At 42.7% G+C, this 123,363-nt stretch overlaps 6 protein-coding genes and 1 long non-coding RNA gene across 24 annotated transcripts in view; 3 read left to right on the top strand and 4 right to left on the bottom strand.

The window, feature by feature from the left end:
* Positions 1–9,343: 9,343 nt before the first annotated feature.
* LOC125747510 (dysbindin-like) lies at positions 9,344–33,934 on the bottom strand. Of its 4 annotated transcripts, none has more exons than XM_049022840.1 (5): positions 33,796–33,934; positions 24,765–24,994; positions 17,432–17,569; positions 16,037–16,180; positions 9,344–9,875 (listed from the first exon to the last, which is right to left on the bottom strand). In XM_049022840.1, exons 2-5 carry the CDS (start codon positions 24,808–24,810, stop codon positions 9,637–9,639), a joined length of 567 nt encoding a protein of 188 aa, XP_048878797.1. In that variant the 5' UTR covers positions 24,811–24,994; positions 33,796–33,934; the 3' UTR covers positions 9,344–9,636. The 4 variants fall into 4 exon arrangements, with proteins under 4 accessions (XP_048878797.1, XP_048878794.1, XP_048878796.1 ...); XM_049022837.1 differs by having other exon boundaries at positions 17,432–17,572; positions 33,796–33,933; XM_049022839.1 differs by having other exon boundaries at positions 16,037–16,177; positions 17,432–17,572; positions 33,796–33,932.
* Positions 33,935–37,300: 3,366 nt separating this feature from the next.
* Positions 37,301–50,175, top strand: LOC125747410 (uncharacterized). 12 transcript variants are annotated; one of them, XM_049022636.1, is made up of 5 exons: positions 37,301–37,645; positions 40,360–40,489; positions 46,284–46,325; positions 47,369–48,669; positions 48,976–50,175. In XM_049022636.1, the coding sequence occupies exons 4-5, from the start codon at positions 47,512–47,514 to the stop codon at positions 49,285–49,287; spliced, it is 1,470 nt and encodes a 489-aa protein (XP_048878593.1). In that variant the 5' UTR covers positions 37,301–37,645; positions 40,360–40,489; positions 46,284–46,325; positions 47,369–47,511; the 3' UTR covers positions 49,288–50,175. The 12 variants fall into 12 exon arrangements, with proteins under 12 accessions (XP_048878593.1, XP_048878595.1, XP_048878589.1 ...); XM_049022638.1 differs by lacking the exon at positions 40,360–40,489 and adding an exon at positions 37,783–37,863; XM_049022632.1 differs by lacking the exon at positions 40,360–40,489 and adding an exon at positions 37,783–37,958.
* A 908-nt stretch (positions 50,176–51,083) lies between these two features.
* Positions 51,084–65,956, bottom strand: LOC125747411 (interferon regulatory factor 4-like). The gene is made up of 8 exons (XM_049022642.1): positions 65,456–65,956; positions 64,049–64,238; positions 58,288–58,340; positions 56,715–56,823; positions 56,005–56,115; positions 54,754–55,140; positions 53,555–53,673; positions 51,084–52,081 (listed from the first exon to the last, which is right to left on the bottom strand). Exons 1-8 carry the CDS (start codon positions 65,627–65,629, stop codon positions 51,965–51,967), a joined length of 1,260 nt encoding a protein of 419 aa, XP_048878599.1. The 5' UTR covers positions 65,630–65,956; the 3' UTR covers positions 51,084–51,964.
* Positions 65,957–73,063: 7,107 nt separating this feature from the next.
* LOC125747535 (bone morphogenetic protein 7-like) lies at positions 73,064–89,891 on the bottom strand. Its single transcript, XM_049022877.1, has 7 exons — positions 89,173–89,891; positions 76,231–76,423; positions 75,675–75,823; positions 75,234–75,431; positions 74,839–74,915; positions 74,019–74,129; positions 73,064–73,655 (listed from the first exon to the last, which is right to left on the bottom strand). Exons 1-7 carry the CDS (start codon positions 89,564–89,566, stop codon positions 73,506–73,508), a joined length of 1,272 nt encoding a protein of 423 aa, XP_048878834.1. The 5' UTR covers positions 89,567–89,891; the 3' UTR covers positions 73,064–73,505.
* A 78-nt stretch (positions 89,892–89,969) lies between these two features.
* On the bottom strand, positions 89,970–109,732 carry LOC125747533 (uncharacterized). The gene is made up of 3 exons (XR_007399327.1): positions 109,619–109,732; positions 91,214–91,331; positions 89,970–90,021 (listed from the first exon to the last, which is right to left on the bottom strand). It is a non-coding gene; the product is annotated as an uncharacterized LOC125747533 (long non-coding RNA).
* On the top strand, positions 104,896–114,405 carry rae1 (ribonucleic acid export 1). Of its 4 annotated transcripts, XM_049022864.1 has the most exons (14): positions 104,896–105,066; positions 105,508–105,611; positions 106,915–107,019; positions 108,969–109,061; positions 109,733–109,819; positions 110,330–110,416; positions 110,928–110,999; positions 111,368–111,475; positions 111,787–111,893; positions 112,468–112,543; positions 112,649–112,843; positions 113,320–113,405; positions 113,790–113,823; positions 114,081–114,405. In XM_049022864.1, coding segments are annotated over exons 2-13 (1,107 nt in total). In that variant the 5' UTR covers positions 104,896–105,066; positions 105,508–105,521; the 3' UTR covers positions 113,791–113,823; positions 114,081–114,405. The 4 variants fall into 4 exon arrangements, with proteins under 4 accessions (XP_048878821.1, XP_048878820.1, XP_048878819.1 ...); XM_049022863.1 differs by lacking the exon at positions 113,790–113,823; XM_049022862.1 differs by lacking the exons at positions 113,790–113,823; positions 114,081–114,405 and having other exon boundaries at positions 113,320–113,736.
* A 1,825-nt stretch (positions 114,406–116,230) lies between these two features.
* LOC125747530 (RNA-binding protein 38-like) overlaps positions 116,231–123,363 on the top strand; it is a 10,205-nt gene continuing 3,072 nt past the window's right edge. The window contains exons 1-3 of the mRNA XM_049022873.1: positions 116,231–116,690; positions 119,350–119,473; positions 121,164–121,218. Of these exons, the coding sequence (XP_048878830.1) occupies positions 116,481–116,690; positions 119,350–119,473; positions 121,164–121,218 (389 nt within the window). The 5' untranslated portion in view covers positions 116,231–116,480. The remainder of the gene's footprint in view (positions 116,691–119,349; positions 119,474–121,163; positions 121,219–123,363) is intronic.

The following is a 123,363-nucleotide window of genomic DNA, read 5'->3' as shown; positions in this document are numbered from 1 at the left end:
ATTTATGGATATGTGGTGCTATGTGTATGATGCTCATTGAAATACATTCTTTAAGACCATGGCCAGCTTTCATACCATAGATGACATTTTTTAAATGAAATGTTCTCCTAGTCTATATAAGTTTGAAGGCAGATGATAAGTAGAATACATTCATCCATTTTCCAACCACTTAGCTTGCTCTGGGTTGCCTGGAGGTTATTCCAAGCTCCTAAGTACACTGGGAAGAGCACACACAATGGGTAACTTAGAGATTCCAATCAATCAAAATTCTCATTGCACTCCTGCAGAAGGAGCCCAGAGACCCAGGGTGACACAGGAAGTGAACTGTAGGGTGACTTAACCTAAATAAAACTTGGTTCAGGTGAAGCAGAAACACTTTGGGCTGTCGGTCAGGACTGTGAAGACATGCTGAACTTAATAGGAAGAGTCAGACACCATTGTCCAGTCTTACCAGGAATTACAATTAAATACCACTTCCACAACTCAGGGAAGTCATGCAGTTATCGGTAAGTGCGCAGGTAACTAATATAAATTTTCTGTAACGCAACACTTACTTGTATATCTACGCACACTCTCAAATATAACAGAAGGGGAGCTTTCTGCTGAGAAGTTAACGAACTGAAGGAACCAAACTATACGCACTGCCTCCCTGCCAGCTGCCTGCATCCTCACTTTGCCGTCTTACAGTCATACGTCTTACGTACCCACGTTACCTGTCCTCCTACGTGTCAGCGTGAGTAAATTATAATAATTAACGGGACTTTTGTACAGGGAGGTTATGGAGTTTCCAAACACACAGGGTAGGAAGTGTGAAGTCAAAGTGCTATCAGCTGAGCTATATTCCCCCTGAAAACTATCAGTGTTTCTCTATTTTCAATTTCAATTCTTAATGTAAACTAAGGGCTACCCTTACCTCTTTCCAGTTTTTATTCATCTGTTTCCAACAAATCATGCACTATGAAAAGTTAAATTATTGTTTTCATGGTGGAGAGATTTGAACTGGAAATTAGCAATTTGGAATGAATTGGAATGACGCTCTATTTACAGCTAAGACAAGCCAAACAGAACATTTTATTACTTATTGCTATTTAATTGTATTGTAAATGTGTCTGACATGGTATGAAATTTCGGCAGAAATCTCATTTTAATTAAAATTAAATTGCCTGACACTTCAAACTTAAATAATTTTATAATCAAAGTTGATTTCTTTCTAAACTGCTTCTTATAGTGATATGAATGGCATGGAAGGGGCAACATTTGAAAGACGCATCCCTTACCTAGTAGCAGGAAAATGGCAGCAAATATGACCCCAAAAACTCCGGCCTTGGTGACAGCAGACATCACTCTATGGCATGTATTTGGGGCGATGCAGTGACACACAGTCACTGAGAGATTCTGCTGGGAGGGCAGCCCCTGTTGGACGTAGATCCGCGGGAATAGCCTGTGCTTCCCGGGATAGACCAGGCTCTCTCACCAGCTTCACAGATGTCCCTGCAAGACAACATTCTTATGCACCACTCACAGGCAAACTGGGTTTTAAGCAGCCCAAACACATTTAAAGACCTTACTACAGCACACAAAAACTATGGAATATTTTTGTCAGTTTATACATCAAGGACTAAACTGGCAAATCACAGCCCCTGTTTCTTACTCCCTTAGTAGGGATCTTATACACAGATGCCATTGCTTCAAATAAAATATATTAAATAAGCAAAATGCTGATATTAAATTCAAGGATGTCCTAAAAGAGCAAAACATCTCCTAATTGGTCAGCAGGAAACAACAGAAATAAAATCACTGAATAGCCAGGTGTCGCATATGTCACTATAGAGCATATCAAATAGTTCCACAGTCACTAACATCAAAGTAGGGAAACATATATAAAAGAAAACAGTAGACAGGCTATCAATATATACTTTACTGAAATTGGGGTCAAGACTCCACTGGCTCTTGATGTCTCCCAGGAGTTCAAAGTGGAAGGGGCCAGAATTTGGGTCTCCATCCAGGTCATAGGCTGTGATGTTGACCACATTGGCTTAAACAGGCATAGCTGCATCACTTTTTCAGACAGCTGGGGAACATTATCGTTCTGGTCTATGAGGTGGATGTTGAGTGTGGCTGTTCCATTCATCCGGGGATTCCCTGTGGTGGAGAGACGGTGACCCTTTTGGTTATGAAAAGGCATGAAATTGACATAACTTTGCAAGATCACTGTCTCATTGGAATATAGCACGGAGATTTAAGGGCAATTTTTTTGGTTGACAACACCAAGCCTAACTTGGTGTATTCATTCTGAAAATGCCTATCTATATAAGAAACACCCTTTATTAATTTAAGTGGAGGTTTCCCCTGAATAGGCTGTATGTAAAATATATAAGTACCAGTATAATGCTCAATTTGGTAACAAACTCAATACAATTCAAATAAACAGAACTTTGCCTGCCTGTGGCATGGGATTTATCTATGGCATGGTCTTGAGTTTGAGACCAGTGTTGCATGCAAACAGCTCCTTGTTGAACTTGTTCAACAAAACATGTTGAGACCAAATACTAATAAAATAAAAGAGGACATCTGGTCCTTGGTATTTCTTTTTAAATACAGCTGCAATTATGACGGTTTCAGCTAAACAAATTTATTGTGTCACTTTTTACTGAAAAAACTGGTCCCAGTGAGAAAATATGTTCTAGTCTCTATATTTAACAAATGCTGTGATGTGTGTAATATTCCAAACGCCTCCGGGCTTAATCTTCTGTCACTTTATTAGAAAACATACAATTGTGAGAAAAAGTGTTTTTAAATCTTAATTTCTTCATGAGTTACTCATAAAACGTAATCTGATCTTAAGTTATAATAATAGAAGTATCAAAAAACAATGGATATCACATTTTACATGTTTACATTTTACAATTCCGTATCTTTGTTGAACAGATAGTTTAAACGGTCAAAGTCATTGACAGAAAAAAAGTATGTGAACCTTTATGATACCGAACTCTTGAATGGAGACAGAATCAGATGTTTTAATTAATTCAGGTGTGGAACTGACCTGTCCTGTCACACAGAAAGCCACATGACGTTGCTTACCTGCTATTCATAGTGCAATTTTGATAAAGTGTGATAAGCAGTAATTAAGTGCAGACAGTGTCAAGTACAAAGAAGTAGCTGGATTGTGCAAAAGAGTATCTCCTAATCACTGTGTTTGTCTGATAAGAAATTTCAAGACGTGTTTGAATGAGGTCAATCATCAATCGTGGAATTTCCACTGGTCGCTAAATATAAAGCGTCACATACTTTTTTCCATCGGCTATTTTGACTGCTTAAGCCACATATTCAATAAAGATACAACAGTGTAAAATGCTGTGTGTGCTACTTGTTTGATGAAACTTAAATGATAGACATTAGATGGATCTGGAGATCGGGGTAAGACTGACTCCATGTCCCTCAACTTTGCGAAAGGACAGTGGCTGCAAGTTGCTGGATCCTGGTTCAAAAGCCCTGAGCTACATCGTTGGACTTGGCACCTCAATACTGGTGGTGCGGCGAAAGAGATCGATCACATCCTCATGGGCAGATGCTGGAGGTTCCTGCACTGCAGGGCCTACAGAAGTGCCCAGTTTGTGAATTCTGACGACAGAATTGTTGTTGCTACTCTGAAGATTCAGCTTAGATCCAGTAGGCTACCACCTGCTAGGAGAATGAGGCTGGACTTGGCCAGACTCCAAGATCAAGCTGTTTCTGATGAGTTTAGACGCAGTTTGATTGAGGAACTTGCAGACTTGGGTGCAACTGCCAACTTTAATGTGATGTGGGAGACCTTCCGTGATAAGACCCTGAAGGTAAGGCTGGGCGATATCATATCGATTTTATATGGCGCATACACAATGATCACCCAGACTTCAGATGAAAGGCGAAGCATTTGGCCGGACGTCAGCTTTTTGATACTATACGGATGTTTATTTATGCCCACAATTTGTTAAGCAGAATAATAATATGACTAAAATATTAATGAGGCATTTTATGACACTCAAAAGTTACCAAATTCAGCATATCCTTATGTTTAATAAATGTGTCAGACTTTAAACTTCAAAAAGTACCAGCACACCACCGACGTCTTTTTACCTTGTCTATCCACAAGATCTCCTCTTCTAAAAGATATTGTGGCTGCTGAGCTGTTCCTTTCTTCACTGACACTTCAGTGCAAATTGCACTAAAGTGTACCAAACATAGTATAGCAACAGCACTGTCTCAACAGTTCCAACGTGCGTTCTCGCCCCTGATGACCATGCTCATTATGCAGTTGCACAAACACCGCCTGTCACAATGCTGTAGGCAGGACTAACTGCAACAGTTCTTCAGCCCCATCAGAATGGAACACCTGGCAGTAAAGCACCCCATGGAGCATTACCAATCTATCCCAGTAACATCCAGAACTCAAGAACCTCTTGAATGACCGAGTCAGCCTCCTGCAAAGCAGATAAATCAGATACTGTATGACCAGGCAATTCCTGGATTTTTGTAATACTTTGGGAACAACAGTTCCCGGGACAACACTTCCCAGTAGGTTCTAATCTAACCATTTCTGCCGGGACAACACATCAACACAGTTGCTCCGCCCTGAATGATATTTGATTTCAAAATCAAAGGAAACAAATTGGGCAACACATCATTGCTCCATGGCCCCCAACTTGGCAGTGGACAAATGGATGATGGGGTTATCAGTGTAGATGATACACTTGTGACCCAACAACTACTCCCTAAACTACTCCGTCATAGCCCATTTAAGAGCAAGGAACTCTAACTTCATAGAGCTATAGTTAGACATATTCCATGGGCAGTGGTGGCTTAATGGTTAGGGAAGCACACTTGTAATTTGAAAGATTGCAGGTTCGAATCCCTGACCAGCAAGGCACCACTGAGGTACCTTGAGCAAGGTACCGCCCCCAAGCACTGCTCCCAGGGCGCTGAATTAGCTGCCCCCTGCTATGTCACATTGTCACATACGGGTCAAAATGCAGAATACACATTCCGTTATTGTGTGCTGTGGTCTGTCGACAATGACAGTTGATCACTAAATTCTCAATATTCCATTCTGTGGGCCTAAGACAACGACTGGCGTAAGCTACCGCACGTATCTTACCCCCTTGTTCCTGTGAAAGGACAGCCCCAAAGCCACTTTGGCTGGTGTCCATCTCCAATATAAAAGGGAGAGAGAAATCAGCATATGCCCGGACCGGGGCTGTGATAAGCTTACCCTTCAGAGCCTCAAAGCTCTCCTCACTCTGCAGTGGGCGAGCCAATTTAGCAAAGCCCTGTACAAAATGGCGATAATAGCTCGTAAATCCCAATAAGAAATGCAACTCTGATGCATTACTGGGTCTAGGCCAATTAGCCACCGCGTAAATTTTCCCAGGATCAGTCGACACTCCGCAATACGACGTGACTAAGATACTGAGCCTCCTCTTGGAAAAAAGCATACTTCTCTAGCTTGACCTTAAGGCCCTCTTGTTTCAGCCGGCTTAACACCACTTCTAACCTCTGCAAATGCTGGGACACACTAGAGGAAAAAAACCACAACGTCATCCAAGTATAGGAGCAGGGACTGACACTGCTGGTCCCCAAACATAGGCTCCATCAGCCTCTGTAATGTACTGAGTGCATTGCACAATTCAAAGGGCATACGATTCCATTCAAAAAGGCTGAACGTGGTGCAGAACACCATCTTGACCTTATCCTTCTCAGTCACTGGAACTTGATTGTAACCACTCGCAAGATCCTTAGAAGAAAAGCAACATGCCCTTGGCAAAGCATCCAATGATCCTCAATGCAAGGAACGCATCCTTCTGGGTGTAACTATTAAGGAGGCGGTAGTCAACGCACATGCACAAACTGCCATCCTTCTTTTTGGCGAGAACAATGGGAGAGGTGAAAGGACTACAGCTCTCATGAATCACCTGGGCCTCCAACAACAGGTGATTATGGGTCTTATTCACCTCATACTTGGAGGGAGGAATACATCGATGAAGCTACCAAACTGGAACAGCATCTACAGTAACAATGGAATATCATGGGAAATGAGATCAGTACACCCCAAACCTCCCTCGTGGGCAGAAAAAACTGTTTTGTACTCATATAAAAGATACTTGGTCTGCTTGTGAGGAAGTTGGGGGAATCCAGGCACACAGATGGCTATTCAGTCCTAGCTCCTGCAGCTTAGTAGACAGTCTGTGAGGGACTATCGTGTTGAACACTGAGCTGTAGTCAATGAACAACAGCCTTACATAGTTCCCTTGCTTCTTTTCCACGTGGCTGAGGATTTGTGTGCAGGACGAGAGAGATGGCATCGTCTGTGGATCGATTGGGGCAACAGGCGAACTGGAGTGGGTCTGTGGAGCGTGGGATGGAGGCAATAATAAAGTCCTTAATGAGTCTCTCAAAGACCTTCATGACTACCGACGTAAGTGCAACTAGCCGGTAATCATTTAGGCATGAGGGCTTGCTGTTCTTGGGGATTGGAGCAATGTTGGATCTGTTAAAGCAGGTTGGAACCACAGACTGAGCCAGGGACTCATTGAAGATGAAGGTGTGGACTCTGGTCAGCTGATCTGTGCAGTAGGCGCCCAGAGATGCTGTCCGGTCCCGGTGCTTTCCTGATGTTGACGCACTGCAATGCCCTCCGCACGTCGTGCTCCTCGAGGCTGATGATGTCACTGTGCTCCCGCAGCAGTGTCGCCACAATGAAAGTGTTTATGGACGTGTTCGCTATGGCGTTGTTTTGCTAACCTCACTGCGCGCTGTACTCCATACGATGCTGCTTTGAAAGCGCTCATATCGCCGGTGGTGAGTCCTGCATTGTATGCAGCGGTACGGGCGTTCACAGCCTCGCGGATAGTTGCATCCACCCATGGTTTCTGGTTGGTGAACGTCTTTATTGTTGCTGTGGGGCAGATGTCGTTAGCAAATGCTACTTCTGCAAACTCGTCAACGTCAGGTGCGCATGACCAGAACATATCCCAGTCTACGTCATCAAGCACGTCCTACAGCGTGATAATTTGTAACTAAATACTTTGAGAGATTGTGTTTCATGTATTTAAAATACTTAGCAAAATATGTCATTCTATGAATTTATTTTCTGTCATTTTAAGGCCATTCAGTCAATCACCAGCAATCACCAGGCTTACAGACTTTTAAATATCACCGTCTTTGGCTAGATGCAAATCACATGACAGATACTGTTGGGCCCGGCTTGCTGCTTGTGAACTTTGTTTTCCTATGACCAGTAATCCAAGTAAAGAAGCTGTTTGGGTTCTCAGAGAAAATTGCTTTAAGGTAAAATCTGTAGTACGATATAGTTCACTGAATGTCATTATAGAACTGAAAAATAGAGCAGTCAGCAAACAGCAGGGCTGTGCTCTAGAATTTGTCAATTAACTTGCTAGCCTGCTAGTGGCATTCTAATTAACTTCAACAGGCATGCTCCGCTAGTGGAAACTTGTGGTTTATCGTATAAAGCTTCATTTTCCGCATTAGAGATACACAAGATCTCGAGGGATTAAAAGTAGGATGCAAATTTCCCAAGGTTTGCCTTATCTTTCTTATCGTGAGGGATTTAAAAACGGGTGGAGTGAAGCAACGAAGGGCACAGGCGAAACAGGGCACCTTTTCATGCCTCTGTGAGATGAATGTTGTTTGTCTCACATTTGAGCAGCTGCCATGGGGGTGATTTTGTCATGACCTGCGCGTCCAGTCCTCGCGTGTGCCACGCCCGCCCCATTGTCCGCGGGTGAATTCCCATCGTATCAGCTGTCTAGGGGTGGTTCTGATTTCATGTCCAGTATTTAGTCCGCATTCACGTCTGCTTCCCCAGGTCTGTCATTAACATTTGTACCGTGTGGTTACCAGTCTGTCCCAATAAAGCCCGTCCTGTGGATTTCCATCTCCCTGATCCTGCTCGCTCGCCCGCCAAACGGATCATTACAGATTTATTTATCTTCAGCCCTGTGTTTGTCAAGGTCGCTGGTTCAAATCCCATGGCCTGTAGAGTGATAGTCCATACATAATAAAATATAGACAGTCCCCAGGTTAAGAATGTCTGACTTCTGGACAGATCGTATGTGTTATAAAGCCTATGGCATAAAAAATATAGGTATAATGCAGTGGTTAGTAATAACGAAGGCACACAATACTTTGTGACACTCATGAACACATTTGTGCGACTTCAGCAGTTCATTGGCTCGAGGTACAATACAGTATAGTAAATATATACCATGTGCCATATTCTAAGACAAAAATTTTAACTGACATTAAATAAGAACTATATGTACCTGTTCCTGCATATTCAACTTGAAGACAGACTTAGGGAATGGATCTTATTTGTAACGGTACAAAAGAGTAGATTTGTTCCCCTGCCAAAGTTGCCTTTTCGCCATCCCCATCTTGCTCTCTATGAGACACATATAAAGGTGAGGGCAGGCTTAGGGTCACAGCGCAGGGTCAGTTAGCGTGCAGCAGCCCTGCACTGGGGGCTAAGGCCCTTGCTAACAGCACAGTGGGATCAGTCTGCCAGCATTGGCATTCAAACCTAAATCTTAACCCACTGAGCTACACATCACCCCAAATTAACCCTGTGATAAAAGCAATGATGGTTTATGACTTGATTTCCTGATGAACTGTGTAACCTGATACTTGAGGCCATCTTGAACTAGTAATTTTCATTGTGCTCTGCTAGTATTTATTATTTAACCGGTTGTCATTATCAAAGAGTTATATATGTCAATGTGACCTGAATGTACATTTAATTTATGTGTATTCACTTTTTTATTTTATTGCATATTACATATCAGTCATGTGTCATGTGGTTCTAAGAATTTTCTTTCTAGCTAACGACTTATTTTCTGGGAACTTAGAGATGATGCTGTGGGTTTTTTATGTAGTTACAGTATTTACTGCTTTCCTGTACAAGCGTTGATGTCACTCTTTACATTATGTATTATACTTTCTGCAACTCACAGGGGAGAGCCTCTGAAAACAGATTTAAATACATAAAACCTATATTTCACCGTAAATTAACATTAAAATGGATGTTTAGGATTTCCTAGTCAGTATTAAACTACTGTAATAAAATAACAAAAATATTTCTTGTTATTGTTGCATTTAATCATTTTGAAAACATTGACCTTAGTCAGAGCTGAAAAGTAAATGAATGAATGGAAAACTTCACAGTACCTTAACTCTTATGTATTGTCAATATATATCAATATAATATCAATATAATAAAAAGTGCATCATACTTTCTATTAGTCATGATTCTGATGCTCCTGTACATCTGCATCAATAAATACAATGGGGATTGTTTCCTCATTTATTTTATTTTATTTATTTTTTATTTAAAATCAGATACAATAAATACAGAAAAAGATACAAGAATAAGCTATTCATTTAAGGTTAAGCTTGAATGTTAAAGGTGCTTGCAAATTCATTTTATTAAAACATATTGTTATTATTATCACCATCCCCAGCAGTATTACTATTATTGCGATGATAAAAAATAATTATAACAACATACTTTAATAACTTCATCTTCTATTGGGAGCAGAAACCACCCTCTGAGGTGATGGTGAGCAACTCTGGTGAGTCTTGTTGCTACACGAGGCATGCAGGATCCTCTTTCTTTTTGTCATCGGTTGGCAGTTTGCGCCATAGCAAAGACACATCTGTGTGCTCATCTTCATCATCTGACTGAGTGGGGGTCTCCTCCCCTTCCTCACTGGTAGGGTCAGTGGAGGCAGAGGAGAAGGACAACATGGGGGGTCTGCACTCAGAACCTCCAGGTGCTGGCAGTGAGGTCTTTTCCTTGAAATTATCTTTGGTGTGTGTGTTACCTAAAGCAAACAAAAATGTGTACAATTATATCAATTGTGATTTTGTGACCACACATTACTTTCATCTACCCATCCGCCAGTGGTGTATCCTTGTCAGAGTCACAGGGGGAGCCCTGGAGTCCATTCCAGACAGGATGCTAGTCCTAACGTGTCACCAATTCATAATGTCACTTCATAAAGTGTACCAGCACATACAGTACTGCTGCATTACCTGCAAAGATATAATGAACAGAAATAAAAACATTGCAAAATATTTATACACAAGTTCCTTTTGTAAGTCTAAATAGAGTTATGATCAGGCCTGTAGGTTTGATATTTGGGAATGTGCAATTTACAAGATAAACATCTATCTATGTGGGTCGATGACAGGCTCCTCTAGAACGGCTCTACCCACCATACATAACCGCTGCCATAGGGATATCACTTGGAATTCTGTGTTTGATTTTTCCATAGAAATAACTGTGGCTTCCAGTGACTTATCTGTCTATGTTGTTGAAAGACACAGGTGGTTTTTGGGAAACTGTACAGAAGCACATATTTTAGAGTAATTTGAGATAAGCATTCACATTGGTCCTAGTGATCAGTTTCAATATCATTTTTTTCAGACCAAGAACTAATACTGGTGCTCGCTTTTTGATACGAATTAGGGCTTGGCAGTGTCAAAAATAATATGTACTATTTTAATTTAAAAATATTGGACCCTCCTCTCCACATATAAACACACACACACACACAAGCATGTAGCGGCAAGCAGGACACTTAAAATAGTTTTTCCTCTAAAAACAAAGTGAAAACATGAAGAAAAAAAATAGGCTTATGGATATTCCGCTAAATAGCAGGTGTTAAAACATGGAGAGGGACAGGTGCTTAAGAGTAGTGCTGATCATCGTTTTTTCTTTTAGTTTGTGAAAAACAACGGATTGGTGGGCTGACTGAAGCTGTCAAAATCAGTGGTTCACAAACTTTTACACGATGCAATATCTCAGAAAGTATTATGCTCTCCGCATACCACATTACAACATTATGTTTGATCATGAAAAACAATATACTTGTCATGACTGGGGCAGACACAGAGCATGGAAACAGGAAATGTATTCCAAAATCAGGGAACGTGGGGTTTATTTGGAGACACAGCCAGGGACGGATTACGGACCGGGCCAGCGGGGCCGCTGCCCAGGGGCCCTTGGGGTGCAGGGGGCCCGTGGGACCCCTAGCCCAAAACAATTTGCAACACTTATCAACAATATATTTTCGTTTGTCTATTTTAGAGGGCCTACATTCTTTGATCCTCTGCCTACTGACCCTGCCTACTGACCCTGACCCGGAGGGCATTTGGCTGCCAAGGGTGTTGATTTCCCAGAGTTGATTTTCCGGTGTTGATTTTCCCAGAGTTGATTTCCCAGAGTTGATTTTCCGGTGTTGATTTTCTGGTGTTGATTTTCCGGTGTTGGTTTTCCCAGAGTTGATTTTCCCAGAGTTGATTTCCCAGAGTTGATTTCCCAGAGTTGATTTCCCAGAGTTGATTTCCCAGAGTTGATTTTCCCAGAGTTGATTTCCCAGAGTTGATTTCCCAGAGTTGATTTCCCAGAGTTGATTTCCCAGAGTTGATTTTCCGGTGTTGATTTTCCCAGAGTTGATTTCCCAGAGTTGATTTTCCGGTGTTGATTTTCTGGTGTTGATTTTCCGGTGTTGATTTTCCCAGAGTTGATTTCCCAGAGTTGATTTTCCGGTGTTGATTTCTGGTGTTGATTTTCCGGTGTTGATTTCCTGGTGTTTTTTAGTGCCCTGAGTTAATCCATCTTCTGTGCAAGGCAGAGGGTGCCATTTGCTTTGAGGGCATCTTAAATACAAATACAGGCAATGTTGAAGGCAATGTTGAATCTGATGTCGGTCCAGCTACCGGTGTTGATCTCCGGTGTTGATCTCTGGTGTTGATCTCCGGTGTTGATCTCAAGTGATCGCTTTCCCTTTGAGCTACATCCAGTCATTAGCTGCTGTCTCAAGTCTCTTACCATTCACTCCGGCTCTCCGGTGTTGATCTCCGGTGTTGATCTCAAGTGATCACTTTCCCTTTGAGCTACAGCCAGTCGCTAGTGTGCCCTTTGGCCTGAGATTCTCCCCCCATCCCAGCCAAGCGTGTTTTGCTGCTGTCTCAAGTCTCTTATTATTCATTCCGGCTCTCCGGTGTTGATCTCAAGTGATCGCTTTCCCTTTGAGCTACAGCCAGTCGCTAGTGTGCCCTTTGGCCTGAGATTCTCCCCCCATCCCAGCCAAGCGTGTTTTGCTGCTGTCTCAAGTCTCTTACTATTCACTCCGGCTCTCCGGTGTTGATCACCCGTGTTGATCTCAAGTGATCGCTTTCCCTTTGAGCTACAGGCAGTCGCTAGTGTGCCCTTTGGCCTGAGATTCTCCCCCCATCCCAGCCAAGCGTGTTTTGCTGCTGTCTCAAGTCTCTTACCATTCACTCCGGCTCTCCGGTGTTGCTCTCCAGTGTTGCTCTCCGGTGTTGATCTCCGGTGTTGATCTCCGGTGTTGATCTCCGGTGTTGATCTCAAGTGATCGCTTTCCCTTTGAGCTACAGCCAGTCGCTAGTGTGCCCGTTAGCCTGAGATTCTCCCCCCATCCCAGCCAAGCATGTTTTGCTGCTGTCTCAAGTCTCTTACCATTCACTCCGGCTCTCCGGTGTTGCTCTCCGGTCTTGATCTCAGGTGTTGATCTCAGGTGTTCTTTAGTGCCCTGAGTTAATCCATCTTCTGTGCAAGGCAGAGGGTGCCATTTGCTTTGAGGGCATCTTAAATACAAGGACAGGCAATGTTGAATCTGATGTTGGTCCAGCTCCTCCGGTGTTGATCTCCGGTGATGATCTCAAGTGATCGCTTTCCCTTTGAGCTACAGCCAGTTGCTAGTGTGCCCTTTGGCCTGAGATTCTCCCCCCATCCCAACCAAGCGTGTTTTGCTGCTGTCTCAAGTCTCTTACCATTCAATCCAGCTCTCCGGTGTTGCTCTCCGGTGTTGTTCTCCAGTGTTGCTCTTCAGTGTTGATCTCAGTTGTTGATCTCAGGTGTTCTTTAGTGCCCTGAGTTAATCCATCTTCTCTGCAAGGCCGAGGGTGCCATATGCTTTGAGGGCATCTTAAATACAAGGACAGGCAATGTTGAATCTGATGTCGGTCCAGCTCCTCCGGTGTTGATCTCCGGTGTTGATTTCAAGTGATCGCTTTCCCTTTGAGCTACAGCCAGTTGCTAGTGTGCCCTTTAGCCTGAGATTCTCCCCCCATCCCAGCCAAGCGTGTTTTGCTGCTGTCTCAAGTCTCTTACCATTCACTCCGGCTCTCCGGTGTTGATCTCCGGTGTTTATCTCAAGTGATCGCTTTCCCTTTGAGCTACAGCCAGTCGCTTTGAGCTACAGCGAGTCGCTAGTGTGCCTCGCGAACGTTTTGCTCGGGCCCACACAACCCATAATCCGTCCCTGGACACAGCACAGCAAAGCACACAAAACACTAATGATCGGACTGGGGAAACAAACTGAAACGCGGACTAACTACATCAAAACAATGACAGCAACAGGAAACAGCTGGTGAACACGGGGAATCCACACGGGGTAGATGAGGGGGCGTGGCACACGGGAGGAATGGACGAGCGGGGCATGACAATACTGGGCAAGAGCTTCTGTTAATTTCTCTGCATGAGGGTTATTGTTTGACATTCTCTCTCTCTTAGTGTTTGCTGCACGTTTGTTACAGTGGCAATTTCCCGATACTCTTTCTTATGTTTAGTTTGTAGATGTATAATTAGATTGCTTGAATTGTATGAACTGGTTTTTGTACTTCCTTGATATTTTAGCAAAGCAGAGTTTGCAGTTTGCTAAGCTTTGGTGTTTTTATTAATCTAGACACACTACATACATTTTTTGTTTCTTTTTATTTTGTTTGTTAATAATATTGCTGATACGTCAGCGATATCAGGTGGTATTGGTTATAGGCAGAATGAGTACAAGTATATGAGCACTGTATCGGACCTGATACTGACACTAGTTTTGGTATCGATACATCCCTAGTAGGACTGGACGATTTATCGATTTCTAATCTAAATCGTGATTCGAAACAATGTGATTAACAAAACGCAAAAGCTGCAATTTAGGATACAGCATGTCTCACGCAGGGTTTAAAACTGTCCCAAGACAGGGTTTAAAACTGTCCCAAGATTTGCAACTTTTGCAAATTCATGCCATCCTCTCCACATACCAGTTATGCTCACCAAACAGAAGTGGCCCAAGGTGACTGCATATACACCACAAACGAAAAACACGTTAAACCCAAGGAAAACCTTACATTTGTGAAAAAACAATTCTGCTGCTCAGCTGTAAGGGAATTGCCAATCTATTAACTGGTCAGAGGTTGTTTACAGAAAGGTCTTATTATTAGGCATCCAAGCAGGATTAGCTGTAGGATAGGTTACTGGAATTGTTTTGTTTTTATTTTTATTGCTTTGTTTAACTTAACACAGTCATAGCTCTTGTGATAATTGTTTTGTGTTTGACTATTCTCTGCTAATAAAAAAAGTAATAAATACATGTTGGATGCATCATATCTGTAAATTCTCATCCTTGCATTAGAATATAAACCAGGTAATATTTTGATAGTATCTCATATGGTCGGGTAGACTGGTGGCTCTTAGGCTATGTGTGACGCCCGCTCCGTCCGCTCCTCGTGTGTGCCACGCCCCCTGATTACCCACGTGTGCTTCCCTGATCGTCTCCAGCTTTGTCTATTTACTTTGCTTGGTCCTGTCTTATTTAAGTCCTGGTCTTAGCTGTTTGCCTGGTCTGTCAATGATGTCAGTCTGTGTCTGATGCCGTCCTGTATTCCCTGCCCCGGATTGCTCCCAATAAACCCCCGTTTTCCCGTATCCCGCTTGCATGCCTGCTCCTTCCACGCCTGCCCGCACGATCGCCGCTCTGCCCGCGATCTCCCGTGACACTATGGATCTGTCCCAGTAATTGGAAGAACGTTGGTTTGAATGCCAGGAGTGATCCTACTCTGTTGGGCACTTGAGCAAAGCTCTTAATCTGCATTTTCTTTGTCCTGGGTATGACGGTAACCTACATCCAGCCCTAATCTACATCTACCCCAATTTACAGGGAAATTTGGGGGTTGGTGGAAGGATTGGCACTCGAGCCACTAGAAAACACTCATACTTGTCCAATTAGACTAGGGTGGTGCTGAGGTATCACCCACTGCTCAGCTGCAGTCAGGTTCTTATCCCTGAGGTGGTTTGCCATGTGATCGATGTGGAGCTGTACTGATGTGGAACGAGAGGAGGCCATTCGGCTCATCAAGACCAGGAACCTCTCATGTGGTTGTCATGCCCGGCTCGTATGATCCTCGTGTGTGCCACGCCCCCCTGATTATCCACGTGTGCTTCCTCAATCGTACCCAGCTGTGTCCACTTATTTTCGCTCAGTCCTGTCTATTTGAGTCCATGTCTTGCCTGAATTCATTGTCTGTCATTCATGTTAGTTGTCGTCTGATGTTTCCTGCCCCGAGTCCTGAGTATAAACCCCGTTTCCCCATACTTTGCCTGCTTGCCTGTTCCTGCTCGCTCGCTGGCCTGCCTGCACGATCACCCAGTGATCGCGAGCAAATTGTAACAGTGGTAATGTTTAAATCTATTACATGCTGAATACCGAACTGAAGCTCGACTGGAAAAAATATATATCAAATCACAATCACAATATCTGTCAGAAAAATCGCGGTTAGACATTCAACCCTAGTCACAAACTTTTTCCCTTTGATAACATGGTTTTGACTGACGAAGCCTTAAATCCTTTGCATAAATCCCTTTTCTAGAGATCACATCAGCAACTCTCTGGAAATAATAATGAATCTGCTTACAACTTCTCTCTGATGCTAAAAGGCAAACTCTCACTTTTGTATCTTGTTATCTGAAGTAAGTAATCTGTGGATAGTAACTTTTTTTCATACCTCTAGATTGCAAATATTGGTGTCTTTTTTTTCTCAGACTCATTCTATGTATAAGTGCAACCCACCCAAAACATCTATGGAAATAAATGGTAAAATGCAAATTTGCATTCACTGTACTGTAGATACCAATGTAGGGCTATTACAGGTAACATATAAGTACAGGGGAACCACAGCTCACCTGCAAAGGGGGAGGGTTGGTCATTCTCATCACCTCCTGAACTGAGAAAGACGTCAAAGGCATCCTGCTCAAATATATCCCTGTGGTCTGTGAGCTCCAGGACGTCCACGTTAACCTCCATAGAGGACATGCTGTCAAGGGCTGCTAGTTGGAGTTTGATGTTAGGAGAAAAGAGAAACATCACATAATTTATCTAACTTCTTTGTTGTGTTACTCTAATAGCTGAATGTATCTGTACTTGAATGTAAAATGAAATATATTTCTAGTAATGGAAATTCACAGTGCTAGGAAAGCTAATGTCTGGTATTACAGAGATTGTCAAATTACAATTAACATATTTAGGAAACACTTTTATTCAAAGTGACATACAAACGAGAAGGCAGTCAAGCCAGTGACTGGAGCATCTGGGAGTTGAGGGCCTTGCTTGCTAACTCACTTTGCTGCCCACAGAATTTGAATCAGTGATTTTTCACTCATGAGAAATGCGACCTCGCTGAGTAACCCAAAAAAAACTTTCCCCTAAAATTAACTTACTTCTACTGGAACTTAAACCAAGCACCTTCTCTGTGTAAAACAGACACAATGACCATCACGTTATAAAACCACTTCATTACAGAAGCAGGTGTCACTGGGTTTGCAAATGACAGGACTATGGCTGTAAGCATTTTAACAATGCAAGGGTTACTCATTTTGCTTACATGTTTGAACTGTTAGACATTATTTTCATGTTTATGACGCAGCAGCTGGTCCATAATGAAAAGCATGGAGGCGGTGATTTTCCTCCTCTTCCTAGGTTTTGTCTATTTCCTCTTCTGATAAGTCTCTCCTATTTTCAGACAGTCCTTAAAAACTTTAGTTGCCCATTCTGTTGTTTTTTGTGTTTGTTTTGTTCAACTAAACTGAGTTCAGACTCACTTATGATTTCGTATCCTTTTGTACAAGTTAACACCGTGTTTAGCTTCTTTCACTTGCCGAAAGTCTTCACAGGACTGTCTAAATTGGCCTTTGTCCACTTTACAAGGTGTTCTTTTCTCTATAAATATTAAAGTAAATCCTCCTTTTTTTCTTTGTAGCAATTTGTTTAATTTTATAGTTTCTCTGAATTTTAAGAATTTTAAGTAACGTTAGTTAAAATTTAAGATTATTATAGGACATTGATTTACTAGTGTGATTCACCTGCCTGGCACTATTAACAACCTTCCCAATCAATAAGCTCTAAGAATTCATCAGTTAACATTTATCCATGAGCAGGACGTGTTTCTCTTTCACTGAGCTTAGGATACATGCCTGTGCTTAGTTGCCTATGTGAATATGTACAGGTAGGTGTGCTTTTGTGTGTGAATTCATGCAATGTATGTGTCCATAACCATGAATCTAAACAAGATGTAAACTCACGCCTCCTGGGTTCGATCTGCAGATGGCCAGGAGAAAGAAACGCATCTAGATCATGCTGGAAGAACTTGTCGCAGAAACGCTGTCTCATATGTTGCTCTGAGCCAAAGCTCAGGACCCTCTGGAAGTGGTCTGTCTCCACTGCTATGGAAAACAACACAAGACAGACATCAGCTGGGCATGAACAGCTTGGTGTTTTTGTGTATTTTTTTCCTACTTCATCTGTTGATGCACTGCTGTAATACATTCTGTATTATGGTAAAATCATGCTTATAAAAATTTCATATTCGCTATACATTCATTGTCTGCACGTTATAGACATTAAAGAGTATTTTCCTTTGCAATTTTTCAGGGTAAGATGCTTCTGTTCCCAGAGGTGGAAATTTCAGGTCCAGAAAGTAAAAATCCAGACCAAAATTTAGTTTCAACCAACCAATTGAGCATGAAGAGTCACAGAGTACTCAACTGGGTTTTCACTTTCGGGACCTGAAATGTCCGCCTCTGTGTGTTCCAATGTGATATATTCACCATTAATACAGTACCCATGTTCTCATAAAGAAGTACTTTTTCACTGAAGTTCTTCAGAATTAAACCTGTTGCTTAAGCATATAACTTCCTGAAATCTTTTTAACTCCCCCGCTCCCCCATGGTGTGACACTTTCTGAGAGTAAAAGCAACATTCATGCTCTGATTGGGATGAAATGCTTACTTTCATTGTGGTGTTGGCCTGTGGCTTAAGTTAGCACTGATTGATACCAAGCTATATTTCAGGTCAAAGGGTTAACTGGCATCATCTGATACGTGACTTTCTGTGCAGAACATGCTCTTCGATTGCAGATGTGTCACAGTCCAAATGTCAACCTAAGGACTTAATTAATCTAACTTAATTAAGATTTAACTTACCTTATGGTACTGTACCTTCTGCTTTGAAGTTATAAATGGGGGAGTGGTTATGGTTTGGAAAATGGATGGATGGATGGTTATTAGGAAAATAGGCTTGATCTTATGCTTTATTGTTAATGAATTCCTTGTAATTGATGTCATCCATGTGATTTTCATTTTTTTTTTTGCTAAGAATGCATTACAGAGGGTGTTGTTTATTTAACCTGGAATTCGGTAGTTCTACAGGTTATTACTTTAGTCTCTGTTTTCCCAGGTAATAGTGAAGCATCAGTATCAGGGCATGTCAAGTCCCTCCCTCGCTGTCTCACTTCTACGCAGAGGATTATGACATCAGATGTTGTACTAAGGGATTTAACTTGTGACCAAGAGGTAATATAATCAAGTCCCAGAGAAAATCACTTAAAGTACCTCAATTCAGCTGTATTTCCGATCAAAACTATACATGTTTATGTTTATAGTTGTGTATGAATTGTATATTGTAAGATTTAGACAAAAATTTGTTTTAAGATATGGTGAGTTAGGTCACTTGGGGGTTTAGTGCCTGTATATTTTGGCATAGTACTACACTTAAAAGCAATAAACACCCAGTGATGAAAACTCACATTAATGAAAGACGTCTCCTTTCAATCCCCTACTTAAACTCCCACACACCACATGCAATGCAAGCAACAGACCAATTAAACAGCAAGATAAGAAAAAAAAATGAAAATCAAATAAATAAGCACCTTTTAGTCATTATGTCTGCAAAGTTCTGTGTGTATTTTCTGTTTGTCAAAGAAGGGGAGAGTTTCACTAGGGGTCGGGGGTTTGATGAAGGGGCATCATACATACTGTGTTTCTCTAAGCAAATGCATAGCTGACCATCTATTCCGACAAGGTTTGAGATAAAGAATAGATTACCCCCCCCCCCCCCACACACACACACACACACACACAACCCAGCACAGCGTTTAAAGTCATTCCTGTTGAATCTGTATAAGGAGTCAAGGAGTATTTATTTTTTTATTTAATCATAATTTGTTTGCCTTTTGCCCAAAGCAATACTTATACCGCCCTTCACATTATTTTGTATGAGTGGAATCATAATAAATTTAGAAGAAAAGTGGTTCTTGAACTTAATTTTCATAATTTATGACCCTTGAACAAAGTTATTCATTAGTAATCTGCTAATGAGAGCGGTCATTAAACTGATGTGAGCGACAATGCTGCCTGGTGGTGATTTTGACTAAACCACATTAATAGCATTAATAGCACAAACTTTAGAATTAAACTATTTTCCCTAATTCTAGTGGATCTTTTGAGCCACGGCCCTCGATCTTTTCCTCCTTGTCCACAAAGCATTGATATAATAGTGCAATGGAGAAGCAAATGTACTTACATTTCATAACACATGAACATTCTCATGCTCAGAGCAGCTGAAATCCAGGACCTTCTGCATGTAAAGCAGATGTGATAACCACTATACAAAGAACACATATCTGCAGCCAAAATAGTTTGGTATTTGCCCATGATTAGAATTGACCAAGGATTAAAGTGGACACAAACAGTCCAGAACAGTCCAACACCTTTGTTTAACAGAAAAATAAATCTGACTGACAGTTTCATACATAATAAATGTATTTTTGGTCTGCTGTGGCCCGGTGTTCCTTCCAGCTGATGCCATTGAGGTTATTCACTCAATAAATCAGAAAGTCATGTGACCCCAAGCCCCCCCATCCCATCCCCCTCTTTCAGTGGTTCCTGCCTGCAGATAAACTTTTGATTGCAGTACTATCACAGGCGGGGGCTGATTTTAGCTCTACCCTTGGTCCTGCTGCCAGTATGAAGTTATTTTCACCTTTCATCCCCACTACCATGATGTTTTCAAGCCTCATCAATGGAGATTTCTGAAAGCGTTCTTACTGTATTGCGGATGAGTGAAAATGGAGACTTTTGAAAACGTCGACTGTAAAAATGCTCTAATTGTTCTCTACTCATCACTCAGCCCTGTCCATGATTTGATCCACCCTCTCATTGTCTGATTGGTTACCTGGGGCTTTTCTCAATATGCATAGTTGACCGTACTTGCGTTCTCGAGGACCCCGTTTTGCATCATCTTACATTGCTGAAGACCAGTTCCAATACTCAAGAACAGAAGTACACAGTATGGTAAAAATCCCCAAATGCCACTCTTTCCTCAACCAAAATATCAAGGATTCATCAGCCGCATCCTGGCGAAACGAGACTAATGCCATGATTCATTGAACCCAATCTTTGCATTATTGCAATAATTAATATAGATTATTACATATTAATATATATAATATAGATTATTGTATATTAATCCTTTATAGATTAAAGGATTAATATAGAACTCAGTTAATGAACATATTAATATTTTTATAAGATCCTCATGTTTCACCACAAATACTACATATTTGGTTGTTGTATGAATAGAATGTATTTTAATTTAATCTCTAATAATAATAATGACAATAATAACTAGATTTACAGAGCAAATATATCAGGGTGCATAGCCCAAGCGGGCGAGAACCCATAAGCTTGGAATCCCCTCACATTTGGGAACCAAAATAATCAATTCAGTTTTGCGTTATGATGTTTTGTGGTGAATGGATTTGAATGTTGGCAGAAAAGACATGTCAATTTGTTGCTAAAAGTTGCGAAATGATGTTTTGATGTAAAAAATATATAATAATAACCAGGACAAAACCAATATGGATCCATCAGCTATCATTGCTTGGACCCCAAATAAATAATAATAATAATAATAATAATAATAATAATAATGGAAGAAAGTGTCTAGTGCTCATTTTCATGTGTAAAAAATATTCTGTGACACAAAAAGCATTTAATAACAACATCAGGTACAGCCTTGCTGCATTTTGTCCATAGAAAGGCAAACTCCAGCTACATTTTGTCCACAAAAGCATAAACACCTCACTTGCACAGAAATAAAAAGGAATGAGACTGCAGCTTCACGACTTGAACACTCCCACTGTGCTTTCACAGACCAATCAATGCAGATGTAATTTGCATAGTGGAACCCTTCAAATATTCAATCTTGCAATCTATCTTTTAATCTATCTCACAATTGATCCTTCAATTAATCTTTAAATTATTTATGGACATATTTAATTATTGATGTATTTATTGGACAATAGACTGACGTATACTGAGATATGTCGCCAAAAAAATCCTCCTTATTCATTCTTATCTTTTTACCTTGTGTCTGAGCATTATTTGTATATTCTTATGTGCATGTTTAACTGCTGGATCTTCTCTCTCCCTCATTTCCCTCCTCTGTGTATAAGAGCACACCAGGGTGTCCAGCCCCACCCACTCCATCTGCGGGGAGGGCTATGGGGCCAGGCATCATGTCATATCCTTCTCCTGGCTCTCGTTATTAAATGCCCTGCAACCCCTCCCTCACATCAGCAGAATTATTTGATACATAATTAAACCCATAATAAACATTTCCTGTTTTGTCATAAAATGCTCAAATAAAAATTAATGTTTATCAATAGCCCCCAACATCTGTATTAAACACAATAATGTAGTTATGGACAAAGTGATGATCCATGACCCATTTACTGTATTTCTGAGCCCACTGGATGGTGGTCTTGGTTTGCTTTGGGACATGCTTGGTGGCATTTTTTTTAAACATAGAGCACCATCTAGTGGCGTCCAAATGAACAATAAATGGTTCACAAAGTGTCATTTTGTCCATCACTACAGTAATGCAAATTTATAAATACAGTTTCGGGGGCTGATGATCGGCAGATCTGAAAAGCTATGTAAGTCATTACAGACAGAAAGTTGTACTTTTGTGACTGCCAGATTTTAATAGCTAATTCCAAGGTGCTGCAAGGTCTCAGCCATAATGATCTCAATCATGACCTGATCATCTATGACCTGAGCTCATTGGTGTGCTGCAGCAAAACCAATTCTTAAGCTGGCCTTCCTTTCTGATTAGCAATATGAATATTGTTATTTGCATAGATTTGTCTGATTCTGAAATCCATGATTTATAATCATCATGGGTTAGCTTTTAAGAGCACAATTCCTTTATCAAATCGGATAATATAAATCAGTCATCCATGGATATTTAGTGATGCTTTGTTATTACTCAGCTGCTGTTACAGCTCACCATTTTCGTCTATACTGTTTTCACAATATGTAGCAATATGTCATATTCACAGTCTGGTTTATATTGCCAAACTGTCCAGTATAGAGAAATTATCATTTATCTGAGCAGTGTTTATACTCTTCAGAATGCCAACAGTATGCTGACACTAGAGCCAAAGCGATCCATGTGTGTAAGTATAACACCGCAGCATCACTCATCTCTGTCAACGTCACAATTATGCTGGAATCTAAGATTTCAGTAGCAGCTCTCTGTCATTATAACAGCAGAATTAGTGAGCCGGGGAAAATGCTAATCGCTACTATTAATAAGCATATCGTTTTGAGGATGTTAAGGGCTTTAAATTGCACTGATATATACCTATATTTCAGAAATGCAACCATGGAATAAGCATTAACCAAAATGCTTGCTGTCACGCCCGGCTCGTCCGATCCACGTGTGTGCCACGCCCCCTGATTATCCGCGTGTGCTTCCCCGATCTTGCCCACCTGTGTCCGATTATTTTCGCCCAGTTTTGTCTATTTGAGTCCACGTCTTGCCCTGCCTTGTTGTCCGTCACTGATGTTAGATGTTAGTTGAAGTTCGATGTCTCCTCGTCTCCGTAGTAAATCCCCAGTTTCCCCCTTATTTTGCCTGCCTGCCTCGTCCTTCCCTGCCTCCTGCCCGTCGTTAACCCGCGATTCTGACACTTGCAAAGTAATAGGAGAAATTATATAGTCAAGCTTAATGCCTGGGAGTAAACTTAAAGCTCACAATAAGTTACTCAAACTTCCATAATTGATGCAACATTGTAGCGCTTAGTAGGACCTAGCAGAAATCATTAACATTTCCTCATGGAAAATTCCTTATTAGATTTGCAGTATTAACATTCCATGTCTGCTGAATTGTTCTGTAAACATTCAGCGGGTGTCACAATGCAGTAACGTTCGCTCATAATTCACTGCTGCACATTCTCACTTACACAGTATAAATCTTGGAATAAATATCAGACATTGTTTTGCCTTGTAAGTGATAAAAAATAATTTCAGCAGTTCACCCAATATTTTTCTCGTCTTCAATGACTCATATGTATCATATATTAAGTGGAAATAGTCTTTGTTTGTTGCTTATTATTAAGACTGTATCTATATAATTCACCATATTCTAAGGAGAGTCTCACTGATTGGACCATAATAATTCTATTCTCTTTATCTGGTTTCATATTGCACAAAATGTAAGTCCAAATATTTAATGAAATGCGGACACAAAATTATTTTGTGAGTTTGAACCCATGACCATATACAGTTCTCTTGTACCTCCATGTCCCAATCTTGCTTCATGTCCAACAAGAAGGACAGTGGCACATTTTGTAAATTTTCAGGGAATGATCAAATCTGGAAAAACTGCACTCATATATTGGAAGAAAATGCTCCACTGTTTACTTTATGAATGTGGCTAAAAATGTTCCTTGGAAAACTTATATCTCCATGTCAGCAATTAAGATAGAACGGCCCTAGAACAGCCTCATAATCATTATCCATGACTGACTCCTTGAAATTTTGCAATAATCCTCTGGGAAACCTGAGTGCATCAGGGTGTAATAGCAAACAATATCCCATTGGGGACAGCAAGCAACAAGAAACAAAAGAGAATAAAGCTGACAAATGTTCAGAAATGTAACTGGACACACCTCTCCCTCTCTTACTAGTGGCAGGCTATAGTATAGGTGCACCTTCAGGCAGACATATACAACACTGTGCATATCCCAGTGAGATAAGCAGTGCTGATATAGCTCTTGACGCATTCATTTTCCAAAAGAGATGAAGTCATGATGTCCATATAAGGAATATAAGAAAGACCACAGGCTGTAATTTCATCAAACTGAACTTTAAACACATGGGACCAGGAAAAACACAAAAACACATGTACTGTTATAATTTCACAGATATGTAATCTGCGGTAATAAAACTCCTGTTTATGAGTCTTGATGTAAAAGCATATTTCGCTAGTTCAAGCTAAAGTAACGGTTAAAATCCAGTTTTATATTTTGCCGTACAAGAAATAGTAATTCCAAAAAAAAAATTCAAATGCTTTACATAGAAAAACAAAGATTTTGTTCTTCACTTTGTGTGTAGTTAAATAATTTCAAGTAGTTACGCAGCAGACCAAATAGGTTTGAAACTAAACAAAATAGTCTACAGGTTCACAGGTGCATAATATCCCTGGATAACTTTCTTCGGAATGACAAAGTGAGATGGATGTGACTTTGGCTGACGGAGCTGGGAGCTCTGTGTCTCCGTGGTTACTCACATGGCTGGAGCGCGTGGTGGAGGTCGGAGCCCATGGAGGTCGTCATAGCTCCTTGTCCCGATTCAGACTAGCTGTACTGTGTGGGGGTTCTGGGACTCTTGGGCCCTTCCCCTTCCTCTCCAGGTCAGAGTAGGACGGATCCAGAGCGGAGGCACGGCTGGAGACGCCCTGCAGACGCTTGCGCCCCCTTTCACAAGGCGGCCTGTCCTGCTGCTGCTGATCATGACCTACTGCAACAGAGGGAGATTTTGAGGGGAGGGGCTCCAGCTCTGTGGGCTGTACCAAGTGCAGCCTTACACAGGGAGGAACTTTTGGGGGGGGGGGGGTAGAAGTTCATAAATAGCAATGACCAGCGGGTCAAGTGTTCTACTCTCTGCAGCACAGCGGAAGCAGTTTGAATACAGTTCATGCCCATACAGCTGTACACATGGGTAACATTAAACCTATGAATACTGTGTGTAACAGTGTGGGTGTAGCTGCCCATTCAAAGTGACTTTCTCACAGTAGTCATTAAGCAAGAAGCACAGAGACAATAATCAGATTTATGTGCCTGTTCCTGCAAAAAGGGAATCACAGCCATCTAATGACTGTCTGTCCCATAGATTGACAGTATCTTGGGGCTGCTGCCTGCGTGTGTGTGTTAGTGTGTGTGTGTGTGTTAGTGTGTGTGTGTGTGTGTGTGTGTGTGTGTGTGTTAGTGTGTGTGTGTGTCTTAGTGTGTGTGTGTGTCTTAGTGTGTGTGTCTTAGTGTGTGTGTGTGTGTTAGTGTGTGTGTGTGTGCAGGTGCTCTTATGTCACTCCAACTGCAGGCAAGTTCGGCACAAGGAGCTGCTAATACACTGCTGTGCAAAACTATGTGTCGGATTGACTCAACTATTGCATATTTATCCATTAAATAGTTTTTAATGAAATGTAACATTACACAAATTGTAAACGTATAAAACACTATTTGAGTTGTGTATTTAAGGCACAAAGTTACCCAAATTATCACCCAAGCAAAAAGCGATTGGTCCCATAATTGTAATCACTGGTTTCAGCACCTTTTGTAGCAATAACTGACAAAAGCTTCGTTTGATTTGATGTCAGTTCCTCGCTGACTGCAGCTCACTTACATTTCCATGTATGGTTAGGATTTTGAGCATCAGCTGCTCATTTCAAGTCCTGCCATGGCATCGCTATGGCGTTCAACTTTAATGTTATTAATTTCACCCATTCGGACGAGCCTTCTGTGTGCTCTGTGTCACCATCTTTCAAAGTACCACACACCCAAGAACTCTCAGTCAGGTGAATTGGTGACTGTAAATTGTTTATGACGTATGAATGTCTACACACCCTACGACAGACCGGCATTCCAGCAGGGGAGTCTTCTGCCCTGGGATTCCTGGGAACAGGCCCCAGGCTCACCACACCCATGTACTGGGTAACAGAGTTTGAAGGCGGATGGAATTTAAACACAATGAATTAACAGCAAGAGCAGAGTGCTTCTTTTAACAATACACAGGGGACAAGAAAACTCAATTATACCTCATGTGGTATTATCTTTCTGTGATCGCATCAGTCTATCAGTAATATAAACAAAGTAGTCTATTATTAAATAGTGAATCACTACCCCATAATGGTGTCATTTATGTGGAACACCAAGGCTCAGATTTGATTCACACAATGACACAATGCAGGCTGTAGAAGGAGGCTTCCCTACCATATCTGGCTTTCCTACTTCACACAGTAAAAGCATGCCATTATCACCCACACAGATACAATGGGAAATTAAGTAAGCATCAGCTATTTTAACTATTGCGATTCTGTTTTGCCGTCACATTTTACTTTGGCTGACTGCTACCATCTAGTGTCACATCTAATTAACACTACTATAGTGTTCTATCAAAAGTAAACAGAGCCAGAAAGTAACTCAACATTTCACACCCTGGTAGCACAATGAAAAATTATGTAAACGTTTTACAACTGCCTTCCCTGCAAAAACTTTTTTTTACAGTAGACCTTAATCTCCACAACATTGTTAAAACCTGAACTATAATAATTATTTATAATTATACCTGACCTGGGTGTTCAGTTATTTGTTCTTTTATATTCAAGTTCCATACAACTCACATGTTTGCCAAAATGCAAATGTCCATTTCTATGGAAAGTCTGTGATGTTCTGTAACTTTAAGTAACAATAGGGGCATTGTGTAAATCAGTGGTTGTAAAGGTCCTCAAAGCTGCCATTGCCACCTTGATATTAATGCATGGGATGTTAGTACCATTGACCTTTCTGCCCTAAACCTGTGCTTCCTTCCAAACTGGCAAATAAACACAGGACACAGAATGATATTTGCTTGAGTTTCAGAAAGCTATAGTTGACTGCCTGTATGCGTTAGCTTAGCCATTTCAGAACCTCTCCAAATATCCATCCATCCATTTTCCAAACCGCTTATCCTACTGGGTCGCGGGGGGTCCAGTGCCTATCCCGGAAGCAATGGGCATGAGGCAGGGAACAACCCAGGATGGGGGGCCAGCCCATCCCTCTCCAAATATCTCCCCAGTATTTGTAGTAACCATCCAAAACACCCAGATATTTACTAACTCAACCACTAACATACCATGTTTAGTTAATTGATACCTCATCAAATTATTAATAAATTAAGCTGGTAGTGAAATGAAACATATATGTGGAATGGCTGGGGTGCCCCTGAGGAGAGGTTTGGGCACCAGGGCAGTGTTCTACTAGCTATCCATCAAGATATCAAGAAGTATTTGGAGAACAGAAGACATTCTTGTTAGTCTTTATTGTATTAATGTTCCTTTTGCTGAGTTCTAATGTTAAATTGTACTTTTTTAGAACAAATATACACTTAATACCCAGATAAATAGCTTTAAATATTTTCTTTTCCAAAGACATTTGCTTAGCACTCTGTATATACATATGAATGATGTGCCTGTATCACTTTATGTACATTCATCACTGCCAGCTTCCTGTCTGAAAGTGCATACTGTCTGCATTATAAGTATTCACACACGCTCACGGGTTCCAGTACCTTCAGCGAGTAGTTCACTGCCCAGTCTGCATACAGGCTGCTGTCCAGACTGCTGACAGCACAGTCAGACATTCATAGCAGACAAAGGCTTCTAATTTTAATGATACAAACAAGTCACACACATTAACCTTCCCTTTTTTGCTCTTTTATTGCTGAGGTGTGAGTATCTGTCTTCTTGTGGTCGAAAATGGGTCATTACGTTGGTGTCGTGTGGAGGCGTGCATCTCTACTTTTCCGTATTCAGAACATTCAGAACAAGCATGTTGGTGATAGCTGTGATTCTATCTATCTATCTATCTATCTATCTATCTATCTATCTATCTATCTGTCTGTCTATCTGTCTGTCTGTCTGTCTGTTTTGTACAAGTTACTTTTATTATTTTTGTTTCACTTTAATTGGGTTTACAATTTTTATACCTATAATTCTATAAAATTCAGTGAAGTACGAAACATCTTTGTTCAAATTCATCTATCTAATAACTTTGTATGTGTAACATCTGTATATATTTCTAGTATGATAAAATTACAATTAAAAACACCCTAGCTGACATACTTAGTACATGGTAGTTTTAAAAATATCCGGAAATAATTTCATCGTCTTGAGCCTTTGATATGACACAGAGTGAAACAGCATTGGGGGAAATACCCATGTCTTTGTTTTTATTTTGTCTTCTATTAATATTTTAGAAGGACGGAAGTGATGAACCGCCAGGATCAGATTCCTCTACACACACCTCTGGTGGCAGGGATGGGTGAGCTTCACCAACAGACAATCCTAAAGTTCCGGTCAAGGACATTCCTTCAACACATCATTGACTGAGCAAGAAGAGTGAGACCTGACCACAGTATATGTAACATTTTCAAAGCCCCTGGGTGTGTAATTGCATCTGGAAAAATCTAAGGTGAAAATTACTTTTAGTCCACAGTTCAGAATGAAATGTAAAAAATAATTAAAAAATATCGCAGAATGGAACCAAAGATGCTCTCAAATCTGGTGTGTCTTCGTTCATTAGTTCTGTCTTTTAACGTAGAACTTATGAACGACGTAGCATTAAGAATGCTGGTCTTTCACAGACATTTTTCACTGAAGGGGGTGACTGCCCTGTAATTTTATCCTGTTGGTGTGGAAGTTAAGTACATGTTCTTGTTTTTCATTCTATCCTTTTATACCCCTATTCTCTGAGGCGATTCATGATAAATGGGATATTTAAAGCGTGCAGCAGGAGAGCCCCTGCAGAGATCTGCCTTTGAATATCACACACTATAGCACATGTGTCATGTAGCAGCTCTATTTTTTGCAACAATCTTGTGCTGCATCCTTTTCCCTCTCACTGTATCTGTGGTTTTCTCCAAGTCCTTGACTGCTCCATCCTCTACTGTCAGAACTAGGCACTGTATTACACAACTTCACAAACCTAGGCAAAATTTGAATAGATGAAAAATGTCTTAACTTGCACTCAACTATAAGTTTAATACAAACTTCCATTGATTTTCAGGGGTGCTATCTAGTTCAGGGTCAATTTGCAATGTATTCCAGGAAGCACAGGACCCAAGATGAGGAATTCCCTGTACCGGATGACAGTCATCCTGTGGCACACACTCATGGAGGCATCATTGACCGCCAGCTCACATCTCTGCATGCTTTTGTTCTGTGGAAGGAAATTTTAAGATCAGGAGGAACTCCACAAGCACAGAGGTAGGAACTGGGACCCACAACCCGGGACATGCACAGCTACTCCGCTTATCCCTGAACCGCAATGTCACCGCCAAAACTAAAAATACCACTAAAATAATGTAGCTATTAGGGAAACATGCTGTGCACTGTAACACTCAAGACTCTCTGCCATGGGTTTCCTTTAAAGGCACAGTGAAAACATGATCCACCGAGGAATGAAAACAAAGGCTGAGATCTCATAGATAAAACTGAATTTTACACAGTTTATATGACCAGTTTCTAAAGCATATAAAACATAAAAACATTTTCAATTTCCATTTAGAGATTGCAGGTTCCGTTAAAGCACTGAAAATGTTTGATACTTCCGCTTAGACTTTGATGAGTAATTTCAAGAGTATTAGTCACAACCAAACCAGTTAAATGTGTTTTGTGACCCTTTTATACCGTTTTCTTTCAACCTCTTCCAACGTCTCAAAACAACTATCCTGAGGTTTCAGATTTTTTAAATTCCTCTTAGTAAACATTATATAAAATGGGAGCAGTTAGCATTGTGAGATAAAATAGGCTATGATTTCCATGAAATGAATGATAAGGAGAAAGCAAATGCAACACTAGAACATTGTTGCATTTCTAAAAATATGATAAATTCTTTTGCTTTCAGGTGAGCTTTAGCTAGGATTCTTTTGAAAGGCAGTAGGGCAGGTGGGCCAGGAAGAAACGTTACTGCACAGCCACAGATGCAGCAGATTCATCTCCTTTTATGCTCATCGAATCTTTAGTGTTTCTGCTGTAAATTATGAGGTATGTATAAAAGCCAGAAGGGCCCACTCTCTCTGGGGAGTCACACGATGAAATGCAGCCAGTGCTGCTCTGCATGTTACACATGGAGAGGGGGAGAGTTAGTCTCACAAACACCCTTTTGTTTGGGCAATGTAAATAGACCCTTCTGGAAGACAGAATATAAGAAAGAGCTGAGAAAAGCACCTGCCTTTCATTTCCTCCTTCTCTCGCTCCCATCTTTGCTTTGAACAAACACAGCAAACGCCACCTGCAGCGTTTTGACTTTCTAATCTCATCTTAATGTTTGCACATGATCTGAGGTTTTATCTTGGAGAAGCAGAAGAGACTAATCAGTCAGATGGCTCTCAAACCTGCCACTTCCAGATTCTGGTTAATACCTGAGGATCGCCATGAATTTTTTTTGGCTACGCTACACAGATGCGTTTATTTAAATGCCCCATAAGTCCTATTAAGTGATTTTTAAATTCGGCGAGGTTGTTTCTCTGACTGTTCGTCTTCTCTGTTCAGTGTTCACCCTCATGTTTCGAGTGTGGCAATAACCATCGTCGTTGACATATGTTGCCAAGTTCTGGAGTTATGTGCCAGAAGTCGAACTCACAGTGTGGCAGCTGTCCTTCACAACGACGTCTGTGAAGCTAAAGGACGAAATCATCTTTCGTTTCAAGGACCACGAGGGCCACAGGTTTCCCTTATGAGGCAGCGCTGATATTCTCCTGCATCAAGCTGCCATGCCTGCCAGTTTCCACACTGTAAGGAAAGTGAAACCCTTCTTAGCAGGAACAGCCTCTGAAGAGTAGAGAGGGGCGTTCTGCTCTGTGCTGAGGGAGCCTTTTCCAAGATGGAGATGAAAACATGGAGGATGGTACTACCTGCTATTGCCTGTCATAAAAAGGACCTTTTATACAAGTTTGCCAGGCGACGTTTAAAATTCACAAGTATTATTATTGTTTTTCTTGAAGGTGACATGATAAACCAGGCAACCCAAACAATAATGCAAATACCTTAACGATTGTCCATCCATCCATCCATATTCCAAACTGCTTATCCTACTGGGTTGCAGGGGGGTCCGGAGCTTATCCTGGAAGCAATGGGCACGAGGCAGGGAACAACCCAGGATGGGGGGTCAGCCCATCGCAGGGCACACTCACTCACCATTCACTCACACATGCACACCTACAGGCAATTTAGTAACTCCAATTAGCTTCAGCATGTTTTTGGACTGTGGGGGGAAACCGGAGTACCCGGAGGAAACACCACGACGACATGGGGAGAACATGCAAACTCCGCACACATGTGACCCAGGCGGAGACTCAAACCCGGGTCCTAGACGTGTGAGGCAACAGTGCTAACCACTGCACCACCATGCCGCCTCCTAGTAATGATTGTGTCACAAATAAATAAACCTATAAAAAGATTTCATTGTAATATAAAATCTGATTTCCAGTAGCTGCGGACACACACATACACACAAACTCACACCACGCTGTGTCACATAAACTCACCCACACCACATACACTAATATTCTTATGCACAATATAAAGGAGCATACATACATGTACACGCATGTACACATGCAATGCCCACAAACTGCTGCATCGTCTCGTTCTTGTGTATTTCATTTTTGTTATGTAATGGTACTTCATAATTTAAAGTACAAAGCATTTACATATGCGTCCATATACATATAAGTCAAAGGCACAGAATTTATATGCAGTGGAAAATGAAATAATTAAAATGATTATAAGAAGGCAAAACGGCAGTTCTGCTGTGCAATCTAAAAGCACGGCTTTTAAGTTTACAATTCTGATTTCTGGTGTGTCTGGAACATGCCTTTTTTTTAAGTAATTTGGCTTTTTAACCACCTCAATCTGAGTCAGCAAGTCATGTTTCCAGTGCTGAATGAGCTGTTAGTTTGGTGGTGCTGTCTGGTTACACCCTAACCTATTGGCTTTGCATACATGGCACTTGGAGCCTGATGCATTTGATCAGAAAATAAACAGCAACATATTCTTGCATAAATATCTTGCTGTTTTTGTTTTTCTACAATTTGCCATTTTTAATCACTATGTCATACAGTCATACAAAAACTTAATATTCCTTAAAGGCCTTTTTCATTTTAATGATGTATACATGTTTTCTTATGTTTGGACAATGCAAGTCTCCCAGCAACAAGGGAGATGTGAGTAATGATGATGTCATAACTTAGTCTATCATCAAGCTTTTCTATTTGTTATCCCTACAATAAATTCATTGTAAAGTACTTAAACTGTGACCATTAAGTGAAATAAACATAATCAAATACAGCCCCGGTCCAGTCTCTGGTGTTTCGATGACATTTAACAGAGTGACATTGACATCTCCTCCTTTATGCTGCAGAGGAGGTGTGGTTGAAACTGAGACTGCCAGCCAAGATGTGGCCAAGTCTTGATATGAGCATGAGCCAATATTTTCTCTACACTGTGGAAATTTGTTCTAAAAACTAGAAGCAACTCATTATAGTACCATAAGGAAGAGAGTCAGTGCTTCGTGTCCCTAACAAATCAAAATTCTACGCTATAACTTCACATTACACATGCAATTGCCACTCCAGTACCAACAACAATTACAGGGTGCTTATTTTGGAAAATGATTTTAAACATTATGGAAAATATGTATGCTATGATTGTGGTAAGTAGGGCAGTCCATGTTGACCGTTGCAAGAAAAAAACAGGTAACATATTAACATAAAGCATTTCTTCACTATTAAAAATGTTATAACTATATAAAATATTGAAATATGAGGGGGCTCTCTTTACAAGACTGGAACATGAAATTGAAAATTTAGTATTTGTAATGTTGCTATTTTTAAAATGTTCCTGTACATTTAAGAATTTTGCGTTTAAGAACAGATGAATACATCCTGTATACTGAGATGTGATTTGCTAAAAACATTTTTAATAACCTAATTATCAGACAAAAGCAAAAGCATTTTTTTTTGGCGAGTGATGGTGCTGATTGATCCAAGCAACCAAAGTACTAAAAAAATCATTACTTTCTTAACAAAAGGAAAGTCTGAGAATGTTATCATTCATTTCCATCATGTGATCCTCAAAAGCAATATTACGCTTAGTGCTGCCGTTTCTGCATTTCTAACGCACTCCCACATGGTACACATTTTAGTTAGCTTCTTTTGTGTAGTGCTAAAATGAAGATAAATATCACAAGTATGGACATACAAAAAGAAGTCAGAATGAGTCACAAAAGGAATCTATGTTTCCACAAAATAGCTGACAAAATTGAAAAAAGCTGTGGTTTTATTTGATATTGTTATTGTCAAGACACATTTCAAATGAGATTAAAAAAACAGGTTGAGTCTTGCAGTTGGCTCAGTTACACTCCCATATTCTGCTACTATAAGAAATTCACCTACAGTCATAGAAATGTTGCCAACCCTGTACTGAATGATCATTTGTGTATCTCCAGCTTTGCCCCATTACACCGTGGATCAGATCGTCACCACAGCATGGATTTGTTACTTACCTCCACATCATCTACGATCTTCATGAGAAATGCTCCCTGGTGTTCTGTAAGAATCGCGCTCAGGGTTTTTCAGGAAGTTGTGCAGGAGCTATGACACAGTGCAGTGCACAACCGCCCTGAGAACACTGTTAAAAACACACTCCAGTTTCGCAAACGTTCAGGCCAAGTGCTTGTCAAAATTCCTCAGCTTCAGTGTTACCCTTATCTTTTTCATAGGAAATTGGAACGAGTTAAATATTTTCTCAGGTTTCCTATCTGTTGCATAATATTGATCTGACGTGTCTTTAGAATTTCACTCCACCTTAAATGGCAGAAATGGCTTTTCTTTAAAACTGCCCATTAAGGCATTAGCCCAGTCTCTTCTGAAAGCATGCCATTCACTGACTGGCTCCTATGATAATAACAGATATTTCCATATCAGGGGCCTACTGGTGCAGTCGGTACTCTTCCCACACACAGTTATGCCAAGAGGCTAGATAGCTGTTTCACATATTTACTTTCTGACAAGAAAAAACTCAAGTAATTCCTAATAAGCTGTTTCACACAGTTTTATGCCAAAAAAGGACTTACTTTGTTCTGGATGACACCATGAACAGAGGGGCTGTGATATGGAAGCTCGAGGATTTCACGAGAAAACCAGCGAAGCTGCATTATGCGGAGCTTCCTTATAGCACCTCGGCGTGATGGTCCTCGATGTTTCTTCCTCCACTTCCGCTGACTGTAGTACCTGATTCAGAATTTACTTTAGAATGGATTCATATAGATGCATTCTGTGCCTGATCATGGGGTTTTTGTCGCCCTTTGCCTATGTAATTGTACCATGAATTCAGGTGATGTGTGATCTCTGGAGAATGAGAAGTGCTTACTAAAGTGGTACTTTTTTACACCTGCACTTCATTATGGCTTCTGACTCATCTTGTGTTACAATTTGCATCTTTTACTTAGGAACGAATTGCAAATAAACCATGTGATGTAACCTTGTGGCTCAATGGATGTGATTTTAGCGCATTAGGGATCTGTGTCTGAAAGGTTGAGAGTTCGAATCCTGGGCCCTGGGGCTAGGCCCTCAACCCCAACTGCTCCAGGGGTGTTGGATGCTGGCTAATTCTGTGCTGTGATTCCAGAAATTTCTCTCGTCTGGATATTCTTCTGTCTCTCTGTCACCCATGAAGATCGAGATGATATGTAAGAACCACCTATTTTAAAATAGGGCTGCCACTATTCTACAGTATGATTGCCCGAATCTGAAAGGGTTTCAAACATATCTTAAGCTTTTTAATGTATGTATTTCAAAGAAATATAGTCTGGCTTTTTCTGGATTTAGTCAAAATAAAATAACCATTCAGAAAGTAAATGTAAAATTGAAGGTTACAACTACGCAGGTCTGTTTGTCCTCAAGGGTGACAGAAATGGTTCCAGAGTATCACTGCTGTGATGTTTGCATCACAGTTCCTGTTTGCATGCAGTTCCTGGCATCTAGATTTGCTGAAATCAGCAGCTGTTTTACACACTGCCTGATGTACAGGAGATTCTCACATGTTAAATACATCTTGGTATGATATTAGTAGTATGAATAAATGTATGGTGTACAGAATTGACACATAATATAATTGTTAAGTTTAGGTCTCAGAATTGTTGTTAAGTTTAGTGCTCAGAGTAAGTCTTTTCCAGGAAAAAAAATCTCTTTTTGTTTCTTGTCAGTGCAGAAGGAATTAGGTAACATTTGTACAGTCATTAAAAAAGCCTGAAAAGCACCTAAAATGACAAACTGTCTTATCAAAAGCAAAAGTAGAGAGTGTGCACTATCTAAGCACAAGGTCTTAGTTCATTAACAGGCCTTTCTTGTTACAGCAAAGAATCAGCTTGTTTTAACGAAGCCGACTACGAGGCTTTCAGGAGCCGTGTGACTCTGCCTCTGAGTGTCAAGCACGGCTTGTCCCACCGTTTAGCCAACATAGCCTTGTATCTGCACATCCCCACACTCAAGTCCCAGTGGAATGATGTTGACGGCGAATAACACATGGTTCCCCTTGTTTTTCTGGGGCAGCAGATGGTAAAAAAGACGCAAATTTAGACTGAGCAGTCGCATGCTGAGTCGCCGACTTGGTTGTGGCCCTGGTGCTCAGTGATACCTGCTTTATGGAAGCGATACTCGGGTCAGTAAACCACCTCGGCTGGAGGTAGTGCTGTCACCGTCTGTGAGGTGGGTTAGGGTTAGGAGCACGCTCATTCATTTCACATACTCCCACCTCTGAGTCATTATATAACATTCGGTCTTATTTTCTCCCACCCCCAGTCAGAACACCTACACGGCTAACCTGGCACCTATCGCTAGCTCCTCCTGACCTGGTTTTGTTTTCAGGTGTGTGTGTCTCCCATATGCTAATGCAGTCCCATTCGCCAGTCCGCTCACAGCGAGACAAAGCGTGTCAGTGTAAAGTCACTCCAAAATCCCAGGGCCACTAGTCATCATGTTTAGATGCACTGAGGTAATTTCCTTTGGACATATAATCCTGAATGTCAGTACGCTTCGCCTGACCTTGGTCTGATGTAGGACTGATTGATTGATATAGCTTTATCGATCCCTCTAGGGCACAATTTCCTTAGTCCAGCAGCAAAGGAATACAGAAAGGAAGGTGATACACATTTAAAAAGATAAAAACAAGAGTTAATTAGGTCCAGAAACAATAGAATAAAATTAAATAAAAACAGGAGTACAGAGATACTTTCTTAACAAGGTATTTCAGGATGACCTTCCAGGAAATGCAGGCATGGGTGTTCAAATAACTTCAATGTGCCTCAAGGTGCAAGGAACTCTGGTACTTAATGACAGTTATTTAATGATAGTTTACAGCAGGCAGACCTTGAATTAAAACGAGCGTTATATGTATGAAGGTGTCAGTCTGTCTTGTCTGTACAGCCAATGTAACAGGCTTAAACAGCCTTGATAGAGGGTTTGTTTTCCTAACGCCGACGCAGACTTGGCACGACATTTCTGCACATACATATGCCGAAGCTTAAATAAACAAATCAGAGGAACAACAAGATCAAAATCAGACATAATGTCACAAAATTAATATGTGTCATCAAAGATTTACTGTAATTTTTAACCCAACTGCCGGGTCATTTATGTCCTACACATAAGTTTTCATTGTTTAATATGTATAATCTTGTTCATTTTTAAATATTTTATCTAGCACAGTGACTCAGTGGATGGGTAAATACAATAAGATTTGGTGTTTATATATAGTCCCTTAGTTACTTATAAATGAATAAGCAGTGCATGAAAAGAACATCTTGACCTGTGCTTGGGAATCATTTGGGAGACGTCCGCACCTTAAGCGCAAATCCAGTGGCTGAGCCATAGCCAGTGACCCAAGTCCCAGCCCGGGTAAGCGGGGAGGTTAAGAGGGAGTCATATACAGGAGGAGCACCAGAGCGGGCGGGCCTCAGTCCTCCCACGGTGAGCCTGAGGAGTATCACAGCGGAGTCACATCTAATTATACACCCATAGAGAGAGAGAAGAGAGAGAGAGAGAGAGAGAGAGGCTGAGGCAGAGAGGAGTAGAAAGTGAGAGGGAGGGAGAGTGAGCTCTCTGTTGGGTGAGTGAGCAGCTGAGAGGGTGAAGGAAAGACAAGAGCGAAAGAGAAGGGGGGAAGGGATAGAGAGAGAGATATAGAGAGAGAGAGAGGCAGGGAGAGCAGTCACACTGGCCGAGCGAGCAGAAAGGGAGGAAGGGAGAGACATATAGAGGCTATGTGTATCAGATTTGGATACTCCGATCTACTGTGCCCTCACGGGCGCCAGTGAGGACGCTCTGCTCAGCACGCTTAAGTACTGACCCACAGAGGTAAGCCACTCTGACTTCTGTACTTCTTATACTCTGTGTGGGTGTGTGTCTGTCTGGGCACGGGCATGTTCGTCTTAAAAAGAATACCATGCAAGCGAGTCTTCGTGTGGAAACAGGCAAACTGACTCCTCTCACAGCTGAGCGGTTCCCGGGGCACCACAGACAGCAGCATAGGCGGGCACCAGCAGGCACAGGAAGCGAGGCCATGGACAGTGCAGGTACAACTGGGAGAATGGGACGGTGACGAGGACAAGAGGACAAGGCACAGGAGATATGAGCAGGGACAGTGACAGAAACACGCCACAGTGACGAGGTGGGGCCTTGACAGCAATGACGAGAGACACAGCAGGTGGCAAGACAATAAACATAAAAGTGCAGTGACAGTGATGTGGATGTAGACAGAGACATGGACAACTAGGGGAAAGAGACAGGGAAGAGGCGGAGGTGGTAATCAGGCAGGGAGAGGAATGAGGACGTTCACAAGTACAGATATAGGGATGTGAATGTGAGGCGCTCGCACATCGCCTATCAGCGGCAGCATGCGATGGCTGCCAGCACCGCCCCCCTGTCCACCTCCACATCCCAGGGGCTGATTTCCATTCTGACGGACTGGATGTAGCCGAGCCCTCCCGCTCTGCACACACTGCCGCCTCACAAGCCATCACCACAACAACAACAGTTTTAGTGATATCAAGATCAAGGGGAAGTGAGCCTTTAATCTGCATACTCTGTACTCAAGGGTAAACCCCATGGAATTCATGAAAAAGACACGGTCAAAACAAACAAATAAGCAAGGCTCCCCCCCCACTGTTGTCCTTGGCTGTGAGACCATGATCAGCAGATATTTGGTGTCTGTTGCATTCTAATTCCCTGTTTCGGATGGTGATAGTTCCCTTTGAGCTGCCTGGCTCTTTTAGATCTAATTTGTCTATTATAGTTTAAACTGCATGCTGAATGGGAATCCACCTTCGGCTGTGTGAAAATGCCTATTTATAACCGTAAGTGATATTGAGAACGCTGCCATCCTTCTGGTCTGACAGAAGCTCAAACAACCAAAGTCTCTTTGTAGGTAATCCTGAGCAATAACGAAACAAGGCATGATTGAACTTTTTTTGGATACCATTATTTGTCCTGTGACTACGGAATCCTTTCATGTGACATCTATTGAGCTTGATTTTCGCTCTCTTAAAGCAAGGTCATCACTTCTCATGGTAGTTAAGTGCTGTAAGTTTCAAAGTCAATAAAACCTATGGCGTTTATGTGATGCTTGCAAGATGGCTGAACGACGCGTCGAAGTGGCTGTAATTTTGGTGGCTGGATCTCTGGTTGTAGCTGTACTTGAACACATGAGTAATGTGTGGATGCGGTCACCTGCGTGTGTCGCTTGAGGTAAGGGTATACTGACACAACGTACAAATAAGTAGTACAGTTTAACAATGAAAGGTGTGATTGAGATAGCACAATGAAAGGTGTGATTGAGATAGCACAATGAAAGGTGTGATGCACACCACCCAGTTCTGCCGATGCCTGTCGTTCCTGGTGGCTGAAGTCACACGTGCCACCTAGAAAGCAAATGTTCTGGCAAGATTTTAGGTAATGCTAGTAAGGCTGTTACTGCGGCATTATGCTCCTGCATTACTGAGCAAGTATTGGTTGGGGCTGTGTGTGACTCTGTGTGACAGGACTTGTGCACTTGGTCACAAAGCAGTATGTTTGAGTCCCCTGGCTGTTAGAGTGATCACAGACTCCTTGTCTTCTGGATCCTTAAAACAAGAGTCAGTCCTGGCCCTGGCTGAATCGGCTTTCTCAAATGTGCATTATTTGGGATAAAAGCGTCTGCTAAACAAATAAACGTAAATATTTGTGGTAGTAAAATAGAAGACAACCTAGAGGGAACATTTTAATGAGCAGCTCTATACTGGTGATGTTGTGGAAAGAGATGTTTGAGGGCACGTCTCTCCGAGGTGCCAGGGCGGTGGACATGTGCACAGCGGGGTCTCGACGACAAGCCCTGTGGCTTTTTGGCTGGGGACTTTGGCTTGGCTTGGCAGGGTGACACTTTCTCCAAGGTGGTCACTGTTGTTCGTTTCCATAACAAAGCCCCCCCCCCCCCCCCCCACCCAAACTCAACGAGAATTCACAGTGCCTTTATCGGGTTTATTTTTGCAGAAGCTCGCTGCTGCACGCTGGGATGATGTGTAAATGAGTCAGTGGGTGTTTCTGATTTTTGTAGTTTGTAGCAGGGGGCTCTGTCCCCGATGAGAATGGCTGGTTACTCCTGCAGGCTGGACGGCTGTGGCCGAGCTCCTGCTGTCTATGACATTAGCACTCTATGGCAGATTTTTAAAATTCCAATTAGCTTAGAATTCCAGCAGCTATAGCCTTCTAGTCATTTGTATAAGTGACTTGGTGAGACAATCTCCAGATTACGCTGATTTACCTATAAGTAAGGTGCCCAGCTATATACACACAGCTAAAATATCTATGGAGCTGACTATCTGTAATGTAAACAGATGTCATTGGTCTGCCTTCCATGCAACATACTGTCGGCAGGATTTGTAAGTATATCTCTGTACCTCACACATGTGAGAGAGCAAAGCTTAATGCCAGAGAACAGGGTCAGCTGTTTATCCATGTTTTTGGGGCTAATCAACAGCCCAACAGTTATCACTCCTTATGCTATGAGATTAAAACCAGCAACTTCTCTATTAAAGGCACAACCACCAAACCCACAGAGCCACATACCAAAAATACGTAGATGCTATGTGCTCCCTGAGCAGGAATAAAAGCCAGGCCGTGGCAATCAGAGCACCAGTTCCTGAAGACAAGACCACGAGGGAAGAGGTAGGGACCAGGGTAGGGAACTGAAGAGGGTGGTTTGAGCAGGAGGGTCTACAATGTATTCAGAGATGGATAGTTTGGGTTCTGAAAGTACAAATCCAGACTAGGATTTTGTTTCAACCAACCAAGTTGAGTACAAAGAGTCGCAGTCACTCAATACGTTTACATGCACGGTTAAGTCAAGCTACAACTATAGCTCAACTTCGCCATTTAATCGGACTACTGTCATTGTCCCAGTATACATGCACAGGAGAGGAATCGATTTATTGACCGAAGTATGTCCGACTCCGCTATGATAGGTGGTAATATGGCTCCTTTCAGCTTGTTAGTATTGGGCTTTTCCAGTTCACCTATTACGTCACTGACAAGAAGTAATAATAAAATTAATAGTAATGGATGCGTGGACAAATGAAGTTTTAATTGCGATCTGTTCGGTAGAACAGATACAAGATCAGGATAGTATACTGTAATAAGTAGATAGTATTTTAACATACATTTCTCATGAACCCGTCTAGGAGCGATTTAAACAGCAAGGATGAAAATGATTATGATTGTCTCAGAGAACGCATGCAGTGCTCATGCAAAAGCAGTGGAGGTAAACTTTAAAGTGATTTTAAACAAATACTAGATAATCTTGAAAAGGAATAATCATTAAAATTGCAAAAATTGCTAAGTTTTTTTCCTTATGACAGAGTTAAAGATGTTTTAGCGACATTTAAACTCCATGTGCTATAATATCCATACCAAATTCAAGGAAAGAAAAAGCCTGATCTTAATCTAGCTGACTAGCGATTGGATGTGCATAACATGCGATGTTCGTATTAATATTACACATCATCCAGCACTATAATATACTACAGTATAATATACTACATTTCTTGAATTCCGTACAAAATATCCAGCCTTGCGTTGTGATGTCATTTGGTGCCAGTACCACTTTTTATGCCAGTGGAAAACCAAAACCTTGAAGTACTGTACTTTTGGTACCTTCTTGAAGTACCAAAAGTACGGCACCTGAGCGGTTAATTGGACAGTTTTACAGCGCTGTAAATTTTGTACGTGGTGTACGTCCTTTACTATTCTCTGTGCTTCTTCTGTTTACCGGCTTCTTTGACCTGACTTCCAGGTCAAAGCTCAGAGGAAAAACTGTGGAGCACCTGCAGAGCGCCTAGGCCAGTTTGAGTCCAACTGAATGTATACATGAAGGAGTAAATTGACCCCAAATCACATTATCTGGGTATCTTACTCTGACTTTGAGAAATTTGATTTAGTGCTATTTCAGTCAGAGTAACACGTTTACATATACTTTAAAAGTTCGGTTTTAAACACAATAATTCAGTTTTCTTAGCCTACATGTAAACGTACTGACAGAGTACTCAACTGCTTGGTTGGAACAAAATCTTGGTCTGGATTTGAAGTTTCCACCTTTGAATGTATTGCAGAAGGCGGATGTCTTGGGATAAAGGCAGAAGATCCAAGGATGTAATATTGAGTCTTAGGCCTTGATTTCTCTCCGTAAGGCCAGCACAGCACCTAAACAGTGTGACCAATAAAGATGCTTAAATACAAACGGGTGCCATGCACTCTAGACATAATTTGACCTTTAAATAAGCTTTGGCATATGTTTGGAGCCTCAGTAGAGTCTTATGGTTGGAAGTCAAGGCCTTTGTGTTGGCGAATTGTTTTCCAGCGTTTTCACATAGACACATCAAATGTTACAGTAACATGACCTAAATGTGATGTCATTCTAACTATAACTTAACTAGGGTGGAGCAACATACAATGATCTCAGGTAACATGTTGCCGGTAGCACCTTCTGTTTCAGGGCCCATGGCCCTCAAATGGACTAATCTCTCTGGAATGCCAGGGAGGTGAAGTTGGGCACGTCGGTGGAGAAGCATTTCAGTGACCTCTCTCAGCGGGACCACAGAAGACACAGAGAGTGCATAGCAAGTGGTGGAGAAAGCCAAGAGCTCGCTTTGTATACAAGGAAGACCACTGAATCATTTTTCAGATGTATTTTATGTGTGTACGTGTGTGGGTATGCAATGTGTATGCAGGAAATTCAAGCTGAACACCCAGGAGGAGGCTATGAACTCAAAGGAAGCATTTGGGAATTCGCACCCGTGGCACCTTCATTAGTTACATGACAGTAAACTGGTGGGATGCTCTGTTAAATAAATATGGCTTTCATTCATCATGGGCTGCTTATCTGAATCACCTTTAGCCAGCTTTGATACCTATGGGACATCGGTGGCCGGGTTCCATCTGAAGCACCAGCAGAGTGCAGCTCTTTGTTCTCTGCAGCCCCGGTGGTCGAAGTTCATGCAAGAAGCCAAACAAAGCAGCCAAGGGTACGAAGTAGGTCACACTTTTAACAGCACCTGGAATCCAGCTTTAGTGAGCATTTCTCACCTATTTATACCCCAGGGCCAGAGTGCAGACTCCGACCGTTGTGTGGGACTATTAGTATCTTCCTCCAGGGTGATTGTGGGATAGGGTTTGGTTAGGGTGAGACAGAGTGGAGTGAGGCAGGGCGGGGTGAGGCGTTGGTTCTGGAATTAGCAGCATTAAAAGCTTAATACCCCCTTTGTTGCCTTTTGCTTGGTTTCCCATAGGAGTGATGTTTAAACATCTCGTGGATGATGATGAAACTTACAGCCAATTAATAATTAGTGTGCATTTTTACGGACTGAGCCTGGAACCTCGTCATGGTACACTTCAGTAATCAGGCGGAAAGTACAGAAAAACACAGACTGGGCATTTCAGCTGAACGTTTAAACGAAAGCAGGCTATGCGTTTTTCCGTTCATGAACCTGGAGCTATTCTGTGACGACCTAATCTTTCACCTGGAGAGGGGGCCGTTTCTCAGCAGAAAGACTCGTTGTGCTGTGTGTTGTGTAGTAGCATGTAGTATCTTTATATCAAGCGCATTTCTGGTTTGAGCGTCAAACTGAATACTGTGACAGTAAGTGGACCAAATGAAAAATTAATTTTTTGGTGCTATGTGTCTTATATTCATCTGGCAGAAAATTTTCTGACTTGTCTGTTTAAGTGACAAAAAGTATTGATACAAAGACAAAGTTCTGAAGAGCAACGACAATCTCTAAAAGCTAATCTCTAAAAAATAATCCAAGCATCGCATGTATATTAAGTTTGTATAGATTAAAATGTATATGTTCAAAATCACAAGGAAAAGCAGTCAATCGCCCCCACAATAATGAACCTTTTATTTGCCATCTAGACTATGCTCTTCCCTGACATTAGCTCGCTTTGCCTGGTTTGGCAGTTTAGCAGCTGAACACTGAGTATCACTGACAACTTTATGCAATAGTGCTTATATTCAGCTGCTGGGGCTCGATATGTCTACTTTAATTAAACTTTAATAAACTTGCAGTACATGCTATTTTCTGTAACTGGGCTCCTACGTTTTTTTGGCATTGGATATACAAACATATAAACATACATATGAACATAAGCATAGCGGTCGCACGACTAGCATTGAGACGGCTGTGTAAAAGTCATGTATTAAATTTGCTGGCTGCATGAAATGAACTTGCAGGATAAACACGTCTGAGTGTATGCGGTTCGAGGGGCAGTTTTGGTTTGAGTCAGCAACAGCCTTGCTCCTGATACCGTGACTGCGAGCGTGTGGGTGGGTGGGTGTGTGTTTGTGTATGTGTATGCATGTACGTACACATGGGCACTTGTGGTGGCGGCGTGCCTTGCAATGAGCAGCAGATTCTTGACAGATTTGACATCGCAAATGCGCTGCGAAGCGAAAAGCCTCAGAAGAGAGCCAGCGGGTTAGTCGGTAGCCTCTCTCCTGCGACCTTGCAGCTTTTTTGGAGATACACGCTGTTATTCGAACATATTCTCGAGGATGCTGCGTTTGCGAGGCAGTGGTGAAGGTATTTCCATGTCTACCCTCCTTTTTAAGTTGATTATTTAATGCTGTAGCTCCTGCATTGAATGGAATTTCCTCTTTACTGGCGCCGTTTTTTAATGCAGCGCGTAGAGGTTCAGGACCTGTAAGCCCCCTTTGCCGTTTTGTGTGTTTCCTCACAGCGAAGGAGTTCATGACCTTTGTCTCATATAACACAAGTGCACAGGTCTGGCGTCAGTGTCTTGTCTAAAGTGCTTTTTTATTTAAAAAAAATAACATGAATTTGAAAAACTAAACTTAAACACAAAAGGCGATGCTGTAGATGTGAATTACATGCATTCGTTTTCTTTTTATTCCCCTTTGCTTTTTAAAGCATCCAGTTCACCATTAAACCATTTCCTATTTAACCGTTCAACCATTCAGTTCACAACTGCTGCTGTTATTGTTTGTAGTAAACACAGTGCCGATCTTTCAAACAAATCGCAATGTATAAAGTCTTAAATGATTGAGGTGCAGTTCAAAAGTAATATATGTTGGAACCAAATCATGCTAATGAAAAAGAGAAGCATCCTGCAGTGCAGTGGTGCTAAGATTTTGCCGAATGATGTCCCAAGATGACATTTTAGTGTGTCGCTTGTTTAAAACTAATAATTAAGTACAAAACAAGCCCAGTTTTAAACAGGTGAACTTATTAACTGGGATGAAGTAAATGTCCAGAGATAGGTACTGTAGTACCAAGCTTTTCCATCAGCTGTGCTTACAGTACATTCATTGATTCAGGAAATGCTTTTATCGATAGTAATGTAAAAGTGAGAAAGTAGGATCAGCCAATCCCTGGAGCAAGGAGGGTTTGGAGCCTTATTCAAGGGAATAATGGTGACATCACTCTACTGACCACAGGATTAGAACTGGTGTCATCTCGATCATGGGTATAGAGTCTTAACCTGCACAGCCATAAACCAACTCTGAGTGACATAGATTATTAAGTGTTTATTTATCCAAAACATTTTACACAGGTAATCCTCTTCGCTTGTATAGCTTTTACTGGAATAATTTACGTTGAGTGCTTCACTCAAGAACACAACATTAGTTACTTTCCTGAACTTGAACCTATAAACTTGTCATAACCAGTCATTACATATACTAGGAGTATTGTATAAGCTAGTTACATATGTCGCTGTACAGATGTTAATATTACTATCCAGTGTCATTGATTCAAGCAGCCTTTCCATTCAGATTCACTGTGGAAACATTTGCAATTATGTCAGGTAACTCTGTCACACTGTCAGTGTGCTGTCTGCCACTGGCACGGTGCCATCGCTTTCGCAAATGATTCACAGGTAGTGCAACACTTCAGGGCTCAGTGACTGTCGACCTCATGCCAGAACTTGTTTAGAATCTAACTCCCTTTTGTCAAAAGGTATAATTTAGCAACACCGCTGCTGGGAATTATTCTTAGGTGCCAAGTATTGTGCGGTCAAGTGTGTTATTCAGTCTGTGGATTACAGGGATTTGAAGACTTTCCGAAGTGTGAATAAATATTGGCAGTTCAAACATTTCTTTTGGCAAAGATTTTGTGATACCACCTTCGGATTAATGAGGAAGAGGTTGGGAAGGTCATGGACTCCCACTACAGTGTTCCTGGGAAAGATACCAAACTGTAATTATTTTAGGAAGTGCCTGGTATTCACAGATAAAACACAGGCACTAATTATCTTCGCAACACTGCATTTTTTCAAGGTCTTATGGCTGTTTTGTGTTAGTTTTCGTTCATGTTGCTTGACGTTTCTAAGAAAAGCTTACACTAATGTTTTCGGGCCACGCCTGTGCAACAAATGCAACCTGATGAACAGGTTTTACTCCAAAGTAATTCAGCTGTAGCTGTTTACACCGTGTTGCATGTCTTCCTAGGTTGTGATGCCCTAATGGGGAAATCCGCATCCTACCAAGCAGGTACAGTGCCTTCAAACACAAAATACCTGCAACACTTAGAATCTCAAGCAGCAGCGGTATGACAGAGGATTCCAGTAATACGCCTCACCCTATAGTCTCCAGCAGCAGAGAGAACATATAGGATCAGTATATTGGCTTCTCACTTGGATAGTACCCTGCTTTTGCTTATGGTCCTAAATAGGAGTCACTTTTTTTAATCGAACTGTTTTTATGGGTGACATTCTCGTTTGCTTAATAGCAAGTCACTGACCTGAGCTCCAATTTAACTGGGAACTGGGAGTAGGAGAGTGGGTAAAAACATTAGGTGAACTATATGTCCACATATAAATCCACATTATACATCTGTGTGTTGACAGTATAATCCACGTTCTATATGCATCTACATGCATTTTACACTTGCACCATGCATCAAATAACCTTTTTCTCTTATTTCTGTTCTGGCAGAAAATAACACCATTGCAAGGTGTACAGAATACACCGTACCATCTGAATTTCCTTTGCATCTCTTTGCACCCATGACAAGCAGCTCAGTAAAATTTGGAGAAGCTTGGCCTGGCTTGTCTCTGAATAAGTGGGAACAGGTGCTTGAGAAGCACTGACTTCAATACACTTGTCAGATCATCAACCTTAGGAGGCTTTTCAGATACGGGAGGTGGGAAGTGATATTTTGAGGCCAGGTTGGGGCTCAGCAACCTTCTGCAGCTTGATGGGTGCTGTTTCATTCAGGAAGTTCCAGTCTTGGTCTTCATGTGGCATACGACTAGTTATACAGAAATTCTCCTTAGAGATGACAAGAGAAAGTAAACAGAGAAACAGTGATGGTACGGGAAACAATGGGGGAAGGCAAAAAAGCTTAATGAATGTGCATGTGGATCAGGGTTATGACAGATCAGTGGGTGATAATGCTAAAGGTCAACATTCAACCTTCAGAGTGAAGACGCCCTAAACCCCTTAAACCTCCACAGATACTGAATCATTTATGCTACATTTTTGCATGGTTACCTTTTATGTTTATATGTGCTCTATTACTCCCTCTTTTTCAGCGAGTGACTTTGTATTCAGAGGAAAGCGGCCAATGACCTTTCTTTCACGATGTCACGGCAGATAAGAGTCGCCCTTCTGCATCTGTGCTTCCCGGAAGCACATGTGACCTAAGTGTCCACATTCCCTCCCCCGGGGTGCACAGATGAACCGCCCTCCCAGCCCAGGTACAGAGCGCCTCCCTCCAAAGAAGAGGGAACCCAGGGAGAGCCGGGCAGAGGCCAGCTCCAGTGACCACTGCTTCAAGGTGCCTGCACCATACAGTGCACCCATCAGGGGGAAATCCAGCAGGCAGCCCAGCCCCTATGCTGAATACCTTCCCCTGACACCAACCAACTTCCCAGTACCCTGGTACATGTCTTGTCCCACGATGGCACCAAACCCTTTTCCTTTCGACCAAGATGGCTTGTCTTCGTGGAGAGAGCAGTATTCTGGGAACAGGCACCCGATCCATCCCAGACAGCCACAGCCCAGGTGGCCTCACGCTCCAGCAGCACCCCCTCTAACAGGCTCCGCCTCCCATGGCGTGGAATACCCATTCAGTGATCCATTTGCTCATTCAGACCACAGGGTGACATCACCTCTCAGGGTCCTCCCTTTAAATAGAGGGAAATACTTTTCAGAGTGGAGGCCCAATGGTTTCCCCTGGAGGGAAGCTTGGAGTGAGGTCCATCAGCCTTGCGAAGCAGGCCAGCTGGGCTCTCTGGCTAACAGTGAGAGGGCACTTCTCATCAACCAAGGCGGGCCAGCTAGGGACTGCCCCCCAACAAGCCTCCAAGACTTATCGTCTTTGCAGCGTGACAAGAACCCCCAAGCACAGTTCAGCACTGCCTCCCTTAGAAGGGAACCTATTACTGCTGAAGACAATCATAACTCCCGTAGGCTGATGCATGCATCACAAAAGCCACCCCAGAAGGCTGCTGAGCCAAGCCCCCAAGTCATAGCTGCGCGTAGACCTGCAGGACTATCCCCCGATATCCATCCTCGGGACCTTCAGGATAAGTGCTTGCAGCTGGCCAGGGCTGGAGACGTGCAAGAAACCAAGCAATGGTGCAAACCCAGGGATGCTAGCGGGGAGCTACACCTATCCAAGGCCCCGTCCCCCTTTGCAGGTGGTTCTCTTGTGGAACTAAGTGGTGGGAGACTGAAGAGGGTGGAGGAGCTGCAGACAGAGGACTTCCTGCTGTCGGGGAGCCCGAGGCCTGGGCTGTGCCTCAGCTCCTGCACAGTGCTGGGCATCAGCCCCAGTGTGACCCCAGGCTACATGCATCTGCAGGTCCACCTAGCCGACCACCCGACTCAGGTAAACTGTGATGACATCCACACATGACCAGGGTACCTCATGTGTTCTTTGTGCTCCTCGGGTGCTGGTTTCAATAATTTAACATTCAAGCTTCAGTTCATGACATGAAAAAAAATTTAAAACTGTGCTGTTGTACTTAATTTAAACTTTCACGGTAGTTTTCAGTTAGCGTTTCAATGCATGCAAAAGAACCAATGGCTATTTGCGTAGCATCTTTTCTCATTTTTGTTTTATAGACGATAAATTCTCATCTATGTGTGTTCCTAAGGACACTGTGACGGGCTGCGTATGTGTGTGTTTCCCCAGGAGTTACTGGAAGTCTTGCTGGAGTATCCATTCTTCGTATGTGAACGGGGCTGGTCCTCTTGTGACCCGCAGAAAACAGCCTGTCTGTATGGGCTCCGCTGCCGGCAGCTCGCTGTTGGGGACGTGTGCTTCGCCCTGACACCAGCCCCGCCCGAGACACCGCCCTCGGCCGAGCCCCCCAAGAGCCCCCCGAGCCCAGACAAATGCACAGCACAGCCCCGGAAAAGGCACTGGTCAGCCCCAGATGTCTTTGGAGAGGACAGGTCCCTGGTTGGTTCGCCTCAGAACTCAAAGCACAGGAAGCAGCAGTAGTTAAACTCGCATTTCATCTCCAACAAGCCCTTCTTCTCTCAAGCACTGCCACTGGGCATGGAAACTCTGCCTCTGTCTACTTCCCTCACTCTTTGCACAGGTCTAGATTGTCTCTGTCGCTCCTCCACTGTTTGTGCGTGCAGGTGAGGCGACGCGGGCCAGAAGCACACCGCAAACTCAGGATTAAAGCCTGCAGGCAGGGCGCTGTTCTTAGAATGTATCGTGTTGTATTGCCAAGGAAGCAGCTCTTTGCACATGAGAGGAAGCAGCAGGGGGACGGCAGAGGTGCAGGCCAGCCAGCAATCATGTTCCGCTAGGATCAAATTTACTCTGTTAGAGGTATCAATGAAGTGTTTGGTATGTGATCTATATTTGTAATATATATTAAAAATGTTACTGAAGTCATACAGAAACGTAAAAGTGATTTATTTATGTTCACATCACCGTTTTTGTGGTCACTATAGTTGTTTTTAGCCAAAAGCGCTGAGATGAATTTATACTGCGATATCGTCGCGTGCGTAACGCAGGTGTAATTATGCGCAATATTTCCTCTCCCTTTTTCCACAATGAAGCTAAAGGAGAAAGAAGAAGCGATCGCTTTTTGTCTTCTAATGAAAGTGTAGCATTGGCTGATGCGCGGTTAGCCTCAAGCAAGGTGCCGGTCCAGGGTCAGTCCACAGTCGCTACTTTCATGAGCTGTTTTGTGCTCGCGTGGATCAAGGGAAATAAGCGTGGAATTCAGGGATGGGAGTCCCCTGTGGACTCAAAAGTACTTTTTAGTAATGTGCACTGGGAAAATGCTATTTTTCATTTGAAAAATGAAATTGTATATTTTTAAACAATGGAACTGTGTAACTGTGTTCGATATAAATAAACTTTTAAATACCAGACTTGTATCGGTTTTCAATACTCTACCTAGTGAACAATTCAGAAAAATAATCACCTGCTAATAATTTAATGCAAACAGATAAAACCTTATTAATGAAGGCCCGAATTATATCAGTTTTTCTTTTAACAAAATAATTGCTTTAAAGAGGTATCGATTACTCACCGAGTGTTGCGATTTGATATCTGCCAATAATTTTTTGCATTTTTAGGCTGATATTTGATGTGACGTCTTCAGCAGCATTTGCCACACATCACAACATGCAGTGTATTATGATGTGTTCAGGCTTCGACGCGTGAAAAAATGAAGAAGCAGAAGGTTATACCCGAGTTATTCGAAAACAAATACACAAGTGGACATGACTTTACAGACGCCCCCGTGCTATCCGGAGTAGGCTCCAGATTTCGACCATAACCCTGAGTAAGCGGTTAGAAGATGCATGGATGGATGGACGGACGCAAGGATGGGTGGATGCGGAAGTATCCAAAAGTGAGGTGCTTGTACTTTTTACCTTTTGCATTTTGATTTCGGGCAGCTTTGGTAATACATTACTTGAACCACAAGGGGGAAGTCTTTTCACATGTAAAACTGAGAAACGGAACTGAAAATTAATTACCTTACACATTGGGTGCTGAACACCACAAATGTTCTATTATTTACGAAATACACTTAATTATATTTTAATCACCCAAACGATTGTCGCTGGTTTAATCGTGTAGCGATTATCACGTCTCCTTGGACTCTTTGGAAACTCCTCGGAGACCCGGAAGAATCAATCTTACTTTCAAATGTGATTTCCAAATCAATCAGTAAAAACTGTTTTGTTGGAAGAATTGCTTATAAGAAACAACTGCATTTAAACCTATGGTTGAACAGTATTGTAAATATAGATAGTAATTCATCTGAAATCTCAAATATATCGTTTTTATTCTTTTCTTTTTTCCCGAATTATAGAATTTAATAGACGTAACACTAGAGTTAAAAAAACAAGGCATTATTATAGAGTAACCAGCCTGAGTAGAGTAAGAAACTAAGCCGGTATGACATTGCTGTGGGGTACAAGGTGTTGATTTGTGTGGCTGCTATTTCGTTTTGGATTGCAAGCCACCTCAGGCGTTGAAAGATACCAGATAAACATGTCGAACAATAAGAAAACAATGCATATCAGTTATTATTTCAAGTGAAGATTACGCAATCCTTAATCTGAAAGACATCTGCATGAAAGATCAAAGCTCGATAAAATACATATAATGCAGAAATTTCATAATTATTACACTCATTTATATAGTCACACTGTATAAAAATAATTTGTACTAATCCATTCATATTTACATTGATTAATAATATTAATTATAAAATAAATTCACAGTTGAATATCTTGCTTTTCCCACATTAAAATGAATCATTTCTTGATCTTGTCCTCAAATATTATAGGTACCCGGCAGACTCAGAAGTGTAACTGAATGGAGATACTGTAGCTGAGATATAACCCAGGTAGGGTTAACTGTAACTCTGGAGCTCTAAGTCGAACAGAAAAAGTAGGAAAAATTATATATTTGTGCCCAGTTGGTGCTGGGAAACCACATCACAGTTACTTCCAAAGTGCTGCGTTAGTGTGGTTTTACGTGTCGCAATAGGATGTATAGCTGAGTAGGTGACAGAAGTTGGCATTAATTGGTTGATATTCTAGGAACAACTTTTCATCTGGGACGTGGGATGATCAGTATGTGAGGTTTCTGAGGCTGACAGGACCTGCACTCATCAGGTGGGGCAGCTGCCGTGTCACCAGCTTCACTGCAGGCCGCCGTCCACGCAGCTCTTAAGCTCCTGTAGGCCACCGTCCACCTCCACCCCTGAGCTCTGCTGCTGCACGCTGGCCAGGAGCTTCTTGGCAAACAGCGGCTCCACCTGCAGGAAAGAGCAGAGCTCAGTAAAGACGACACGCTCAGAAAGACACCAGGGGGCATTAAGGATGAAGATTTACATCCATCTGTTGCAGAGGGCCTGGATCCAATGCCAGCATGCCAAGGACACCCTAAGCAGGATGTCAGTCTATCACAGGGCATGTTCTCACGCACAGCCACAAACTAAGGGCAACGCAGAGACACCAATTTGCCTAACTGCATGTTTTTGGATTACTCACAGGAAAACCACATTTACGCAGGGAGAGCATGCATAAATGTATGCAACTTGGTTAAAACACAAAAGCTAATAGTTAACCAAGATGGTCAGTTTCTCTCTGGCAAAATTACAAGGGACATTAGAAAAATCTGTGTTCTGGCACAAGGAATCGAGTAGCCAGCCAGGGAATTATTACGGCTAATTCTGTGTTTTCTTTTCTAGCCCAATGGTTTAGACCACCTGCCTTGGCTGATTTATTGGATTTACATCCACTGCCCTCCAGTTTACAACATTACATTCTTTTGCCTTACATACATGCATCTGGTTCCCTTTACTCGATGAAAAAAAAAAGTGAATGTTGTTTCTTTTTACGTGTAAGGACATACATAACTATTGACAGTTTAAACTGTTAGTAATAGCAGCTGTACAATAAATAAAATGAACTAGCTTGTGTTGATAATTATTATGTGCAGTTTCAGCATTCATGTGAAGACTGACAAAGAGAGCCGTCTCCTAATAAGATCAGATAAACTTTATTGCGTCCAGCAGGGAATTCTTGAAAGCGTTTGCAATCTACATTTCATGTTTTTGTATTTTACACAAACAGTTACACAAACGGCCTTGTGCAGATGAAATTCATTTACAAAACGACAGTCTTTTCAGGTTTTTGTTCACTTTTTAAAAGGTTGCAAGCGCAGTATGAAGAATTGCATTTAAGATGCTCTGTGGCACTTTAACAAAAAACATTCTAATGAGTCTCTCTGTTTTTATTCGGTTCTTGGCTCATGCACACACACACACACACATACACACACACAAATGCGACAAAAACAGGCACAGAAAAAATATATAAACATGCAAAGTGTCATGACCTGCTCGTCGGCTCCTCATGTGTGCCACGCCCCCTGATTACCCACGTGTGCTTCTCCGATTGTCTCCAGCTCTGTCTGATTACGTTGCCTAGTCCTGTGGTATTTAAGTCCCGGTCTTACCTGTTTCCCCCGTCCGTCATTGTGGTTTGGTGATGGTTAGTGTGGTTACCTGTCTCCTGTTCCCGACGTCCCCGAATAAACCCATAGTGTTTCCCCGATTTCTGCCTGCCTGCTCGTTTCTGACCCACCTACCCGCACGATCGCCCGTCTGCTCAACCCTGATCGTGACACAAAGTAGATGGGAGATGCTGAGAGCACCACACAGAACAGCAAAACCAAAAGGAAACGCAGAGCTTAACCAGACAGGCATGGAATATGAAGTACTCACTCGGGCTGTGATGAGCTTCTGGGCAGGGTTCTTGTTTGCCTCGGGAAATTCCTCCCCAAAACACAAGTCAACCTTGTAAGAGGGCCTGGGACCACCCTCCCGAAAAAACCTATCCAGCTCTGAAGAAGGGACAGAGAAGGGTGGTGCAGAGACACATGGGTAAAACTGAATGTGGTCCAGATGCCTACAGCCGAAACCCCAATCCACTCACCCAGCGTAGGACATGTAAAAAAAAATATCCGTGGGGCAACTTTTGCCCCCGCAGTCTAAAAAATGTGGATATTTACAAAATTTTGGGGGCACTCTTTAACAATAGTAATTAATACATAAAGGTTCTGTTTTTAATGCAAAATCAGAGCAAATGAAAGTGCATGTAATATAGTGACCCCTTAAAATGAGCAGCATAAGTAAATAAAAATTCTATTGCTGTTCCAAAGAGAAGCATGCAACCATCTGTATGTCAGAGAAAGCAGGAGATAGAAGTAACTATTTAGGCTTTTATTAAGCTCTTAATAGCTGTGGTACATGTATAATGCACAGTTTATAGATAAAGTGAAAACTTTTTAAACCTATATGCAGTTTTTTAAACCTATTCAGCAAATTTTAAAAGTGAAACTAACATGTACCAATTTTTTCTTTGCCTCCCTCTTTGGTTCTCTTGCCTCCCTCTTTGGTTCTCTTGCCTCTCTTTGGTTCTCTTGCCTCCCTCTTTGGTTCTCTTGCCTCCCTCTTTGGTTCTCTTGCCTCCCTCTTTGGTTCTCTTGCCTCCCTCTTTGGTTCTCTTGCCTCTCTTTGGTTCTCTTGCCTCCCTCTTTGGTTCTCTTGCCTCTCTTTGGTTCTCTTGCCTCCCTCTTTGGTTCTCTTGCCTCCCTCTTTGGTTCTCTTGCCTCCCTCTTTGGTTCTCTTTGGTTAATTGTCTTGTTGATTAACGCCTGCTTTTTGTTAGTCCTCATCAACTACCCCATGAGATGCTCACCGAATGGAGGTACGTTCCCTAAAAGCTATAGGCAATTTACATGGTTGGACCCATTTCTTTTTCTGAAATCTTGGGGACAATTTCTGCCCGTCAGTCACAGTTTCTAGGACCATTCTGAGATTTCTTGGGGCATTTTTGCTCTTTGCCCCTTTTATTTCTGACACCCCCATAATCATGATCCCCTCCCTCACACCTCCCCGTCTTCTGCCTCCTCCCGACCCACCTCTCAGAAGAAGAGCCATGTCCAGCAGCTTGCAGGTCCTCTCGCGCTCCAGCTTGTTGGGCCGGTCGTGCCACTGGGCCAGGGGCCCGTCCCAGTACACGCGGCCCTGACAGAACCTCTTGGCGAACATACCGTCGTGAGCCATCCACAGCAGCACGCCGCGCTGCAGGTGGGGCAGGAGGCGCTTCATGGCCCCCGCCGCCGTGGGGGAGGCGCAGGTCTCTGTGGGAGATGGGAAGCAGACCGGCTCCACTGCACTTGGCCCATAAATATGCTCGTTCTCCGTCGGGAGCAGGCCGTGAAGGATGCGGCAGCCCTCCGGTGTGCTGGTGCTGAAGTCCTGCACCAGGCGGCCCTGATAGAACAGCCGCACCTGCAGGCGGAAGTCTGGGCCACAGAAGGCACAACGGCACATGTCACTGCTCCGCCAACAGGTGGCGCACTGCTCTTGTGGTTAAAAGCATTCAAGTTTGCGTCACAGAGCATAATATGCTATTTGAGTTGGAAAAAACAGCCAAGATTGAAAGCTACGTAATTACATACATTTTAACCCTCTGCGGACGAGGACGTCGGTGACGCGTATCTTTCTCGTGTATTTCAGTTTATATCTCGCTGAAATATTTATTTAGAATCATGAAGAAAAAAAAAACGACTAAATCCATAATCTGTCTTCTGTCTTCTTTTCATTCTGTTACGTCTGCTAAACCCCGTTTACTCGTACTTACGGCTCCACTCCTCTGTCTGCCTGCTGGTCTGCACAGCGGACATAACAGAATGACGGACCTGGGGTTACATTTTATATATTTACCTTTATAATAAATGTGTAGTGGCACCCACCAATCCATAGTCAACATTCTGGTTTTGAATATCTTTGGGAGTTTTCCCGCTTAGTGATCTAGATATTTCATGAAACATTTTCCAAAACCCAGAATAGGCAATGTCTCCCACTCATAACACATATACAAAAGATACAAATGTCTAGTCAATGTAACTAATGGTTACAGTCTGACACACAACCCTACAGATAGCAGTATTTCCTAATCATGGAAACAGGGAAACCAGAATATGGCTTTGTGTGTGTGTGTGTGTATATATATTAAATATATATATACATATATAAATAAATGTATTTATTTTTTCATAATTTGTGCACTACCTATTTTAGTTTTATGCATAGCAGCTGCATTTCTGGTGCAGCTGTGGTGTAGGTTGAAGTTTGGGGGGGTCTGAGTTCAAGTGGGGTTGTGGTACCTGTGATTTGAACAGCTTCCGGGAAGGCAACATGCAGCATGGAGATGAGGTCGTTAGAATTTGTCTCCCTGCATGTCGTCAATAAGCAAAAGTCCTCCGCCGTGTTTCCCTCTAAAGAACACCCGACAATGGAAGAAAGAGAATCCTTTCAACTGTACCAGTGCAAATGTCATGTGTAAATCATCTTGAAGGGCACAACAGCAATTTACAATCCATCATGGCCCTATTACCTGATGTCATCCATTGACAGGCTACTTTTATAATGCCGCATCTTGCTGGTTAAATTTTAACTTCTTTTCATAGCTCAGAGTATTCATGCTGCCAGCCTGCCAGGCAGGCGATTCCTGGCTCAGTCCAGGAAACATACTAAACCCAGAGGTACCACAGACGTTTCCCATTTACAGCCTGAACCCATGGCCAGAATTTAAAATTCATTTATCCCACCTGGGCTTTTCTTCCTATCAGATTAGTCTGCTATGTTGATGAAACAGGAATGTCTGTGCACAGTAAACCTATCACTGTTTTAAAGGCACATTTTAACTCTGATAATGGAATACAATGAAGTAACCCAAGTGAAATTCAGCACTCATTCTTCTTTAGAGCTTTTTTAAATAACTGTCAGTGGCCCGTAACAGTAATTTCAAAACTTTGTCACCATGACAGGGGGAGGAGCTTCCCCCATAAGGATAGGGTGGGTAGGCAGCACTGACCGTAGCTTACGGGGGCGGCCTTGTCTGTCGGGCAGGACGCAGCCTGTTGCTGAATGCTGCACGCCTGCCTCTTTGCCTGCTCTCCGTTTCCCACTTTTCCAGAACTCAGCTATATATGTGGAATAACGAAGGATAGAAACAAGCACAATGTGAAGGAAACACAACAACAACAGACAATATTACTGTCACAGATAAACAAGGGGAAGAAAGACTGTAGCCACTGAGCTTTATATCTATCTATCTATCTATCTATCTATCTATCTATCTATCTATCTATCTATCTATCTATCTATCTATCTATCTACCTAATCATAAGACTGCATTACATGACACAAGGTGGTCAATTCACAGGAAATAACTTTGATAATCCTGCACTGTCGTTGATGCTGCACTTGAAATTAGCTGAAATTACAGAAGTTTCCTAAATTCTCAGGAACATGCTTACATATAGCTAATTGGAGTTGCTAAATTGCCCATGTGCGTGAATGGTGTGTGAGTGTGTGAGTGACTGGTGTGTGAGTGTGCCCTGCGATGAGCTGGCCCCCCATCCTGGGTTGTTCCCTGCCTCGTGCCCATTGCTTCCAGGATATGATTCGGACCCCCCACGACCCAGTAGAATAAGCAGCTTGGAAAATGGATGGATGCTTACATATATTGTTAAATTAATACTTCTTACAATTAAATGAATACTTTTTACATTCTGTAAAATTACAGAGTGGTGGTGTCAGGGTCGCTGCCCGCCCATCCCTGTCCTATGTGTTCGGTCCCCATTTGGCCAGCAGGTGTTGCTGGCCAGCCTGTTCCCTCTGTCATTGTACTAGTTCCTAGTATGTTTTCCTACTTCCCATGGCTGCTATATAGCTCAGTGAGTTGAGCATGTACTATCACTGCTGTAATCTTGTAGTCATGGGTTTGAGGGCAACTTTTCTCATTTTGTTTCTTCTAGTGTTTTAGTTGTTTATACTATTTGTATCTGGTTTAATTCTGTACTGCTTGTGTTTGTGTTTCTAGTCCCTCCTATTGTTCGCCCTCAGTTGTGTGCCAAAATTCCTAGGGTTTATTTCCTAGTATGTAAAGTTTCCTAGCTTTGGTATTTGTCAAAGACCTAGTTTGTGTGCTTGTTGGTTGTTAGTTAAGTTTCTCCTGTGGCCTGTTTCCCTGCACTGTGCTTTGGTTAATTGTCTTGGTGATACACACCTGTCTTTTGTTAGTCCTCATTATCTGTGCATTTACATGCCTGCCTTTGTTCTGCTCTTCAGTCTGCTATTGTGAATGTTACGGTGTGTTTGGTCCTCTGTTCTCCCGCCTGGTTCTAGTCCCTGTGGTTCTGCTCAGTTTCTTAGTTGTGCTTTATTTAATGGTTTTAGTTAATTCAGTATTTTTCCCTGTTTGTTTGCTTTTGTGGTGTTACCCTGTGTGTCCAGTCTCTTTAATAAACCCCTGTTTATCTCTGAACTGCAAGTGGATGCCCCGGTTCTGTAATCGCTGAAGACTTTTGTAGCTATTGATAAGTACCAGTACCAGTGCTAGTGGGTGCACACACAGACCAGTAAAGGCATAAAGAGTTTGTTACCGTGGGATGTGGAGACACGTCTGGCTGACCGATCACATAGATTTCAGGAGACTCTGACAAAGAATAGAGCAGAAGTTAGTACAGCATTCAGAGGCAAATCGGGAGACTGTTGGTTGCACTGTCAAAGGAACTGTCATTCTGTGAATCCCCTAGGAAGTCTATGTAATGCAGGATTCCATATAAACAGGCAAACTGCATACATGATAAGCTGTGTGAATGACTTTGGATAAAATTGTTGATAAGCAAATAACTAAGTGGAAAGATAAAGAACAGCAGAGAATGCGGAAGGAAAAAGGCCAACAACATTTAAACAAATAATAGCACGTTTACAGTTCATCTAGATTTCTTTGGATGCAAATGGAAATATTTGCAAAACAACAGGTCTAACATCGTTTTTTGCTACTGTACTGTGTTTGGTGATCTGAAGTTACAGTGCATGCGATTGCTTTCTCTTGCCAGTGAAGTTTACATATTGTAATGTAGAGCCATGCAATGTCAAAACTGGTGTCTGATATGAATAAGTAACAGTTTACTAAAGAAAAATTATCAGTCATTGACAGTGAGAAAGTGGGACCCGACTCTCATGCAGAATTGTGGAACTCAGGAGCATACTTTCACTGACATTTTGACAATATATCTAAGTATTTTGTGGTTAAAATTATACAAATTGTACTTTTCATTTTGGTGGCAGTGACTAATAATTAGTGGAATTATTTGCTTTTGAGACATAAGCTAATTGTTTTGGGTCAGTTACAGGTTTTTGCAGATAAACCATATTGTTGTGCTGTATGCATGAACTGTTTGGAGAAATGCTTCTTGAGAATGTTAAGTATGTTTCATGAAATGTGCAAAAAGCAATTGAGAAAAACTGTAATGCATTCAAACAGGCATTACATTACACTACAATCACAGCCACATTACATTACAATCACACAAAAAAGTTCTTTCCAATTTAATATAGTTTTTGAAGTGAAAATACTCTGAGAAAGTAGGCTGTCTTGTGTCCAGATTTTCGATACTGGCATTGTATTGTTAAGTTGGTCATGTATAAGGTCATCTGTACATTGGTAAACATAAAACCCTGAAAGACCACACAGATCTGCAATCAAACACAAAACGTACACTTCCCTCGATTATCTGCATGTTTCTAGGGGCAATATTTCATTGATCCAGTCAGTGTGTGGGATGTTTTAGTGGGCTGCACTGAAAGCTGACTGTATACTTCAAACATCATCAGACAAAACAAAATTGAACACGTTGGTGGAAACTATCTGTCGCATACTTAAGCTAGGTGTATACTTCATATGAAAACTATATGTCAATGTAGGGGCTACGTCCTTCATAGGGTACAGACCATGTAACCACGTCCTTATAAAAGTTTGTGCAATGAATCTTGAGATAATTTGGGCTGTGAAGGATCCATCAAGTGGATCCTTCAAGGCCTGGGAAAAGAAAGACACATTTGGATGAATTGGAAGAAGCCTGTGAAACAGGACAGCCTTGTCGCACTGCTGTGACACATTAGGTCAGGGGGGCCAATCTTATCCGCAAAGGGCCGGTGTGTATGTGGCTTTTTGGGATAGCCTTCAGCTCAGCTGTTTGAACCCAGGCAATCAGTCCTCTAATTAGTAATCTAATTAGGTAATTGCAGCAAAAACCCACATATACAGCTGCCATTTCTGGATAAGATTGGCCACCCCTGCATTAGGTCTTCAAAAGCAGCCTTAGATGGATGCAGATCCTGAATTAGGAAATGGTAACGGCTTTTTATGACCAGTTTTAAGGTACAGTTTTAAATGCACCTGACCCCACCTCTTTCTAAAACCGACACGCCCATGGGCGTTAAGATGTATGTAAGTACATTTGCTATTTAAACAATGTAGCGCTAGATAGCTGCTTTGGGCTGAAGGCCAATTCATGCTTCACTTTTCCATGTGCGCTTTCAGTTGCGGATGAGGGGATGTAACGTAAATATCGTCATCAGGAGTTGGCTGCGGTCGGTGCGTGTGGAGCCTAGATTTTTATGTCTAGCGGAAAGCTTCCCCATCCACTGCGCATGTGGAATATAATTGACTAGATATATCCAGTAGGTTGCATGTGTGTAAATTTTGTCCTTTAAATTTGCTCAGCTCAAAACAATAAATACCAACAGCTCTGGTAACCTCTCCTCATCTATATTTGTTCAAGATTAATGATATTTTACAACAGAACCCCCAAAAGGTGAGGCTGAGAAAATATTTTTTGTAATAGTTTTACTTTCCTTGCAATACTTCTGCATTCCCACACAATAACTGTCCATTACTAATAACAGTGAATAATAAATGTCTGTGTAAAGTACAAAACATAGAATTAATCGACTAATAAATATAAACCTAAACGATACAGACACGTCTGGTTAAGTTTGCTTTAAGCATTAAACTGTGGGGGACAATGTACCTCATGCGACATATTGGCATATCATATATGTGTTTTTTCCGCATTTATTAATAATTTCATTAAGTCAATTCACCACCAGTATCTGCAAAAAGACAGCTGGGCTATTGAACGCGAAGGACACACACAAACATTATTTAGGTTTATCCTTGCCATCACGTTGCAATAAATAAGTGGGCGAGTATATTGGGATCACAAAACTATTTCAAAAAATATTTTCCCACCCTGACCTCTTAGGGACTCCGTATATTACACCTATGTCTTGATTATTATTAATTTCGATGCAAAAATCATATTTTATTTCAAGAATCGAATACTACTTTCAGCGAGAAACATGATTGGGTAGAGGTAAATATTAAAAATTTTCACTATGCAAATTGTTTGTGAGACAAAACCGACATCAGTTAAGTAGTTTTACAAAAGAAAGTAATGTTTACATTGTTTTAAAAACCCCAGAAGACTTGAAACTTGCGATTACAAACCATATCACATTCTGTTTCGCATAAGCTTCATTTAGATCTAGGAGACGACATCTGCCCTCTGCTGGTCTGGAGGAATGTCACTGTAGTACGCATGCACCTACTGCAACCATCCACATCCCACAGTATGAAGACAAGCTGCCACACAGACGACCGTCTCCAGACTGGTAGCACACGAAAGGAAAACGCGGAAAGCGGTAAGTATTGTGACGCTTGGCAGACCAACACATCGGGGGCAGTGGCAGTGAAAGAGAGAGGAGACGGTTTTGCACAACGTTGGTCTTTATATGAAGTCCTGAAAAGGACTGCGCTGAAACCAACAACACAGAGACACATAAAGGAGCAGAAACGCAGGAAGTTACACTAAAGACAGTAAGGCGCACACTGAGTGGGTAATTACACGTTAGCGGAGACATGTCAGAATCAGGTAAGGGCCGAGTTCAAACACACAAAAGGGTACACGCGACAGTCAGCTCTATACTAACAACAATTACACACAGGGGCTATTTACAAGTGCTCCCAGTATGCTCAGGATTCACTACTCGGTGGTCAACTGTCCCGGCGATCAACACCCCCGGTCCCCACCTCAGCTCTGAGACCAGTCCCAAGGTCTGGTGGTAGCCGCCAATGCATCATCTGTAAAGGGGGAGGAAGCCATCTGCCTGCAAATGCTGGTGAGGCTAGCGGACACCGGGCTGCTAGCGAACACCAGGCTTCTAGCGGACACCGGGTTGCTAGCGGACACCGGGCTGCTAGCGAACACCAGGCTTCTAGCGGACACCGGGCCGCTAGTGGACACCGGGCTGCTAGCGGACACCGGGCTGCTAGCGAACACCAGGCTTCTAGCGGACACCGGGCCACTAGTGGACACCGGGCTGCTAGCGGACACCGGGCTGCTAGCGAACACCAGGCTTCTATCGGACACCGGGTTGCTAGCGGACACCGGGCTGCTAGCGAACACCAGGCTTCTAGCGGACACCGGGCCGCTAGTGGACACCGGGCTGCTAGCGGACACCAGGCTTCTAGCGGACACCGGGCCGCTAGTGGACACCGGGCTGCTAGCGGACACCGGGCTGCTAGCGAACACCGGGCTTCTAGCGGACACCGGGCCACTAGTGGACACCGGGCTGCTAGCGGACACCGGGCTGCTAGCGAACACCAGGCTTCTATCGGACACCGGGTTGCTAGCGGACACCGGGCTGCTAGCGAACACCAGGCTTCTAGCGGACACCGGGCCGCTAGTGGACACCGGGCTGCTAGCGGACACCAGGCTTCTAGCGGACACCGGGCCGCTAGTGGACACCGGGCTGCTAGCGGACACCGGGCTGCTAGTGGACACCGGGCTGCTAGCGAACACCAGGCTGCTAGTGGACACTGGGCTGCTGGCAGATGCTTGCATCACCAGTTCCCCCCAGCTGGCGACTCCTCCCTCCACACGGCCTATGGAGATCTGCTGCCCCTTCCAGTGGGTCCCCCTGGCCAGAGAACACCACACCCAGTGACTCCCACAGCCAGGCCCCTCTGTCCGGGGACAGCAGACACACCAAGCGACTAGGGACCGCAGGCAGAGACGAGCTGCTAGTGAACTTTGGGCGGTCAGCCGGCTCTGGCGGAGCAAGGCCCCCCGGGCCACGATGCTTCTTCCTCCATGAGAGAGACCAGTTGTTGATCGCCAGGCTGGTTCTCCCGTAGCTTCCTGCTCCGCCCCTCTAGAGGGCTCACCTGACCACTCACATTCTGGCAGCTCTTCTCGCTGCTGCTCCATGAGGTGCTGCCTCCTGCTCCAGCTGCACCGCCAGCTCACCGTGTTCCTGGGCCAGCTGGGCTTCCAGAGCGCAGCACACCTCCGCCCAGCTACGCAGTGTGACCTCCGCCTCATGCAGCTTGCTGTGCCTCTGAGCCAGCAGGGTCTCCAAGCTGCGACACGCCTCCTCCTGGCCGAGCAGCCATTTTGCGGCCACTCAATGTCACTTCCACTGCTTCGCCCGGACTCCCCCGTCGGTCATGCTCTCACTTCCATCTGGGCAACTAACCACGCAGCTGCTTCAGCTCCTGCCACTGCACCATGGACTCTTGCAGCCGCTCCCGGTCCTGCTGATCCCGCTGCCACTGCTCATCCAGCTTGCGGTGTTCCTGAGCTAATTGGGCCTTCCAGCTGTGGCCGCCTCTTCAAGACTGGGAGGAGCAGCCTCAGTCTGCTGTTTCCATTGGTCGAGCTTGCAGCTGGGGTGAGGAGCACCCATTCCAGCAGCATCAGTGGGGCTGCTTCTGACACCAGTATGACACTTGGCAGGCCGACGCATCAGTGCAGCCGCAGCAAAACAGGAGAGGACAGTTTTGCACTAAGTTGCTCTTTATATAAAGTCCTGAAAGGACCGTGCAAATAGTAACAATAGACGGCGACAAAAATTTGTGCAGAGACACGGGGAAGTTAGTAAGGCACACACATGGCAAGTAATTACACATTAGCTAGGACACGTCATGATCAGGTAAGGATCAGGTTTCGCTGATTGTTCTCGCTGACGTGTTCGATTTTATTTTGTCCAGACGTTGTTTTAAGTATCTGTGCGCCCACCTTGGTCTGTGCCGGTCTTTTTGTGTGGATTACGCATATCATCCTTTTGTCCCATAAGGCTGGCATGGGTTATTAATAATAATTCAAATAACACAACTTTAGAAAATCTGTGAATATTTACTGATTTGCGTTATGAATTTTTTTGTAAATAATAAAATGTTATTATAACTGATATTGTACTCTGTAAGCTGCATACGGTGATTTGCTCTGTGTGAATAATTTTACGCAATGCTATGATGAATTCTGCCCCCTTTAGGCAGGGTGGTACTCTCACCCGCAGTCCTGGCACCCTCCGGCTGGATCTTGTACACCTTGTAAGGTTCGGAGATATCTAGCTGGCTGAGCCCAGGAACCTCACGGAAATCCATGCTTTTGTTGAGGGCGCATCGCAAGCGAGTCTTCCAGACAGACGGGTCAGCTACGTCCTTCCCCTCACGATACTTCCCTTTGTACACGGCCCAGGCCTGAGACAAATACACACAAACACAGACAGACACACTGCCCCATGACTTTTTCGTATGTATGTGTGTGTGTGTGTATATATATATATATATCCACCCATTTTCCAAACCACTTATCCTACTGGGTCGTGGGGGGTCCGGAGCCTATCCTGGAAGCAATGGGCACGAGGCAGGGAACAACCCAAGATGGGGGGCCAGCCCATCGCAGGGCACACTCACTCACCATTCACTAAATTCCATCCATCCATCCATCCATTTTCCAAACCGCTTATCCTACTGGGTCGCGGGAGGTCCGGAGCCATTCATGCATTCCTACGGGCAATTTAGCAAGTCCAATTAGGCTCAGCATGTTTTTGGACTGTGGGGGAAATTATATATATATATATATATATATATATATATATATATATATATATATATATATATATATATATATATATATATATATATATATATATATATATAAAGTAATACACACACAAATTTAAAGTAACAAAAATTATTGAGTTTCATCCGTTCTCCAAAAAGTTACTGGTATCGTCCTGGATAACTAAATAACTCTACTCTGGCTGGCAAACCGCTCCTTTGAAACACCTCAGTCATTCTGGGTGTTCGTTAAATTTCTCCACGAATTCAATTAATCAATTAATTTGATTTGTTAAATAACCAATGGCCAAACAAGGTGGGGTAGTGGTGGAGTCAAAAAATACATGGCTGTACATGATGGGGTGACTTTAGGAAAGGTTTTGAAATTGTTAAGATGACACACTTTGACTGACAATAACATAGTTTTACACCAACATGACAATCATTCAAACATCACTTTCTGGGACTGCTTAAGACTTTGACGCAGCAGTGTATAACATTATATAGACCTATTTTTGAATGCCGGAAGCACTACGGAGCACTGATTTGTCTGATTACATTATACAGTTCAGCTAGAATAGCATGTGCGGCACACAAAGAACAGTCCTGTACGTTTTGAGATTAAATGCCTGTGTACTATTCTAATTCCAAGACCTAAAAAGGCATCAAAAATATTAATTTACATTAACAAGTCTGGTACATATAATTTATTAACTTAAAATAGATTAAATTAAGACTCAACATTCTAACAAAGTGAACTAATAATATCCTAAAATGCTAAATGAAAATAATGTCTGAAAATACCCTGTAGCATTAGTTTTGCGCTTATTATAATTAAGTTTTCCCTTTTTTACCTTAAATAGTGCAGCGTCTTCGTTCTGATTATAGTCCTGCTTTGCCGCATGTTTCCACGGTATCCTAAACATTGACTTTTCCTGATCTTCCCAGCTTAGTCCTGCAAATTTCTCGCTCTCTATCTGCGCGATCAGCCACTCTCTCAAGCGCATGTGTTTGCAGTTTTTCTCCATTTAAACTGAAAAAAGAATGCCTAAATTATATATAGGCTAAACTATTAATAAAAAAAGCAATAAGACAGAAAACCCTGATCACGGCATCTAAACACCTCTTATATGAGATACAAAGCCGCCAGTTGTACTACCTATCTACGAGAACGTCAAATAAGTCATTAAGTACAAATTAATAAATTTGCCAGTTAATATCCCCTTGGTAGTATGCCTCGTGGTCTTGTTAGGACAGCACAAGTTTTATTTTTTTATTTTTTCGCAGCTGGCGTTGTGAGAATACGATCTTTCTAGAAGAGAAAGCAAAAGTAAAGTGGAAAACTTTCAGTTTCCTGCCTCGGTGAAGCGCACGGAACGAGCTCTGCCCGCCTAGGGCACGGCACACGTATGCTCGAATATTCGCCTTTTTATGCCTTTCACTTAAACATTCATACATTTGTTAAGCACTCGTCTAGTGGGTGCTTAACAGTGATTAAACAACTAGTTATACACCTTATCATTGCAAATATAAAATTCTTGCGTTGTTCATATTTTATTTATCGTTTCTTCTTTGTGGCCTATTCTCAGCAGAACCACCTGTTCCGTTTTCTTCTCTGTGTCACTTTTGAGCAGTGAAGAGTAAAGGCGTAGCGTAAAGTATGTTTGTGTTTAATAAAGGTACCTTAATACCATAGCTGTTTGTCCCCAACATTTACCTTTAAACATATTAATAAATTTGTCGAAAGAATTCAATTCTCAACAAACTTTGTGACCCACGAGAAAACTTTTCATCCCACGATTTCGCTTGCATGAACAAATATAGTATGCAGTCAAGGGTAGGTATACATACGAGGTGTAGGCCTGCATACTTTCTAATAATAACAACAACAATAATAATAATAATACGAATAATAATAATTTATTATAAAGCAAGATAAATCTGCTGCTGTGGGAAAAAAATCATTGAAAGAACTAACTCCTCCATTTTTCGACTTTGAACTTGAGCATTTTACTTCGTTAAGAAGCAAAATGATAATTCACTGATAATTCTGCTAGTTTGTTCGTTCATTCACATGCTCATTCATTCTTTCTTTTGTTCATTCATTCATCCATCCATCCATCCATTAATCCATCAACAATGAAGAAGGGTCAGTCCAGAAAAACAGAAATCTTAGGCTGTTGTCCTTTAAAAGCTTTATTTTAAGAACTCAATGCTGAACTCTCTTGTTGCAATTCAGTGGAAATAACAGCTTTCCTGAAGAGAGGAGCTCATGCAAAGTTTCAGTTCAACATTTCAGTTTCCAATTAGCTCAGTAACTCAGATAAAAAAACAGTCAGACCAGAGGCTGACAAAGCGTGTCCTTCCATGTGTCCGGGGTAGTACTCTGTAATTGAATTATTTTAGGATTTCATATTTTAGCCATTTGTACAGGAGAGCATTTACTGAAGTTATGTTAAGTTCTTTGAATAAAGTGTAAAAACATCGGTGTCATAAATACAGTTCCCTGGTATTTACACACTCTTACTTTGCATGTGTCTCAGCTCATCGTGCTTTGCCATGCTAGAACTGTCAACTACACAGGTAAAAGTAAATGATTCAAGTGAAGCATTTCCATACACTTCTATTTTCAGATCAGCATATCATCTTGTTTTCTAAGTGAAGATACTGTCGGAACTGAAAGTGAAACTATAGTGAACTATAGTGTTCTAGACTGTTCTGTGATCTTTCTCACATACCATATACGTTCAGACATGCGCAGTAAAATTCAGACGTATGACTATGAAGAAGATGCCTTTCAGTGGCTCAGTGGGCAGCACTTTTGCTTCGTGCCTCCAGGTTCAAATCCTGTGTGAGTGTGACTTTATTTATGCATCATCTGGATTTCCTGTTCCGGTCTAAAAACATGCAGTTAGGGTAAATGGTCCCTAAATGGTTCCCAGCGTGTTGACTGTGAGCTACTAGTATGTTGCAGAATGGATGTGAAAGGAGAATTCATTTTACCATTGCATCCCCCATCCTCGTGCCCCCATTGACAGATTTAATCCTCCCCCCTTCCTGTAAAAGTACATCTCACAGTTAGTCAGCAAATAAGGTTGGAGACCCCTGTCCTACTGGTGTCTATAGTCAGTCCCTATGTGATTTTGCAGAGTTTTTTTTGTGATTCTGTAAGCCCAAAATGCTTGATTTTGCAGCGGCTTTTATCAAAATTTCTTGTGCAACTTGTGGAGTCCTGTGTTCCTTTATGTGAAAAATAAACTGGCAAAAGTTAAAAAAAAATTTTTTTACCTCCACTGAAGAAAGATACCTGTGTGAAATAAACTCTCATTTCCACGTTAGTATTCATTAGCATTCTCAATTCAACATTTGGGAAATGTTCTGCACAATCTTTAGCAGTAATTTTTGTTGCTAAATGCGGTGTGTTTGATGTGTTCGTCTTCCCTGAAATGGAGCCTAACCAAAAAACACATGGATGCACACTGCAATAACGGCACAGGACGCGTGTCATTGTCCAAATATATGCAAGCTGTTGATTTAGTAATTTTTTTGCAGAAATGCTTTGGTAAAATTGAAAATGGTAAAGCTCTGCGATCAGGGAATTGGAAAATTCTGGAACCAATATATAGAGTATGTGTCGTGAGGCACTAGCATCCCATCCAGAATGAATTTCACAGTCTTGTGAGCTGTGTTACCAGGCACCATCGTTTACAGGCTTCAAACCTGAAGTAGCTCAGAGTTTTGTATGCATCACATTTTGACATCATGATCTATCAGCTGAAATGTAGGAGGCATACAATCCAACAATACATTTTAGGTGTCCTTAGCTTGTCAGAACTGAAGTGCAGTGATACTGTGTGATTTAAGTACTTTTAACATTAACCTTGTTTTTCTGATACAGATATAATCAGAAACCCCTGTCATCAAACATGGAAAAATAACGAACTTGCACAGTATGAAGCTGAACAGTAAGGGAAATAAAATCTTCGCTGTTATTTATACAGTTTTAACAGATGCCTGACAGTCTTTGACTGTGAATAAAATTTAATTCTTTCTGGTCTTTCTGCTCTGATTTAGAGGTTGACTTTCTAACTCTCTTGCTAAAACTTGGTTCTTTAAGGTGCACATCTGTGGGTGCTGAAGACACGCAAATAACGTCACGATATTTTGCTGGGTAACTTTGTTCTAGCTAGTGCATAAGGTCTGGTATTTCTGCAATAGTTCAGGAACACGTAAGATATTGTTGTATAGGTTCTGGCTCAACCACTCTGTTTGGCTAAACAAGTTTCTCAGGAACCTCCAGTTTACAAGGCTTTTCACAGGTGAAGTCATATTTGGTTTGTCAGGAATGTGGTGCACAGGGCACATTGGTGGAAGAGAAGCCTCTTTATTAGGGGTAACACTAAAACAAGAGAAAAAATGTCACTGTGGGCTCAAACATCTCATCGATGGTGAGATGGGAATCTATAGAAGGAAGTGCTGTAGTGCGGAGATCGCTAGGAAAAGTTCAAGTTCTGTATATTCATTCCACCTCAGTGTGCTCAGAAGGGAGTTCTATTTGCGTGTTTGCTTACGTTTTATCGGTTAGGCACCACCAATTTTTATTTTCCCCCAGGGGATCTAGATTCAGTTTTACAAGAAATTTGATTCGAGTGCAGTTTGTCTCACGACACGGGGAATGGAGGACTCTGGGGCAGGCGGAAGGAGAACAAAAGGGACTTTATTGTCAAAACAGCAAGGAAACAAACAGGACCATGGGGGGTCAAAACAGGAAGACTAACTCTGGGATGGGCACAAGCAACAGGAGGGCTGATGTTAATCACCGGACTGGGAAACACAGGACTGGAAAGCACAAGAGGTACCTTAGCGTGATGGCAGATGGGGATTGCAGCAGAAGTATCGGATGGGGGGGGGGGGGGGCACGTTGTGCTGAGGACCTAACAGCTGACTTCAGCTACATACCTACATACCCATTTATTGAGGAGACAACTTTTTATGCAAGATGTGTCCCTGGTGAAATAATCTCCTGCTTCAAGCATGTACCTTCCAGCCTGATTCCACTGCTGGATATAAACTGAGAGGGCTGTTGATGTTAGACACAGTTTCCAGCATGAAGCTATTATTATCGGCGTTCTTGTTTTTATAAGAAACCACTGACATTCACTTCCTGTTACTGTCAACTGTAAAGCCCCTTTCAGACATGCACTGCCATCCTGAACTTTTCTAAACATTACCCAGAGTAGCTGTATGTGTGGATACAAATGTATGAATCAGCTGTATTGGACATTAACCCTGCTAGCTCCCTAGAATGAAGTCCAGGTAATTTCCAAGTCACCCCCAGGTGTCAATGGAGCAGGGAGAATTCCGGAGTATTCACCACGAACAAGTGGGCGTGATGATAACATTTCTCTCATGCAACTGGCATGAAAACAGAATACAAACTGCCAGAAAATTCTGTCACTAAGAAATTGCTTGACAGATTCAAAGAATGGCAAGAGACTCACTTTTGTCTGATCAAAATACAAATCGGCTACATGACCATGGTGTAATCCGAACTAAAGTTCAGGTGAACAGCAAACATCTTCCACGTGCTGTAAACAAAACACTGCCATTTCTGTACCATGCTTTTTCATCATTTCCTGCCTCTTGTATGCTCTGCCCAAGCTACACTCTTAATCTAAATGAACTGGAGTACTTCTAGTAGGTGTGGACACGTCTAACACGGATCTCCGTTTGTGTACCACATGTGTGAAAGGGCAAGTGTCCGGACCTGATTCTCCGGACAAAGTCCAGAATTCATGTTACGAGCCTTTAAGCTGTTGGGCAACAAACCACTGATGTAGGCAACAGCCTATTAAATGTAGCCTAAGTGATGAAGGGATAGAAGAAAATAAGGACCCTACACCCCTATGCATAGTCAGATCAGAGCCCCAGAGGCCGCATATGTTTTACGTCTGAACCTGTAGGTGGCATGGCCTGCTAATCCGAAACAGGTTGCAGCCCACAGATTGTTGAAAGGAGCTGCTCGAATAACAGTAAAAGCTTGCCCTTGTCCCTCACTGCCACCCCCACCTACCTCTGAGTACGTCTTTGGATTGGCTCCTGCTGGGCGGGGCGGGGCAAGCTGGCCGAGGTCGTCTTTCTTACTGCCCTGTACTTTGCTTCCACGTGTGGCTCCAGGCACGTCCCCCCCCCCCCCCCCCCCCCCGAAGGAGAGCCGCACTACCATCCGGCAGTGAAACGCAGAAACCGGAGAAGATGCTGCTGTCGAGGTTTAGCCACCTGCAGATTTTACACGAATCCTGAAGATGAATCATCGGGACAAAACATTACAACCCATTTACTACCATTTGTTAAAGCGACAGTGATATCAGAGCCAAGAAAGCCAAGCTAAACACAACAAACGTTCGGCTTGGCTGACAATTCTCACTTTCCACAAAAAACATTTCTCCTAGTGAACAATGTTACCTCCTCACAACTATATGTGAAATGTGTAAATTATACATCTCGAACCAAAACCTTAAAAACATCCCACATCTTTAGTTCTGTGTATGTGGTGTTCCTCTCTTGATTGGATCACAGGAATGGAAAGAAGTCACATCCAGAAAGCAAATTGTCTCTTTTCACAGTGTTCACACTGACATTGTTTGTCATAACCAGGTCGCTTACTAAAGCAGTGTGAGATGACATCAGGGTCAGTGTAATGTTCCCCAACCTGGTTATGTCATGGAAGCCAGGACGTCTGCCACAAAGGGGAAGCCTTCAAAGGCATACATTTAGCATTCATGAAACATACCACCTGCATGCGTGATTTGTTAGAATAATAAACTCTGATGCACATTCAAAACAATCTCAAATGCAAGTAAGGCTCCTGACTCAACTTAAACAAAGACGATAGCTTGTACTGAAGTATTATCCAATCAGCGAAAATGACAGAGGAGCAGGTAGCAGCCGGGCCAATTCCCAGGTCCATTGCGGCCTCAGTCCTGGTATAAGGATACACTCACTAGTGTAATAAGTATCTTTGTAGTAATGCTACTTTGAGAAAGTAAGTAAAGGGAAAGCATATCCTCAGGCATATGCTGAGCATGGACATATACATTACTTGTTGTTCAACACACAGTTAATCACCCTTTATGCTGAAATTGACACAAAATTTAAATGCTGATGACAAACTTAAAAATTAGCTAAACTGTTTCTGTGTTTAGTCTGTAAGAATACCTTGGAAATACGGCTTCACAGTACAGAGCAGAGTGAAAAGGCAGTCAGTATAAATCAGATTTATGATCGAACACATATGAGCTTTTAGGAGGGAAAAAACTGGACAGTGAGCATGTGCTGCCAACTGCAGCTGTCAACACTGACTGGTGGCCATGTTGCTTTTTCCCCAGTCGAGGGTCACATGACTCTAAAGGCTTCCGAAGGCCCAAGACGTGGGAAGACCTGAGGTACTGTAGTAGTCCAATATGGCCACTGAGAGGATACTTTCAGACATGATGAGTTGTAAACTATTCCCCCCCCCATATTTCTGAAAGTCTTGCAAGTAAACTTTCAGCGTAAGTGCACACAGGCAGATTACCTTCACCATCTTGATCATTTTTGTTTCATTTTTAATTTGTAGAGGTTGGCTAGTTTAGTTTGTTGAAATCAAAATATTACAGTTTATGATTTTCTTAAATAGTTAACATTCTGCTTAACTGTGATTCCAGAGAAAATACCAATTTTGCGTTTAAGGGGGCCAAACGCTATTGTGTAGTAGATAGAGAGTTATGTTCACAAGAAATCCTTCGGCATATATTGGTTCCAGAATCAACAGATAAAATGTTTCTTAGCCTTAAACTTGCAAAGTTTTGCCACACAGATCACGCGTCGTGTGCTTTTGTTAAGAATATTTTTTTCCTAGTGGGTTTTTTTTTTCTCAGAATTTACTTCAATTAAAGGTTGGATTTTTCCCCCCATTTTTCAGGTCAATTTTTATGACCCTTTTCACTTGTTTTTTTTCACTGGCGGGGGGGGGGGGGGGGGGGCAATAATTGTGGGGGACATTGTAATTGCTACTTAATTCCTATTCCTGTAGCCCATGTCTACAGACTTTAGTTCCAAAAACTGTTTGCTAGAAAATAATTAACCATTTTTACTAGTTAAATGTTATAAAAATGAAAGCCATACTTTCATGAAATATCTGAAAAGGATCAACAAACCTCATATGTGACCCATCAAGACGAAATGAGTCTTATGGGTGCAGTTAACTGCCAGTGCGACTTAAGACTCATTTTGTGGCGACGGGTCACATATACACTGCAGTGGGTAGCTCTGCTCATTTAAAACATTCAGGTAAATCTAAAACTGGCAAATCAAAATCTTTTTATCTTTTATTTGGATAGAAGATTCTGTCATCCAAAGTGGTTTACAGAGGTATCAAATTTCACGCTGATGCGTTTACAGTTTTTAAGGAGCAAGATTTACTTAATACAGTAAGCTCACTCCTGTAAAACAATGCCTCTAACCACCAGACCACCATAATAATAATAATAATAATTCCCCACTTCATGATCCTGAGCCATCAAATGGGATGCCTGTCATCAACAGTGCTCATTCTCATTGGTCAGTTGGAAAAGGCAAGTAGGTCACATGACACGTTCAAGTCCCATACATCTGAGAGAGATGAACTGGGCGATCTTCAAAAGTTCTCCATGTATTGGTGTATCCACACTGCCCACCCCGCAAAGATCAACTGTCCAACCTCCTTGTGGGCAACAAGACTGCACGTAACCGTCTGACATCCTGTAAATTGTGGGTAAGGGCTCTTTGAGTCTATGGTCCACCGCTGGGAGGAAGTCTGCTCTCTTTGTATCCCAACCTGTCCCACTGAATCACGGTACTATCAGGTGATGACCGGCAGTTCTGTCAATGGCAGCCGCAAGCTCTCACTACCATGTTGCGATACTTCTTCAGAATGACGTTGGAGCTGTCGTCGAAATAGAGAACAGAAATGGCGTGCAGCTGAGTGGGGGCACAGCAGGGCCTGGGCACCGTCTCTGGGTTTATAAAGTGGACCTATGGAGAAAGACATCGATTGGTGGGCATGTGTGTGAGGGGAGATACTGGCTAGTGGCTCACCAGGAGAGCGTATGGCTAACAAACCCTTGGATGGAAGACAAGAAATAAAACAAAAAACTAAAAATATCAACTCAGAGGGGGAAGAACATTTGATTTGAGTAACCAATATAAAGAACGATATATAGAATGGATGTCTAGCCAAAATCAAAGGGTATATAATAATCACACATTCCCATCAATATCATGTGACTTGGGGTGAAACCACAGTTGCCTCAGCACAAAAAATGGCTACTGTGCATTTTGCCAGTAAAATTCACATGCACAGCAGCTTCACCTTCTTGGCCAACCACGGAGGCTTACCAGCGTCTGCACGATGGCGTGATTGGTGGCGTTCATGTACGAGTTGAGGGGAAAGGCACACTCGCCGTCACAGTAGTAGGCAGCGTAGCCCTCTGGCGCGATGATCCAATCCTGGAAGAGAGGACACATGTCACGTGACTCTCAGTCAACTGACTATCAGCTTTTACATACATGTTTTCTGTTGTGCTGTACTTGTACTGTTGTGCTGTACTTGTACTGTTGTGCTGTACTTGTACACTTGTTTGTCTGTCCTGTCGTGTCTGTCCACTGTATATTTTGTGTTTAGAAATAGCGTTAGAATTTGGTATAACACAGGTTACGTTGTTGTTCTGTTGTTGTTCTGTGCACTTTATAGTTCGTCCCGTCCTGTATTATTTGTCTAATGTACGCAAGGGACAGTGGGAAACGTAATCTCTCTATCTTTATATGGCTAGTACATGTAAAGGAATTGACAATAAAACTCTCTGACTCTGACTCTCTTATCAGCTACTGTTGCATTAAGGACATTGTTATTCCTGCATTGTCAATCATCATCATTTAAATTCTACTCTATGTAATTATTTGAGTGTATATGACCATTTAAATAGACTTGTTATAATATTCTTTAGGGCTCTGCAAACTCTGTTAAGCTGTCTTTGTTAAGCTGTCACTTTCCATTGTAACCTTTCCATTCAAAGGCCCTTCATATACCAGGTTTATTTTGACTTAATAAAAAGACAGGGAATGGGTAATAAATATGGAGAGGAAGAGATAATGGTGCTGGGAAGATGCAAAGAGCAAAGGGGAAGAGGATTGAGCACAACTGAGTCCCAGGCCGTACCTGCCAGCCCAGGTCCCTGAAGCTGACAAAGAGCTCGTGCTTCTTGCAGCCCTGTTTCTGATCTGTGCTGCTGTTTCCTGTAGAGATGAGGGGAGTCAAAACAGTCTGAGATGCGCGAGTCAGCAAGTCACGGTGTACAGCTGGAGAGGCGAGCCCAGGCGATTAACAAAGGCCAGCTGGCCCTTCCCCCCACTGAGTCATGGCCGCTTTGATTGGCTGCCAGTGCTCTGCTTTTCGTACCCGAACAGCCACTAGCCGGGACTGTTCACCTCAACATGGTCATCTCACATGTGCTGTCTCCTCCAAGGAGCATTTTGGAGCACGGCACCGTCCCACGGCACCGCCCCACATCATCCTTTCCCCTCTCCACTGCAGTCCCACAGCCCCCCTGATACCTGCAGTGCTGGTGCCTCTCGGTGCCTCCTGGTTCTTGGGGACCTTGGGCCGGCCGGGGCCCCGCTGCTTGGGGCCAGCAGAACGGGCTCTGCGTGAGCGGCTCTGGGCAGCTTTGAAGAAGGCCACCATAAAGGCTTGTTTGTTTTGGGGTCCACTGCGGCCCACCAGCCCAGCCAGCTTGGGGTTCATACTCCGACCTGGATTTGATGAAGTCGTTATTCTAGGGCAGTGTTCTCTACACTGTGAATATTTTAATGTTGTGTTCAATATGTACAAGAAGAATGCAATAATTTGTTTCATTAGCTAAAACAGATCATGTTTGTTGTTATCATTGTTACTTGGATGACTTCATACATGGGTTAAAGTATATTCTTGCTGCTTTATCTTCCACATTAGCGGGGAAAGTGCAAACCTGCCCATGGACCCCCCCCCCCCCTCACCGTCCATGCTCTCCAAGGCCAGCTGCAGGACCAGGTCCCATCCTGGGTGGATGGACCAGTGCTCACTGGTGGCAGCGATGTCAAACACCAGCCAACCTTCTTCGGCAGCCCAGGTGACTCGTGAGTCCAGCAGCAGTAATTCAGGCTCCCTGGATGAGGTAAAAACAGGGACTCTGAATGAGAGCTACGAATGGCTGGCTGTAAGGGGTCAGGCTGTTGGGTATATGATTGGGGGTAGAATGCGTGTCTAAACATCTGGTGACATGTTGCTGTAAGTGGGGGGTTTGATAATAAAGATAGGATACGGGAGCACAAGGTTCCTCCTGGGGAGAAGTGAAGATTCCGAATGATGGTAAAGTAATAAGAATGAGAAGGATGCGCATGAACGGGTCTACAGTTTCGAAATTTTTCTTGTTTTCAGTAAATCGTGGTGCATCTTATAAAAACATCAAAATCAGACAGAGAAATAGGAGAGGCTGTTTGTTAAGAAAAGTAAAATGGGAGAAGAAAACAAAATCTTCAGAGGGACATTTTTTTGGTTTCCAGAAGGTCTTGCCTGTTTGCGTGCTCCTGCAGCACCTGGTAGATTCTGACGCGGAAGGTCTCATTCTCAAAGTGCTCGTGGACAAAGTCCTTGTAGATGCGGAATTCTGCGGCGGTGACGGAGCCCCCCTCGGGGACCTGTGACAGGTTGAAGCGGTACTCCCTGTGGTGACGCCGCACAGGGAAGGACTTCCTGTCATGCTCCACTGAGATCGGGAAGAAACAGATGTAAGAGCATATTTCGATATCTTTTATTTTACAATGTTATTCATTTGTATGGTAAAATGGGTCTTTGTTCAGCAGAACTTCTCCAGGATCCGGTAACCTTTTAAGTAGTCAGCTGGGGAAGATATCTGAATTATGCATGTAACTTTAAATTCCTCAGATGACACTTTTTATACAAACCAGATTATAATTTATATCCATCTTTTTGCTGGAGGAATTTAGATTTGAAACCTTCCTTGCTCAAGGTGTAAAAACCTTCCTAGGACATGCTCTCAGCTGCTGTCCAATCTGCTACCCTGCTTCAGTCAACAACGGCCTTGCTTAATTTACCATTTACTACAGTATGTTGCTGAAATCCGGGGGCACGTTTCCCAAAAACTCTCGTTAGCAACTTACATAGTTGGAACCGTTCAGCTGCATGGTTCCAGCCATGTAAGTTGCTGATGTTGTTAGCAACTATGCTTTTGGGAAATGCACCCCTGACTGGCTGTTGTTAGGGAAACATTCTAGTTGAATCATTTCCTTACACAACCTTGTGCTTTTAATACCTGATTGGAGAAAAGGCAAAAGCTGCTGTACCCCCCCCCCCCAGGAACCCCCTCACTTTCCATCTCTATGCTCCTAGGCCTACACAAGTACAGCCCCCCTTCCAGTTTCCACACCCAGCCTTAGGGGCTGTAGACTCCTTTACCCAATGACCTGCCCTTGAACATTAAACCTTCTCTGTCTGCACGGGGGAGAACAGCTGGACACAGCTGGGGAGACCATTGCTGGCCTTCCTTCCAGCTCACAGGGCTGCCTCAACCTTCATCCATTAAACCCTCTCCCTTAGCGGAATGAACATATTCGTGCGTAATATTACCGAGGGGTAGCAGTCAATGCAGCTTCTATACATGCTTTTAACATATTTCATAATGAAAGAAGGAATGAAATCGGTGATACAGTAAATGTTTGAAAGAAAATATTGATCATAAACCCTCCGGATGCTACAAGCAAATGAGCCCTGGCATTAATACCTTTAGTGTTAGCTTCTTATTACTCTATTTTCTGACACCCCCCCCCCCCCCCAAGAAAAATATGGCAGCAATTAAGAGGCGGGTAAAAGAGCAGTTAAATACAAGCGGCCGTCTTTATTGCTTCCTCTGAGAGGAAACATGAAGCCTCAGCAAACTCACTCACTCTACCTGTGTTAAATAAATATGTTTAGGAAGCGTTCCCATCACAAACCGTGATCTCAGCCGTGTGTCACGGTCAGTGTTTCCTTCCTGGCTTGCCATCCCCCCTCCCACTAAAATGCCCTTGCCACACTGGCCTTGGTAGCACAGATTATAAATCAGGGAGTGAGTGTCATGAATGATAGCGGGCTAAACGCTGTGTGAGTGGTGAGCAGACACAACAGCATCACAGTGCTGATATGAAGCCATTTTCATATGTATTCCAAGGACACTGAGAATACAGTATGTACTGATATCTATGCATTTTTCTTTGGATTAATGAGTCTATTAACAAGGAATGTTTTAATATCCTAGTGTATCAGTGTGTGGCTCAGTGAATTATTGTGATCAGAAGGTTGTCAATTTAAATCCTGTGCCTGACAGAGTGATGTCACTGTTGGACCATTAAGCAAGGCCCTTAACCCCAATTACTCCAGGGACTGAATGACCCTGCTCAGTCATTCTTTTACATCACTTTGGACAAAAGCATCTGCTTCAGAGGCAATGTGATGTGTCGTCACATCATTGGTGATCACGTTTTAGGCTAACGTTAAACCTTGCTTAGTCACCTCTGAGAAAAAGGACCACAATGGCGAATTAATCGTAATCTGGCTCTGTATGTCGTACTATGAAGCCCACAACTCGTACACCATAGGAAGGGATGAAGGTGTGAAGAACCTGTCATATCAGCTGCTCTGGGTCTTTTCTGCTTCACAGAGACAGTCTCATTTATTCCAGGCTTCAGTCTTCACTCCTGCTTTCATACAGCCACATTCCTCCGAGGCCTCAGTCTTCATTCCAGCCTTCATACAGCCACATTCCTCCGAAGCCTCAGTCTTCACTGATGCCTTCATACAGCCACATTCCTCCGAGGCCTCAGTCTTCACTCCTGCCTTCATACATCCACATTCCTCTGAGGCCTCAGTCTTCACTCCTGCCTTCATACAGCCACATTCCTCTGAGGCCTCAGTCTTCACTCCTGCCTTCATACAGCCACATTCCTCTGAGGCCTCAGTCTTCACTGCTGCCTTCATACAGGCACATTCCTCCGAGGCCTCAGTCTTCACTCCAGCCACATTCCTCTGAGGCCTCAGTCTTCACTCCTGCCTTCATACAGCCACATTCCTCCGAGGCCTCAGTCTTCACTCCTGCCTTCATACAGCCACATTCCTCTGAGGCCTCAGTCTTCACTGCTGCCTTCATACAGGCACATTCCTCCGAGGCCTCAGTCTTCACTCCTGCCTTCATACAGCCACATTCCTCCGAGGCCTCAGTCTTCACTCCTGCCTTCATACATCCACATTCCTCTGAGGCCTCAGTCTTCACTCCAGCCTTCATACAGCCACATTCCTCCAAGGCCTCAGTCTTCACTCCTGCCTTCATACAGCCACATTCCTCCGAGGCCTCAGTCTTCACTCCTGCCTTCATACATCCACATTACTCTGAGGCCTCAGTCTTCACTCCTGCCTTCATAATCCACTAGAGCACAATTGTCAATGGGGAGCTGAACCTCTCCATTTAGAAATGTGATGTAACCAAATTTTAGATAGTTCAACGTAATCAATACTTGTCTCCAGTAAAAATAACACTACCCTGGCTTGGATCTGATGCTTACTGCAAAGTCTTGGAAAATAACAACATGGATTTACATCACTTTTTACGAATAAGAAAAAACTCAACTGACATATTTATAATGCTGCCCTAATAGTGTTTCCTTAAAGTTGATTTTACACCTTTCCTCATACTCACAGGGTGACTTTTGGGAACAGAGCAATTATTCAGGAACTTCCCATCTACAGGTCATGGTAATGATGTCATACCTCAATGATGCATTTATTTCATTGTAATGTGTTGCTGGGTCATCTAAATCATATGGGGTGGGAGTAGACACATGACCGTAGCCAGTCGTTTGTTTTAGCACAATTTAATACAGAACAGGACCTGGGCGTTTTCTTAAGCTTTTGGTATGTGTACATGAGGGACTGTTTGCCGCTGTGATACAGCATTTCCCTGAACAGACCTCTTCTTACCTCACTGATCATAGCTTTGCCTTCTAGCTGCTACTTCTGGGGAATTTCCAAACACTGTCAACAAATGGCATAAATTACAAATAAAGATGGTTGCCTGGAATTCACACATCAGCGATACTCTCTTCATTGGGAATGGTGGGTAATACCATTGCAGGAAAGTGGCTGTGTGATCCTGGGGTGCCCCTACTTAAGCTCCTACACATCATAGACTCATACCAGTCTCTGGCCATCATGCCAGTTCTGTACATATCTTTCAATATGGCTCTTTCACTTTCCATTTCACTATGAAACTAAGTGCCTTCAGAAGTATCAGTTTGACTCATAAATGTCCTGTATGCATTTCAAAGTTACCATTTATCTATACCAAGTAACTGCCAGGGAGAAACACAAATCTGTTAGAAACACTAAAGGCCATAGCATGCTATAATGCATCTCTGAAATACATGCACAAAGAACTGCTATGAAGCTTTCAGCAAAGATGAAGAATTCACAGCTGGCACTGAAATGTGCCTGAAACACCAAAACTAAGACACCACTCTTCAGGCCAGTACATCTCAGGATGCAGCCTACAATTTAAGGCATGGCCTAAGGAACAGCACTGCGGCATTTCAGAAAGACCTGCTCACTCCTGCACGTGCCTCTTTCTGGCCTCTTTTTAGTGCTGCTGCGGCTGGATTGAATTACTTATATTTTTATGGCTCCCTTCCTAATTTTGCTGGTGGTTGTGGAAACCATTTCCACGGACTCACCTTTAATTTATATGAAATCAGTCATGTAACTACCCCCATCCAACTAGATCAGCCCCACCGAAAAAACATAAAAGCTACAAATGACTTGGCTCCTGTTTAGGAGTTTGTTGTTTGTTAGTTTTAAGCTAAAACAGACACCCATTGGCTAATGTTACAAATCCTTGGGAAAAGTGTTCCACGTTTCACACTGCATAATATATCTGAGTGATACATTCAGAACTTCCACAAGCGGCTGAACGTGATGATGTCAAATCTTACCTTTTATATTCCCACTAGAACTCCGAAATCTACCAGTCCCAGACTTCTATATATTCTGAAGTTGAAATGTAAAGTGGTGAGGCAGCTTTTAGCTATTATGCTCCAAAACTGTGGAACCGACTGCCAGAAGACATTAGCGAAGCTTAACACTTTCAAAAAGCTATTGAAAATTCATTTTTTTAGATTGGTATTTTAACCAGTTTATAATATTTTATTATTCTTCATTTTATTTTCCTATTCACTTATATCGTTATAGTATTATATGTTTGTCCTCTTTTACTAAAGATGATATTTCTTTCTCTTTATCTCACAGTTTTGTTGCTATATCCATGAAACATGACATTGATTAATTCCAGTTTTCACCAGCTTATACTTTTAGAATTGTAGCTTTGTATTCTTTTACATTTTTTTCTTTGGTTACTCATTTTACTTTGATTGAATTTTAATCTCATATGTGAAGCACTTTGAGCTGCACTTGCATGTATGAAAAGTGCCATATAATTAAAGGTTAATGTTACTATTAATAATAATGATAATAATGAGACAATAAGGTTTACTTTAAGCTTTCTGAAGTTGGGTGAGTTCCTCTTTGTTCAGACAACCTAACTAAACGTGATATAAATGAAAAGGAGCATCTCTGAAATCCACGCAAGTCACCATACTCTGATTAGTACAGCAACATTCTTAAAGGGCCTTACAGTAAGTCATTCTTCTTTAGTTAAACTTTGGCACTTAAGCAAGGCCGGCTCTAGCTGCATGGTGGCTGCATCAGATTTGAAAAGCAAACCTTCTTATACATGCTTACAAACATAAACCATTTTATTCCTCTGAGGTCATACGAAATAAGTTATAGTAAAGAGTAGACCTGCATAACAACATAATTCAGTGCAGGGGATATTTGGGTGACTCGGTCTGGTTTATATACTTTTGTGAATTCCTTAGTGTAGCTGGCCCATATGTGGATGAAAATGGCCCACTGGTTAGCATTTAAAATAAACCACACAAGATATTTACCGACATCTGGGGCATCTGAGATTACACTGACATTCCGTTATGATGGCAAACTCCACACAGGGAATGGATGACAGCAAACAACCTACTGCTGCTTATACAGGTCCACTCAGTCTTGTGTTTTACTGAATACATTTTCGCAGATGAACTTCGAAACCACCAACCTGTTACTGTATTACCTTTAAACATTGCACACATTTGGCTTTTATATGGACATACAATTACACTATGTATCATTTATTTTACCACCATTTCCCAAGCTCCTGTTTGCTAGGATCCCACCTCTTTATTTTGTCAGAAATCACTGCCAAGTGAAATATGGAGAGTTGTGGTTTTATGCTTGTATTGCATCCCTGATGATTATGGTTTGGGCTTTTCTACAAATCGGCATGATGCTGCAGAACAAGGATCTACGAAACTGTCCCTGGCAACGTTAGACACAAAACCTGCATTACAAAGATCATACACAATAGACTAACAGCGAATGGCTCCCTATGGATGTGTTATGCTAATTAAATCTGCCGTGGACCCTGCTTTTAATTACACGATGAGGTTCTTTATAGCACAACAGACTACGACCATTTTGTATGATGTTACAGTACACACTGCGTGGCATTTTGTGTTTCTCTGCACACACAGTCAGAAATTATTAGTTTATTTATTAGTTTAGTTCATTTCATTTTTCTCATTTACTTTCATTATTAAAGTAAATGATCGGGAGTTTGCCCGACCAGTCTACATGTGTTTTGTGGACTTGGAGAAGGCATTCGACCGTTTCCCTCGGGGGGTCCTGTGGGGAGTGCTCCGGGAGTATGAGGTACCGGGCTTTCTTTTAATGGTGGTTTGGTCCCTGCCAGAGCCTGGCCCGCATGGGCTGCAATAAGTCGGACTCGTTTCTGGTGAAGGTTGGACTCCGTCAGGGCTGCTCTTTGTCACCGATTCTGTTCATAATTTTTATGGACAGAATTTCTAGGCGCAGCCAGGGCGTTGAGGGTGTCCGGTTTGGTGACCGGTCTCTGCTTTTTGCAGATGATGTGGTTCTGTTGACTTCATCGGACTGTGACCTTCGGCTCTCACTGGGACAGTTCGCAGCCGAGTGTGAAGTGGCTGGGATGAGGATCAGCCCCTCCAAATCCGAGACCATGGTTCTCAGCCGGGAAAGGGTAGAATGCTCTCTCCGGGTTGGGGATGGGGTCCTCCCCCAAGTGGAGGAGTTTAAGTATCTCGGGGTCTTGTTCACGAGTGGGGGAACAATGGAGCGCTGCATCGGTCTGTCATGGTGAAGAGAGAGCTGAGCCAAAAGGCGAAGCTCTCGATTTACCAGTCGATCTACGTTCCTACCCTCACCTATGGTCATGAGCTATGGGTAGTGACTGAAAGAACGAGATCGCGGGTGCATGCGGCCAAAATGGGTTTCCTCCGCAGGGTGGCTGGACTCTCCCTTAGAGATAGGATGAAGAGCTCGGTCATTTGGGAGAGACTCAGAGTAGAGCCGCTGCTCCTCTGCATTGAGAGGAGCCAGAGGAGGTGGCTCGGGCATCTGATTAGGATGCCTCCTGGACGCCTCCCTGGTGAGGTGTTCCGGGCATGTCCCACTGGGAGGAGACCCTGGGGAAGACCCATAGCACACTGGAGGGACTATGTCTCTCGGCTGGCCTGGGAACACCTCAGGATCTCCACAGAGGAGCTGGATGAAGTGGCCGGGGAGAGGGAAGTCTGGGCCTCCCTGCTGATACTGCTGCCCCCGCGATCCGACCTCGGACTAAGCAGAAGATGATGGATGGATGGATGGATGGATGGACTTTGATTTTTTTTTACAGTTTCCAGCTTACCTAATTAAACCAAAAAATATACTGCAATCTGATCCTTTCTATCAGAAGCCTTTGCCACCCAGGCAAACCGAGCGAAGTAATCAGAGTGGGATGGGGTGGACCCATTCCTGTCACAATTCAAATATTGACTTCCTGGAGTACTAACTTGTTTGGGGTGGGTCAATCACATGCTCTCCCCACGTCATGTGGGTTTCCTCTGGGTGCCCCAGTCTCTGCCCACTGCCCAAAACATGCTGTTACGTTAACTTCTGTCTATACATCGCCCCCTTGAGTGTGTGCCCTGTGATGGCCTGGCATCTCATCCAAGCAGCGGACCTGCCCTCTGCCTCGGTGCATCCAGGTTCCCCTGAAAGGGACAAATGGTTGGCGGCTGGATGGATGGATATATGGTACAGTACTGAGTACAGATGGCGACTTAAAACAATGCTTATCTGCAAAGCACATAATCTTACAAGCCAATGACTGACAATCCAGACTTCAAAATAAATGTCTACAGGCTAGGGTTTCGGGTTTTTGGAAAGCAAAGGGTTAGTCGACCTTTAAGGTGCATTCAAAAGTGTTTCCTCGGGAAGCACAGTAAGTTTTCAGGTGATGGACTGAAATGAGCTGATAACATTTCTGGGTGGAATTAAGTAACTAAACGTAAAAAAACCTGGCTGCCCAAGTAACAGTCCCCATAAACCTCAACCACCAGTGTTCAGAGAAAGATCCAGCTGAGGAAAGGGGATGAGTCTAAGGCAGCACTTGCTTTTAACTGAAGTGAGTTGCCAAAATAACTGAATAATGTGAGGTAATGGCACTGATGGGGGCGAAGAGCTGCTTCAGGACTGCATCTTGGGGGAGGACATGGTGCTGGGGGGCTGAAGCCCATTTGGAGAGAGAAAAGGCTGAGCTGGGTACGGACGGCTGCATGCTAAAGAGGTTTTCTATGCACAGCTGCTAAAGTCTAGGGAAGCCAGGCCAGAAACATCTGTATGAGCCCCGGGCGCCAGTGCAGAGACTGCCTGCAGAGCAGCGGAATGCAAGGCAGCACCTTCCTGGGGCTGCGTGTGCAGCCAGGCTGCAGCTGCGCAGACTGGGAGGAGCCACATCCCCAGAGGAGGACACCATTACCTATAGCTAATGTACGCCGCATATACGGACATGCCTTCTGTCTCGCATGCCAGTCCCGCTATTGGCACTGGTCACCATACTGACAACATGAACGCGCATACTGACGTGTGCTGCAGGGAATGCAGTTCATCGCTCTCTTCGTTCAAAGGGTGACTGAGATAATGTGCGTAGGAAACAGCTTCTCCATAATCCCTGCCCCACAGCCACCGTGTTTTTAATTACAGGCACCAGTAACGATTTCCACAAAGCAGCTTAACACATCGTTTCTTTTTGCCATTTTATTTAATATACCTCTCTTCCTCGTAAACTAGTCACTTGCTTAGAAATCACCCTTATCCATAATGATACAAGTATCATACAGTGTGACCTGAATCATCCAAGGGAAACGCCAAAGCATCCAAACTACTATCTACATGAATTCAAGGCTTATGACCACACCGAAAGGCCTTTTAATCAGCAATACAGATTTCTGATTCGTTCTGCTGTTTTCCAGGCAGCTAACACCCGTTTGAAGGGGCTCTGCTCACCCCTCCACCCCCCTAACAATAAAAATCAGAGGCGACTAACTTTTTCTTGAAAATACCATCTGTCCCTATACTCCACTGCATAACTGAGTATAGAGTCAGAAAACTGACTCACGAAAGTCTCCATTGCGCAGAAATAACAGTCAACATACAGTATCTACCATAGTAAATGCACATGAGTGATGCCACTCTGCACGACTACAATGTCTGACACTAAAAGGGTGAGAGAGGAAACTGAGAAATGGTGGACAAAGATTACCAGGTAAGACAGAACGGGAACAGAGGTGCATCGTTCCCCCAGGCATATTAGTCCCTGTATATATACAGTGCTCAGCATAAATGAGTACACCCCACTACATTTGTCAGAAAACCTTTAGTTTCCTTTCAGAATCAACATTTTCTATGAGATACTATATTACAAAATACTCTCACAAATGTGGGCCATTGATTGCAAACAAGATTTGTTGATTTGCACACACAAAAAAGTGATTTTCCTAACAAATTCACTCAAGCCCATGTTGCAAAAATGAGTACACCCCAATTATAGTCTTAGGAGAAAAGCCACACTTAAGACTACAAAATTCTAAGTAACAGGCATTCAACCACAGGTGAGTCTAATGATTCATTTAAGAGGTGTCCAGCAGACAGGTGACTATAAAAGGGCATTACTTAACAAAGAAAAGCCCTTCCCATTTCATGCTGTCAGCAATGGCTCCACATGGAAGAGAAATGTCACAAAATCTGAGAAAGGCAATCATTTCTTTACACAAAAAAGGTGAGGGCTACAAGAAGATCAGCAAAGCTTTACCTATCAGTCAAAATACTGTAGCAAAAGTGATCCAAAAATTTAAGAAAGATGGAAGTGCAACGATCTTACAGCGACGTCCAGGCCGTCCACGGAAGTTAACATCTCGAGAGGAGCGTCTGCTGATGAGAAGGGTTGAAGAAAATCGCCATGCAAGTTCACTGCAGTTAGCTAAAGTAGTAGAAAGCCAAACTGGAGTGACCGTTTCCCGTGACACCATACGGCGCACACTGCAGAGGAATGGCATGCATGGGTATCGTCCACGAAGGAAGCCTCTCCTAAAGCCCATGCACAAAAAAGCACGCCTAGAATTTGCTAGGGCCCATGCGGAAAAAGATGAAGACTACTGGGACTCTATACTCTGGAGTGATGAGACAAAAATCCCTGTTTTGGAACTACTTGTTTCAAAACTGTATGGCGTCGTAAAGGTGAGGATTTCAAAGAAAAATGCATGGTGCCTACAGTGAAGCATGGTGGTGGCAGTGTCCTTATGTGGGGCTGCATGAGTGCTGCTGGTGTTGGGGAGCTGCATTTCATTGATGGTATCATGAACTCAACAATGTACTGCTCTGTACTGAAGGAGAAGATGCTGCCATCTCTCCATGCACTTGGTCGTCGTGCACTTTTCCAACACGACAATGATCCAAAACACACATCTAAAGCTACTGTTGCATTTCTGAAGAAGAACAGGGTGAAGGTGATTGAATGGCCAAGTATGTCTCCTGATCTGAACCCAATCGAACACCTGTGGGGAATTCTGAAGCGACACGTTGAGCATCACTCTCCATCCAGCATCCAGGCTCTAAAACAGGTTATTCTTGAAGGATGGAAAAAGATAGATGTTGCAATATGTCGCCAACTTGTTCATTCCATGCCTAGAAGACTTGGTGCTGTCCTTAAAAATCACGGCGGTCATACAAAATACTAGATGTAGTACTTTTTGTTGCGGGGTGTATTCATTTTTGCTTCAACCAATTTGAGTAAAACTGAAGATTTTGTGATCTAAGTTATATTATTAACCTTAATTTCATGTTATGGAGTTAAACAAGTGTTCAATAAAACTCAGCCTTGTGAAAATTTTGGAAGTTATTCTTTTGTTCATTGAGCTACTGATTACATTCGTACTTTTCAAAGGGGGTGTACTCATTTATGCTGAGCACTGTAGCTCTAGAAAAAAGGAGAGACCACTCTATATTTTTTTAAATCTGCATTTATAAATCCTGGTCTAATCCTGGTTCTGCTGGCAGAAGGCTACATGACAAAGCAGGCTGCTTCCAGACTCAAAGTTTCTAAGACTGCAGTACAGAAGAATAAGGTGGAGCAGGAGACATTGGGAACGACCAAAAACTAGCCAGGTAAAGGGCAGACGCAACATTCTAATGCCAGAGATGACCGTCAACTTGTTCAGCAGTGCCTCATAAATCGGAGGATGGCCTCAAGTGACCTTCAAAGGAATGGGAAACATTAAGTGGTGTGAAGTTCACTGCTAGGACAGTTCATATCAGGCTTCTATAAGCAGGACCAAAGGCCCATAAAGCAAGGAAGAAACCGTTCATGAATGAGAAGCAATGAAGAATGAAGCTGCAGTTTGCGAAACAAAATTATATTTCACACAGACATACACCCATAAATTGAGATTTTTGCTGTGGTTTGTCAGTTTTTTCCAGAGCCGTAGGTAATGGAAGCAACAGATACTACACATGTAGCTTTAAAATGTGCACTTTTGATGTTTATATTGTGGAGAATTGAGATAAATTACTATTGGCTTTTGGTTATAGACCTACTTCCTGTCTGCTTCTGGATACCACATCAATGCCCCATGCAACCCCAGAACGCGGAACCCAGGAGTCTGCTGATTGGACCTCGTGAAAAGACATGCTAATATTAGACATGAGAGGCCAGCCACAACGTGGCAAGTGCTCAGCCTGTCACTTCGGCAAAAGCAACATCTAAAGGCAACAAATAGCAGTAATTGGTTTCATAATGTAATAATACTATAGGAAGTCCGCCTACACACACCTACACAGACAGGCAGGCATGGCTATAGTAAGCGGTTGTATGGTTTGGCTCTACAGTACTTCCCCCACTGGCTCGTCCTCCAGGCTGATAAATGCCTGAAGAATGCCCAGCTACTTGCTACAACGTCACTTGTATTCTCTGGCTTATCGGGCTAATCAGGCAACTGAAGTTTAAAACAAGACCAGTGTCATTAAAAATGAAATCAGAGAGCTACAATGGAGTTGGTCACTAGCCAGCCGTGTCATTTAAAATAGGAATGCGCACTCAAAGCTTTACAATATGTTCGATTTTAAGCTGAGGGTTTTTGTGAACTTTAAATATTTATAATCAAACAAACCCGTCATAAGTAATACAGTCACGTGATCATCCATGTCCACCAATAATATGGAGAAGCTCACACAATAATGAAACCCTGATTACATTTATTTTACATGTCTAAATCATCACTAATGTTAAATTCTGATCTCTTAGCTAATCAATACAATTTTACCACCAGCGTTGTTCAAATCAAACTACGCAATTATCAATTAGGCGCAATACAGAAAATTATGCGCTTATAACGCATACTTTTCTCAATATTGTTCTTCGGATTGGAAAATCAGAATAAGAACCTAAACACTGCGTTAATTATTTAAGCTCAGCCCAGACAAATTAGCATTGTAACCATTGGAATAACCCAAAGTAGAGCACTTATACTTCCCGGGGCTAGATTAAAAAAACAGTTTGTGAAAGAATTAATTTAAATAAGCGGAAATGTATTGTTCATGAATATGTTGCACGTTAAAGCCTTTAACTGTAATTATTAAAAAACACAAGTAGGACCTGTACTTAACAGTAAACTCTCTAGAGTCCCACAAATGTGCAGGGAGTAAGCAGGGAAATGCTCGTTGATCAAAAACTCAGGTTGGGTGGTAATTGTTCATTTAAGTTCTTTATATGTAATAAAACAATAACCATATTATTTAACCAATCAACGCCATGAAGAATTTGAATGGAATGCAAAGAAATAATACATCATTATTTTCCTTCTTAACAAAAAGGAAAATATTTCCCGTGTTGTCGATAACCTGACACGCACCCCATTTGTTGCATCCTTTTAAACAGGACCCCGAAGACATTAACTTTGCCAGACGCACAATATATATTTCCCTCAAAGTTATTTAAAAGTTACCTACCCAAGTCGACAAAACTCATGACCATGTCGGCATCGCTGAGAAAGTTGCTGTCCTGTTGAGAGGCGATCGGCGGTTCTTGGGTGGTAAAGACGGGCTTGTACGGCTTCAGGTCCTGCCGTCCGTCGGTGGAGATGACATTGTACAGATCCAGCATGAAGAGGGGCGCAGCGCTGCGCTTCTCTTGGAGATGCGGCCGCGGCCGGTGCGGTAGTCCCAGGATGGAAAGGATCTCTCGCTGCATGTCCCTGCGCTCTTGACTGCGGAGGCGCCGCTCCACGAAGCTGGAGTGCAAGTCCTCGTTAAACGTGAAGTTGGTAAAAAAGGACTCACACAGCGCACAATATCCCCACATAAATATAAGTGTGGCCGCAATCTGTGCCGCTAATGTACTCATTCTAAGGGAATAGATTCAAGTCCGTTTAATACAGGATAAAACGCTGATTATTAGATCAGTTCAATTTTAAGTAATTCACCTGTTGTGTGCAGGTCAGTTATGATATTATTATAGTATCAGATGAATTCCGGTATGTCAAAGAATATTTCCCCTACGTGGATACCCACAGTGTATCCAATTACTCCCACTCCCACCGTTTCTGTTTTCTTAAAGGTTACACATCCAAAGAATGCCTCGGGACGTGAGTCTGTATCTCGTTGAACGATCGCTGTCTCTTGATCACGTCCACTTCGAGCCTGAATAACTTTTGAAGTGGGTGCGATGTCTGTCTTGAGCGCAGTTTAAGGACTTCAAGGAGGCGCTAAATGGTGTTGGGAGTGGCGCAATGCAGAGCCGGTTGCTGCTGCTGAGTCAAGCGCAACAGCTTAACAGGTCCTGAGTGTGTGATACGTATCCTGCAGGAGAGAAGATGATCAAGTGAGTGGGGTGGAGGTGAAATGGAATTACTCTTTTATGGTGTTGGAGCCTCCACCGTGGTAATCGGATGGATGGGGGTGCATTCCCCCTTGATCGTTATATTGTAATTATAATTTGGCTGCTTGTCAGCTCTGTATTCTTTGTCTTCAGGTGACGATTATCGCAACTGACACGAAACTGATTTCAGCGAGGTGGGTCATTTCGCTAAGGAGTACAAACTTTTGAGTTTAACAGTGGTTTCGAATTAGGGAGAACTGGATTGTGCAACACCAATACACCACAGTACCGTGCTCATAAAAATACTGTCTTAATGTTAAAATGATACAGGGTTGGGCCAAACAACTAAAATGAACATTAATGGACAAATGCATAACTCCACCTGTACTCAGAGTTTTAAGTGAAGGGAGCATGATGGAATGTTGCTGATTACATCACATGAAAAGTGAAAACTATTTTTCTCAGTTTAATATTCTTATTATACAGATTCCCCTTCATTTCAGCGACAATAGGTCCAGGCAATTTATTAGTCAACGGGGAAAACGTCGAAGGCATTGTGGATTTTTTTCCCGGTTAATGTGTGCGGTCGTATTACTATTCTCTAGATTTTTAAAGCTTTGTACCACAGAACGGTGAATTTTCTGCATCTCGTTGTGGGTGTTATTTTTTATTATTTTATTTGTTCTGTGAGACATTTCTAATGTAATTATGCCCCAACCCATTTCCCCAATGTGGACAATAAATAAATAAACAAAGAAATAACGCGGTCCATGCGGTGTATGATTCTAAATGTTGGAAAGAAATTATACGCAGATCAAAGTGCTGCTGCACGATCGATTCCAAGTCTCCTGCCGTCCTGTCGTTGTTTTCTGGTCTCTCTACAAGTACGGATTTTGGTAAATGAGGTGATATAAATGCTTCCAGTGTGTCCCTGAGCTTGTGTGGTAGAAGATTCGAGGTGTGGTCATTTTGTAGTTTTAGTTGAAATGGGTGGTGGCTGGGTGGGTTTTCAACAGCTGGAATTCACATGGCCGTAACTGTAAAGGATTAGCTCAGGAGAGAGAATATTATATATAATAATCTGTATGTGTATGTCTGTAAAAGCCTATAATAACACGCGCATCATATAAAGATGGGTAGACCTATACTCGCAACACAAAGGTTGATTCATACCTCTGCGTCGATCGTACGCCGTCGGTAGCTTTTATAACTACGGTCTGCATCGCTGCGACGTGTGGGTAACAGTTCTGGGAAGATTCACATCGGGCTACGTAGATTCTATATAAATCACCTGAAAATGCAGCAGTAACTCATTATTATAGAATAGTAACTGGTCAAAGGAGGAAAAATGAATACTTTGCAGTATACGCTGTTATGATCATTTCATATCATGCAGCATGTTAGTGGAACTTCACTGGTCAAATAAAGACAATGACATCAGCCGTGGCTCCAAAGGCATAAACCCCAGTACCGTGGAAAAATACACATAATGAGATTCAACATGTGCCTGCGTGGTTCAGCTCAGAACGAGAAAATCAAGATTAGTTATGGCTCCGAAGTATTTTTTCTATTGTATCACTGGTGGTCATGGCACGTGACGTTTACTAAACGGTTCTGATGTTTCAAGTCTGCAATGCAGAAGACCAGAAGGACTGTACGTCCACCATGAAAAACAACTTTGTTCCTTCCATACACTCTCTACTGCATTATAATATTTCATTGAAGATACTTTTACTCAGAATGCCTTACACAGAGACTCAAACCACTTGCTTGGAATAGCTCTCCTGTCGAACATCATAAGCTTGACCTTTTATGTGCTGTGATAAGATAACCTGTCATCAGTCAGTTCCATTCCACTCACAGCGTGTTTAATTGGATTATTTAGGACATGTGGGTCAATATCCCAAGTGGTCTCTGCCCCTTCTGCTGGTCCTTCATGCTGGACAGCTGGTGATCCCGATAAGAAGCATTTGTACTATATTGCTAAACTGCAGTTCCCCAAAAGAATATGTTCCCCAGCACGAGTAGCCAAAAGCCTGCATAGCTCAGCTGGTTAAAGAATGCTGCTGCGGAGATGAAGGACCTGGGCTCCACGCTTGGGCTGTCCCAAACAATTCTGTTGAAGACCCATCTGTTCCAAGAATACCTCTTCCAGCTTACCCGCTCTGTGTTCCTTGAATGTAGTTTCCGCCAATTTAAATAGTTGTCTTATTAGGTTTTTGCTGTTTGGAAGGTGCAGTACTGCTTACGGTAGTACCTGGGCACTCGCTGGAAGTTCAGCCGAACTGCGCTTATGCCTAGATGATTCTTTCGCAGCCGTAAGTGCAATCTGCCTCACTTGTGTGTCACTTTGGACAAAAGTGAGTGGTAAATAAAGTAAATGTATTGCATATGCATAGTGTCGTGGGTGTCCTACCAGGCCTGGTGCATTTTAAGCACATTTGGATCTGATAGAAAATTAGAAACAACCGAGAAAAGAAGAAAAGTTGTCCAGATATACTGCAAACATAAACCAGAAAAAAAGTGGCAAGGCAGCTTTTATTTAAGTCCCATCCTTGGTGTGTCTTGTATTATGAGCTTCTTTCAAGGTCTTCTTAGCTTACTACTCTGAGATCCCTACTCATCTTTTGTGTCAGTGCGTTAGTATATTTTGTCAACTCGTAATGTTTCAAATTACACTGATTTTTTTCCATCACTGTGGACTAATGTGTTTAATTTAGGATGAGGTAGTAGGAGTTCTACTACTAATAAAAGAATCCCTGAAATAATTGGGGTTAAGGGCCTTGTTTAGTGGCCAACAGCAAAATCACTTTACCAAGCCAGGAATTCAAACCAGCAACCTTACAGGCCGAGACTCCTAATCCACAAAGCCATGGGTCGCTCAATAAAAGGCAAGCCACTATGTGGTGTTACCAACAAAGCAATTTGCACATAATATATTTATAAGACCGCATTAGAGAATGTGATTGGTTCTACAGGGACTCAAACCCAGGGCCTTCTGTGTGTAAAGGGGATGTGATGCCCACACACTATAGAACCAGTTATCGCTTGCAAGAGTTTGTTTATTGTCTGTTTAGGTTTCCAAAATATATTTTTCCCCCCAGTTCCAGAGATATTTGGTTCAGAACATCTGCTGATTAAACTATGCTTGGAGTGAAGCAGTTACCATGTGAATGTCCTGCAAGTGGAACAGCAGTTACTGAAGTTGTATAATGATGAGGATCATAGATGTAATAGTGAAATGGAAAACTGGAATCAAGGCTGTGGCCCCAGCTCGCTTCTACACTTACACTATATCTCTGGTTCTAAAGAAGTTTAATAACTGGAATTTAGGGCATATTCAGCAGTGTTCAGTGAATTTATCCATTATCGGTAACCGGAGGGGTGGCGGTCTGGGGCCTATGGGTGCAAGGCAGGGAACAACACACAGTCACACACAATTGACACATAGATGCACACTCATAGAATATTTGATAACTCTGATTAACCTCAGCATGTTTTTATACTATGGGTTGGGGGGTGGGGGTGGGGGACTGGAGTGAAATCCCATAACGACACAGGGAGAACATGCAAACTCCACACACATGGAGCCACAGTGGTGTGAGGTGTGAGGCAATAGTGCTAACCACTGCAACCCCTTGAAATAATCTTTACCCAGCTATATACCGATGCCTTATCTAGACAGGTAAAGCCTGGAGTCTTGCCCTAGGAAGCACAAAGCACAGCAACACCCTATACAGGATGCCAGCCCTTCGCAGGGCACACACATGCAGTATCGGCAACTTAGAAATACATTGGCATTGGCACTGTTGCAATTTGCCTAAAAGGTTTATTTTTGGGATGAATAGAGGAAATTAGAGGAGTCAGAGGGAAACTTGCTCAACACTGGGAGAGCGCGCCAAATGCACAATCACACACACACAGACATCTGTATACATATCTTTGCGGGGACCGTATATTCATTTCTATGGGGAAAACCCTATTCCCAATAACGACAACCTTAACCGCTACCCAGCCCTAACCTTAACCATAAGCAACTAAACAAGACACAAGTCTTTCGACATTTTTCGTTTTTTAATTGCTGTCACAGACACACACTCACACACAAACACAGAAGAAACTGGGCTTCAAACCTACAACCCTGGAGGAGTGAAGCAACCATCCCACTATGCCACCCCATAATAACCATTCAGATTGTGAATCCATGTAATTTTACACAAATGTTACAAGACGGTCACCCTTTACATGAGAAAAGGGATGATGCAAGAGAAAAGGAGATATACATACAGTCTGCCAGCCCGATACAGAGGCCATTTTTTGGAGTGATTCCACATTAAACACTCTCAAAGAAACAGCTGGCTCCTTTCAGGCAGGGGGTCTGGGAATGAGACATTCCTCGTGATTTCGGGGTGAAGCATTCATCCCCTAACAGAGACTTTAGGCCCAGTGTAACACAAAAAGTCTGTCCTCTCTATCCTTCCATCCATCTTCCAACCACTTGTCCTAGCCAGGGTCACAAGGAAGTCTGTATTCTGTCATGCACAAATAATAAAGCATGTACACAGAAAGCATTATCTGTCTTCTTTTATAAATACAATATTGAATTATTTTTGTGTCATTTTTATATGTAGCTTGTCTGGTAAACCTCAGAGTGACTCACAGTTATTCCAAGAGCCCTTCCAGACCAGGGCTGCAATGGCTGGAGCTGCCGCTTAACATCTGAAGCTAGGTTCTCTCATATTCACGGCAGGTAGAGCTTTTAGAGAAGCACCTGGTCTGCTCTTCTTGGCCTCTATTTGCAGTTCAAAGGCAAATATTCCTGGGTGATCAGCTGCCTCCATTTTGCAACTGACCGTCAGTCAGAATACGCATAATGTTGCAAATGGGCCACGTGACGCTCGGCAACGGCCAATAAAGGAAGGAGAAAAGGGAGAACGTCACAAAGTGCTATGCTAAGCAATTTGTTACGGGGGCTCCAGAGCAGCTCATCCAGAAAGTGCCAGAATGTTCTAATGAGAGTAAAAGCAGCTGCCGTATCTTTGATAGCTGTCATATGACTGACACCTACAGATCATTGCAGTTTGCCAGTAATGAGAAAAGACAGCGTGTGTGTGAAATCAGTTGGTAAGCAATCGGTCAAAACGCTTTGCATTATTTTGACTTCAGCTATGCCCAGGGGGCTCCATCTGGACTTAAAGACCAGGCACCACCCCCTAAACAACACTAAACACAGAATTATATGCAGTATGTCATGGTTTTTGGACACAGATTTGAGGTTCAACCCACTTACTGAAAGGCACTGTAACTGGAAAGAGATTGGAAATACTGACTTTATATTATGGTCACAGATCTTGTTGAAAATGTATAAATACCTGTGGAAAATTCTCTGAATGATAAGCACAGTGGTATAAAACTCAATGTCCATGTTAACTAGTGGTTCAGGTCCTGCATCACCTCAGACAACCATGCAGTCTTTCCACCAGGACCACTCTCCCTTCTCTGCTGGACATTTACAATGGCTTCTGCATCCAGAGGCCACTGGTATCATCAAGGACCATCCCACCCCTCTTGCATGTTCTTTGCTCCACTCCTGTATCATAGGAGGTTCTGTGGCCTCAAAGCCAGGACAGTGAGGCTAAAAACAGCTTTCTTTTCCATCAGACCATTCAACTGCTGAATAACCTGGCCCCTCCTAGCCCAAGACTAGGTCTCTTTACAGGCTGATTGCTCTAGACTCACAACTCTGTATATAAATATATTTATTTATTGCACATTCTGCTTCAATGCTTAGCGTCTGTATCAATGTGCATCATCTTCACCACCAATCAGGTGGTTAAACACGTCTGTCTGTCTTAAAATGTCATTTGTACACTGCGTTCAGAATTATTAGGTAATCTTCCTGTTAGACCTACATTAATAATGGGCTGTTTAGATCATGCTCAGAATTTCATTTAAGTACTTTATGTATGGTGTAATGAAGGAATCTGTGGATACTTCCCTATACAAAACCATTAAGCAAATTGTTATTACTATTAATATGGGCCAAAAAAGGACCTTACAGAGAGAGAATAAACCCCTGCAGAGGGACAGAACAAAACTGTAAAAGTGCCTGTCAGTGGGATGCAAAACAATCAAAATTTCTTTAAAAATGTAATGACCATACAATAAAAAGTTTTGTGGCTAACAGCCAAATAGGACTGAAGAAACATGTAATATGACATTCATTAGCTGGCAAAGATCTGTGTCAAATTAAATTGGAGACTTCCAAAAACTCTTTAGCATCAAATGCCAGCATTTTAAAAACTGCACTCAGAACGGAATCTCCAGAAATACTAGATTCTGTGTGTTACGTGACACAGGTCACAAAGTCTGAAACATGACCTCTATTCAATAAGGCATGCAAGGTAAAACATTAAGAATGTCTCAAGACTGATTGCACAAAGGTTTTGCGGGCAGATGACATGAAAGTCACTCTTGATGGAGCAAACAGAAAGGCCAGTGGATAAACACTTTCAAGAATCAAAACGGTGGTAGGTTGCAATTAGCAGTGATAGTGATGGTGTAGGTTGCATTTAGCAGTGATAGTGATGGTCTAGGCTGCAATTGACAGTGATAGTGATGGTGTAGGTTACAATTACCAGTGGTAGTGATGGCATTGGTTGCAATTAGCAGTGATTAACTTGCAGGACCTTTGCAACTTGCATATGGTGTAAATCCTCCAACTTTTAGAAGACACTAGTATGAGTAGAAGTCAACGGCTTTCAAAACAGTTCACACAGAACAATGTCGCTACCAAAGTATTGCATAGATTTACTGGCCAAGGCTTGAAAGGTGATTAAATTATGACTTGCCCCCTCCCCATTGCTGGACTTAACCCCCCATTTAAAACTACTGGGCCTTACTAAAGTGTGATATTTGACAAGGTGGAAAACAGTACACTTCTCAGAGCAGCGTATGGGAGGCGGACCTTGCTGGCTTAACTAAAATAGAATGGGATCAAATCAAAAAGCTGATTGGTTCAGTGGGCAACAGGCTCATGATGGTCATTGAGAAGAATGTTGGCTATACTGGGCATTAAACTGGCTGAAGTGGGCTGTATAGAATGGCTGATAGCTTGTTATTCCTTATATATACTGAATAACAAAAAATGTTTCTTATTATTATTTCTGTTGATGGTGAAGAGAGAAAATTCACTCAGTTTCTGATTGTGTAATAATTCTGCACACTGACAATCAAGCGTTTTTTTTTTCTGAAAGTCAAATGTAATATCTATCCATCCATTTTTCAAACTGCTTATCCTACTGGGTTGCGGGGGGTCCCCGACCGCAATGGGCACGAGGCAGGGAACAACCCAGGATGGGGGGCCAGCCCATCACAGGGCACACTCACACGCCATTCACTCACACATGCACACCTACGGGCAATTTAGCAACTCCAATTAGCCTCAGCATGTTTTTGGACTGTGGGGGGGAAACCGGAGTACCCGGAGGAAACCCCACGACGACATGGGGAGAACATGCAAACTCCACACACATGTGGCTTAGGTGGAGACTTGAACCTGGGACCCAGAGGTGTGAGGCAACAGTGCTAACCACTGCACCACCATGCCGCCCCCAAATGTAACATTTTATCTCTAAATAAATTTACTTTGAGCAAAAAAAAAACTTCTACTTCTGAATTTATGCTTATCACTCTGTGTTAGGCAGGTCCCTGTCCTGTCCTGTCTTTGTATTCCTTAAATTCCTTGCTCTCCCCTGTAGACTAGCATGTGTTGCTGGTCTTTTCTAATGTGTTTAGTCTAGTCCATGTCTTGGGGACGGTCTACCAGAAACTTATATTATCTGCTGTGGAATATTACAGTGAAGAAAACATGTATAAACCAAAAAAGTCTAAAACTGACTAGATGGCATCATGCCCTGATAATTCCAATCCTCCTGTGTGTCTGGCCCCCTCATTTACCTTGTGTGGAATCCCCTTGTTATCAGATGTTTCTAGTGGTGTTAATTGATTCTGTGTATTTAAGTGAGTTTCCGTGAGTTTTTCCCCAGTCTGGTCATAACGTTGCTTCTGCCTGTTCAGTGATCCTGTGTGTATTTTACCCTGAATAAACCCCATGTTCATCTGACTCCCTTGACTCCTGTGCCTGCTTCCCCACTCTTTCCCCCCGAGAACGTGACGGATGGTTAATTTCTGTGAGTGTTTTGGTAAAGGAACATGTCTTTCATTAGATTTTTAGGTGTTTTTTTTTTCATTTTTAAAAGCACTTCTGAAAATTACAGAATTCCTAAAAATGGACTGTCCCCAACCAAACTGGACCTACATGTTCCATAGTTTTGATATATTTTCTAAACTTTTATTTAGAAAAAAACACAATTAATTACAAATGTTATTCACATCAATTGATTGAAAACATAAAATGATACAAAATTCTACAAATAAATAGCATTTTACAACCATCTCCATGTTTTTGGTCAGTCCTGTGACACATAAAACAGTACATTAAAAATGTGCAATACGACTTTAAGATTGACTCATGGATTATGGCTCAAAGATTGTCTGACTGAGGCTGAAGCTGATACTGATCAAAGGTGAGTTCTGTCATGATTTGTAAGATTTTAAGCTTGTTTTGCAGCTAAAGGTTAGGCATTGTAATGCTAAAACATCCTAGAAAAACTGAAATTGCTGTGAATCAAAAGCATGTCTGAAAAAGTTACTGAAATTCCTTGCTTGCATGCTAACAGTTTTAATACTAGCATGCTAACAGCCTGAACAATGGCAGTTATATTGGCTGGCCGACAGGCCCTGTCACATCAGGCCCTTTCACAGCCCTGTGTGACAGGGCCTTACAAATTAATGGTATTGTTCTGTGTGTGTGTGTGTGTTTGTGTGTGTGTGTGTGTGTGATAGTAATGAGGCATGATGCAGGCAGGTAAAGTAGGTGACTTTTTTGTTTTATAAATATCCTAATTTATTACAACAAAAGCACATTGTTATATTTACATCACATCGCTAGGACAGCCCACTATAATGCGTGCTGTCCTATTATAAAAAACAAATTACATAATAGCAGCTAGCAGCCCGCCACAGAGCAGCAAGGTGATCCCAAGTTGTCCAGGGTAAGGGAGTGGCTGAGCAAAGGCAGGCGACCAGGCTGGGAGCCGATCTGGGCCTTTGACCTGAAAACCAAGGCCTATCACTCCCAGCGGGACACTCTGGATGAGCATATATTAGTGCTGGTGATCGCCGAATTGCACAGGGAACCTGCATTTAAAATCCCCTGCCAATGTATCAAAGTACCAAAGAAGTACCCCAGCTGCTTTGGCATTTTGGTACTGGAACTTTTGGTGCTGGAACTTTTGGTGCTGGAACTTTTGGTACTGGTACTTTTGGTACTGGTACTTGACCAGTCGATGGAACGTTAAAAGTACCATACCAAACAGATGGTACTTCGTGCGATGGAAAAATGTAATTAGGTTTGTTTAGTTCTAGTCTTTGTCAGCCTTTTTTTGGATCCATTGCGAGTTAAGTGTGAAATAAAGTTCCTGTAGTTTGAAAGCCACCTTCTGGATCATTATCCATGCCTTGCAGAGACATTCTGCCAACATTTTAAGTACATAAGAAATTTACAAACGAGAGAAGGCCATTCAGTCCATCAAGCTTGTTTGGGGAGAACTCAACTAATAGCTCAGAGTCGTTAAAATCTTATCTAGTTCTGATTTAAAGGAACCCAGGGTTTTAGCTTGCTCTACACTAGAAGTAAGACTATTCCATACTCTAACTACACACTGTGTAAAGAAGAGCTTCCTCAAACTCATTTTAAAATGTTCTCCGGCTAATTTCCACCTATGGCCACGAGTTCAAGTATTTAAACTAATATTGAAATAGCCATTTGGCTGAACAGCATCCAGACCTGTTAGAATCTTATATACCTGGATCATGTCCCCCCTTAGTCTCCTTTGCTCGAGGCTTAACAGATTCAGCTCAGCTAACCTCTGCTCATAAGACATTCCTCTAAGACCAGGAATCATTCTCGTAGCCTTATCTTGCACCCTTTCCAAGGCAGCAATGTCCTTCTTAACCCATAAAATATCTGTACTTTATATTTCTGCTTCTTGCATGGATTACCTTACATTTATCTATGTTAAATTTCATCTGCCAGGTATCAGGCCAGTTGCTAATTAAATCAAGATCCCGTTTTAGCCTCTCCACTACTAGATCAGTATCTGCTACACCACCCACCTTGGTGTCATCTGTAAATTTAACCAGTTTATTGTATGTATTGGTGTCAATATCCATCCATCCATTTTCCAAACCGCTACTGGGTCACAGGGGGTCCGGAGCCTATCCCGGAAGCAATGGGCACAAAGCAGGGAACAACCCTGGACAGGGGGCCAGCCCATCGCAGGGCACACTCACACACCAGTCACTCATACATGCACACCTACGGGCAATCTCACAACTCCAATTAGCCTCAGCATGTTTTTGGACTGTGGGGGGAAACCGGAGTACCCGGAGGAAACTCCACAATGACATGGGGAGAACATGCAAACTCTGCACACATGTGACCGAGGCAGAGACTCAAACCCAGGTCCCAGAGGTGTGAGGCAACAGTGCTAACCACTGCACCACCATGCCACCATGCCATTAGGAACAATAGTGGTCCTAAAATTTAACCCTGCGGTACCCCACTATGAACGCAGGCCCACTGTGACATTGTGCCTCTAATAACTACTCGCTGCTTCCTGTCAGTTAACCAGTTTTTGATCCAAGCTACTACAGTTCCTAAAATCCCTGCAGCTTTGAGCTTAAGCAAGAGCTGTTTGCGGGGGACAACATCAAAGGCCTTCTGTAAATCTAAGTAGATCACATCTTACACCTTTTTGTGATCATTTTTTCTTGTAGCTTCCTCAAAGAAATCAAGTAAATAAGTTAAACAGGATCTACCTCCCCTAAATCCATGTTGGCTATTCCTCAGAATGTTATTTGAATCCAGGTAATCTACCATTTTCACTTGGATTATAGCTTCCATTACTTTTCCAGTTATGCAAGCTAAACTGATTGGTTTGATAAGGGTGTTCCCCATAGAAATGAATGGGGAGTCCCCACAAACCTGTGTGTGTGTGTGTGTGGCATCCTGTCCAGGGTATGTCCCGGCTTTGTGCCCTATGCTTTCTGGGGTAGGCTCCAGGCTCCAAGCCCCCTGATCTGGAAAAGCAATTTGAAGATGGATGGATGGGTAAAATAAACAAAAAGAAATTGACAATGCACAGTTACAGGAGCTTATTTTTGGCAATGGACTAGTGCAGCTGTATGAGTAAAGTTCCACAGTCATTAGTCTAAAAGTTTGTATGATTTGTTCCAGCGGAATAGTAAAGCCATTCTCCATTGTGTAATCTTTGCCTTCATTTCATTAAAACTAGAAATGGTTTTGCTATGATAGTGATAGTAAAACTGAGCTCTTCACAGCCAACACAACATTGATTCATTACAGCCTATAGGAGCACAATGTCCCACTATTCAGTAGTTCTTGAAAATCCACTCATTTTGACTACATATTGCCATTAAGGAATCTGCTGTACAAAATTTGATCATGGCAGAAATTCTGCATGAATAACATTATAACATTCTGGTATGTGATGGTACAATGACATCACCATCAAATCATCCCCAAAAGACCACTAGTGATAGCAAAATTAGGGCTTTCTGGAAGCATTGAGACCTTCCAGGCAAATAATACACCAAAAAGTGAAACCATGTATATCTTTAAGTTTTTATGAGACAAATTTTACAGTGCCAAAAATAATAAATTTTAAGCCACTAGTTTTCTACTCTGCAGAACTTGCACGGTTTTTAATTCCCAAAAGAGCACAGCAAGCTACCTGGATTATTTAAAAAATGTGTAAATGTATACAAGCCTGACAAACTGCAGTTAAGTGAGAAACTACTGGATGAGTTTGTATATTTAGTATAAACATGGATCACTGCCTTTTTGGGAGCAGAACTAAGTCATCCAAACCTGAACTCAATGAGTAACTTAGAGATGCCAATTCACCTAACATGTTTTTGGGACTGTAGGAGGACGCAATCAAAAACAAGGCAGAAAATGGCAGCCCCACACAAACGGGGCAAAAATCAAACCCTCCGCCCTGGTGATATCTGACTATATTGGTAATAACTGGGCCACAACAAAATTCCAGAACTTTCTAAATTGCTGAAAACCTGGCTTGAAACCTGGATGAAAACTCTAAATTAATACAGTACCAATCAAAAGTTTGGACGTGCCAAGCCTCCTACAAAGGAGAGTGATAGTGTCGCATCACATGACCTGGCCACCTGCCCTAAACACAGCAGAAATGGTTTTGGAGCAGTTTCACCAGAGAGTGGAGGAAAAATGGCCAATGAGTGCTCAGTATATATCTGGGAACAACTGTACTGAACTGGACCTATATTCACAAAGTGGCTAAAAGCAAGAGCCAACTCCTAACCTGAGAGTATGACTCCGTCGCTATGGCTGATGTCAGTTCTCACGCAGAGGCTTGCTTGCAATAACCACAGGGATTGGCTGATGAAAGGCCAGTATGTGCTGGTGAAAATGTACGGGTAACATCCCATAAACAGAAATACAGTGGAAACCGCTTACAGTGATCGTGGTTATAATGATCAACCGCTTATATGGATCAAAAAGCTTGGGAAAGAATCATTCCTGTGCAAATACTATTTAAAAAATTCACTTATAGTAATTAAGTAGTCCGCTTACAGTGTGCATTCTTGGTCTTTTGAAACATGACAAAATATGAAAAAAATTAAAACTACAGTTTTTTGTTTTTTTTTTACTTTAATCGGACTGCTTTGCCTTGCAGTAACCCATCTGCTTCTGGCTAGCTACCTGAGGCTAATGCTGCATGCACAGAAAAAATTACGGGAAGTTCTTTTCTTTGAATGACAAACACAGACTGATCAAAGCTTATGATAAACAGGACTGACACGGCCATTATTTTTAGTAAGTTTCTCCTAAATAGGCAAGTTAGGAGCTATTTTTAGTCTTAAGATGTTCTGTGAATACGGGTCCTGGACTATATATGGGGACAGCTGGAAAGGCATCCCAGGAGGCCACCTCATGAAACTGGCATAGAGGAGAATGTGGTGTCTGCCAGTCCCTGGAGCAACTGGGGTTAAGGGCCTCACTCAAGGGCCCAATGGTGAATCACTCTTTTTTTTTCCATTTAATACTTTTTGTGTCAGTGCATAATTCCATATATTTTATTTTATATTGTTGATACCTTTACATTTATTGTACAACGTAGAGAATGGTACCAATAAACTTTTGACTGGTACAGTGCATAATGAAGGGCAGCAGTGGTTAGCATCGTTGCCTTATACCTCTGGGACCAGGGTTCAAGCTTCTACCATGACTCTCTCTATGTGTGTGGAGTTTCTATATATTCCCTGTGTTGTCATGAGGCGTTCTCCTGGTCCACCAGTATACAGTCCAAAAATATCCATTTTCTATGTCCTACTAGTCCTATTCCGGGTCACTGGTGGTGGAGACTCAAACCCTAGTCACCGAGGTATGAGGCAACAATGTTAACAACTGCACCACTGTGTCGCCCCAGTTCAAAAACATTCTGAGGTTAATTGGAGCTATCAAATCACCCATATACAGTATCTGCCTGTATGTATGAATGGTGTGTGAGGATGGGTTGGCACCCCTTCCTGGGCTGTTCCCTGCCTTGCCCCCCCATGACCCTACATAAGACAAGTAGTTACAGAAAATGGAGGAATGTTGGTAATGAGCTAGGGACAATAGCAAATTTGCATTATAATGATTATAATTAGCTAGACATAAACAACAGAATGTGTCCTCTGCATTTAACCCATATGTGACATTATGACATAGTAAAGGGCAACTAATTCAGCACCCAGGGAGAAGTCCATTGGGGGTGGTATCTTGCTGGGGCATGGTCAGGGGTGTGCCAGGTTGTGCTAATGCCACCCCAAACGCCAAAATGAAATAATGTATATTTAGGTAGGTGCACAAGCAGAGAGAAATACAATGCAATCCAGACCACCACCACCATTTCGTTTGGGACCTATTTCCTAACATTGAAAGTGTCCGATCATAGGCCTCGCCTTCAAGAAATTAAAGCAATGGCTATTACAGGCGCACATTACTTTATTGAGCTTGAGTTCTCGCGCACCTTGTTTTCCCACGGCACACCCGAAGCCAATTTCCTGGCTACACCATTGATCCCCAGGCATTTTATTCATTAAATGATTAAAGCACTGATAACTCACATAATGTTTCCGCTAAAGTGAATATACATTTTTCCACTGGCAGGTTTAAAGTCTCCAATATTACTTGATTGTGCTTCCATACCGCCCCCTTGCGTCGTGAAATTTTTTGTTACGGTCGAAAGATTATATTGAAAAGGTATTACACTAAACAATTTTACATTCTTTTCAAAATACTATTTAGATGAGAAGTAATAAATCATACAAGTCATTAATGGAAATGCTATATAAACATAAATATTTAGACATATATCTGTTTCGTAAGCAAATGTTTAGTTATAAATGCTTCCAGATATACCATCGTACAGCTTCTGCGTGTGCTTTTAACTTCACTGGTTTGCGCTATTTTTTAAATGGAGCTTGGGAAATACTTGTGCCACCATAGCGGACAAACAAAAGTACGCCACCGCAAGCACCGCATAAACGTCTGTGACGATATGAAAAAGCACAAAGGTAAATATATTTAATGAACCGTTATATACACTAATAGAACTAACGAATCATTTTTGAATAAACTACTTTTACCAAAGTTGCGAAATGACGCAATCCGCGCGACGACGTTTCCTGTGACGCCAGCACGTAGGCGCCATGTTCCATGAACCTGTGCCGGTTTGAAATATAAAGTAAAACATACGTAGGGAAATTAATGTTATTCCGGTACTAATATACCGTTTTCTAGAGGTGGCCGCCGCACAGAATTTCCTTTAATCACCTTTCCGAAAAAGGTGTCTAAGGTAACGTACGCTATAACGTGATTTTCTAGCAAGTGGCGTGAACTTGTACCTAGCAAGGTAGCTAAGTGGTATTTGCGATGGATATGCGTTTAGAAATGAAATAATACCTGATTTAATTTTTAGTCAGCATAACGTTAATGTTTTAGTTAAATAATTCATGTTTACTGATTTGCGCATCACCCTCTTTTGTATCGTTGGGAATCTGCCATCGTAACATCTTGACTGTAGCCTGGCCATGCCTTCCTGATTTATGGCTTTACATGTACTCTTTTTAGACACATCTCAGTATTTGGTTTCTTTGCGGTTGCTCGGAGTGTTCACGTCAAAGAAATCTTTTTATTGGTCATACGAAATGTATGCATTTAAAAATCTTTTTTAATGTTGTAACGCGGGCTGCATGGTCTGATCCCGCCCTCATGCTTCTCTGGGTTCGGTTTACAGGTAGCTCGTGTGCCATGAGTTTGTTCGGGACGAGTTCTGGATTTGGTGCTGGAGGCACCAGCGTTTTTGGTAGCACGACAACAGATAGTCACAATCCCATGAAGGTAAGGCGTTTATACAGCAGTAGAGTTGAAAACGCTATGAAAATCACTGCATTGGTTCAAAGATTATGACGATATACACGTGTGAATAATGGTCGTATACTGTTAATAGTGTAATATTTTTATTTAGATGAAATATTATCTAGGCAGTGCATGTGAGAGTGCATGGTGTGTGAGTGTGCCCTGCGATGGGCTGTCCCCCCATCCTGGGTTGTTCCCTGCCTCGTGCCCATTGCTTCCGGGATAGGGTCCGGACCCCCCGCGACCCAGTAGAATAAGCAGTTTGGAAATGGATGGATGGATTATCTAGGCAAGCATATTTTCAAATGTATTCATTTTTTTACAGTAAAATATTCTATTATGACATTTGAGTAACTTGAAGATCTCCCACCTCTTAGCTAAAGTATTCTAACGTTGACGTGCTCCTTGGTTCTGCATAAGTCAGTATTATATACAGTCAGCCCTTAGATAACGAACATAATCCGTTCCAAATTCTGTACGTTAATCAAATTAATTATTCCCATAAGGAATAATGGGAAATGAAATAATCCGTTCCAGGTCTAGTATGAAAACCCACTTTTATTGGTAAATAATGCACGAAAGGTTTGTTTAAAAACGAAAAACAATAAAATATAAAAAAACAAAACAATTATTTTACTTTGCATAATAAAGTTGACATCAGGGGCTTGCTGGAATGGACAGGAATCCCCTCCCAACACTTCACGGCTAAACCGTTTTTCGTATAAATGAGCGTTGGCTGGCGGTCACCGTCTTTGCCCGTAAAGAACAAAACAGAACGGGACCAAGCGGCTCTGCTGGGCAACCATCAGCTAACCCGGTTGAGTGGGTAAGCTCTGCGCATAAATCAGCGTTGGCTGGCAGCCTCCCAGTTTCCACGTAAAAAACAAAACTGAACTGGAGGAAGCGGCTCTGCAGGACGACCACTGGATAACTTGTTTGGCTGAATGTAATGAATGAAAAGGTTTGTTTAAAAACACAACAGATCAGTAAAATTATGAAATAAGCAATCTATAAAATAAAAACTACGTAATCCGAAAAAGAAAAAATGTAAACAAAACAAAGAGTGGGTATCGTTTATGAAGCTATAGAGTGGAGCGTTCAGTTAATCCACCCAGAAAGTTCGCTAACCGCGTTTGTCTTCGTTGTTCAATATGAGAAAAAATGTTCGTTAAGTGCGTTGTTCGTTAATATAGACGTTCGCTAAGCAAGGGCTGACTGTACATGAGATAACATGCGGGTGAATTTACTAGAATGTTTATCTCACAGCAAGGACTGTACTTTACAGGATGTTGAAGTGACCTCGCCTCCTGATGACAGTATTAGCTGCCTTGCATTCAGCCCGCCAGCCATGCCAGGGAATTTCCTGATTGGAGGATCATGGGCTAATGATGTAAGTCACCTCTCTGTTAGTGCGGTTTAACCTGAATGCAGCCAGTCTGCATATAAGTGTGTATTTTTAGTCTCATCTTAAAATATGACTAAATATTAGCCCTCATGCTGAATATAGCAAATTGTGTTTCGTCTGGTTTCCGTATTGCTATCAGTATTCAACATCTAAAGTGTGTATTCTGGTCCTTACTGCACACACATTGCTTTTCACAATTTTTTCACCGTTAATAAACTATCTATATATGTACACCAGTTTTCCCCAATTACAGTCTTGGAGGACCAGTTTGCAACAAAGCTTGCAGATTTCCCTGTTTGAACACACCTATTAAACCTGGCAGTTGGCTGGTGAACTGAATAAGGTGTGTTTGAACTGGGAAATCTGCAAGGGCTTCAGACTCTGACCGTTTAGTCATTTTTGCGACCATTTTTGGAAACAGTATGACTACATTTTATAACTAGGTACACCAGGGTGATTTGCAATTTTTTGGTTGTTTGTTTTAACCATCATCATATATCATGTGAAACACCAACAGGGAGTGAGGACTGGTGTGTAGTGTTGGGTATTGAGACACCGTTGGAATGCAACCACCACTTGCCTCAGCATGGTTTTGCGACCCAATATCTTCTTGAAAGTTAGAAAAAATAAAGTTCAGCATTAGAGATCAAACCAAAAACAGGGTGTTTCAACATAAAATAATTAAGGTTAGCATCCACACTCTGGATCCTGGATGTCAGTTTGTCACTGACACTTGAGTAATATTGCACAGTTCTGTTTAACCTGCCTAAACTGGATGGTGTGCAGGTCCAAGGCGAAATAATGTATGCCTGAGTATAGTGTCTGGGCAGAATCAAAAATTAGGTATTGCCTATTACTGTTTAATATTTTGGTTAACCAGTTATTAAAATTGGACCTGCACACCATCCAGTTTAGGCACCACCATCCTACTTTCAATAAGATATTGGGTCGCAAAACCATGCTGAGGCAAGTGGTGGTTACGCTAACTTTCATTCTAACGGTGTTCTCCTTTGTGCAAGAAGAGAAGAGAAAGCATTTTGACCTATATTCAACAACACTATTCCATGTCCTGCTACTCCAAATACAGCTAATTCAGTGCTATGTTTGATGTCCAACTCAAATGCTTCATTTTCACAAATGTTTTACAGTATTATAATCTGAACCTAGATTCGATAAGGATAACCAGATTTGATGAGCAGAATCGGAATCAGATTTGGAATCAATTAAATCTTAATGATACCTAACCCTGTGGGTGGGTGAGTGAGAGAGAGATCAGAGTGGAGAGTTAATGTGAGGCTTTCATCATCCTAACAATGGGGGTTGGGGATGATTCTGTGCAGGATGTCATATACCTGTGCCTGGTCCATAAGTGCTCTTGCTTGGCCCTTTGGTAATAATGAAATGAACTTTGGTTATGTGGAACCATTTAACTTAATTATTTTTTTCTCTTAAAACTACTACTTACCACTGTGACTTTTTCCTTTAAAATAAAACATCACATTGTTAATTCTATAAATTGTATATTCATTACTAGAACATTATTAATACACTAGTACAGTTAAGATAAAATTAAGCTTGGATTGTGTTTTGTTGCATGTGAGTTTAAATGGTGCACCTAAATCTTATGCTGGTGCTCTGAAAAATTGCAGTAAAATGCACCAGTGTTACTAGTGAAAACGGTTAGTCTATAGCCATAAACTGCATTGCAAACTGGCCCTCTAGGACTGAAATTGGAAACACAGTTCTACACCAATGCTGACATGTTAAGATTGTGACATGTGAATGGCTTTCACTGGGATTTTACATTAACAGTCTGGGATGCTGTTTGTCTAATGATGTTGTTCTGCATGTAAACTGAGTAAACATGGTAAGCAAAGAAAAGCAAAGAAAATCATATGATATTCTTCAGTAAACCTTGAGTGCCTGTGATGCAGGTGCGGTGCTGGGAGGTGCAGGACAACGGACAGACTGTCCCCAAGGCCCAGCAGATGCACACCGGGCCTGTCCTGGATGTTTGTTGGAGTGATGTAAGTACTCTGTACTTTTTTTTTTGGGGGGGGGGGGGGCGGGGGTGTGGCTCAGTGTGCTAAGCCTCTGTGCCTGTGATTGGAAAGTCTTCAGTTCAATCCCCGGCCTCCACAGAATAGTTACATGTCTGTGGGCATCATAAGCACTATGCGCTCGCTGACCCTGCGCCGTGACCCCCAAGCTTGCTGTCATCTCCGTATGTGCCTGTGTGTGTTTCAGAGCAAAGCAGGATGGAGCAGGCAAAAAGATCCCCACTGGGATTAATGAAGTATCACTATTCTTTAGGGCCTGGCAGTTAATAATAAAATTTTAATTTCAACCAAATTTTGGCTTCCAACGATTATCAAAACAAAAGAATCAACATATAATGATTATTGTGCCACTGTTCATTTTGCAGTGTTGCTCCTGTTTTGTCTCTGTTTTGTGTTATAAATCCAGGCTCTGTATTCCAACCCCTTTTTGTTTGTTTGTTTGTTTGAATTATATTTAGAGTTCAAGGAAATCCAGTTTTAAAAAGACAAGTGTTGACCAAGATATTCATGATTATGATTCTTACCGTAATTGAGCAGCTCTTCTGTTCCATTCTATTGTGACTCCAGCAGGTCCTGTGTGTGAACTTCGCAATGTTCTCTCCTAATTAGACGGCTGATGTGTTTGCACTGTATTGTAGGATGGAAGCAAGGTTTTCACTGCCTCCTGTGATAAAACGGCGAAGATGTGGGACCTTAATAGTAATCAGGCCATGCAGATCGCACAGGTATGAGCTTGAACTAAAATAACATGTCACTTTAATCCTGTAAACTAGATACTAAATCACGTGTGACCAAAATGGCTGGGAAGCTTGATCTGTTTTGGATACTAGTAAACGCATATTAGGTTTCCTGTTTCATAGTTACCACGTATTGTAATGCTTTTACTTTTGGAAGTGACCTCACTGTCACAGCACATGATTCACCATCTCATATTTTGTATCACCCTGTTAAGCAACTATCTTAGCAATGTTCTGACTTTAAGGCTCTGAGTCTTCGCCGTTGAAATAGCTGAAGTACAATCATACATTAAAGCACCTGATTCAACTCCTTGTGCTAATTACCACATAGTTCTTGAGCTGAATCATTTGTGGTGGAACTGGGGAAGAACTAAGCTATACAGGGCTCCGGCCCCCCAGGACTGGAGTTTGACACCCCTGCATTAAAGTGTTTCGTTGTATAAGGATTGACCAAGAGAATGTCTTGTCCCCCCCCCCCCCCCCTCCCCCCCCGAATAGCATGAAGGGCCTATCAAGACAATCCACTGGATTAAAGCCCCTAACTACAGTTGTGTTATGACTGGTAGTTGGGACAAAACTTTGAAGGTAGGATTTTAAATATCTTAAGAAGAGGAATAATTCTGACAAATGAGCCATACCTCCTTAGCGCAGAAATGTTATTCTTTTGAATAAGCTGAAGTTTTCTGGTAACCAGAAGCGAGAGACAATCTGCTCCTCTATTCAGTGCTTGATGAGATTCAGCGTGCAAAGAAAGCCGTCTCTTTGAAAAGGAGCACATTGTCAGCAGCAAAGCTGTTGAGTCCTTTAGAAAATTAAAATTGCTCCTGTCAAGTATGTCCTGCTGTATTTAGGAAGTATTGAAAAGTGCACTTTGGTGAGTTTCAGCAATTTACTAATGCCTTTGTTTTCAATAACCACATATCCGTTTAGTCCCTTGCTGTCCATTGTAGTATTATATTATCGATACTGAAATGGACTCCCATCCAGGTTATGGTCTGTCAGTTGTCTAAACTGACACGTAAAAGACATTTTAGTGGGGGCTGTAGAGTATTGTCCCACCCGGTGCCTCTGAATGTGAGGTTTGCCGTTTTCGCAGTTCTGGGACACCCGTTCCCCCAACCCCATGATGTCCCTGCCGATGCCTGAGCGATGCTACTGTGCCGATGTGGTGAGCCTGTCCTCCTTTTGTTCTGCTGTTGGCGCATTAACCATCAGTATGCTGTATTTCTTTAATGGCATCCTGGATGAGTTTATGTGGGAGGGAGTTTTCTTATGATGTGACCTTGTCTGGCAGTAAAGAGCATTTGAAGCACATAATTATGAAAATGATTAAGATGAACATGGCAGTGAGAGAGAGGAATGGCTGGTGCTCATCAGCTTGCGACAGCTTGGCGCTCCACCCCAAAGCACAAACCGTGGATGTCCGTCGGGCCTCATGTTTCACTGGGCGAAATGGCTAAAAAGTTGCATAAAGACCCACATTTAGCCAGATAAAGCAGGGCCAGTGACCCTTCATCACCTCCTGGCTTTGGGCAGGTCTACCCCATGGCGGTGGTGGCCACAGCTGAGCGAGGGCTGATTGTGTACCAGCTAGAGAACCAGCCCTCTGAGTTCCGGAGGATAGACTCCCCCCTCAAACATCAGGTGAGCTTAAGCAATAAAGCAGAAAGATTTCTCAACCCTGATCCCTGTGGCATGTGCTGCATGCTCTTTCTCACTTAATTAGCCCTTGTTGTGCTGATGATTGAATCTCATTATTGGAATCATTACGCACCAAATTCTGTAGTAAAGCCTTGTTGTAGTTTTCTCCATAAGCTGTGTCATGGAATACCTTGTAATGATGAAGAAATCTGTGGATCTCTTAAACATGGGGTTTCTTGAGCTGGAGCCTTTTGGAGCGAGGTTGAACTCCTTGAGCAGGCACTGACCTGAGAACTCTGATCATCGCCCTGCAGCACCGCTGTGTCGCAATCTTCAAGGATAAGCAGAACAAACCCACCGGCTTTGCTCTGGGGAGCATCGAGGGACGGGTGGCCATTCAGTACATCAACCCTCCCAACCCGTGAGTCATCGTGGCTGCGTGGCAGTTTCGTCGCCAGAGGAAACTGGCGACTTTCATGTTCCAATGTAAACAGTGAAGCAGTGTTGCCCAAAAGCGTGTGTGTGCATTATTTTTGTAGCCAGGTTCTGGTATTGAGTCTGATTTTTGGAGGAAAAAAATGCTCTTTCATTTGCCAACACAGGTACTGGAATGGATGACTACATTACACCTTAGTCTTTATTCGTGTCATACAGTGAAATATTTCTTATAGCTTGATATAGCTTATTATATTAATGAGAATTAAAGCTGGACCATAAACATGGCACCAGCTGTTCAACATTTCAGTAAATAGAACAACTGTTTCTTATGCATACATAACCTTACTCTTCAGTGCTATATTGTACGTAATTGTACAGTCTGTTGTATAGTCTAGCTAATGTCTTCCAAATTTAGTTTTGTATGTTTTCTTAATATTTGTGAAATATATTCTCTGTAAGCAGTTCACCACAGAAAATTCCTTGGACATATGGGTGTCCTGCTCGATTTAAAGCCTGATTCTGATATGTGTGATGTTTCTCTCATCCGACTCTTTCAGTGCAAAGGATAACTTCACATTTAAGTGCCACAGGTCCAACGGCACCAATACGGCCACGCCGCAGGACATCTATGCTGTGAGTGACGCTTTCCGTGGGCCTATCGGCCACTTGGCTTTTGAAGATGTTGATGTTGGAATGTTTCTCGGGATCCAATGACCTGTGGGCTGGTCCATCTGGCAGGTGAATGCCATCTCCTTCCATCCCGTCCATGGAACCCTGGCTACCGTGGGCTCCGATGGACGCTTCAGTTTCTGGGACAAAGATGCCCGGACTAAGCTGAAGACCTCCGAGCAGCTGGATCAGCCTATCACAGCTTGCTGTTTCAACCATAACGGCAACATTTTTGCCTATGCTTCCAGTTATGACTGGTCTAAGGTAAGAAGGGTTTGTGCAGCCCATTTGGGAGCCATGTAACCACACGGGATGAGAGTGTGAAATGCTGCCTCTGGTCTACTCTGCTGCCCTTTCGGAAGATGGCTGAATCACTGTGTGTGTTAGTTCCAAAATTAATTCCTCAGTTTGCTGAAATCCAAAGGCATGACTTGATTTTTTGTTTGTCTAGATTCAGAGCAGGAATCATGAGGATTGGGAATTCCCCAGTGGGGAATCCGGTTTTCATCCCTTCTGTGCTGCACTGGCTGCCTGTAAATTAGCTTGCTTCTCTTTGGGATGAGTTGCCTGGGTCTCTCTCTGTTATCCTTACAGAGGGATAACTCCTGCTAGCCAGGGGAAACCTTAAGCTGCATGACGTCTTTCTGGTCATTTTTGTTTTAAATATAGCTGAAGCTACATTTGAGCAATGGATGACATGCTATTTCTCGGATCTCGCTTAAATGCCTTCCTTATTCCAGGGACATGAGTACTACAACCCCCAGAAAAAGAACTACATCTTCCTGCGAAATGCGGCTGAGGAGTTGAAACCTCGTAATAAGAAATGGTGAGATTGGGCAGCAGCTCTGCTTCCACGGAGACAGTATCAATGGGCGGCCGTCTCCCTTACCTTCTGTCTTCCGACCTCAGTGACAGTTGCTAGGGCCACCCCCCGTATCCCATTATGCTTTGCATGTAGGGGGAGAAAGTAGGACAGGCAGCGAGGTTCAGCCTCAGCACAGTAGCTTTCCGAAGATGCGCTCGCCTGTGTGCCGAAGGTCGTTTCTGCCATGTCATTTTTGCATTGAAACAGATGAATTCTGCTGTATACAGCATTATCCAAACCAGCCGGAGTATGTGATTTTTAACAAAAAAATAAAGTCCAGACTGGAGAAGGAGTGGATCAGCTTTGAGTTATTCTTTTGCTATGATTTTCTTTCTGCTTTGACAGATTGTCTGGTCTGTAAAGGAGCAATTCTGAGCAGGTCTGAATTTTAATGCTTTTGTGAGAATGTATTTACTTAATTTGCAAATATCATTCACTATCTTCAGAAATCCACTGGAGGAATTCTCAAAAAAAAAAAAAAACCTTAAATGGAACAGGTCCCTAGCTATTGAGACACATGTGCATGCTGCATCCTCTTCATCCACACTGTGTTCTTTTCTCCTCATAAAAACAAACATCATTGGGGGGAGAATCCCCAGAAGATGCCCTGACTGATTGCTCCCCTCCTGTCTCTAGATCCTTGCAGCTGTGTCACGTCTGTTGTGGGGGCAAACCCAAAGGGCAGCACGCGCGCAGAAGACCTGCCTTTACATGTGTATATACAGGAGACCTCTTTTTGCCTTGCGTCTGGACCAATGGCACGGCACTGCGCGCTCTAAGCGGACCAACCCATAGGGCTCTTTGCTGTCCGCTTTGATGCCATTCTTGTGAATTCCATTCGTATAGGAATATTTTTCTTTTGTATATTGCATCCTTAAATCACTTTCCGCTTGTTTTGTCACTTCATGGTGTAGTTCTGCATAGAAAATGTGAGATGAATAAAAGCAGCTTTTTGGTCAAACTTGCCTTCCATTTTCTCTGTTCTTGTTTGTCCTGTTGTGGTTTCCTTGGTGGGGTGGAGTTCAGTCATTATAGAAACTCATCATTTGCTATTTATAAGTAACACAATGTATTGTATAGGGACAAGACTAAACAACAAAGACAGCATGTTGCTGCGATGAAACGACAGTAGCGCATAGAAGTTATGTACGCAACTCCACCTGGTTAAGTTTAAAATCAAAGTTTTTCGTATATTTGTGCACCTCGTAAATGCTCGCAAGGGGGCGCACTTGGACTTGTGTGACAGATTTACAGAAAAAAACGAGTGTCTTAGAAAAGAGTGGGTTAACATTTGTAATAAAGGACCGCAGATGTTAATCGGGACAAGAAGATCAACGTGATGGCTCAGATAGAGCGCGGGGTGCAAGGGATGTGTGAAATCGTGGGCAAGCCAAAGATGAAAAGTGCAATGAGAACATCGTGACAATGGCAAGCAGGTGACAGTTTTCATTTATTGAGGTCATTAGTGCTCCTGCAGTGGGCCTGGTCACTGGGCATCGGTCCGTGCAGTGAGCTCATAGGATTGTTCTATGTTCCAGCCTCAGCCACAAAACATTACCGTTGCACGAAACACTAAATTCTGCATTTCTTTAATGAATATTTGGACTTAGAGGAGGACGCTAATGTGTAACGGCTGTAATTTACTGTGGTATAGAAATAACCAGCAGCCAAATAAATAAGCATAGCGTTATCAGAAGTGAAATTGTAAAGCGGATTTTTAAGAAGAACGACTGTTAATGATCTTACGCCTAGGTGGTAGCGTTTTTGGTTTGATTGCAGAGCTGATCAAATTCTACATTACTGTGCCAAGCTGCCCATAATATCACCGTGGCACAATTGCCTTTTCCACATACATCTGGGCTTCTGGTGTACTTTGGCTGTGGGAGCCTCTTTATAAACTCCGCAATCCAAACTCTTTAACGCTCAGATCATATTTAAAAGTACTCAAAAGTACTGATATGTTTTTACTTTTCTTTTTTTCCAACACGTCTAAGACAGTGAAGCAGATGTTATACGTTCAGACTGATCGGAAGTGTTTTTTGTTACAAGGTGATGGAAATTTTACAATTGCACCAGCTCGTTTCACAGCCTTTCATCTCTTGCACACGTAACCTACAAAGACTGTCTCGTTCAGATCGTCCTCTGCAGCTCTTCCTGCCGCCTGGCCCGTAGGCTCTCCTGCATTGAGTTCACTCCTCACATTTTTGAGCTAGCTAAATACTGCACCCACCCAAGACGACTGACATATAATAAAATGTACACCTAAGGTGTTATGTAACAAAAACAACTACCAGAGCAACATGTTATAGGCCATCTATACACCGCAGCTAATTACAAACTATCCCATAATTTCTAAGCGGTTGCTGTGATTTAAAACCATAATAATGGAAAGTATTTCACTTTAACTGTTAGCTGCGTTAGGCGTAAAATAACTTAGTTACATTATACTTACCAAACACCAACGTTTATAGCTAACAATTCATAGTTAAGAATCCGTGGGCAAACAGTTCAATTTTACGATAGTTTTATACGCTTTCTTTGCGGACTCTCACTGGCTGTAATATTTAAGCAGCATGTTTTTTCAATTTTGTGCAAAAACACTTGGTTTTTCGCACAAGTTGGAAAAGCGGTGGTGGCTTAGAGGATGTAGTATTTGGGTGGAAAAACGGAATACTGAAGAGGCGTGAACCCACGAGGCGCACTCTGTTTCTGATTGGCCGGAGCGCCGGGGGGCGGTGCCACATAGCGTTAGTATAAAGCAGCCTTTCCGGTTGTCTGCCACAGCGGGAAGTTAAGCCACCTGCCGAAGGCTGATGATCGTGAGCTGCTGCCTTGTTTTTAAAGGACGCCCTGAATTGAGTGGATTTATTAATCTCCCAAGTGAAGGAAAAAAAATACATTTGGGGAAAAAATTATCAAACATCTACCTCAGTTTATATTCAGTTTGAAAGCTGATGCTTATTTTTTTCTCGTAATTAGTTGTCGGGTTTGACGTTCTTTGGCTTATTTTTATTTCTCGTAATCTAGGGCAAAATAATGTTGTTGCATCAATTTGTGAACGGGTCCCTGGGAGCGACGCACCCGACGATTCAGAAGGACACTACTTTTACAAAGATCTTCGTCGGGGGTCTGCCTTACCACACCAACGATGCTTCACTGCGAAAATATTTTGAGGCTTTCGGGGACATTGAAGAGGCGGTCGTGATAACAGACAGACAGACCGGTAAATCCCGAGGATACGGATTTGTAAGTACCGTTTAATCCGACAGTTCACGCTTTATATTGACCACAAAACATGGTATAAAGTCATTAACAGAGTGGATGCACTGAGACGCTTACGCATTTTTAGATGTTTGGAATTGGTTTTGATCCCACGTTCAGAAAAGTTTAGAGGTGACCGATTTAGTGTTTTTGTCTCATTCGGTCACGCTACATTGTGCACAATTTGCTGAGTGCAAGTTATAGGAAGGCGACGTCCGTGCACAAGTTACAGAAGTAGTTCTTGTAAATTAGCACACTCGGATCGAGTAATTTTTGTCGTCGTTGATTTTTCTGATCCATGTGACTTAACTCTTATGCGGATGAAATAAATGTCCACAAAAATATCCACCAAGTGAAAGAGGATTGAGTGTAATTCGGCGTAAATTGGATTCACGAGGTATCGGGCACTTTCTCTTTGGCTTAAATTATACACAACTACATGATTTGGGTGGAAGACTGGGATCCACGTTCTCATCGTCGAAGCGTCACACGACGATCTGATGGGCTTTTCTGCTGAATGATCTCACGGTACGAAAGTCCGGCCGGATGGCTTGTGGCAGGACGCAGGCATGAGCAGCGGTCAGGAGCCCATCTGGGGAGGCTTTTCTGCCCTTGATGGTGTAACAGCTCACCACAACTCCGTGTATGTGCAGGGTGGCGAAATGCACCACACAGTTTCGGTTTTTAATAAACTCGACTGAGCGATCGAGGTGAACTGGTTCCCCCGCGTTTCCTTCCTGCTTTGGGGTATTGTTATGAGTAACGGAGCGACGCTCGGGAAGCCACCAGGTGTCCCTGACTTATCCTCTCCTCGGATCGTCCTTGCCCCACCACCACAAGGTTAATCCACTGTATTCAAGCAAAAGATCGCATTCTTACAAATAGTTTCGCAATACCAATAACTTTATCCCAATAAACTTTTAGATATTTGAAAGCATTTTGTCCATTGAACTCCTTGCAGTCACTTTTTCTGAAACTTCTTGGAGTGGAAAAGGGACGGTTTATTTCCAAACCGTGGACCGGGGGCGTCCGTCCGTGAGGCGGTTGAAGGGCATGGCCGCACCGCTCGGCGAGCTTACTTTATATGGCCAAATGACCGTCCGGAGAAGGACGGTAGCCACATGCACTCTAGACAGTATTCATGCATCTACAGCCTCGATGATATAAAAATCTTTATTCTTTTTAGGTCAGCTGGACATTCGACACTTGTGTCACGTTTTGTCAAACAGTAGCCTACCCACTTCGTCAAAACTGTCCGAGAAAACTCTTTTCCAGAACACTATCTCGGTGTCCCTGGTCTCTGTTGTATTTTTCTGATTCTTAGCTTTTGAAAATGGGCTTTAACTAATTTTGTCTACTTTCTGCTTTTGTTTTGAAAATAATTATAAGTGAATAAGATCCCCTACGCGGCGTGCTGCTGTTTGTTCTTGTTGGGTAACTGTCTTCTGAATTGGCAGGTGGGTGCCGTAATGTGCAATAAAGTGTTTGGTTCTAATTTTCTTTTAGTTGGTTCTGAAGTGACTGTTTAGTGTAAATTTCAAGTTCCTGATTTGGGTTCCAGTTCGTTGGGGGAGGGGGGGGGGTATGTCAAACAAACATGCTGAGCTACAACTTGATGCTACACTGCATGAGCTGGGGCAGAGACCACAAACCCCACCATATTAGATCCCACAGGAGTTAATTTCTGTAGCTGCAGCTGTGGATATATATGACCTTTTGGTTTTTTCCCCCCCCTTTGTTGATGTTTATCCATCGGTCCAAACATTTGTCCTCTGTAAACCGAAAACGTGGTCTGTGTTTACACAACACAAACTGGAAGCTGAGGAGCCCCGTCTTCTCGAATGACAGGTCGGACCAGCTCAGAGGAAGTGTGGGTGTCTGGTGGAGAAGAGGGCCATGCTGGTGTCAAAGCCAGCCGCTTCCAACTGACAAACTGCAACTCGATGATCTGGTTGCCAGAAGCGACAGCTCAGTGCGAGCCTGCTGTGTTATCCAGGAAGAGTGACCTGCCTTGTGTGTGTGTGTGTGTGTGGCTCTCCAATCGCAGCCATTCATTTCTGGTGTACATGGGTGTCAGTGTGGTCTCAGACTTGTGTTTTTTACTTCACGTGATTTAACTGCTACTATTACTGTACAACTGCACAGCAGATTAGCACAAAATCCCTATGCCACAATTGCTGCCTCCATTAAGTCATTTTAAGAGGTTGTTCTTAAAACTAATCTTCTTAATTTCTCCATTGCATTTATTAGGCTTCTTTCCTTCAGTAAGCAAATATGTTAAGCTTAAAGGAAAAAAACCCAAGCCTAACCCCTTAAGCTACCCCCACCACGCTGCTGACTAGGTACACACTATCTTTTGGGTCTTTGGATGAGTTACTGGGATCTGCCTTCAGATTCTTTACACTTTTGTGCTAATTGGCATTTTTCATTTGATATCTAGGAGTAAAACTGCGTTGATTGGAACTTTGCAGGATGATATTAGAAGTAGGGACCTAGCTCTTGTAGCTTGGACTCTACTTAATGTCATGTGTCGTGATGTCAGCTGAAACTTCCTGAATGCTCTTCAGCTGATTTGATGACTCTGCCAGGTGAAATCGTGTTCAGTGAATCCTCGTAAATGACTTTTTTTTTTTCTCTCTTGCAGGTGACCATGGCGGAACGAGGGGCTGCTGAGAGGGCCTGTAAGGATCCCAACCCCATCATCGACGGCCGCAAGGCCAACGTCAACTTGGCGTACCTGGGAGCTAAGCCCCGCAGCCTGCAGACAGGTGTGCGAATATGGGAACAGTGCCTTTTGTGTCCCGTGCAGGCAGTGACACACGACACTCACAGCTGCGTAAACTCAATTGTGTGTGACCAGGGGCAGACCTGACCGTTGATTTACTCACGTTCTCTCTGCTGTCTGTGTCCTCACTGAAAGTCTCTTATGAAGGTTATTGGTGAAATCATGCGTTTGAACGTCTTAAACTCCTCGCATTTTGTGGTTTAACTTAAAACACACAAGCGTTATCTTGCCAAATTAGATTTTTAAAATGGCTTGATTTTCTGATAAGGAAGTTTAGTACAAATGTCGTTGTAATACCAACCTGTGTATACCTGTTGCTACCCCGGTAACCATAACGCCTCCAGTTATGCTCAGGATTAATTTGTTTGTGTATTGATGGAAATGTTGTTGATGTGTGTCATAACAATAGCAGTTCAAGTTCGTTCAACCCTAAACTTGAATAATTTATCAGTGAGGCTCGTTATGGATAAATTTAGTTTGACAAGTATGAATTAACTGCTACTTGTTTCTGCCTGTAGTTACTCTGAATAGTCAGTCATGTTGCAGATATTTCTTTTTTGTAAAAAAAATTCTGACCACATCTTTCCAGTCACTTTGCTTTTCTGACGTGCATCTTGAAGTGAACATGCGATTTCCGCAGTGCTGCTCAAATTATCCTAATAAGCATGCATTCATTGCTTCCATTTCTGTACCACTTTGTGTTTCTAAAGGCTATGTTAAGTTACAGGCAGTCTAGCAGCACAGCAACGTTGGCTACAGGCTTTCTTTTGCAGTTGAGATATTTCACCTTATGCTTGGTCTGTACTGGCCTCTTGTGTTTTATGCTGAGAGCACAGCTTGCTAGTAAATGTGGTCTGTAAATGCTGTTCAAGTCCCAGTTAAGACCCTGTGCTGAAGTCCCGGTAGGGTTGAGGTGTTTGCTATGCCTCTCCTTGTCGATGCCAGTACCCTGGCTTAGGACAGGTACCAAGCGTGCCCCCCCAGCCACCCCATGCACCTTTAAGAGTGATTCTTGTTTTTCCGTAATCCCCTGATCACTATGTTCCAGAACCTTTGCATTTGTTTGGGTGTGCTGGCTGGATCATCTGTCTTTAGTGCTCTTCAGTGTGATAATAGTCATCTTGTGCCTCCCGAACATCACTAGGCTTGCTTAACCCCGGTACTTTGAAAATTTTGGGGTCACTAGGATGGGCAAATTCACGTTATTGCATAGCAAATTTAATTGCGGTTTGCGTCTATTCCAAGGAATACAGACACGAGGGCATGACCTTGTTGCTGAGTCTTTTTAAAATAATTTTAATACTTCCAGATTAGATTTAAGTGGCTTGTCCAGCTCTGCCCGTTATGGTGCCTGTCCCCTTACAGTGTGGCCTGCTTGTTTCCTCAAACACTGCAGCCTTTCTGTGTTCCATCTCCAAGCACAATGTGGTCAGTCTCTCTTCTGCTGCCTACTCCTCCCTGCCATCATCGTGTAGCGCACAATGACAGGCCTCATTCTCTCGCAGGGAGTTTGCAGCTAGGCATTCTCCATTGTCCAGCCGTAGTTCCGCAGGTTTGCTTCCAGCTAACAGCTTGTGACTTGGATCCTAAGGTCCCCAGATGTCTAAGGTTCCTGGCCGCTTCCCTGCTTTGTCACATTACCGCTAATGTGCTCTGTGCTCTGTGTCTCTCAGGTTTCTCAGTTGGAATGCAGCAGATCAGCCCCGCACTGATCCAGAGGCATTATGGGTAAGTAGCAGTGCTGAGCCCCTCGTTAACAGTCTTTCTGGTTTTGATTGCCTTTCCGTCCTGTTCTGGTTCAACATTTGCTGGGATGTTTCAGTATCTCCCAATTGAGTTGGTACAGTATTGTGTGGAGATTTACACCATGAAAAGGGTTTTTTAATTTCTCATCTTTAAATGTCATGCAGACGCTGTTGAAGCTTGTTTGAACAGCACGGACGGCCTCATTATGTTAACGGCACTCGGGACACCATTCAGGCCGATAAGCTGTAATTCATGCTCTAACGGCCCATTGTTGGTAAAAAGCCCCCAGGGGACCCAAAGGTTTAGCGTTGGCCCCGCACCACTCCAGGGAGCATCTGCTTTTTGATCCGTCTCAACATTTAGTGCTTAAAGAAATCCACCTCTAGCACGCGTGCTTTCTTTCCTTTGTGTGCAGTGGCACGTGTGTCAGTCCCACCTGCTCGTTGTGGTAATCGTCTGCCTGCCCGCAGAGCCTTAAGCCATTTTCATTCGAGTAGGATTGGAAAGTCAGCTCTGGCCGGGCCTTGGGACCCGTATCAGCAGCTCGGACAGTAGGGTGCTAAGCCACAGCAGTGCTGGCGGTGGAGGGTTAGCCAACCAAAAACGTCAGTGTATGCTCTGGCACTCGAGCTGAAAATTGAGCGTATTTCATTGTCTGTCTGTCTGTCTGTCTGATCAAGTGTTCTGGGGCTGTTCTATTTCTAGATCATTGTCATTTGCTGTCATGCTAACCTTCAACGTAAACTGAGGTTCCATGAGTTTTCTAGTCATTCTTTGTAACCGACATTGTTAGTCTGTAACCCCCCCCACCACCACCACCACCACCCCATTCAAACAGGAAGCATCTGCAGTGGCAGAATGACCCTTTTGTCACAGTAAGCTTCCATATAATTGACCAATCCTATTGCTAAGAAGGAAGCTCCACTTGGGTGGACTTTGTCGCGTCTGCCTCTCATCACATTTAAAGCGCTTCTAGGCCCTCATGATGACCTTTGTGTCAGAGAGAGCAGCTTCGGTTTGCTTACAGCTTGTCGGGTCACATAAGCAGCCATGCGTGAGACTTAAGATTTGTGGTCCTAAGATTCCACAAATTATCAAAGCATAGTTTGTCTTGCAACTCTGTGGCATTTTTGGCTTCAGTTTTGTTGAGCGCCATTTTGGTTCGCAAACTTGCAGACAGGGCCACTATGTAGAGTAGTTGGCGTTGGTCCCGATATCATTCCACCGGTCACTTGTCTGATCAGAGGGCACAGCAGAACGCATTTGCTGCTGTGCTGCGTGCCTGGTACGGGGGGGGGGGGGGGCAAGGCTGGACTGTCACTGTCTTTTTTTTTTTTTTTTTTTAAACATGACAAAGGGGGGGGAACCGTTGCAGGCTTCGCACATATCCTGTTCAGACAGAAGGCGCTTGCTTATGGGAGGGGATTATGCCTTCAGACGGTGAAAACCAACACCTTTTGAAGTGGGAGGGGTGGTGTAGGGGGTGCAAGTTTTTTTTGGAAAGGCAGGTACTGTCTAGGAGCTCATGGATGACGGCTGTTGCTGGCCAGACTTTGATGCCCTGGCCCTCCCCGGTTAGCATGGTTTCCCCACACACACTTGGACATGAATAAGCACACGCATCGGTAGATTTAAAGCTTTCTTCAGAGTGCTTTTCTTTAGTGCGCTATGTAATATTCACACTCCTTTTGTGTTCCTGTTATCACCCCAGGGGCTCATTAAAGCCTTTACTGATTTACCTGCACAAAGCCATTTCTCCGCTGTAGGTGTGGTTGTGTGTCTGTCGGTTCCTTGTGCATATTCCCATGTGTCATGGAGTTCTCCAGGTGTTTCCTCCTGTGTGCATATCTATCTAAATCTTGTAGTGTCCAGATTTGCCTGCCAGTGTGTCCTTTTTGGCTTCTCCCATGATGCCGTAATGGTGGTTGCCCAATCGTTTGGCAGGAACCTAACCTCGAATGACTGGGAGGGCTGGTTGCCAGCCATTTGATCGCTGCTGCCTTTTTGGAGCATAATCTTTCAGGCTGTCTTTTGGGCTATGTCTGAGTGAGCTGTGGGTCCCATTGAAATCGGGCAGTCTAGATGATTGTAGAGTCGTATGATTCATTACAGGCATGTTGTGCTGAG

The sequence above is a fragment of the Brienomyrus brachyistius genome, chromosome 8 (genome assembly GCF_023856365.1).
Source record: "Brienomyrus brachyistius isolate T26 chromosome 8, BBRACH_0.4, whole genome shotgun sequence".
Taxonomy (NCBI): Eukaryota; Metazoa; Chordata; class Actinopteri; order Osteoglossiformes; family Mormyridae; genus Brienomyrus; species Brienomyrus brachyistius.
Note: the sequence above shows the minus strand (reverse complement) of the source record. Positions and strands in the feature narration are given on the sequence as shown.

What these genes read in the sequence shown, in the direction of transcription:
- rae1 (XM_049022862.1), top strand. Translation starts at nt 105,522, where the DNA reads ATGAGTTTGTTCGGGACGAGTTCTGGATTTGGTGCTGGAGGCACCAGC. An exon ending in CGCCGCAGGACATCTATGCT is followed by an intron (nt 112,544 to 112,648) that starts GTGAGTGACGCT and finishes TCCATCTGGCAG; the next exon opens with GTGAATGCCATCTCCTTCCA. An exon ending in CCAGTTATGACTGGTCTAAG is followed by an intron (nt 112,844 to 113,319) that starts GTAAGAAGGGTT and finishes TCCTTATTCCAG; the next exon opens with GGACATGAGTACTACAACCC.
- LOC125747410 (XM_049022641.1), top strand. Translation starts at nt 47,512, where the DNA reads ATGAACCGCCCTCCCAGCCCAGGTACAGAGCGCCTCCCTCCAAAGAAG. An exon ending in TAGCCGACCACCCGACTCAG is followed by an intron (nt 48,670 to 48,975) that starts GTAAACTGTGAT and finishes GTGTTTCCCCAG; the next exon opens with GAGTTACTGGAAGTCTTGCT.
- LOC125747411 (XM_049022642.1), bottom strand. Translation starts at nt 65,629, where the DNA reads ATGGAGAAAAACTGCAAACACATGCGCTTGAGAGAGTGGCTGATCGCG. An exon ending in GGAGGGTGCCAGGACTGCGG is followed by an intron (nt 58,341 to 64,048) that starts GTGAGAGTACCA and finishes ATTCTTTGTCAG; the next exon opens with AGTCTCCTGAAATCTATGTG. An exon ending in ACGTGTCTCCACATCCCACG is followed by an intron (nt 56,824 to 58,287) that starts GTAACAAACTCT and finishes CCACATATATAG; the next exon opens with CTGAGTTCTGGAAAAGTGGG.
- LOC125747535 (XM_049022877.1), bottom strand. Translation starts at nt 89,566, where the DNA reads ATGAGTACATTAGCGGCACAGATTGCGGCCACACTTATATTTATGTGG. An exon ending in GGCCTTGGAGAGCATGGACG is followed by an intron (nt 75,432 to 75,674) that starts GTGAGGGGGGGG and finishes CATCAAATCCAG; the next exon opens with GTCGGAGTATGAACCCCAAG. An exon ending in TCAGGGACCTGGGCTGGCAG is followed by an intron (nt 74,130 to 74,838) that starts GTACGGCCTGGG and finishes CCTCTCTTCCAG; the next exon opens with GATTGGATCATCGCGCCAGA.
- LOC125747510 (XM_049022837.1), bottom strand. Translation starts at nt 24,810, where the DNA reads ATGACGACCTCCATGGGCTCCGACCTCCACCACGCGCTCCAGCCAT. An exon ending in CCACCACGCGCTCCAGCCAT is followed by an intron (nt 17,573 to 24,764) that starts GTGAGTAACCAC and finishes TGTTTTCCATAG; the next exon opens with CAGTGGAGACAGACCACTTC. An exon ending in GCAGATCGAACCCAGGAGGC is followed by an intron (nt 16,181 to 17,431) that starts GTGAGTTTACAT and finishes AACTCCAACTAG; the next exon opens with CAGCCCTTGACAGCATGTCC.